Source organism: Homalodisca vitripennis, chromosome 5, assembly GCF_021130785.1.
Source record: "Homalodisca vitripennis isolate AUS2020 chromosome 5, UT_GWSS_2.1, whole genome shotgun sequence".
Lineage (NCBI taxonomy): Eukaryota > Metazoa > Arthropoda > Insecta > Hemiptera > Cicadellidae > Homalodisca > Homalodisca vitripennis.
In genome coordinates, this window is record NC_060211.1 from 142,825,551 (window position 1) to 142,969,729 (window position 144,179).

The 144,179-nt window shown below is 34.2% G+C and overlaps 2 protein-coding genes across 2 annotated transcripts; one reads left to right on the plus strand and one right to left on the minus strand.

Moving 5' to 3' along the window:
* Positions 1-38,962: 38,962 nt before the first annotated feature.
* Positions 38,963-89,563, minus strand: LOC124362947 (ATP-dependent RNA helicase HAS1-like). The gene is made up of 13 exons (XM_046817846.1): positions 89,376-89,563; positions 83,167-83,271; positions 82,713-82,817; positions 77,920-78,072; positions 75,344-75,607; positions 74,730-74,879; positions 68,717-68,881; positions 66,627-66,767; positions 66,071-66,231; positions 63,670-63,822; positions 61,288-61,458; positions 41,151-41,328; positions 38,963-39,154 (listed from the first exon to the last, which is right to left on the minus strand). The coding sequence occupies exons 1-13, from the start codon at positions 89,464-89,466 to the stop codon at positions 39,027-39,029; spliced, it is 1,965 nt and encodes a 654-aa protein (XP_046673802.1). The 5' UTR covers positions 89,467-89,563; the 3' UTR covers positions 38,963-39,026.
* Positions 89,564-96,112: 6,549 nt separating this feature from the next.
* LOC124362949 (WD repeat-containing protein 36-like) lies at positions 96,113-112,786 on the plus strand. Its single transcript, XM_046817847.1, has 3 exons — positions 96,113-97,896; positions 107,487-107,761; positions 111,161-112,786. The coding sequence occupies exons 1-3, from the start codon at positions 96,357-96,359 to the stop codon at positions 112,046-112,048; spliced, it is 2,703 nt and encodes a 900-aa protein (XP_046673803.1). The 5' UTR covers positions 96,113-96,356; the 3' UTR covers positions 112,049-112,786.
* The last annotated feature ends 31,393 nt before the right edge of the window (positions 112,787-144,179 follow it).

Sequence of the window (144,179 nt, forward strand, 5' to 3'; positions counted from 1 at the left end):
GAATCGTAAACATTTTGTAGTCAAAACATAAAATAAGGTTTAAATGGATAACGATCTTACCTAGCCACTTGGCCGAGGTACCGCAAACTGGGGACTTAACAAATGTTTGACCCAGTACCAAATAGCAGACTGTTCAAAGATTTTTGTTCATTTTGATATGCCGATTTATTAGCCGCCACAATTCTATAGGCGATCTAATAAACTGTTCTAGCTGTTTAAATGACCCTTTTTACTGCAACACTGCCCTTGACACTAAAAGTACATTAGGGAAGTTAATTATCAGCAAAGAAAATTTCATATCTTTTAGCCGAACCCTTTGAGTTTATCCATAATAACCCACTTTAGCTAGAGGTAAATGAGCGAAGATATCTAATTTCTAAGGACTATCGTGTTTGCTCTTAGAAAATCGAAAGAGTCCCTATCTTGGAGAAGACATTTGCTTTTAAAAACACATTATCAGTATTATATAAAAAAGAAATAGGACTTTCAAATTTGATGGAATGAGAAACATGGTTTAGTCAGGCAATCACTAGCATGTAGTACTCAAAAAGTTTTCAGTTTATATTACTCTAGGTTTCAAGGACACAGAAACGTTACTCGCTAGTAGTTCCATTAGAAAGGCTATGTTTAAATACTCAAAATGTCAATTGCTTGTGTGTTGTAAAGTTAACATTGCCTACTTCTAGTTTGGAGGTGGGTGTCCATTATAGTACAGCAAAAAACTCTAACCAATACATTGACACTACACCATATAGATGGAGCATAAACATATTGTTGTATTAGATCCAATGGAACAAACTTGTGCAGAAAGATGTTTTTAGAATAATAATAAAGTACATTTTTGGGAAATTGCAAGAGTTTTAAATGGTAAGTTTTTGCGATAATACCCGTTCAATGAATCAAAAATTAGGTGGTAGTGTTGTAAGATTTGTTTGAACTAGAGAAGAAAACAAATGAACGAGAAGTGAGTGACCTTGCTACGAAATCAGATCATGGGTCTCACTCAGTAGCAGTTCTCTTTGAGTGACAATGAAAATGCAGGTGGTTGCTCCCAAAACCTTTATACCTGCTGCCGAGTGTTCGTTGCGGTGTATGAGTTTCTCTTTACTAGACCTTTAATTTAAAAAGGGTCACTCTACGTGCCTGGATCCTTTATTCATTTAAAGTTGTGGTGAATGAAGACTAGGCCGGCAATCAATACCGCGGCCTCGTCAGCCCACTGGTCCGACCTGGATACTGGATCGTGAGTCAACCAAGTCGTCGTCGGAGTACTCGACAAAAAGCTTTTTACAGTTTACTCCCAGGCCCGGGAGCGGCCGCACACAAAGTGGTTTTTGTAAGAGGCTTTGGTATCTGTCGTCAAACAAGAATACGAAGGATTTTGCATGGACGATCCTCAAGAGAACCTAGTGTATTATGGTAATCAAAGCACACTTGAGAACGTCTGACACACACACACACACGTTATTCAGCGAATTTGGAGATTTTAAACCACAACATCATAACACACACATCGTCACTATACCTGAAACACACATTTATTTGTAATACAACTATACATAAATAAATCATCACCGGAACAACTAAACAGTCATATTAAACAACATGTTGTAGATCCTTTTACATTCTACAAAATCTTGTTTTTTTTCTTTTATGAGTTACATCAACCTACACCGAATGATATTAAAAATCAATTTACCTTTTTATTTTGGGATGGTAACGCAGTACTTTTTGAGAAAGTTTTCTATGTGAGCTAGAAACTAGCATATGGGCAAATCAAAATGTTATTTAATATAACATTTTTACAGCAGATCTCGCCATTATTTAATTTTGCAGTTACTGATGAATTACTTATGTGATCTACTGGATCACAGACAATGAACGAGGTAAGACACGGCTTTTTAACTGACTGAGAATGTTTGGGAAAAGTAAAAAGTAATTGATTTTGTCATGATTGGCGAAATCTTCAATATGTTTGACAAAGACAATATTAGGTGCATTGTGTCTGATGACATGTCCTCAATTACTACGCCTTGTGTGGAATTGCTCAGGGCCCGTCCAACTCTGGGGTCTTATGTTTGTACGATTGTTTTACTATGGGGGCTCGTTAAGGTTTCAACGTAAGCATTGGTAGGACACCTTTATTTATCCCAAACATCGTTACAAAGTTTATGTCCGAGTCGTTACAGTAGGTCACAGCCGTATACCGGAAAATAAGGTACAAACTTCCACTGTTTAAAAAGCGTTCTGCAGTTTACGGAGATTTCGTGATGTCACTGGTATGCCTTTGGCTTATATGTTTGTAGAAGATTAACATACCTTCCATACTGCAAATACCACAATTTACACATGACAACTTACTACGGGTTCAATGGATATTCTAACTTCGCAACAAAACAAACATAATCAAAATCCCGAAACAGAATCAGATTACATTTTATTGGTATTTTATAAACACACACAAGGGCACTTACAGTGAATCAAGACAAAACTCACAACACAATGATAATTTTCGTGTACGTTTTATGGAACCACAAGACATATACATTTTAAATAGATTGAAAATGGGTTTTAAAACCATTTGTAGCCTACAATTTCCATATATAATATGGGTTATTATAATACAATGAAATAAAATAAGTACCCTTGTCTTTAGTTCTGAAGGTTTTATAACATGTTTATAAAAAGTAGCAGTTGCTTTAAAATGTTAATACAGTTAATTCAATATTTACATCTTTATAGTTCTTGTTCTTACTGATTTTCTTTCTGAAAATAAAGGGTGAGTCCCTATCGTCATTTCACCAAGAACATCTATTTAAAACACATTAATCAGTATATTGGCTAAAAATGTAATAGGCCTCAAGAATTCATTTGGAATGAGAAACTATGGTTTATTTAGGCAATCACTAGTGTACTTGACAAAAAGTTTCAGTTATATTTAACCTATAGGTTTCATGAACTAACCGTTACTCGCTAGTTTTTAGATAGGAAAATTCAAATTCAATTGCTTGTGTGTTGTCAATTTTTGTTCTCTACTTAGTGGGTTTTCTCTGAATCATATAGTTAAACAGCAAAAAATTTTACCAATACATATACACTACTAGCATTAGTTGCGGCATAACATATTTCATTTAGTTAAGATCATAGACTACTTGTGCAGGAACGTGTTTTTGCAGATCTTAAAATAAAGCACAAATATCATTGTAATTAGTTTATAAATGGTCAGTTTTTGGGGATGCAAATTTCATCTTTCAATGAACTCAAAAAAATGTTGATTTATGTTTAAGGACAATTTTCATGATAAAAGAGAGCAAATGGGCAACGAAGAACAAGTGAGTGACCTTGCCACGAAGCAGATCATGGGTCTACACTCAGCAGCAGTTCTCTTTGACGATGACAATGACAGGATGTGCAAGGTGTGCTCCCAAACCTGGCAGATTATCTTGCTGCGGCACTACAGCTCAGTGAATCGGGGCGTGCCACCCAATGCCACCTGCGCTAAGGTCAGCTCTACGTTCTGGATCCTTTCAATGTCAAAAGTTGTGGGGTGAATTGAAAGTGGTAGGCCGGCAAGGGCGGACCGCGCCTTTCGACCTGGTACTGGCCAGTGAGTGCTCCTTTGTTACTACCGGGCGTATCGACAGCTTTCATTATTCTACTTCATGCCGGGAGCCGGCGCCGGATAATTTCATTCTAAGAGGCTCTTTGGTCACTTCACGTACATTTAAATGAGCTATTTATGACTACATAGAGGTTTTTTGTAAAACCTATGTTTCATAAGTTTAAATAAACGTATACAATATATGCTTTATACTATGTTTTGAGTATTTGGGAGGATTGTATACTTAAATTATGACTTTACCTGAAAATATTTGGATTAACATAAATAGGGTTAATACATTTATCATCACCGATGTATCAACTAAACAAGTCATAAACTAAAGTTATATCGTTTGAGTTTTGATTCTATCGAACGAAATGTTTTGTGTTTTTTTAAAAAGTATTCATCAATGCCCTACACTGAACAATTTGGTAACAATTTGTTTTTTTTTTAATTTTTACGCAGACGAAGTAGTTTTGTTTGATTTTGGAAGTTTTCCCTTCGATGAGACGGCGCTTCAGACTAACGTAACGTAGCAAATCAAAATATTTATAGTAAAAGATCGTTTTTACGGGCGAAGATTTTACGTGACAGCGTCTTTATTATCTTTGGATAGAATGAAAATTTACTTCAGATATGAATATTATTAAAAGCTCAATAATGATAACAAGGAATTTGAATGAAAATGAATTAGGCACAAATTTTAACTATAGAAATATTATTTTTGCAAAACATTGTACATAATTTGAAATTGGGTGTGTCTAATTAAAATTTAGTTATTGTGTACTGATGATGGTAAGTTGAATTGCTCAGGGTCAACTCTGGGATCTTTATTGTTTGCTAAACACAGTTAAATTCTAACTCCGCGCGTGGCTCGTTACGGTTTCAACGTAGCATTGTAGGAACCTATCGTTTTTGTATCCCAACATCGTTATGAAATTTTATGATAGTCGTTACAGTACGGTCACAGCTTATACGGAAATATTATATCAAAATGTCCATTGTAATACGCGCTGTTTCTGCTTCTCGGAGATTTCGTGAATGTACGATCTGGATTTTGCAGAGTGATTTACCTAATAATTAACTTAACAAGATTAATCAACATTTGCAATATGTAGGGGAGCAGTGGGGTAATTTGCGCAGTCGGGTAATCATTGCGCATCACTGTTTGATACCAAAACGTGACATAGTAAAATCCCTGATGAACAAGGATTAGTTAATTTTATTGGTATGATAAACATAATGCGAATCTTACTAGTGACAACAAAACCACAACCAATGATATTTCTCAGTTGTTAACGAGTTGAAGTGAAAGACAGTTTTTAACAAGATTGATTTTCTTATTTCTCTCAGCAGGAAATATAAGAAGGTAAATGCCTACAGGTTTCAGGTATTGCTCCATCTAAATAATCTGTACATAGTCTTAAAAACTTTTATTTACCGAAGGTTTCGGTATATGATTGGTTTATAGAAGTGCAGCCGTTGCTTTATGTTAATACAATTAGGTTTTTTCCGCACATGGTCGCAGTAGGGTTATACGCGTTTGCGCTTGATTCCCCCTCACCGACTTATATACAAAGGTTCTGGATTAAATTGTTTTTCGTGAGTTTGTTCTCAGATGCCGAGAAAATCTACATTTATTATTTATTTGCAGTTTTTGGCTAAAGTACTCGTTCCAGATGACCCTATGCTTTGCGGGCTGTCAAAGAAAGAAAAGGAAAAATCAGTAAGAAGTCTTGGGAAGAAAGTTTCAACAAGATAGGCGACTTACGAAAATAACCTTGCCGTTCAGGAACAATAGTTTAAGAGGATGTAGTCAATCTTCGATTAGGTCGGAAACTATTTTCCCGGCAGAGACGGAAGCTGAACAAGTTTGTTCTCTGTAAGTAGGTTTTTACTGAACACCCAAAGAGCTTTCGCTCGAAATTAACTACCAGCTTTAGATTTGCTGAAGACAAATGTTCTTAAAGCACTTTATTCAACAAAAACATAACTTGTCTGGCATTTGTGCAAAACTGTTATATAGCTACTTGAAAATACACAAACTAAGTTTACGCCAGCCTGAAAACACAAAGTCTTAACAAATTTCATCTTTCAAGTAGGGCCTACTACCAAAAATTTTTTTGATTTATGATTAAGGACATGATATTTCATGATAATAGAGACAACAGAACAATTTACGGTACAATCAGAGATCGAAACCGGTATACACAACCGGTTCCAACAGAAGTGCCCAAGTGTTGGCACTAAAGGGTGCCTAAAAGAGTAGGTGGGGCTACTTCAGGGAAAGGGGAAGAACTCAGCCAAGCTGTAAGTGCTGGTGGCCACTACATCCCACCAATTGCTGATATATCCACGCCAAAAGATGCCCCCAACCTTCAAGTTACTGATGGACACATGTGCACTTTACTGTGATCTAACAACGGCTGAGGACACCCTTTCGAGCTGTTTTTGGAGTGGCTAGCCTACTGTTATATTAAACACTCACATTATATTCTCACGAGTGATCCTGTTCTTCTAATCCTGGTACAATTCACAACATTTCATATATCCTACCGGGCCCCCTACAATTTTGCAAAGACATAGCAAACATTCATATGATATCTTTGCCCCCTCACCACGCTTTATGTAGACTAGCTTAGTCACTGACCTGACCTTTTTTCGGTTTGTAAAAAACGCCTATGTATAGAGGAATATGATCTTCAATCTAAATGCGATCCGGTTTGAGAATTTAACCGAGTATGAATTGTTGCCGGACTCCTTTAATATTCAAGCTATTTATAAAGGTAGCTTACCATGTCTAATGTGCGTTACATATCGTTCTGAGGGATTTTGATTATCAACCCTGATAAGTTTTTTGACAACGGAATTGCTGAATATGTCGCGACTTGCCTATCCCTCCAGTAAGAAGGATTTCAGAAGCATGAATGCCTACACCAACTAGGATCACTTATAGTTTGTCCAGAAAAAAACATACTTCCACAATTCAAGTGTCAACACCATCCAACTTTCGGAGTCCCTCAGTCAACTGCAATTGCACAAGTCTTTTTGATGATCGTTTACACCGTGCACATCGACCAAAGCTTCCAAATCCTTTTGGCTAACGCTCCTTTCATTGAGTTCAAATAAGAAGGTTTTATAAGTGCAAATCAGAAAAAACCAGGGAAAAACCTAACATTGATAATTCTAACTAGCTGGTAATACTTCCAGTTTAAAATCAAAACTAGAAAGCATTGGGCATTTAAAAAAGAAAATTCATATATAAAGTGAACTTGATCAATAGTGTAAAAAAAGAGATTGAAAAAGTTATTACCAGAAAATTTTTTGTTCAAAGTATTAGCTTTGTCTCCTAAACTTAATAAAAGCAATGGGCCTACTGCCAGTAATGCTATGAAAATAAAGACCAAAGTTAGGCCTTTAATCACAAACTAAAGCGTTTGGGACACATCAGATGAATCAGACATAGACTTTCAGCCATCTGCAATGATGACGGGTTATGACGATGTAGACAGAAGTGTAAACGATCTAGACCGCATGAAGGGGGCGCCCAATGAGTTTGTGCAGGTTTTTTGTTGAAATTTAAAGACTGGGAACTGTTACAGATGTATATTGTGCGGAAAGTGGTCATCACGCCAGCATGCACAATGAAAGGAATCACTAATAATATTTGCGAAATATCTGGTAAATTCAGAAAAGTAATTTTATAATCCTCTTTTGTTTAAAAAAATTTTATTCTTTCATAACACAAATTCTCTTATCGAGATTCATCCATAAAACATTTAATTTATAATAACATTTTAGGAATACATTATTCACTTAGCAAAAAACACTGTATAATAAATGCAGGAAATATGGCTCATACTTTTAAGGACAATTTCCACATTAGATATGTGCTCAAAACGCGCACCATTACCAAGATCGTACCATTACCCTACGTTAATCTATAGTTGTGCAATTGTGAGCTCGTTAGAACTCTTAGAAAAAAAATGTACATAAAGTTTGCCTTAGGTATTTTATTTTCCTGAAAAGGAAAACACCAGTGTAAAGTATGATAACTTCTAGTAACTTTTATTAAATTGTATACGGATGACATCTGAGAAATAAGCTACTATTCAAACTGTGTGAAAATTGTTTTCATTCCAGACGTTTGGGGCACAATTCCCCCACTTCTATGACTTAACATATAAACTCAGTTTCTCAACTTTTGTGTCAATCTAACAATGTTAATTATCAATATATGTTTTACGATATGAAATATCAGTGTACAATTATTTACCTTTATTGTTGGTAGTTGTTGTAAAATGACGAATCTAAGCACTCACATTTTTCACTAACATATCGGTTCATCTGCTTATCCCGTGCGGGTCGCGGACCCACAGTTATCTGCTTTATCCGCGTGCGGATGTCCCGATGCAGGCGGACCCAACTGCGACGGGCATCGTACGTTACCGGGCGTTACACTTTTTCAAGATTGACTCCGAGCCGCAACCTAATTTGGAAGACCGTACATGTAAAACTGCCTTGCGACAAAAGAAATAGAAACTGATACTTTAACAGCTGGTAATACTTCCAGTTAAAGCTCTCTCAAAGAGTGTAGAAACATTTGTTTCTCATTTAAAATTAGGAAAATTCATAGTAAAGTGCTTGCTTGATCAATAGTGTAATGCAGATTGCATAGACGAAGTTAATACCTAATTTTAAAATTTATTTTGCACCAATAATGAAATAAACTATCTAATGCTATGAAAATACTATTAAAAGCTGTTATAAAAACCACCTCATTGTACAAAAGCCGTGAAAGTTATGTACATAAGGTGGTAACGAATTTGGTTATATCGAAGGTACAATAAAAGAGCCGAAAGAAGACGCTTTAGTGATCGAAATTGGTCATCGTTGAATATGTTTTCTTAATCAGAAACATAGGCAAGACACCGCAATAATACTGAAATATCTTAGACAGAAAAATTTAATTTTAAGAAACAGAATTTTATTCTTCATAACCAAATTAGTTTATCGAGATTCATCCATATAATTAATTGTACTGAATAAACTTATCAACACCATAGCAAAAACCACGAAAGATAAGATGCCAGGAAATATGGTTCATACCTTCAAAATGCGCCCAAGAGGGCTCACGAACGACTATCAATTTATCTCAGTAGTGTTTAGAAATTGATAGAAAAAATAATACGTAAATATATTTACTGTTTTTGAAAAGAAATATTGCGCGTGAAAGCCGCGGGCAACTTCTAGTAGTCTTTATTAAATTGTATATGATTCTTCTGAAATTAGTAGGCTACTATAACACTGTGAAATTGTGCTTTCACCCAGATGTTTGGGGACAGTGGACCCACTTCTGATGAACTTACTGAATGAAACATAATACTTGTAATAGACTATTATTTTCATGTGTTTTGTTTTGTTTTGATGAGCGAGCATGGCACGATGTACTCCTGGAGCGGAGTAGATACACTAACCATAACACTAACCAGCGGTCATGCGAGTTGTGCCCGGTTCGGCGAATGGTGTCACATTCAGCTATGAATAGCCTCATCTCCGCGGATACGTGCTTTGACAACCGGTATACATTGTCAACTGCTTTGGCAGCACCACAGCACGCCACACTGCTCAGTGAAACGAACTTTGCATCTTTCTTCACAACAGCTGCTGCTTGCTACCAATTCAGCTGTCTGATGTTTTTTCTCAACGCCTTGTAAAGGAAAGTGTGAAAGGGCCAAAGCTTCAATTAAAGAAGTCATCAATTTGATGTAGAAAGCAGATACATCGAACGGACAATGAAACGGAACACGTAACTATAAATTAAGAGTATACTGAATGCGAAAAATACGGCTGAATCCGTTACCTAATTATATAATACCGAGGAACTGGAAATCTAAAAAAACCAACTTATACAAGAAACTGTAATCACCTGACTCCATTTATTTAATACGCTCTTACTTTGGAATTGAAAACATAACAGAAGACTTACACATTAATATTGCGATTATGTAGCGTCCGTAATATTCATTTTCAGGTTTTTCTAATTAACAACGCTGACCTAGGATTCAAACTGTATTACATGAAACGTAAATAGATTGCCAAAGGAATATTAACAAAAAAAAATAGGCCATATTAAAAAATCAGGCATTAAGAATTGCACTGGGGGCATTTAGATCTACCCCATATTATAGCTTTGCATGCAGAAGCGCAATAATGCTTTCCAATCTAAGAAGAAATATGTTAACTGAAAGGTCTATAAGATTATTACTCAAAGTAAACATCCTGCTTATTTTCAATGTACTTAAATCTCGACCTATATAGAATAGCAATATTTGGGAAAAAGATCCGCTTTATTTTTACAACCTTTAAAATATTTTTCAAGATGAACCCTAATTTCTTACGAACCTAAAAATCAATGGGATTTTAAAGAACCCTCTATTTGATTAGCACAGTATAAGATATAACAGATTGAGTTTACAATTAATAAGAATCCTTCAAGTTTAAAACAAACCTACTAAGACTATCTGTAACCGCTTTTATACAAAAGATGGGCTCTGTTCTACAATTTCACTGCCCAATATATCAGGTAAATATTCATTAAACCCGTATTCGTCGAGTTATACAGCCGAATTATAGAGTTTTTTAAAATGTATTTAATGTATTAAAGCATTTTGACTTTACTGGTTTTGATTATATTGTTAACATAATACAGACTCACAAGCATCTGTATACGCTTTTAGAAAACAGCTTCGAAGGATTATCGAAACAAAATCTAATCGGCTGAATAATATTCTAAATCGAAGGAAAATATCGCCCACGGTGGATTCCAAGTTCTATAGGTATGCAGGTAAATCGAAAAAGTTGACAGTTGGCAACAATTGAAAAAATACGAAGATTTTACGTTCAACGTGCTTTTTCTCGTAGAAAATTTATTATGGCACAAATTGATTGCACAAATTTTAAACTATGAAATATATTTGTTTACTACAACATTGTACATAATTTGAAATTAAGTTAAAAATTTGTTATTGTAAAATGTAAAGTTGAATAAAACAAAATACTAAAATTGGAAATTTGAAATTCTTGCTAAACACACGGTAACTCCGCGCGTGGTGATTTGGTCGGTTTTAAATGACAGGTTAGAGGTTATAATTTGTTATTTTAAATGTTTTACTAGCAATACGCGCTGTTTTCTTCTCAATCCATTATGCAGAGGATTTTGATTAAAACTATAATTTTACTTAACACTTCAACATTTGTCATAGTATGACATAACCTTATAAGTTTCTCAACTTTTGTGTCAATCTAACAATTAATCAATACGATAATGGGTGAAATAAGCCTTTATTTGTTTGTAATTGTTTTGTAAAAGATGCGTATCTGAAAACTTGACGGGCATCGTAAAACGTTACCGCGTACACTTTTTTCATGAGTGACTCCGAGCCGCAACCTAATTTAAGACGTTTGACCACGTCAAAAATAATTTATTAACAATTTATTTATACACGGAAAGACCTGTTTTCATACGAGGAATATAAAAAAGATGCCTACAGTACCTATACATGGTTCAAAAATAATTAAAGAGATGGAAAATAATTAAGATTTGGTCAGGCCAATATAAATAAAATCCTAATTACTATTGGTCATTTATTTTTAACAACATGGCTTTTAAGATAGTGCCTTACCTCACTGAACAGGTCTAAGTCTCTACGAAATCATCATAGTTCAACAAAATACATTGTTGCACTAAATAAAAAAAACTAAGTGTTTGTTACTTTAAAATTATAATTTTTTAAAGAACGTAAGATAATTATATCATGACTCTAAATACTTCAACAACAACATTTATTCTATTATCAATATTTTTTTAAATGTGTTGATCATCAAAATATATCATCAATATTTTGGCCTCGCTGTGGAAGACCCATGGGAAGGGAACATATGTTAAACTGGTCCCTATTTATTATCTGTGACATTTTCGTTGCTCCCGACTTGAGAAAGCATGCCTTTAAAATTGTCGTGTTCGCTTATGCATTGACATATTTTTTGAAAAAGTACCGTTAGAATTGTTATAAAAATTTTAAAATATTTGGTACCATGCAAGTTTTTGTAAACTGGTGCAAAACAGCTGATGCCTTTCAACTGACAAAATATTTGTTGCACACGGTTTGTGCATGCATACCTGTAAAGTGGTTGTGCTCTTTTATGCATTGACGGATTTCGTTGAAAAGTGTTTTAAAATTTTCAAAATAGTTGTTATTAAATATTAAAGCATTACTTGTCGTAACTATGTGCAAAGTTTGGTATTTGTAGATTATAGCTTTACTAGTGCTATAGATAATAATTGTTGTGAGAAAAATTCAAAATGGCGGCTAGCCGCTGAACGACACATGTCTCGAACTACGCTTATGAACACGTTTGTTTGTACTCTCAGCCACAGAAGTTGAGACACTCTTTTGTGAAGACCCTTATATCTCGGAGTCATGTTTTTTCGAAGTTATGCAGAAATTGTCGGCAAGTGCTACCATGAGGGTGGTTGCAATATGGTGATTTTGTATACAAATTGTCAATACCCGAAAGAATAATTTTGGTTTCATGTGATTTAAAAGTGTTGGGCAACGCAAGTAGAGATTCCCTTGCACAACGGCCCCAGAATTACTGTCAAAGGTCGCCCACAGAACGACCATTGCTTCTACGATACGACCAGATGACGACCATAAACCGAACGAAAGCGTTCTATGCAATAAAATACTAAACAGTCGTAAAATCCGAGAGAAGAGAAATTGAACCTCCGTGGGTAGACACATGGAAATTTGCTTATCCTTATTCTCTTAGAGACTTCAATCATTTTAGCGCAGTTCACTTAATCCACCTTTTAGAGTGATTCTAGACTTCTTCATGCAAATACTACTTGATCTACCCGAGACAATTTGTATTGTATTCAAAGTTGTGACTGATTGGAACCATCAGTGACAATCAAGACAAAACAATTCAGCATAATTCAATCAATTAGCAATAAATCCAGGTTGCGATATGAAAGTAGTCATATAATGACGTCATCCGCTGTATTAGCATGTCTTGAGCCCACCTGACGCCCAAGTGCGCCCACCGGCAGATCCCAACTTGGGAAACTGTCCGCTGCCAAGGTTGACTGCGGGAACACCTCCACTGACGGACGCGGACGGTCCTGGAGGTTGGAAGTTAGTCCACTGCGTATGTCAGATGTTCTGAGAATATGATGGATAACTTGCTCGAGAATAACTCGGCTTTGATAGTGATCGTTTCTATACTCTGTTCGAAGAAACTTTGCCCCTGGAGGATTATTGGCCCTTTACCATTATACACTCAAGGTTCCCAATCCAAACCTCACACTACCCATCTGTTAAGGCTGATTTGAAAACTACTGTATGGCGTCCATGGACTATCCGGAAAGTGCCGCAACCTGCCCCCCCCCCCCTCCCACCCACTCAAAAGTAACCGCCGACCACTCCCTCCTAAACTTACCACTTTTGATTTTCGTAATAGTCTATGTGAAGACGTATCGCATATTGATATCTGTTATCACATGAAACGTTGGATTGCGTGCTGTATAATGGATAAACGAAAGAAACGTGAATAATAAGTATATTACAGAAAACTATCAAACATGTTAAATGAGCCAACAGTATCAAAATGAGTTCAGTATTAGAAAATTCTAATGGGATTTTCTGAAATCCGTTGTCACATGAAACGTTGGATTGCGTGCTGTGTAATGGTAAACGAAAGAAACATTAATAATAAAGTATATTAAAGAAAGGTATCAAACATGTTATGATAAGTCAACAGTATAAAAATGAGTTCAGTATTAGAAAATTCAAACAGATTACAATTCTTAGCAAAAGGTAAACTAATGGTGCTATCTAAAAAAGACAGAACCTTAACTGCTATTACCGCACACTTCTGTCACACAACTCATATGCGCGATATACAAGTATTTACGGTGGCGTAGTTTGCTTTCTGAGGGAATATTTTTTCGAAGACAAGATAAATAAGAATGTTTTGTCCATTTTGCGAGGAGTGGCAGGTATTTGAAGCAGAATTTAAGGATATGAATGTAATGTTATGATTGATGAAACCACAATAATTGAGGAGGTAAACTGTACAAAGTTCCATGGAATTTATATTGATAAAAAAAATAGATTTGTTAATAGTATTGTTTAGAAGTTTCCTCTGGTATTATTTGCATTAAAAATCCAAGTAACTATTCAAAAAACTTATTTGATGATGTAATGTCTATAAGGGTTTCAAATCAAATCAAATAGTTTAATTGCAGTTAACAATATACATTGCACAGCAAACGTCAATTTCATACCTGATTTTTTAAATTCATCCCACATTCAAACATTCACTCCTCATTCATTTCATGCCAATTACGCCCACTTTCGGAACTGTAGTCAGTCTCGTCGTCGCGTGATCTCCCAGATGAATGCCAGAAACTCATCAACACTGAAAAAGCGTTTGACGCCAGGCAGAGTTTGATACGAGTTTTTAACACCTTGGGCGTTGAGGCATTTTTAATTGGGTTTGGCAATCTGTTTATAAAATGAACACCTGCCTGCGAAGGTAAATGTTCATAAAGCACCGTTCTGTGCATTCCCGAACGGTAGTTATCTCGGTTTTTTTTTCTTATATTCATGTAGGCTATGTCTCGTCCTCTTGTTAAGGTAAAATTAGAAAAACACAATATAAGGTTGTTTCTAAGATGTAGGGACATGGCAAAGTCAACAGTTGCAAATTTTTAAACGCTGTCCTGCACGACACTCTGAAGTTTAAATTAGCAATAATGCAATTTTTTTTGTAATTTGGAAACTCTCATAACATGTTTGTTTGCACAGGCTCCCACAAAACGATTCCATAGGAAAGTGTGGATAAATTAAGCCTTAGTACGCCGTACACAGTTTCATAGACTGTTTGTCTTACAACAAAACCCATACGAATTAATAATAAATTACAGTTGGCAGAGACATGTCTATCTGCTTTTAATGAATCAAAACATCTAACCTTGTGTGTTACATTAACATTGGTTACATAACTTAATGTTGTAATATCTATAAAACGGTTAAAAAACACTTTTTAACACAACGAAAACAATTTGTTGAAAACACAGATAATTCAGAAGCGTTGACACCTTGTAACCCTGCATATACACGATACAACACTCAACCGATCTATTGGTCTCAGTGATACGTTAAGATTTAGTTGTCTTTGCTTCATAGGTTTATATTATTTTGAATGCATTTATTTACTTTCCCCATACCGAATACCGATTATGAAAGATTCTAAAAGTTGTGTATTGTATTCTACACGTCGCCTTATACACACAACTAAGCTTTCAGAACGAGCTGAAACACAAATTCATATTTTATCCAAACGAAATCTTCAGGAAATATTCAAAATATTCACCAAAGTTAAAACAGCGGTGAGAGGTATGTTTAAAATGTAGCGACTATGGCAAAATTCCGTTCCACAGTACCAGTGGCTTGACTAAATTGAGGGGGAAAGACCCACCCCTTCCAAAAACCCTAAAGAAAATTTTAAAATATACGTATAACAACAATAAAACTCGTTTGAAATGCATTATTTAAACGATTTACTTTGATTTTGTTTTAATAGTTTATTTAAATATTTGATTTATTCCATACCCTTCAGTGTGGTGTGCTCTTCATTCAGGTTCCCTCCTCACCCCTCCCCCCAAAGACAAATACTAGTTACGTCAATGAATGGTACAACATATTTTACAGTGAAACTGATAATCGAAGTGTGTCATTCAGAGTAGTGTACTTTAAAGGAAAAAGAAAAAAGTTGGATAAGCTAGAAAATGATGTGCTTAGTGAATTTCTGCCAGTTGACAGCTCAAGATGCGATATAAGCGCGAATCAACATTCCCATATCTCTCTAAGTTTCTACTTTGTCCCGAGGTTGGCTACTGTTTAGGAACTAATTTTGTATAAAAAGAAAACCCTCTTAAGGTTTCTTAAATTTTAAATATACCTCTCCCGTACGAACATTAACGAAAATCTTATCTTTCAAATCAGCATTTGAACAGTTTTTGAGTTAGCTATCTAGACCTTTAGAACTAGGCTAAAAACTGATTACCACAATGTTTGGCTACCTTTGCAGAGTGTTAACCACTCAGTTTTTTATGTTCGTGTTTTATGTAAATCACCCTTTTTACTCTTTTACTCCCTATTATTCAATAACAATGTAGTATTAACCTGTTACAATAATACCGAAGCCTTTCGTGATGTACCTTGGCGTTTGTCGTAGCACAGGGGTAATGTACGGCTCTCTAACCGAAAGGTCGCGCGTTCGATTACCGGGAAGGTCAATACAAATTTGAAAGTTAGTTTGGACCGTTTTGCCCCTTCAAAACGTGTAATGTAGTCAATTAAAATTCCAATGATGTTTAGAAATATTACTACCTTTAAAGAATAACGCATTTAATAATAAAATAAATGTGTTCAATATAATCAAGATATATCATGCTTTCTCACTGACTAGAAGATAAATGCTGTAATAATACTACAAATTTGCAGGCTGTAGCGCATTTATAACTGGGACAAAGAATTAAGGCGTTCAGTGTGGTGAAGAACGGAGAATCTGCCGGTGGAACTATTCCTGAACTTCCGGCCTCAAAGAAGATTGGTGAAGACAGGTCTAATATCCTGAACACTGCGCTGGTTCATGTCAGAGCACGTGGCAGTACTAATGGAGTGTCTGACACATCTAAAGTGTTGGACATAATTGCAGTGATTAAACTGGTAAATAACTGCACATTTTGTCGTGTTGTAGTTTTACTAAAAGGATGTTTGGCGAAGAAATGTTCGACAGTTGATGTTTTAGTAAGTTGGGAAAAATATATGTTCAAGAAATGTGTTGAGTTTTAGACAGGGCTATGACATTGATCAGGCCAACTACAGGAATGGTTTCGACCGCAGGAGAAAGAAAACCCAAGAGTCTCACTGGAACGCAGTGCGATCCAACTGTATGTCCTAGTACTAAAATTGGTGAAACCCAGTTCAAACACTAGCGAACTCTGTTGACTGGTCCTAGTAAGCACTTCAGTAAAGCGTCTAGAATTATTTTTGGTTGATACCATTTAACTCGCGTGGTTATATAAAATAACAGGTATAACCGAAATGCATTGCTATGTGTAAAATACTCCCATTAAGTTGAATAAAGTGATGTCATTTAAGACATAACAATGCACTATGTTAAATAAACCCTTTCTCATATCGCAACACGATGAGTCTAGAATATTCCAAACACAAATATGGTAGGCTATATACATAAAATGCATTGTTCGGAAATATGACAAAAAAACACTTTTAAGTACTCGACATCACTTCATTTCGCTGTTTGCCAAACACCCAAGTTGTGCTTGAAGTTTAAGGTGGAACATGGAAGATCGTTTTAGTCCATATAGTTTCAATTGTAATTTAACAAGAAGTCAAAATTTAAGATACTTTTGAAATGCCATGTTACCAAAATTTGTTTTGCCCTTTTTACGAGATGAGCTGGTAAACGGTACGGTAAAACATTTTATTTAATCTTTTTTTAATATGAAACATGATTTTAGTACAAATTATGTACATTGTGTTTTAAAATTCTTAAGAGTAACGCCGGTATTAACGACTACACGAACACCCATGTCGCAGAAAAAAGGCAACGCAGACGTAACCGTTCGCAGTGGAATCCTGCGGTTAGGCGTAGTACTACCATTAACAGGATCAAACGCACCCCAAATAATCCTATACACAGTCTTGATCAATATTATTCTAAGGTTGAACTGAGATCAAGATGGTTAAAAAAATTACTTTGCAATGGAAAGAACAACCAGTGTTGGATCAATTTTATTCGCGCTGGAATTGCGATTGAAGGAATTGAGACTAATCATTCCGCCGACACTAACTGCCTTATTAGATCTCTCTCCTACTACGGGACGGATGTAGCTGTGGTGGTCGATGGCTACTCAGAGGAGGGGACAGGTAGTAGCACAAAAGCAGCTGAACAACCACGCCGTTATGCAGTACCTGCATGCAGCGAAATAATGTTCCTGGATTGTACTGAGATCAAAGTGGATCAGGAAAAAAGGCTTTCTAGTGGAAAGAACGAGCAGTGCTTGATCAACTTTATTCACGTTGGATTAGAGAGGGAAGGAATTGAGACCAAGCAAGCTCCCGACGACGGTTCTGCCTTATCGCCAGGATAGCACTGGAGAAGAGCCGAACAACATGAACTTGACCTAATAGCTGGAGAGGATGTTGATTTGTTGGTTCGCCTCAACGGGCTGGGCTCCAATACAAGGAACATATTCCTCCAAAATGTTGGAATGGGTGGAGCTGGCTGTGAACAGTTTTCGTAAACATTCTTCAATCGAGAACAAATGTCGCTCCCTCCTGGATTAGATCTGTTACTGTATTTGGTTGCCAAACAACATCTGCCATTTTCTGGTGGGCAACAAAAATGGTGAGCACCATTGAAAAAATCCTCAGTTGGTTGGCGTGGCTGTCACGTTCCTTGAGCCAAACGTCACTAAAGAGGAGATAGCCTCTGCAGGCTGCAAGTGCTTTATCGCCCTAAATGGCGCTGGAGAGGATAAAAACCTTTTAAATCTACGCAACGATTTTCCCTCTAGGCTGCTTCGAGTGCAAAACTCCAGCTTAATTGTTGACTCCAAACCCATGAAACAGCGGCCCAGTACCCCTAAAGAACATACCATCGGTTCAGAAGTGGTTGGGGGTCGAGAAAGAGCACTCCGACTGGGGTTGGACAAAGAACCAGTAAGGGCTAACTCCTATAACTAAAACCCAGGCTCTAGCGCCTCCAGCGCTACTGAACATGATTTCATGTAAGTGTAGGAAAGAGTGTGATGGTGGAACCTGCTCATGCCAAAGGTGTTCTACTCTTTGTTGAATCTGCCAGGACAAGACGTGCCACAATGCCCCGCAAGTCTAGACAGATTCTGAAGAGAAAGTTGAAGATGTGGAAAAACCTAATTCGGTAGTAGGGCTCCAACAGACAGAAGAAACAATGGCCCAAGCCATCAAGAAGAAATCCCGGCAATCTCGTTAAAACGAATGATAAGAGACATTTTGAATAAGCACCGACCGCATTACATTTTACTTCATTTTCAAACTTGATAACCAGTGCATTACATTACTACAAATGTATTTTGTGGAGTAACTCTGTTACAGAAGTCACCAGCAGCATAAACAGCACTTCCCTCAAGACAGCATCAAAATTATTGTACATGTAAATTTTGTAATTATAAATAATACCTGTAATAACTTTCTTTCTTACAAATGAGTCATCCGGGTCAATTTATTGAACAATCCGATTTCCCCAACTTTTATATTTTACAGATATTAGACATATGGTTTTCGTTCTGTACTTGTGTTAAAGCTAAATTATTGCTCTACAACTTCCCTTCGTACAACTTTCCCCTTAGGATCAGCATTTGAGCCAATATTCTAGCCAAAAGAAGAGTAAAATCGAAATTTTAAACTTTTTGGGGGGAAAAGTCAATTACCGAAGTTCCATACCTTAGAAATTATTTGGTCTGCAGTATTTCAATTGGTTTTAAAACGGTTTCATATTTCTCCTTCTAAAAAAAATACATAAATAACTTTTCGTAAAAACCAACCTTCGAGAGTTATAAGCCGAAAACAGAAAACAGTCCGAAAAGTTTGACGTTTTTTGGCTCTCCAAAGTAAAGCTAAAGAATTTCAAAGCTGTTAACTTTATTTAACACTACTCTAATATATCCTAATAACATTCCAAAAACTTAGCTTCCTGCACTTTTTTGGTCCTTTACATATCTGTCGACTGTCCTAGTTCGGTAGCTTACCAAAACAAAACTCTTTCTTGTATTACTTTTGAAGAAGAATTTCTACATTTTCAGTTTACGATTTTTTGTCATTTGATTGATTACGATTTGTCTACATTAATCGAAATTGTTAGATGTGATTTGCTTAGTTTACTACGAAAGCATGGTTATTACGAAAAACTATGTAATATACATGTTAAAAAATACTTGATATCAGTCGTAATCCTCATTTAAATTGTTAAAAGAATTACTGCTCTTATGGTCATAAAAGAAAATACTTCTTTTGAAAATAAAAATTTACCCTCATAAACAATCAAAATAAAACATTCTACAAATTTATCAATAAAACGTACAAAAACAATATTTACGAAGTTTTCCAAATTATTTATTATTATTAATGAATTTTCTTTATTACACATTTTTAATTTAATATCACATTGCGTTGGTAGAAAGGGAACCTAAATAACCTAAACCTGGTGGTAATAAACGTCTACGAGATATTTGCCAAGACTATAACCGGATAAGTGTCGCGTGTCCAGGTGCAAAACTTGGTAATTCCAGTTTTGTTGACGTGATATTTGCGCTGTTGGCAGCAGTGAGTAGGTGGTCATTGTTGTTTACAGGTTGCTCAACTTCTTACTGTTCGCCGTTTATTGGGTTTTGTCACGTTCTGGTAATGAAGTTTCCATTTCAGTCTCTAAGGAAATAAACAAGATCTAATAAACCTTACAGGTTTGTAAACAGAAAACTGCTCAATAAGTACTACACTTACACCTGGGTACTAAATTACAATATCAAAAGACCATGTCTTTTTAACTATTATAATACGTTTTCATTTATATTTGCCTATTATATCACTATTTTGTATTAACAGGTAAATTTATATAATATAACAACTTTTTTCTGAATGTAACTAGATCTTTTTTCTTCACAAATTTCAAGCGGAACAAATTAAAACTTTTTAAGGGTTTTGCCAATTAATAATAGCAGTTAATTATAATATATTTCATGTCCTTTATTAAAAACAAATGAACTATAAATTACACAAACTCGATTGTAGTTCGTATTGTATTACTGTAGCATTTGTGAAGTTGATCATCAGATTATTCCATGATTCACTTACTCAAGTGCTCCTACAGATCTTGATTTGCATTACCGTGTTGTAGATCTTCCCTCGGGTAGAACATGAAATAGATTACCTTCCAGTTAATCCGACGGACGAGGAGTATTAGGTCTAATTGTTAGTAGGACATACAAGCAAGTCCCTTGTCACCGCACCTCGGCTAGATACAAGATCAAACCAGATCAGAACCGGTAATGAATCAGCGTGACCGAGATCACCGCACAACTACTTCGTATACCGTGTACAGTTGATCTACGTTTGAGTTTATTTTGTACATATAATTATTTGAACAGCATGTTGAAAATGGTTCAAGGCTGATAAACCATGCTTTATATTCACCAGTAATCGTTTTATTTTACATGTTTTATACTAAGCATGCCAATGTAATTATTGGAAATATATTTAACGTGATTTCTTCATTGGAAATGATACACGATAAATACAAATAACGAAGTTGACAACAGAAACAAACAATACATAAATTTAAATAAATGCATTTCAGAAAGAGTTTTAAATTATTTACGACATATTTAGGTTGAGGAAGCTCCAATCGGCAAACAATTATTCTTTCTAAGTTATTGTGGTATGCGATTGACGAAACTCAAATCGTAAATCTTTTCTCCATGGATATGTATGTGGAGTTGGATCGAAAAAGCTCATATAGCCCAAGTGTTCTGTTCAGATATTGAGATAAAATCAGCATAAACGCAGACAATCTCTATGAATTCTAATGGAATTTGGAGCCTTATAATGATATTCGCGTACTATACAGTACCTACTAGTAGTAGTAGTAGTATCAGTAGTATAGTGTTAATATTAGTAGTAGTAGTAGTAGTAGAGAGGAGTTCTGACATGTCCAATTTTGTATCAGAGGTGCATCTTTCTTTTTATATGTTAATAATTATCAGTGTAAAATAACTATAAGTTAAAATAACAATCAAGAAATAAGTATGCTATTATTTGTTGTTTGAGAGTCTGTGGTAATTATTAAAATTAAATTATGATATACATGTATCTAATTAGGTTCTTTGCAATTTCATATACCGAAGATTATAGTTCCTCGCACTTAATAAATAATTAACTCCTTATTAATAACTAGTGGCATAATTTAAATTGAAAATTTGTTATATATGGCTACTACGCATGCGCAGTTATACTGATTGGCGATGCGCAGAGCAATGCAGGATGCTTAGTACTCGGCCGTGCGCTCGGGGAGACGCTGCAGTGCGGATATACTTATAGCGTACACATTGCTATTGCTTCCTCATTTATGAGTACTCTCCATAATAGGCTTGTATACGCCAATGCCTCTCCTAGTTTGACAGCGCGTCATAAGTTAGGACATAAATATTTTGTAATGCACTGCTAATATTAGATTTACTAGTGAGAATACGAGCTTCGAATATACTCTCATATAACGTCAAATCATCAAACACTTGCTTGTATAGAGAAGTCAAACTGATAGCTGATTGGTTTAACTCAGCTAATCATGATATACTTCCCCAATCCACATGTCTTTTTAAGCAGATATCTTATATTATGGTTGTGCTTTAATATTAGGCTATATGGTTCTCCAAAGGCCGAAATATCTCAAGACTGTGTTAGCGTTGTAACACAGAAAACCAAGTTGATGATAAACTTATTTTTGTATTAAGGATTGAAAAGTCATACCTAATACTAAACGAGGGTTACTTGAAACTCTGCCATTAAAATTATTAACTAACTAATCGTGGTTATGAACTGTACAGAAATTTGAGTTGGTGCACTCTCAACTTCAAGGCCGATACAAATGTCTTATTCCAGTAAGATGAAAATCGTGGTTCCATGAAGTTGAGTGTACTTAATTGCCTCTTTTATGGGCAATCAAAATAGTGTATATTTATAACGCGGCAATTTACTTTTACTTATGCTTTTTATCAATTTGTAGTTTTTAAAATTGGATTAAAAAAAAATTTTTTTTTGGCTGTTACAGACTGTGACTGTTACTATAGTAAGACACAAATATGTAGCAACACAAATACAAATAGTTTTGTTGTCAATGGTTGGTGTCAATGTTTCTATGTAAAACATTTACAAATTGTAAAAATTCCACACGTTTTTATTTCAAAACAGACGCAATTATAAAATTTACTCAACTGACAGTGAACTGATCGGACTCGATGCCCGCGCGCGACCCACGCGAGTATCTGTTTCTAGACGTAAATATTATTGATGTTTATGTATATTTTGTGGTCGGAAATAAATGTATTTTCTTTCTTTCTATAGAAGACCAGGTGTCATATTTTTAGTATAATACCATTGCTCAATAATCGCACAAGGCAGAAGGACGATAAAACACGATACGCATTGCATTATTTTCATATATCCAGTGCTGAAATAAAAAGGCAAGGGTATTACTCTATGGTGGAGACGGAGGCGTTTAAGGAGCGGCTCAGCTGACCGTGACGTCACGACTTCCCCGCGCGCGCGCTCTGTCAGACCGGACTCGCTCTGTACCGGTGTCTGTGTCTACCATATCGGGCAACTATCGGCCAGACTGCGAAACAATAGTGAAACTGTGACACCCCCTATGATTAACTACTGTGATTTCTTGATGCGAGATGTCGTGGGTTTGGTCCTACCGCCTCCCGCCTCATTCGCAGCCTACTCATCGCCCCTCTCCCGCTGTGTTGGCCCCGTCCAGCGAGTTTCATCACTGGAATTTCTACACATATCTGTAAAAATTTTGCTTGATAACCCTAGCAGAGTTCTTGCAGGTTGGGACAAATTGAAAAGTTTTTGAAGTAAATGAAATAGATTGTTTTGCGTCCGAGAATTACAATCAAATAAGCTGGGTTGACAATTACTCACCATTGTTTCCTTTTAATTATTTTTTATTATGAACAGTCCAATTCTTAATCTTCCAACTCATTGGTTTTCATTTATAGGAACTCTATGTTATATTCCCAGAAAGCCAGTCGAAGGGGGAGGGGGAGTTCCTGATAAAAAACCCCGGGACATGAGAAAGGCTTTGGAACTGGTAAGCAGAGAAGATATTACGACCACAATACAATTCGTTTTAAGAATGCATAAAAAACGAGTCTTAAATGAATTTTGATCTGAATACTTTTCGTTTCTGGCTGCTACGAATAATTTGCTACTCAAATGTAATGTTACATGCACTACAAAATTATTTTCCATTTACTATGAACTAGTTTCTCACAGTTAACTATAAATGTATAAAAAATCATTAATATTATCAAGATGTTTCAGTTAAAGGAATCGTCCAAAACCTCATCACGTCATATAAATAAAAAAATTAAAGGTGTCTTATTTTACCAGACAAAGTTAGGGCTAAGAAGCCCTATCTAACACTTGACCTGGGGACCAACGGCTTAAAGGTAACTTCCGAATGGCACCAATGGCCGGGCAGGCGAGCTGCTTGCAAGGACACAATCGCTTAGCGGTCACCCATCCAAGCAGCAGCCACGCTCGTCGTTGCTTGATCTGGTTATCTTGCGATAATCGTTGTACCGCTACACTGCGCCTTTGAAAATAATTTCCTTCCGACGTGACGTAGCCAATCAAAGATGGTGGCCGAAAATGTGAACATTACAGCATGCAATATTATAAAAACAATTTATGAAGACAACGTGCGAAGGCAAATAAAACGCATCATATACATTGTGTATAGTGCTTCTTCAACATTATTTGCTCCAGTGATGACGTCATGGATGACAGTGACAACTATGTATACTACACGTGGATCTAGTAACCTTTGGTGTTCCACATAAATAAATGTATTGATCTAACTCACTTGTAGCTGTTACATTTTGAATAAATCTCTTATACTTTATAAACAATCAGTTTTGATCTACCTACCCTGAGACTTGAAGATTCCAAAGTTTGAAACTGTGTGACGAATTACGGTAGTAATAACTCAGTGTTAGAGATGAGATCGTCATATCGTGAGAGGAGGACCCGTGTCAGGACCTCAAGAGATCTGGAGACGACAGTGGAACGCCCATTAAACACGGTATTTAGACGTCTTGATCGGCTTACGCAACGACTTGTTAACTCTGATTTACTGTATAACCAAGTGATAGGACATATTAATACAGTCTCGTATGTGGCACGTCGCTTAAGAACATAACTAAATTAGGATTTAGGTTTTGTGGCTTTGCTTTAAATCGTATTCCTTATTTTATGAAAATTACATACAAATTTGTAAATTGAATCTTTGCTGTATCTCTTATAGTTTTCAAGATCCCTTCAGTGTGCACAACATTTGGAACACGCTGTATATTAACGCAATTATTCTTAAATTAGATCTCTCAAATCTAATCAAAGTTTCTAAAATAATTCCAATTTTTTAAAAAGGGCGACAAAAGCAACCTCAAAATTACCGCCCAGTATCAATAATCCCAATTTTGTCAAACATTCTCGAATCTATTATGTACAGAAAACTAAACTCATATTTTATTCAAAGCACTTTAATTTCGGACAGTCAATTTGATTGTTAGGGAAGGATTTTCAACAACATCTTTTTGAATTACTAGATAAATCTCTAAAAGCTTTTAGCGAAAAAGAATCTGCGATAAGTAAGGCATTTGATTGTGTCTTCTATAGTATTTTTATTGATACACTTTTATATCATAGATTATGGAATAAAACTAAGAGATTACGAATCAAATCTTGTAATTACGCGTAGGTGATAAAAGGCAGTATGTTTCTATTAAAGGGGAAGTCTTCGTCATTAAAGAACGTAAGTATAGGAATACCATATCGTTCCATAACGAGACCTTTCTTTTTTCTAATTGTTATAAATGATATCCCACTTAATCTTAATGCACAACCAATAATGTACGCAGATGATGTGAGTCTCATAGCTTCTCATGGGAACGCAAATTCTTGAGTAAGTACATTCAAAGTAATGGAGATTTTTCATACAACCAGGTAATAGTAAAGTTTAAACGAATTAACTATACGTTTACCTATATGTTTCAGCTAAAATTTTCCGATAACTCGAGAAATAGTAATTGTAGTACAATTACGTATCCTACATCTGTCCTACGCCATATAGTAAAACGTGTTACAAAATCAAATCGTAAGTAAATAACCATAAAATAATACTTAGGTTTCTTTTAAAAATATGATTACTTTACTACACCAGTTTTTCCATTTTGGTTCATGTCGAAATGTACAATATGCCACCAGTAAGCAAGTAAATTAGCCATACTGTACGTACGATTTAACTGATAGTACCTATTATAGCTAGACAGTTATTGCACAGTAGTTTAATAGTTGTTTTAAAAATTGGTTGCTTTTTGATAAAAACGAAGAAAGTTAAGTTGAAATCGTACTTTATATACAAGGACATGGTAGGATTTGCTGGCAGCAATGGTTTTTAAACGTAATGAGCTAACTTTCAGGGATAATTAGAGAATGTCCAGTAAACTAATATCATATATTGTAAAGATCAGGTTTGTATAGTTGCAATTTACCGTTCTCCCTGAATGCTTCGGATACACGTTGTGGTAAAATATATTGAGTCTAAAACATCTCAATGCTATCTACGTTTGCTGCCTCTCCCTTTCATCTTCTTTCTTGAATTACCCAACTTTTTATCGAAAGCTTCACCACGAACACTCGCGTCATACATTGAATACCAGGAATATTTTTTATTTAAAACTGTACTGTGAGTCAATATGTTATTCAGAGAAGCTACGAGGGGTGTGAATCATCAGTTACAAAAATATATTGCGTTTTCTTCCTAACACCGCAGAAACAGCAAAGGGCTTGGAATGAAACCGCGGATGTTGTTCACAACTGTTCGAATACATCGAATTTCATACAATTTCCATATGCGATACCAAATAGAAGTTAGGTTAAAGTGACCATCGATATGACGGAAAAGTGAATAATTTAAAAAGATGGTTATGGCAATAACCATTCTTCAATCCCAAGAAATACAGAAACTCAAGTTGTGGTCTTACTTATAAATTGGTCGTAAAGTTGGCTTGTTTATAGGAAAAACATTTCATAATTGATTGCACATATTATATATTGATTCTTTTAGGAGGCAGGTACGTCCGTTTATCCGTCACGTAAATATATAGCTATTAAAAGTACCTGTTAAAAACTAAATTTTAGACATAGGGGTTTAATTTGGAATGAGTTTATTAAAGGAATCTTTATAAGCAAAAATATGAAGTTTTGCACTCCATAATTAGTTTCTAACTCATAAAACTTTTCAAAATTTTCAAAAAGGTCAAATATTTTTGTCATTTTAATTGCTGATGCTATTGCTTTGAAGTTGCTGAATAATATCTTGTCATTGTTTTTTGTCCGTTTAGAACATACAAAAGAAATAGGAAATCAATGAATTTGGCTTAATTCGTTGAAGATAAGAGGCAATAGGTTAAAAATAACAATTTTGAAAAAGCTTTCAAACTTAAAACTCTTAAATATTTATTGCAGGATATTGCCAAGTAAAATATTTGATTACTAACACGTAATCACGTAACCACATAATTTTATTCGGAAAATATCAACGATTCACGTGCTATAAAAACTATACCGTACCGAAAAAAAATATTTTTAACACACCAAACAATTGTATTTTGCGTGTACTCGGCAGTATAAAATAATTGTCTCTGGCATGTTTAGTCAGATCAAGATCCAGCAGTGTTGCCAACCCAGTTCCTGTCATATCGCCATAGCTGCCAGTCCACAACCCACCTGCTGTCCCACACGGCGTGACGTCACAAAACACTCCCAGGTTAGCCAACAACAGTCAGGTTGACTTCCTACACCCAGCTGGTGAGGGGGCACGAGGGTATGAGGAAGGGTGGGGCAGGGAACAAGGAGATGACCGGCAGTTGTGGCGTACTTAAGCTACTATGAGACTACGCTTTGGCACATTTGAGACGACAGGACTGTATCACGGTATTATGTATGACCTTAGTTGTCAAACATGAACATTGTCTCACATGGGCAGCAGTAGTCAGGAGGCGTTAAATCAAGAAATCAGGAAGTGTGACAAATAAGAGCCATCATTGTTAAAGTAAATCTGTCAGTGCAATCAGACCTGTATGTTCCGTATGAACCCATTTCTTATGTACACATTGTTAACAATATAAATGGGGAAGATAATTAGGAAAATAGGATAGTAAATTTAGGTACTCGTAGTAAAGTTCCATTTTATTCTCTCTCTTAAGGATATATAAGCGTCTCGTAACTAAAAAAAGAAAGATAGGCAGAATGGAAAAAGCCACAGTGAACATCGTGGTTAAGTCAAAGCCTAACAATAAAAATAAGACCTTGCTCAGCCTTTACACTTCTAAAGGCCAAATTCTTCCATCGAATGAAGTTCATATAGCCTACCTGTGATAATCCTGATCGTAATAAATTGAAATGTATTATTACTAAATTTTTGTATGAAAATTTTGTTTTGCTGATACTTAAAATTGTCTTAAAAAACTGTTCTATACATAAAGTAGCAATATTGGGAAGGGTTGAATCAATGTGAATGTTGAGATTGATCCAGACCACCTTCCACTTATTGCAACGTCTGAAATCTGACGCTGTCACACTTTAATCCTGGATCCGGAGTCTTGCTCATCTGAAGAGATCCAAAAAGGTCGGCAACGAAGAAGATCAAATTAACTCTTTGCATCGTTTCAGATCAGAGCCATCTAGTCTACAAAATAAGGTGGAGAAGTATGCTCATTGTCTGATGAGTGGTGTTCTGTATGTCTCATGAAGAGGTATACTTAATTCAGTAGCGTAGCCAGAAATTTCGTTCGGGGGGGGGTCCGAAAATTTGGGTCCGAAACGGAGGATCCGGGTGACGTTTTGTGTGTTATTTGCCAATGAGTTCACTGGTAAAAGGTAAATACCAAAAATATGGAGCTTTAGTAACTACGCCTTATAGAAAGTGGAAAGATGTAATAGGCAAATTCAACTCTCACAGCAACTCTAGTACCACAAATTTTCTTGCATAGCTACAGAAACTTTACGAAGTTCAATTCTGGCCGAATAGAAGGCACCAAAGTTATGTTGGATTCACTGGATAAGAAAGAAAAAGAACAAAACAGAGTTTCACTCAAGCGTATAATTGACACAACTATATTCTGAGGAGAAAATGAAATACCCCTTCGGGGACATTAGGCCACTGGCGGCCGAAAACCCTTCAGAAAAGGAGGGCAATTTTCGAGCGTTGCTCGGGAACAGATCAAACTAACGGTCGGAAACCTTACTTCAGTCAAAAAGAAAAAGAACAAAACAGAGCTTTACTCAAGCGTAAAATTGACACAACTATATTCTGTGGAGAAAATGAAATACCACTTCAGGGACATTGGGCCACTGACGACCGAAAACCCTTTAGGAAACGAGGGCAATTTTCGACTGTTGCTCGGATTCAGATCAAACTAACGGTCAGAGAATGCACCGGAAAAACTCTACTGATTAGAAGTTCGGCTACTTTGGATTTCACTGATTGAGGTATTTATGAATGAGTTATAATGACGATTTTTTGTGCCATTACACTGTAGACGAGTATATAATTATCGGAAAAAAATCACTTTCGGTCGGAAATAAAATACACCTGAAAAACTCTAATGACTTCAACTACTTTGGACTTCAGTTATTGAGGTAAACGTAGTATTTTTTATTTAGTTAGGATGACGATTTTTGTTATCATTAAACTGTACTCGACTACCTATATAATTATCGAGAAAAACAATCACTTTCGGTCGGTAAATACCGAAGAAAAGCTCTCTACAGATTCAATTAATTTTTGACAATTTTGGATTTCACTGGTTGAGTGGTTGAGGTAAAAGTGGTACTTATAATTATATTAGGACACTTATTTTAGATGTTAATTCAACGCGGACTAACAAATATATCATTATCAAGAAAAAAAAGAAAAAATTAATCACTTCCGATCGAAATATACTAAGAAAAATGAAATAATACCTCAGTCAGTGAAATCCAAATTAATCGGAACTTCTTATCAGTAGAGTTTTTCCGGTGTATTATCCGACCGGAAGTGATTTTTTCAAATTTTCTTCGATAATTATATAGGTATTAGTCGGCGTTCAATTGATACCTAAAATCAATGTTCTAACATAATTCTAAGTACCACTTTTATCTCAACGACTCAACCAGTGAAATCCAAAATTGTCAAAATCTGAATTAGTAGAGCTTTTCCTCGGTATTTTCCGACCGGAAGTGATTTTATTGTTTTGTTTCTCGATAATTATATATGTATTAGCCAACGTTGAATTAATACCTAAAATAAACGTCCTAACATACTTATAAGTACCACTTTTACCTCAACCACTCAACCAGTGAAATCCAAAATCGTCAAAACTTGAATCTGTAGAGAGCTTTTCTTCGGTATTTACCGACCGGAAGTGATTTTTTTCTCGATAATTATATAGATACATTGTACAGTTTAATAATAACAAAAATCGTCGTCATAACTCAGTCGAAAACACCACATTTACCTCAATCACTGAAGTCCAAATTAGTTGAAGTTCTAGTAGAGTTTTTCTAGTGTATTTTCCGACCGAAAGTGATATTTTATATTTTTTCAATAGTTATATACACGTCTACAGTTTAATGAGACCTAAAATCAACGTCGTAACTTAATTCTAAGCAGTCATTTTACGTCCTAAAGACGAATTTGAACGAAGTGGTCGCTAATTTAAACTGTTCGCCGTGTTACGGTTCAGGTTACTTTGCGACGTCACGTGACCGCGCCCTATATAAATACCGTGATTACACTACACTATCCGAAAGGCCGAGCCCAAAAGTATCGTTTGATACTTTATGATTTAAACGAAAGGACAATTATATTTTTAACAATGGTCACTTTAATCAATTAAATCAATCAATTTAATGTTTGTAGACAAGAGTAATGATAACTCTCCTTTTTTATCCTGCTCCATGCTTTATTTTTTAATAGACTATGTCTTAAAATTTCGGGGGGGGGGTTCCGGACCCTCTGGACCCTCTCCTTCGCTACGCCACTGACTTAATTAGTTGTGCACCTTATAAGATCGAGAATGGTTTTAATACGTTAAAAGAGTAGGCTGTACTGACGGCCACCTTGATTTCATCCTCTTAAGAATAATGTTACATCTCATGCAACTCTTACGTCCTTAATTTTGATCGTCGGAACATGGGATATGTCTCATTTTAAAGATATAACTAATGTGCATCCAAACACGGTTTAGTTTTTTATATATACTATTAAAGGTTTAATGAAATCTCTTATGTATTTTGCCTTCTTGGTAGTTAAAAATTTACCTTAAAAAATCGAAACAAAATCTTGTGTTTTTATCAGCTTTGTGCATACTTTTAGATGGCTAGGTCAAGAATAGTTTTTATAATTTAAGCGAAATCTTCAGCTGGTTTAAACTGTAGAAAATATTCTCCTCACATTACAAATGTTGTCACAGTGATAATGCAATTAAATACGGTAATATATTTATTTGTAATACACAACCGAGGAACAAGTGACATTAAAAGGGCATATTCGTCACTATCACAATTTTTGACCCGACTTAAAGCTATCAGTTGGCATTGACAATATTCTTCAATGAATTTTCCATCTAACATGCAAAAGAGAAGTACTGCAAGCAGTTAATTAATTATATTATATAAAGACTGGTGAATTACCGACGATTCAAGGGTGCCGACCTTTACTCATAGTTCTCGTGACGTGGCGGATTTCATTCGCAATCAATTTAACCAGCATCGGGTCAACAACTAATCTCATCAAAGGCAATTACATCGACTTATTAGGTCAGCGCTCAAATTAGAACCTAACGAGGGAACTGATGTCTGATAGAATCGTAAATTAATTGGGTAATTTACAGCCACCAAGCTGACTGGACATGTTAAACAGGTCGGGTACACTATGTACTGTGAGTAATAAAATATATGACGAGAACAATGCATTTTCTGGGAATTTCACAACGCCCAGGCGATTCAAGGGTGCCGACCATTACTCATAGTTCTTGTGACGTTGGCGGTTTTCATTCACAATCAATTTAACCAGCATCGGGTCAACTAATCTCATCAAAGGCAATTACATCGACTTATCGGTCAGCGCTCAAATTAGAACCTAACGAGGGAACTGATGTATGATAGAATCGTAAATTAATTGGGTAATTTACAGCCACCAAGCTGACTGGACATGTTAAACAGGTCGAGTGTACTATGTACCGTGAGTAATAAGATAATGAGAACAATGCATTTTCTGGGAATTTCACATACCCCAGGCGATTCAAGTGTGCCGACCTTTACTCGTAGTTCTTGGGATGTTAGCGGATTTCATTCGCAATCAGTTCAACCAGCATCGGGTCAACTAATCTCATCAAAGGCAATTACATCGACTTATCGGTCAGCGCTCAAATTAGAACCTAACGAGGGAACTGATGTCTGATAGAATCGTAAATTAATTGGTTAATTTTCAGCCACCAAGCTGACTGGACATGTAAAACAGGTCGAGTGTACTATGTACTGTGAGTAATAAAAGAGATGATGAGAACAATGAATTTTCTGGGAATTTCACAATGGCCAGGCTCGAGCCAGTGGATGGACATCGCAACGAGAAAGTTGGAGATATAAATAATGCGGTTTTGTCAGTTTGCGGCCACACTGAACTCAGCAACCGATATAGCCCGGTGGAAATGAAGGAATCGGAGCCAATACACGTTCGCGAGCTTTGCAACGCGGCGTTCTTGGCAAGTCTTGCCTCTGGCGGGGAAACTGCCGGCGGTGCGGTGGCACTGGTGATGGAACCAATGTGATTCATGGACGCAATTTTGAGAATCGAAAATAATTTGATGCGCTCGGAAACACAGAGCAGAATGTATTCTATAAATATTAATCCTACCACCGGACCCACACAGGCTGCTTGACATTCTAGGTCTACTAGACCCAAGTAAGGTCTAATAAGAAATATTATTTATATGGAAACTTCATAAAGAAACTTCTACTGAACTTTCAGGATTCTAATATCCTTTCTACACCTTTGGCATATAGTTGTGGATATTAAATATTTTTAAATAAAGCTGTTCAAAACCATTTCCAAATTTTTATTGACTTCCTTGATGAAACTTTTTATGTCCACCACAAAGTCGAAGACTGCTTGACTTTCTTAGCCTACTAGAGTCAAGTAAGGTCTTATAATAAATATAATTTCGATGAAAACCTCATAAAGAAATCTCTACAGAACATTCATGATTGAAATATCCTTTCTATATCTTGGCATATAATTCTGGATAATAAATATTTTTAAGGAAAAATGTCCAATACCATTTGCTAATTTGTATTGACTTCCTTGATGAACTTTTTATCTCTACCACCAGACTCGTAGAAGCTGCTTGACTTTCTTGGGCTACTAGAGTCAAGTGTGGTCTAATAAGAAATATAATTTCTATGGAAACTTCATAAAGAATTATCTACAGAACATTCATTATTGATATATCCTTTCTACACTTTACAACATAATTGGCGATATTACATATTTTAAAGGAAAACTGTCCAAAACCATTTGCGAATTTTTATTGACTTCCTTGATGAAACGTTTTGTCTACCACCAGACTCGTAGAGTCTGCTTGCCTTTTATGGCTTACTAGAGTTAAGTGAGGTCTGATAAGAAAATCATTTCTATGGAAACTTCATAAAGCAATCTGTACAGAACATTCATGATTGAAATATCCTTTCTACACCTTTGGAATATAATTGCGGATATTAAATAATTGTAAGAAAAAATGCGCTAAAACCATTTGAAAATTTTTATTGACTTCCTTGATGAAAGTTTTTATGTCTACCACCAGACTCTTAGAGACTGTTTGCTTTTTTTGGCCTACTAGAGTCAAGTGCAGTTTGATAAGTAACATAATTTCTATAGAAACCGAGTAAAAAATATCTAGAAAATATTCATGATAGAAACGTTCTTTCTGCACTTATGGTGTATATTTGCGGATTTTAAGTGTTTCCAATGAAAACTGTCCATAACCATTTGCAAGTTTATATTTACCTCCTGATGAACTGAATCCCCAAACACTTGGTTAGAGAAAGCAGCTTTATCCATATATTGCTAATTTCTGATCTCAGCCTATCGTGTTGCGCGCTATTTTCTCACGGGCATTCTTTCATTTTCGGAAATGGACAAATATAAAGAGTTAAATTGGCGTTGTTGTCTCTAACAACAATATATTTCACAATTGAAATGCGTAGAACTTTTAGGTTAGGTTGCCATTGCGAAACTAATTTGTTCAATTACAGATAAGGTAGCATACGATACGATCATAAAATATAAAACTTTTCATCCTTAACAATATCTTAAGTCCCACTTCCTTATGCACGTAACAACTGAATGTCTTTGAGAACATTCTTCAATACGCGATGGATACATTGTTGGAAGACCTATGAACGAGAAAGATGAGGAGGACGAGGCAGCTAGTGTACCTACGCGTGTGCGTGTGGGACTTCGCCAGTGGGACCATATGGTCCAGTGTTGGTGGTGGTGACCTTGTCCCATACATTACTGTTCTCTCTCTCTTTCTTTCTCCCATTCAGAAATATCTCGACTAGTGTTGTTGTCCACCCACATTAAGTTTGTGTAGCGAATATGATTTATATACTCAGGTCATGGTTAAAATTTCACAGAATAACACGATCAGTATAAAGTCTACAAGCAGATTATAGAATCCATATTATCTTTCTCCTGCCATGTATAATTCATGATCATTGCCATTTTGTCTATGTTATTTTTGATATGAGGTACCAAAAATGAATTATTCTCGTTTTACAGTATGTATAGGCTTGTAATTATACATAAAGGTTCATAATTTCAATACATTTCTTACTTATATTTTTAACAAGTTTATTATATTTTATTACATTAAAATCTCTACTTTGAAGTACTGGTAGGTAGCTAGCTCGTGGGTTAGTTTGCATAAAGTTTACTATATCTCAATAGTGGAACAAATTACTTCTTCTCTCACTTTATTTATCGGCTGAATCCTTAGAAATAGTCTACATATAGTAAACTATTTTATATTATAATGTTGTAAGGTTGTTTGTCTTATTAAGGGCAACAAAATAATATTTTCAGTTATTTAAACTCTATACAAAAACCTATGAATATAAAATAATTAAGAAACACCAAATGGTAGTCTATGAACCAAAAATATTCTTAAAAATAAGCAACTAAGACCAGAAGAGAAATAACTAAATTCAATTTTATTATTTTTATGGAATTTACATAGCATCCATGTTCATAAAAACACACAAAAAACATTCATCACAATTTGAAATCCCTTCTAAAAAAGGTTTAATAAATTTTTTCTGTTTTGCAATTATATTTTGTCTCTTGACATTATAACAGTTTCAGTAAAATACAAATTATTGCCATGGTTATAACGAGAACAAAGCTTGCATTGATTTATAACGATTGTGTGATGGACATTTTTTGCAGTAACACCTAGTTCTCCACTGCAATTTGTAGATGCTTAAGCTACCATGCTTAATCTTTTTCTTAGAGTGTTAATCCATTTGGAATTTTTTATAATGATTTCTTTTGGATGAATTAAAATTAATTTCTATAGTTTATTTATAATTAGTCGATCTATGGTTTGCGGCTAGATAGTACACAACCACTAGGTTTTAAGCAACAAAAGATTTTAAAATCGGATGACGCACCACCTCATATTAGGCTACTTACAAGGTTGGAGTACGTCACACTATGTGTCCAATAACAGGCTTCCCTGTGCTTGCATGCAAAATTTCATGTTTATAGTTCATTTCATTAGGCTACTTGTTAAAATGTCATATGATTGTACTCATATGTTACTCAAATGTACTCATTTTGTTTGCAAATTAATTCGTTACGTAATTTTCTCCTTGCCATCATGATTACCCATAAGATCGACGTAGAAATGTTCACTAATGCTCAGCCAAATCCCATGAATCATCATCGAATTCGATGTGGCTAATGTAGAAATAGATCATCATGCAAAACTTCAAATCTATAAGCCAGTATGTTATTGAGATATTGTGCAGACAGATACGACATAAATTAAATTTTTCTAGCCTTCAACTGATATGCTTCACTAAAGCTCAGCCAATAAACAATACGCAAGCTCACAATGACGTAAAATGTGCAAGTCTTCATGTTACACATTGAGCACTTTTCCTAAAAAAGCGATAAAAATTACAAAAATATGGCTTATCATTTGTCGTAATTATCTTTTGAAGCCTGTTCAGAAATACTTAATTTGGTGGTACAGTATTTAATATCAAAGCAACCTCCAAACCTTAACATTGGCCTGTACATAAAATACATAGCGAAACTCACTGCAAAAGGCTTTTGTGTGATATATTTAGAACAGTGGTTCCCAAATGAAGGTCGGTTGCAGAACCGACATAAGTAAATTAAGCCATTGGGAGTCCCTAATCTTGTAATATGTATTTTAAATAATAATTACTCCTAGTGATACTAATTATAATCCTAATTAACTGGAAATGTTAATTTAAAATTAACTATGAAGTTTTTGTATAAATAGATTTGTTTCATTTTACTAAGTAAATACAAATTTATATGAATATTTTAATATAAAACTGTTGAAATTACTACATAATAACTATCCATGATATTTTCAATATCGGGTCGAAGTTTGCAGCCATTTACTCAGGAATCGTTGTGAACATTAAGAGGGTGCAGTATCCCTTGTGTTTAATCCCATATAACCAATGTTAATTTCAAACAGAAAAATTCTATGTCCAATGTTATAATTATATTTTTATTACTTCTTTATATGTACATAAATTGAAAATTTTTTCACTAAATTCCCATAAAATGAATACAGTATATGATTACTTTTTGTTACATCAAATTATCTTGTTTAGGTAGTTTAGGACTATTTGAAATTAACATGGGTTAAATGGAACTACACGCAAGGTTGTTGAGGGGTACTGTGCCCTTTTAAGGTGATCTCTCTCTCTCTCTCTCTCTCTATATATATATATATATATATATCACATAAAATGTTAAGAAAGCCCGGAACAGTAAGTTCCACTACAATTGTGTTTGGCTTATTAGAATTAGTAATAAGCTTAACATTATGATATAAGTCTAATATAGCATTTTTGTTACTTACTATTAAAACTATTTTTTTAAATAAAGAATTTGTACAGACTTACTTTTATATTCAGGTGTTTCGTTTCAAGACAACAATGTAATTTTGCAGGCAAATGACTCATTGAAGCATAGCTGTCTACAGATCCAAAATATGTTAACCAACTCTATATATTCGCTGTTGGACTTTCTATGCTTTTTGCTAGAGTTTAATATATTTCACTCACAATATTAGAGCTAATACTGAGTTATTGATAGAGGTAAATTAAATTTGCTCACCCATTTATAGTCACACAAATCTTATGATTAGTTATCTCATTTGGTGCATGTCCTCTTATTCTACATCAGTTATTAGTTGTCCTCTTTAACTTACCATTATTCAATTCATAGTTCTCATAAAATTACAGCAATTATGAAACAAAAATTATGCAAAAACCTTCAAACAAAAATATAACATTCTAGCAGTTACCGATCCTCTGGTAACCACTGATATCAATTGACCCTTTAATAAAGGAGGTACCGTACTAAGAGTTTTATTAAAAAGACCAAGTTTTGTATGGTATCTTAACATTTTTCATCACTGTAATTTTTCATAATTTAACTGCCATAATAAAATAAAATAATCATTTTGTTTTTCTACTCTCAGATGATTAATTTTTTGGACATTTAGTTCCATTTCTTTGAGTCAAATCATAATATCAAATTTTGAAATTATAAATAGGAACCCTCATGCAACTGTTCACATCCCTTATAAAGCTTTAGAGCACTGTATCAAATTTTTCATCTTAAATATTTTTAAACTTAACAATTTCTCTTTTACATGATTCCATACCTATTTTTACTAGTATGAACTTAATGCAAACTGATTTCATCTAAATCATCAGTGCTTTGAAATAGTTGAAAAGATTGTGGTTGGTTACAGCCCACGGACTTGGTCCCACCTCAAGAAAAACATTTTCACTCATTTGACGCCGCGTGGTTGGCAAGCCTGCTGGTGGCACTTTGTACATATCACCGGCAGCAAATAAATGTGGTCACACTGATTTTGTCGTTACGTTGAAAGGATTTTAAAAAACGTCAACAACTGGAGAAGTGCCAGAGTCTCGGCTCATTTGGGCTCAATAAACATCGGTCGGCTCAGCTTCAGAGCTAATTTCATTTTATAACGTCTCGTTTCCAGCCATCTCAGTCACTCAACTTTGTTGCTCTCTCTCTTCTTCCTTAATATCGTTTCCGACGAAAAGACTCTCATAAAACAATGTAGAGAGAGAGCACCAGGAATGTAATATAACATAACAGTATACACCTACTTCCTAAGAACACATGTTCTGTTTCACTTAATTTACATCGATACTATTAGATCGTATAAAATTGAAAATTTGGATAATTTAATATCTGTGACAGCGTAAACATTTTGATTCCAAATCGAATAACGATCGATGTGGTGAACAAGGGTTTTTATCGGACGGAAAACAACATTGAAACTTACCTGGTTTATTTAATTGTTATTACAAAATAACTCAGCAAAGTTATACTGTTGAATTTATCTATAAAGGACAACTATTTTGTATATATTTCTACTGAAACAGTAACAAAGTTTGAGGTTAAGCGAAATTAAAAAGCTTGAATTGTGTGCCAGCTGATTTTTTAGATCACTGTTTTAAGTTGAAGAAAAACAATAATTTCTCGGATCACCTTAAGTATAATAACCAACTGTTATTTATGCAGTATGACAGAAAACGTATATTAAAAAAATGTTTATTATTGATACAATGTTTGTTTGTTTGTAATGGATATAAAACAACAAAGACAATGGATTTTTACTGTTTAAATAAACATTATATAAATTATATTAAAATTGATTTAACCCTTTGACTCTCAAGTGGCATAATGTCTACTACTGAACTGAGTAGTGTAATCAGCATATGTTAATTCTGGGAGCAAATATGTTACCTTGATTAGAAATATTTGTAGACAAATAAATTTAAGTTATTTTTAATAGATTCTGATAAATAGTTAGTTGTGTTTTAGATTGTTTTCATGTCTTTAAAAATTTGTATGCTAGATTAAATATTTTTTTATACATTGTTTTTTTTTAACATGGTACGAACAGCATGAAATTAGCGAGATATTCAAACAAGTGGATAATTAAGCCCTAAGCGTAGTTCATGTATATGCTCTTGAAAGAAATCATTATTATTTGGGAAAGTCACAATGAATACAAAGAGGTAAAATATAACACTTGTAAACGTATATTATTTTATGTATATAAAACAATGCAAGGCTGAAGGCTTCATCGCTTAGGCTGCAGGTACTTGATGTTCTGATGGGGCTTGCTCTCTCGGTTGATATTCTTGTAGAAACCGAAACCTCCTCCTCCTGTCCGCTTCCGAGGCCTCGAGTTCTTGCTGTTAGTCACTTCTGAGCAATATGTTAAGGAAGTATCTGTGAGATATTCAACATCATACAATTTAGAAAAGATGAAAACCTCTAGTATATTTAGCAACAAAAGAAAAATATAGACAATATTCTAAAACAACAAAAAAGCGTTTTAAAACTTTACAAATCTTAACTGTACTCGTATATGGAAAATATATGATTAACTCCATTCTTATAGCCAAAAATAATTTAATTACTCTAGAAACAAATGCTCATCCCTACTCTATACATAAAAGAAACATAAACATAACGCGTCACAATTTGAAAATGTACGAATGAAAACCAAGCTTTATGGGAATGGAATTTCTGAAACAGCTACCGCAAAACATTCGAGATGAAGCAAATCTGACTATACTAAAAAGAAACAGAAATGTTTTAAAATACATAAAACTTTATACTCTTTAGAATATATTTCCACCACCTCATAGAGTCAAACTATAAAGTAAAAATGTGTAGTACTGTTTATAGTTTGCTAAATAGTTTTAGGTAAATGTAAAAATTTAGTTTAATGTACGTACATAGTATAGTGCTATGTATGCCACTATTAAATGGTATGTATTCTTAGATAAAACTATTTGACATACAAAGCTTCTTATGCCCTGTCAGTGTTCTAATAAGTTACTTAATTAAGTCTTAACTGAAATCATCAGTAATATATTATTGCAACTACCAAAATTATTAAAAATCAAATAGGAACCTAGTAATATGATAAGATTTGATAGAAAAGTCAAGATAGCAATTTTTTTAGTATTGCTGAAAATTGAATATAATAATATAACTTCTCCAGTTTCATTCATGTAATGAAAGGTTACAAAATTTGTTCTCTACATTTAACTCTCTTCATTACACATTTTGTCTGTGGTAAAAACGCTATATTCTGACATTTTAAGTTATTATTATAACACATTTTAAGCAATATTTCTTGTATTAGATTAAACTAATGTTCTCAATCTAGTTCAAACTGTGTTGTATTTCTTCCCTTTTCTTTTTTTTGAAGGAGATGTCATTTCTTTATTAGTTATATTCTGCCCATCGTCATGTGCCACTGGCATGTGTGAGGATCTTATAAAACAGAATATGGAGGAGAGACTGAATTACTGCTGTACATACCTAACTTTTATTGTGCAACTTAATTAAACACCGTTTTTCAACCTCAACCCATTCCAATTTCATTTATACAAACCCTCTTCCCTCCTTAACACTCTTCTCACACCTTGTCTGATTAGTTATTGTTTATACAAACTTTTACTCAAAACATTGAACTGATCACACAGTAAAAATTTATTGTAATGGATTTTATTTTAATATACACAAATGTAACTGACGACGATGTAATATCAACTATCTATATAAGAAATTAATATTGATTGGTAAATTCAACTGAGTAAAGTTACCAGATTGAAATTAATGTATAGTATTACATTTATAAAATATAGATAAGTACTATTCAACTAAAGTAAACATTAAATAACAATAGTTTTACCAATAAGTCTGATGTTGCTTTAAGATTTCAATTAAATTACTTTGTTATACTATTTCCTGTAATAAGAAGGAAATTTCCACCGAAATGATAGATCTTGAATCCCATGTCTGTTTGAATGCTGTACAATTGATGAAGATGGGGTGTGGGGGGTTCCTACTAAACATTTGCAACTCACCGATCTGACACAGGGAGTCGTGCATTTCGTTTGAAGATAAGTTAGGGCTGAAGGAGAAAATCAACTGGAAGGAGGAACAGGCAGGAGAAGGTGTATCGACAGAGCTACTCACTCAGGGGGTTCTCATCCTTACTGCCACAATCCACATATAAAGCTGAGTTCGCTCTACGGAATTTTCCTGATCTTTAATTCACCAAGGAAAACAACAAAGGGATTGTTCAATTATGTAAGTGTCGCTCTAATTAAATATATAGCTTACAAGAGAAAACAAAACAAGTGCTAAGTACCAACTCGAGGTTGGTGTGTTAACAAAAGGATACGCAAGTCGACGGCAGGCGGGACGGTGAACCCGAAGGACTTGGCGACCTGAGCGAGATCCAGTGTAGAGACATCGAAGATTAGCTTCAGGTGGTGAGAGTCATAAGCCCTCACATACGACTTGAACGCCTCCTTGGCTGACTTGTTGAGGAAGTAGTTCTTAGATATCAGCTTCTCCAACTGCAACAGAGTCAATTCAGAATGATTTGTAAAGATTCAAATTGAATTGTTGAATGAAAAAAAACTTTTGAAAATGTTAAAGAAAGACAGAGTTACCTAAGTGAAATAAGTTCACTAAAAATTATGGGTTATGTATAATTTTTGTTTTGAAATTTAACTGTGAATTTACACTCAGCTGTAACCGAATAATTCTTTATTTAGGAGAGGCCGATCCCCTTTTAAGCCTTAATCCTCCGTCCTCATGGGCCACTGACCTTCCTCATGGGCCACTGACCTGTGCGAGGATCTAATTAAACGGAATAAAGGGGAGTATCATACAGTACAAGGTCGATGGTACTGATAAAAAGTGCTTCGCCACAGACAGGATTTGATCTTGCGCTATTTCTAACTCAAACCCAAAGTCCAACATTTTAGACTGTTCTGCCATAATCCCAGTCAGATAGTTATATAGGGATAGTTCAGATACTCAGCATGTAAACAGGAAGAATGAAGATTAATTTAGCAAAATTTTAAAATTTAACTAAATTAAAGTAGGCCTACCCTTTAAATTAAAATGTTTAATTTATCCATCCTCCCTTATGAGATACATGCACGAAAAAGGTTAAAAAGACAATAGTATTGATATGCAAAGGATACTGCATTCGAATTTTTTTGTTTCCTTTCCAATTGTTCATCACGAAAGGAAGAGGATACTGCCATTTGTGACAATTTTGAATTAGAGAATGCCCCCTTCAGGTGAAATCCATTCGAATTGTGTAATAAGCCAAAAAATCAAACTGAACCGACAAAGAGACAACCCCCAATTATTATCTGTATGCTATAAATAAATAAATAAAAAAAACAGCTCGGACGAAAACGAATTGGCTTATTTCACTAACATACGTTTTACTTTCATCTAAACTATCCAAATGTTATTGCCGGGAAATGAGTGTCAGCACTTCTGTAGCGCCGAGCCAGATCACGACAGGGCAGGACGTGTTGTAACAGAGCGACAGTAACGGCCTCCAAGTTGTCATTTCCGGCAAACCGACAACTCCCTTCCGGCGCCTTGCCTTGCCTTCCGTCACCGGCAACGTTCGTCTGCAAGTGCGACACCGGCATCTTGTTACTGCCAGCACGGACGAGCTCGACGCGGTCTTAGAACAGGGGAATGTTGGCTCGCGATCACGCAAGGGCCACGCCCGTGTAGGCACATACACAAGGGTTCTGTGCGTAAACACTAGGTGCAAACTCAACATACTAGAGAACTATTCATTCTATAATAATATCTCAAAACGATGTTTTACATAATTGAAATATAAAACAATGCTAAATTACAATAATATAAATGTAAAACATACATAATGTATGTAATAACATATCAACTTAGTCTTACTGCATCTTCACAGAGTTAATAGACAATAAGCCTAATACCTAAATAAAATATGATAAAACAATCAAGACAAGACTTAAACGAACATTAGGAAATAACATTAGGCCTAATAGAGCGAAAAAACCACCCTAAACGTAAACTAATTTTCAACAATATAAGTACAAATACAAAAAAAATTACGTTTTAAAATGTTTACTGGATCCATACACCTAATATAACGAGATCATACAGGAATTGCACAACCATTATAATACAAAACCAACTAGGTTAAAAATTAGTTTATAATATAAAATATTTTTTAAAATTACGTTAAATTATGCGGTTTAAGTTTGATTGAATACGAATTTGCATTTATAAATCCAGGACTTGAATTTGGGTAGCCCTCATCAAGCGATGCATATATCATGTGGGGAAGGTAGAACTCGACGGAACTTACTCGTTTCTTAATATTGTATTAATATAGTAAAAATGTTTATAAAATAATAATTACTATAATAAAAAGGACGGAGCTGTGTAACCGATCAATTAAATGCACGAGTCCAAATTACGAGCGGCATAGACCAATTATCGGAAAATAATAATAGTATTCATGAAACCTAATCCTAATTTAACTGGCACTGAACATATGTTGACACTTTTAGCTGAAGTTTAGCATAGGGGCTGAAACATTTGTATTTGTATTACATTTTGTGTCTTGAAAGATACAACGCTTCTTAACGCTCCCTTTTCTAATTACTGTCCTGATAAGAAAATTCGAAGTTTTAGTTAAATTATACTGTAACTGTTAATTTTAGAAAATGTAAAGTATAAAATGCTTGATAAAGTAATGCAGAGATAGATAGCAAAGGCAAAAAGCTTTCATCACAAATCTACGCGCGAGCTCCCCACAGTGCCGCTGCCGGTCCGCTGAACTAGTTGGGGTTATATCTGACTTAGGATTGGGTGGGAGTAACTAATACGTTTATCAATATCAATGTTTTATTTAGTTTTTAATACTAAGCACCCACGAAATATACAATTAGATTTAAAAGTAATTAAAACTCATAGAAGTACATACTTTTCCGAGGATTTAATTATTTTTGGTATGCCTTTTAAGAGGAAAAACTTGAATACGCAGCTATACGTCTATTTGATAGTCAGAAGTTCCATAAGAAAGGGAAAATTACCAGTGGAGGTCATCCCTAACACAAACGAAATTGTTATTTCCTGTACAAATGACATGGTGTTTACGTCTTTTGGTGGCAAAATCTACCCATGACAATGATTATGCAATCGAATTTTGGTGGGGAAAATGTTATTCATAGCCATTTGAGATAACTTCATTAAAAACTAAAAAAATAGAAATTTTTTGATCACATTACAAGGAATTACATACACTTAAAGTAGGAGGCAATTTTCTTATCAGGCCCAAATAAAAACTGCTGATAATAAAAATGTAAATCTTTTACAATATGTAAAGGAGTTATAGCTTCAGGGACTCATATATTTTTCTGAAATTTTTTATGAATTATAAGGAAATTAATTTTTAGTTAAATATAATTTGATAAAATTACATGATTTTATTTTTGTTGGGCGTTTAAATTGACTTATAAATTTTAAAAATATGTCACTCCCTCCAGTCATTCTTCATTTATATACTGTAAAAAGTTGATATCCTAATCATCAGCAGTTTTTCTTTGAGTCTGATTATAAAATATCCCAAAATTTCTATTCAAACTCCTAGAGCTACTCGTAAAATAAATACTAAAAGCATTTTTTTTTAATATTTTTCTGTTTTTAAAAATAATATCGTAACTAAAATTCTTTAAAAATGAAAAAAATACTACCAGATGAAACTGATTGCATTACAGTACTTTACATCGTACTTAATGTTCAGCGACAGAGTCACGGTAATAATATCGGCGTTTACGTTACGACAACCGCGGCGATCACGATAACTGACCGCGAGTTTATTTTCTAACTTTGTACTTTGTGGTACTTGACTCGCAAGAGAACATCATCACTTAACGTATCTAATCATGACGTAATATAGGCGATATCGGTACTTATTTAATTGTATATACGTGAGAAATCTCAATCCTGTACCCCGAACGGATCCAGAGAAAAAGGTATTATGAACATTACAAAATTAAAGTGTGAGAAATAGGACCAGTTTAGGATTCCCTCGACACTTGCGTTAGCTGGGATTGAGACAATCCAGACACTTCAAATAATTGGCTATGAGACAATTTTAGCCCTTTTAATAACTGACCGTGGGACAATCTCTGAATTGTTGTTATATGGCGCATTCGTTCATTTCGGCACCCAACTGTAAGACCATTGCTGCGGTTCGGTGCATGACGTAAATAATTTGGGAGGTTTTCAGAACCAGGCTATAAGATTATCTATAAAGTTTCTGAGATAATTTCTTATCCAACTGTAAGATAATCTCTACGTTTTCGTTTGATGAGTTGAAGTTTCATTTATAATTTGTGTGTTATAAATGAACATAAAATCTAAAGGGTTCTACATTTCTATTTAAATGTAAAAAATGTATTTAAATACAGAGTGTTTAAAATTCCACATTCCTGTTTCAGTTGACCTACATAGATGATTATAAGAAAAACTTTTTTTATATTTGAATCTCAAACAAGGTTTGTGATGGGTTTTGCATCATTTTTGGCATTTGAATGTTTTACATGATGAAAATTTGCACATACGAGTACTTGTTAACTTGGTCTCTTCTCTATTATTTTTGTGAGATCGATAAAATCATTGAATTTGTAATAACACCATACAGACAACTTAGAACGAAAGATATATTCCCTGAAATTAAATGTTACATTCCAATTGGAAAATTAATTAATCGTGTGGAAATTCAAGTGGCTCTTTATAATTTATAATACATGTGATGTATTCATGTACACTACATAACTGAAGTACTCATTATTTATTTGTTTAGTTTATCATTTGTATCCCACAAGGGGTAAATCCAGTACAGAAACAATATGAAAACACCAGGTTTAAAACAATTTATTTGCGGTGTAGGTGCGATTATATTTATCTCTCCGCAATAAATAACACTGGTAATAATTCGCTTGTTGTCAGAAGGTGTGTGCGTAACAAAGACTTGTAAAACGAACCATTTCTTCTGCCGAGGTCTGGAGAGTATAAAGCATGAAATGTACAGTATCACTGCCAAGTGGCTAATCACACACATCTGTTACTCGGCTACAATGTTGGGAACCCTGTCTGATCCAAGTTTTGATTTAAAGCGGTTGAGTGGATGGAGTGGCGACACTGACACACTGCCTATTGTAAACCCTATAAAATAATGATATTTGTCAAGGTACTCAAATTTTACAAACATGTTCTAATGTCACTGAAATTTATTGTTATTGCACTGTGCATGAAACATTTATTGGACTCAACTCTTAAATTATGGTCATTACAACCAAAATATGAACTGAGTTTTTCATATACAAGGCAAACTAAATTTTACCTCATGCTTTGGCCTAAAGTTTCTTCTATTCTTTATACACCACATATATACCAATACCTTCTAACCACATATATATCTACGTAATTACGATATTTTATAATGTGTTATTATTTTACGTAATTATATATCTATGGTATAATTAGTATTAAAATAATAAGTAGAGAAAAAATTGAGTTCTTTATTACGATAATTGGCCAAACTTTAGAAACTTATCACTAATAAGGTTGGAAATAATTTCATTTCTGCTTGTGTGTCTACCCAATGGTAAACTTTCATATTTAATTGTGAGTTAAACATGATTTTAACTCACTGTGAGTTATTTCTTAGACATTATTTTCACTGCTGGTTGCTCAGAAATAAGACAATTACGTAAATTTCAATGTATCTTATGTTTTTTCTACATAAAAAACTGGAAATGCAGTATTATTCCCTATTATGTATGTTTAATAAGCAATTATTTCAGTTTTTTAATTCAAAAGACATTTTTCATTCTTCCACATTTATTTTAAAAGCGCTTTCGCCGGTTAAAGCATCATCATTAAAGCAGAAAATTATTTCAGTGACAATGATTCATAAAAGCACTCAACATAAATTTTCTAATAAGATTTTGTTTAGCGATAGCTTATATGTAAATGTTCTAAACATTACGAAAAGTTACTATAAAAAAAGTTGCACTAGAAAGAGCATGATGTACGAAAGAACTGAAATGAGGTTGTTGATGAGAATATCTGTGGGTGCATCATCTGGTTGCACCTGAGCTCATGGTACGAGATAGGACACAGACCTATAAACCTGTCTCTTCTGGAATAATTAGTGAAGCAGAACTGACAGCCTGCGCTACTGCCCGACATGAGTCACTGTCACTGTCACTGTACACCTCACTTCCTGTTGGCTCATTTATGTCCTACAAGATTTACGCGTATGCAAAGGTAGAACCTCTGAGTACAACACTCTACTGTAATTACTTACATTACTTGTTGAGAAGGTATACATAAAATCTGCTTAAGTACAGCTCTTATTTTTTCCTGTTCTGACAATCTTTGTAACAACTAAAATTGAATCTCTCGCGATCTTAAAAATTCTAAACATTGATGTTTTGACATGTAATGTTTCTTAAGGCTATCCCTATAAAACTTTAATAATTTTCTTCTTTTTATGGAAGTACCACTCTATTGTAATAGACATCTAAAAATTTAATGGTGTGAATAATTAAAGACCTGTTTTTAACATTCTTACTTTTGCAACAAAATAATTATATATTGGAAAAGTTTCAAGATCCATACAATTCTAAAATGGTTTAAACATAGTAGTATACTGGATAAACAGAAAAAGTACTCATAAATGTATTTAAAACTTATCCGTGATTAAATTTACAGCCATCTTTTTTTGATAAAGCCACTTTTTGCTAATATAGATGGAATCATAATCACATTCATTCTTAAAAAAAATATTTTCCTCTCCAAATATCAACTCGGGATGTTTGTGTTTAAATACCATAACATTTTCAAAACCTTACAAAAGTAACAACTATATTTAAGGTAATAAGAACAAAGTGCATTGACCATGCCATATTTTAGTACTCCATATCTATGAAATATTTTGTAGATTTTTCTATTATATCGAATTTGAATTGTAACATTTTTCTTGTAATACTTTAATTAACAATCTAGTGTAAAAGTGCTTGAATTTTGAAAAGATACTGTATAAATGAACTCATTCTGTATTGTATTTAAAATATACAGGTTTTTTTTTGTTTAAAGGCTGGATAAGTCCAAATTTTCAGATAAAACATATAGTTCATAAGAAGCGCAAAATTGAATATAAATTTGCTCTATGGTACAATGAAGACTTACACAGCTCCAAAATCAAGTTTGTAAATTGTTCAAATGTGCAACATCAATGTGTAAGCACTATTATATGAACTTCTACATAACATATTAACTATTTGTAAACATACGATGACTACAAGAATAGTTGAGCTGAACAAACCTAAGGCATTTCACAACTTGTAGACTTATAAATAACAGAACCTACACCTTTGTCCGCCCGTGTGTGTGGTTGTGAACGTAACTCATTAGCCACGCCGTGTAAACAGGGTGGAAAGGACGTAGGAGAGGATTGTCGGGGGTTTAATTAATTGTTGTTATTTACGGCAGTGTTGTGCCTCCCTGAATGGGCACAGGTGACAGTGGTGCGTATAGGAGTGTCCTTGTAGGACAGAACCACCTCTACACACATCCATCTCACTTACCGCATATTGCATCATCTATTATTTTCACTTTGTGGAAATTCAAGTTAAAAACTAATATCCGAATGTTTTAGAAGTATATCATATGCACTTCAATTCAATTGCTAGGCAAAATTATTGACAAATTAAATAAATTAGCCCTGTCTGCCTTATAACCATCCCACAGAGATGCAAAATTTCCAAAATACTACCATTCTTTGAAAAGCTTGTATTCCTGAAGAGTTAAGTATTAATATTATGTGTAACCAGACTAATAACAGTTGATGGGTTCATGTCTTGGAACTGACAGATACAGAAGTTCTATATATAAAACAAATCCAGTAATATTTTACTAAGGAAGATGAAATTAATTGGCAAATATTACAAAAGAAAACTTGTATACTAAACTCTAATCCAAACGTATATTTGTTATAGCATTCTTCCCTGAGGTGGTTTCTCTGGTTTCGACACAGTTGCCAAGTTTGTTCAAAGACTTATCATACCTCTCAACCAATTTGAAAATACCCTTTTCATAAAAACTTGCTGCTTGCTCAGATAAACAAGAGTTCACTGCTGTTTCACATCGTCGTCATCATTATAACGATTGCCACTGTTGTTTGAGGCGGAGGAACAGATGGTAATCACTCTGCGCAAGATCTGGACTGTAGGGTGGGTAGTCAATCTTCCCAGCCAAAACTGTCACATAAATCATGAGTCTGACGTGCTGTGTGAGGTCTTGCATTGTCATCGAGAAGGATAATTCCCTTTGTCAACATGCCGCGTCTTTTGTTTTCAATCAATCTGTGTAGCTTTTTCAGAGATTGGCAGTATATTTCTGCACTCATATTGGATCCTCGTTGCATGACCAATAAAACACCATGCCGATCTCAAAACACCAACACCATGATTTTGTACTGGGACAGGGGCTGTTTGGCCTTCACCTTTACACGCGAAAGTGTGTCTCTATTCCATGCTCTGTTACTTCGACTCAGGCATAATATGCGAAACTCATGTTTCATCTCCAGTTACGATCTAACTCAAAAGAAGCCGTCACTTTCTTCGTGAGAATGAGTCAAGAACTTAATTGCACACTCAAATCTTTGGTTTTTGTGGTCCTCTGTTAGGAGTTTCAGGACCCAATGGAGCACAGTTTTCTAAACTTTACGTGTTCAGAAACAATGTTGTAAAGCACTGATCTCGACACGTTAAGAAATTCGTTAGAGACCCGTTATTGGTTTGTCATGGCCATCTTTGAGGTGTCATATCCACTTTCACTCATAACAGTATCACCCTACAATTTTCAAATGAATTTTGAATGAATCAATTTTTACAACAGACAGGTTCCTTGCTGACAAAATCTATATCACTGAGCAAACCTCACACACATGATTTCAGTCATCTAGTAGTACACCACTCGACTTTTTATACTAGAAGCCTTGTATATATGAACAATGCTGTTCCATGGACCTGGGATGTCTCAAAATCTGTATTATATAGGTTCTAAAGAAAAATCTGATCAAGTTGCTAATGGAGGAATATATATATATATATATATATATATATATATATATATATATATATATACACACACACACACACACACACACACACACACACACACACAAAGTCTCTATGACATACTACTTAGTTCAAATAAGATTTACATATTTGTAACATGTTAGTGTAGAATTGTGTTGTAGAAATGTATAAAATGTTGCAATACATAAGACTACATGAAGTAATATTTGGGGTAAAATATGCATAATAAACAATAAATAAATAAATAAAATGCCATTAACAATAAAGAAATTTGCATCTTTAAAACAGAAACCTTTCCTACAGAATGTTCATATTTTAAAGAAGCGATATGTTTTCTATCTCGATTCTCAGAATAATAAGATAGTGACCATCACACAACACTTTACGATACTTAAAGACCTGTGGAAGTTATAAAAGCCTGAGGCCGAGGCAATCATGCAAATGAATGATGCTGATGAACACAGAGTGTAATCTACAAGGCAGGCTGTCCGATGTTCATGCAGCCTTGACCATCATCGCTTGGGAGCTGCTAATACACGAAACAGTGCAGACTAAGCCATAACTTGCCCTTGTTGCCATTATTACACAAAATACAAATTGCTGCTAAACACTTGCCAATGAATATTTTAATAAAATTTGAGGTGTTTCTCTATAGAGGTGTGTGCAAGTATAATTAATACCTTGTTATAACGACGATAAAAGATGTAATGAACGCTAAGTGCATAAAAAGGAACATAACCATAATTGCTTTAATGAGATAATAACGTGAAGAAACAGCACCCGTGTATAAACTCAAGAGAAGTTTAGTGACAAACAACATATTTATTTAAATGAAGTTGATTTTGAGTATCAGAAGGCCAAAACGAAGGGGTTTTTAAGAATTAATAAAAAAGTATTTAGTGATAAAACATGGGAAGATCTTCTAAGAAATGAGGAACTAAGAGATACAATTAAAATTAATTACTGAATTCTGATGTTAAATCATCAACCATATATAATAAATCTTGAAATGTAAGTAAGTAAAGATAAAAATAAATATGTTACAATAGCATTAGTAACTGACTTTCAATAACAGTATTAAAATGCTTATATTGATTATGTGGTTGATAAGCTTTAGCTTTACCATTTTCAAAACATAAACAATCAAATATACAGATTTTATTTTTATAGTACTAAGCGTACCAGGTGAATAAAGTAAAATATATACATTTTTAAATGAGTTGTTAAAACCATAATGAAATATAAAATACAAATGGTAAAATGAGACAGCTAAACTTATTGATAGACGTTATTTTACTTTAAGGAATTGGTTCATTAAATAAATTGTAGTTGTCTTGTTAAATTATTATAGCAACCATCAGTAACAAATGTAGTTTAATTTAATAAAATACTGATGACAGCCTAACCTGATGTTATTACAACAATGCATTAAATAAGTTCTTTACATTTTAATACAATTCAAAATTGTAATATATGTAGTTTGGATTTATTAAAAATATTTCATTTGTTCTCAATTTAAGTATTTCAGTTTAGTAAAGTATTTTCAATTGTTTACAAATATAAAATATTACAAGATAAGTACACCACACTACTGTTGTAACAGGCTTTGCTGAGGTTGCACATGCAAGATTTCCGATCTATAGCTCATTTTATTCTTGAGACATTCTACGGACAGATAAACAGACAGACAGACAATCGTACAAAAAAGAGGTTGATACGAAAATTAACGTATCATAGAACTCTGTTGTTCCTTATGGAAATGAAGTTTCATACAAAACTTAGAGTCAATACATAAAATCTTTCTCAACATATATTGTCAGATAATATATTCACATTTTTGTTCATTAAATTGGGTTTCATATTGGTGTTTAAATAATAAAAATATATGCACCAAGTCATAATAAAATTATGTTGTAATTGTTGAGATGGTTTGGCTACGTGAGTTAATATGTCACACGTTTGAATTTCTTGTGGGTGTATTGAATTTGTTTCCAAATTTATTAATTCTGATATTTATTTTCTTGTTGCCATTCTCGTTACCCATAAGACCAATGCAAAAATATTCTCTAACACTCAGCCAAATCCCATGGAGTGACACATACCATCAACTCAGTGTTTCTTATATATAAATGAAGAATCATGAAAAATTTCAACTTTATAGGTCAGTTATCATGCAGACAGACAGACAGACAGAAATACAGGTAAAATTTGTCTGGCCCCACAAATTATAGGCTTTGTTAAACTTAGCCAATTTTCTAGATACTTCCTCTATAATGTTATATATTACAAAATAAATTTATTTTAATAAATTGAAAAAAAAATACTTTAGCATCAATAACATCGGCACATATTGTGTAGCACTTGATTTACTCTCCAACCCTTCGATGCTGCTAGCTACATATCGTGCAAAGCCACTCAATATGGTGTTCAAACAAAAATAAGTTTTACAAAATTGTCAGTCTCACTTCAATGTTTTACAATCAAACCTCATATTTAACAGGACAGACCTGTGTGATTCAGAAGTTTCCAATCTTTTCTCGGAATTTACGATAAGAGAACCGTGCCAAAATGAAGTGGCCACGTGAGATGTGAATCACCGGTACTATTCTGTGTCAGGCATCGTTACCACTGCTCTGATATGCACCAGAGCTACCAGAGCCAGGAAGCGTTGTGTCACGATAATGCGAAGGTATATTGATGTTAACTTATGTACTATGCTGCTCGCTGCGTGCATCGTCTTGATTTGTTAACAACCCTGCTCCAACCGCGGTCGTGTCTGAAGTTCGAGCAGACATGTTATCCTGTTCCCCTGTTTTAAAGTAGTCATAATATTGGTGACATTGTAAATTTATTTTATATCGTACTCAACTTCAGTCTGTACTGTAATTTTATACAACATGATGTTTAATGAGATTCTCTAAACCTATTTACACTTTAAAAGATACCCATACATATTTTTGTATAACAATGTATACAATAATGATGAAATGAGAATAACTCGGAGTATTAGTAAGCTAAAAAGCATATTTATTCGATAAAAAACTAAATTAATTAAGGTGTTTTTAGTGTTGATCATGGGCTAGCAACTTCAATACAGACAATAATTATCTCAATAGCCAGCTTAACTGGTGACCATTTTGATTTTATCTAATAAGAACAAATCTAAACTATAAATAGTTTTATTAACTATATGACATCGCTTCATATTGATCGCCTTAATAACATAGTTTAATATAATCATATACTTTTGTTACGTTTTGAGTCCCGTTCCTAGTGTTAATAATACAAATAGTTTTTGTATTGTTTATAACTAATCAAAAGTTAAATGATCATAGGGAAACACACACGTAGTAAATAAACCATCTGGGGGGAGATAAAATGATCACTTCCAAATCAGGTACAGCCAATGCACTAATGTAATTGTCAAGCTTAGTATTTCATGCACTTATGCTTATTTGGAGGTATCCACAGGATCTGAGCTTAGTAAACAGTTTTTAAAACCCAACAATTAAGTTTGTATAGAAAAATGTAAGAAATGGGGCGGCGTAATAAAATCTGGAGCTATAGTTATACAATTCAACTGACAATTACTACCTCTTGAAATCAGGTAATTTATATATCTTGGAACTATTAGATCAGCTGATATCTCTTGCCATACAAATCTTCGTCTGATTGACTCTCTCTAACATGATGATTGACGAGTTTGGGCATCTATAGATAGCATAAACATGGCCACTTCATACCTACTATGATATCTGCAAGGAAAATTTACGTTGTTTAAAAAATGTTGAGATTTTCTTCTTTACCTTTTCAACAATATCATAATTGACAACCAATGGTACATTGTCTATGAAAACTCTCAGTCTTCTCTTTTACTATGTTGTTTTATCGTGCACAACTGACTCTGCAGAATTCTTCAATAACGTCACTTTCAGAATAATGCTGAAAAAACTGTAAATTACTGAGCAATTTTATACAACTATGGAGAGTGCATCTTGTACCACAATACTTATAGAAGTTGATGAGAACAGTTTACTTTTCCAACAGCACTCTTAGAAATATCTTCCATTTCTACAACATTCACTTTTAATCTTCTACTAAAATTTACTCTTCATCTACAACAATCATTTTGACTCTTGCAGGTCTCGATCCAAAAAGTTTACGAGGAACTATTTCCAGAACAGTAGCAATATTCCCACAGGCAGAACATAACAAATGGATTTAGTGTGTGAGTCACGCATATAGCCGAGTTTAAGAGCTCTCTGTTAGTGTGACTGCAGTAAACTGGACATTTCACAAGCTTTGTACGCTGAAGTATTCAGAGCAGTGTGTCACTTGCGGTATAAATAATGTCAAAGTGATCTGGTGTAGCCAATATCACGTAAACATTGGCTGTCGTATTAAGAATAAAATATATCACTTTGAGCTTTATTGAAAAATATCATTTATATTATTTATCCAACTAATTAGAGATTATTGGGAGGAAATATTTAATGCTTTTCTTTACTGTAAAATACTGACACATGATTTTTTTTCGTATTCCTTACGGAAAGGATAGTCTAGTCCTACCCTGCCTATTGCAAAAGACTATAGATCAGCAAAGGAAACAAGGTGAATTAGGACTAGAGTCAAGGCATACTCTGGTCGAGGATTTGAACATACACAATCTCTAACATAGACTCAAAATTTAGACATCATACCATGTAGTCATGTAGCCTAACTCACCCATAAAAACAATCAAAATCTCCCATAAAAATTTTTAAATTTGACACAACGTTTTATCATTTAATATGAAACACCTAATACATTCAAATTACAGTTTCTATAAAACCGAGCTTTGGCTAATATTGCTAGATCAATACATCACCAAATAAACGATCTGGTTAACAAGTCAAACCAAATATCACAACTAGTCTTTTTCTTTCTATATACTTGTAGAGTTTCCATCCTATAAAAGTTCCACTCTCTACTTTTTTAATAAGATAAATAAAGTTAGGATATAATACTGTAGAATGTTCTTAATGTTTTTCTTAAAATAAGGCTTTTTATTTCCTGCTTTGTTCTGCTGTGCGGGTCCTGGCCGGCCTTCCACCTCGAGAAGCCTTTAGGACAGCATTCTCAAAGTGGCATCTATCTAAATCATTGAAGTCATCCCTCATGCTGTTTCATAAAGAAACTTGCCTAGAATGAAGACTATCCATGATCATCACACGCAACATGACTTCTCCTTACTGATACACAGAGCTACACTTTTCTCTAAGAAACCTTCCTATATTGGAGCAAGACTATTCAACATATTTCCACAAGACTAAAAATTGTGATTCTATGACCTTGAAAATACGACTACGCAACTGGCTCGAAGGTAAATCGATCTACATCATTGAAGAGTTCAAGATTGCAACAAACACTTTCCTTTAAAAGAAAAATTTACATGTATTTGAACCAATTTCAGTTTTTTATATCATTACCAAAATCATGTAAACCTTTTCTTATCTTGATGAAAATGAATAACGATTTCTGATTTTTATTTTTACAAATTTAATGCCGACAACTCAGTTTTCAAACAGAAGCCCCCATTTGTTAACTCACCACATCAATAATACACAGTACAAATTTCAAACGGGTTTGCGGCGAATTGGAGAGCGAACACAGTCTAATCAATTCTCGTGATATAGCCACGTTGCTAATTTATGACATCAAATCACATGTGAAAGTTAAAATAAATTAATAAAGAAAAGATAGATTAACTTTATATTGGAGTAAATTCAGATAGTAAATTGTATCAGTTACAAAAGAAATTCGTATTTTATAAACAGTATTAACCGAGATATTAAAATTAATACGTAGTAGTTTGGGTCCTAGATTGTAAGTAGAGGGATTTACTTCTGTTGTCCCCTGCTTTCACCCTGCATCGTTCTCTTTCCTTCATTGGCTTTGTCACTGAAAACACCTGGTATTGCTGTACAAGCAAGTATAGATGGTCAAACTTGTTTCAGAATTATTGCTTCAGGATGAAATGAAAAGTGAATTTATTGAATTTATGTACATTTCGATAAATAGTATAATACGCAAATTTCTCTGTGAGCAGTTGTAATTTAGATAAATTATAAAAGAAAAATTGGTAAACTCGCACAGCCATATGTTGAATAAATGAAACACATAACAATAAAGTGTTTATTTAGAGTGAGTGAGTGTTGAGGTGAATAACTGAATTGTTATGGAAGTTTGATATGATATTGTGGAACATTGTAAAATCTTATAAATTTATTACAGCAAAGTGGGACTATACACAAGTTGAAATCTTATAAATTGGGATTACCAAAGTGAGGTTATCTAAATTTATTCAAATTAGGACAAACATCATGTGGGGATAGCCGACACATATCAAAATGACTTAACCAACAAGGAGCAACTTTTAAGAACCCACAATAAATTGACTACCAAAGTAAAGCTAGCCTGATTAAAAACATATTCTCATCTCATGCTTACGAACTGATACAATCTGACCACCCATGTAGACAACATTTTTTCACACATCACCGATCATATACAACACAATCACACTAAAAGCTAAATCTAAAACTAATCAAATGTTTTTTTTTATACTACCCCCCTCCATAAAACTGGAAGGTAGTAAAATATTTAATATTCTTTACTTTGAAAAGCACCCATTGTGACAAGGAAAACATTTATTATATTTTTACATGTAATTTAACGTTATAAGAATAATTTCTGATATAATTGATTGAATTTTATACAATTTATTTTCAATATTATGTTTATTATTTATTTACTAATGTATAAAATAAAACATTTTGTAAAGTTGTGATTTTGCTTAGAGATAAGATGAAATTTTTTTAACACATGTCAGGTTTCATTTTCGTATTCTTTCCATTTTCCAAAAACAAACGGAAAACCAATTGCAATATTTTAGTCACCACCCCATTCTTCCCTTTTGGGTAAAGATCTATACCAGTACTTGAAGACAATTTTTTACATTTCTTGAAGATTCTAATTTGATTATAATTATTTAAAATTTAAGAATGGTGGTTGCTGTATTTCCATTCTATACAAAACTGCTTTATGCATATAGCACATTGGATTTTTATTTTTACATGGGGTGAAGAAAATAATTTTAACAAAGGTGAAACAGTGTGAGGTATAAAGTGAAGAGAATGTTTATGAAAATAACTGTTGTAACTTTAAAATGTAGAGGAAAAACATACATCTCATATTTCGGTACTTTGGGATTATATCGACCACACCCAGACATGAATCGTTATTTGACATTTTGCTTCTACTGATTACTAGATTAGCGTAGAAAAATATTTTGTCAATATAAAACAGGAATTGTCTTATCGCAAACCCCTCCCCATCCTCAGACAGAGGTCAAAGTTGAGCGTTCTAGTAGATAACGTGATTGCAGAGTCTCACCGCCCGTTCAGCTGGTGCGTCGCTTTGTTGTACTACTGTGTTTTACCTTTACATTTCTCCAAACACAAAAACAAACATTACCAAACAAAAAACTAAACTCTTTATTGAAAAAAACACTCAAAACTTGTTTTTATTCTTGATCACACTCCGCCACCCAAAGTGCAAGTGCCTCCGGCCATCAGCGCGGGCTTCGGCAGCACCTTTGGTGCTGTCCCGCGCTGATGTCAACGAAAGAAAAACATCCCTCGAGATAGTACCTATCAGTAAAATATCAAATTATAGAGGGGCTGATCAGAAATATAAATTGAATTGTAATGGAAAGGCAATTATGTACCATGCAAAAAACTTAAATAATCATGTGATGCACGCGCTGCCTGCCGTAATCGGGATTCTCGAGAAAGATAAGATAACAGCGACAAAAATACCGATCACAATACCTGGAAATGCTTGTAAGTTTGTAATTTGTAATTAAAGAGTTGTTTTTTCGTTCTATCATGTTTGTTTCTATAAATTTATATTTTGTGTTCTTCATACTGGTGTGGTCGGTATAACCCCAAAGTACCCATATTTCTATTTAACATTTTTTAGACATTCTTCCTGAGAAGATGAGAAACAACAAATGTTTTATTATAATTTTCCATTCTACGAAGTGTCCAAAAAGTATCCGACCTTGACATCTGGCATGAACTGACATTACTCGGCGGCAACGGCAAACTGGTCCCCTTCAAAGTACTCCCCTCCACAAGCCACTACCTTATTCCAACGCTCCTCCCACTTCCAGAAACACTCCTTAAATTCATTTTGCGGAATGGCTAATAGGTCCTTCGTCGCATTTTGTTTTATTTGTTCAACATCGTCAAATCTTTTTCCTTTCAAAGGAATTTTTAATTTCTGAAATAGCCAGAAGTCACAAGGAGCTGTCAGGACTGTAGGGAGGCTGTCGTAGTTGGTTGATGTTGTGTTTGACCAAAAACCGCTGAACAAGATTTGAGGAATGAGCTGGCGCGTTGTCGTGGTGCAGGATCCAGTCACGGCTTATCCACAGTTCAGGTCGTTTCCTTAGCACTGCATCTCGTAGTCACCTTAGGACCTCAAGATAATACTCCTTATTCACTGTCTGGCCTCTTGGAGCATATTCGTGATGAACAACGCCGTCCTGGTAAAAAAAAAAAACTGTCAGCATTGTCTTGACATTGCTTCGACTTTGTCTTGCTTTTTTCGGCCGTTGCTCTTCGCGAGTTTTCCACTGTGAAGATTGAGCCTTTGTTTCAGGGTCATAGCCATAAACCCATGACTCATCACCAGTAATAACTTTTTTAAATAGCCCTGAGTCACTTTTTATCAAATCCAGATTGTCCTGTGCGATTTCAAGTCGACAGTTCTTTTGGTCTTCTGTTAGCAGCCGAGGAACAAATTTTGCCGAAACACGGTTCATTTTTAAATCTTCGTGTAAAGTGTTACAAACTGACGATTTTGATATTCCTAAATCTTCTTCCAGCTCTCGGACAGTCAATTGACGGTTTTCATTAATTGCTGCACGAGCAAGTTCAACATTTTCAGTGTTTCTGGCCGTTGAAGGCCTGCCAGATCGGTCATCACTCTCCACTAATATGCGGCCATTTTTAAACCACTTAAACCACTCTTTTACTTGTGTATCGCCCATAGACACGTCACCATAAACTTTCCGTATCATAGTAATCGTCTCTGATGCTAAATGTCCAAGTTTTTGGAAAAATTTAATGCAAATGCGCTGCTCAACACGTTCAGTCATATTGAAATGCGACGCACATGCACAGCAGTACTGTACGGAACAGAGCACTGTGACTCACTGAGTGACCGGATCATATTCAATGCCTAATATGGGAAGGAGTAGGCTCGCCCTCCCCTCCAATAACCGGTTCGAGCCGGTCAGTTACCGCCGCGGCCGCCTACTGGTCGGATGCTTTTTGGACAGACCTCGTACTTGCTCTTGTGTTTTGTTTCATAATGTCTACGAACATTAAATTCTTTGAGAATAGCAACAGTCTGGTTGCAAATAAGACATAACGCTCTATTATTGTTATTGATCATAAAATAGTCACGAGTCCACTGTTTATTAAATGCACTGCTCTCAAATTCAACTTTCCTTTCTTTACAAGAAGCCATTGTTATAAGCAATAAAACAGAAATATAAAAGACACTGTCCATGATCACTATGCACTTCACGAAACATCAACTTACACTCGCACTAGTTGTGATTGTTACTAACGCTGGAAAGCGACTGAAAAGATTGACGCAACGAGCTTATTGGTTTTGCCTCAGGTACAGTCGTAGTAGAGTACAACAGCACCGAGCTTTCTGTCTGTATATTTACAGTCCTTACTACCACAGTACCACTTACTATCTATCGCTCAGTGGTTGATCGCTACTCGTTTGTATCTAGTTTTACACTTATTTAGAGAAGAGGTGGCAAGTGAGAGATGAGTACTGGCATGAATGAGAAGTTTTTAGACAGACCTTGTACATCTTTGTTTTGATCACATCAAATAGTAACCATATTATTAACTTAATTTACAGTTGCATATTAAAATAGCATTGAATATGTTATAAGACCACTAAATGTGAGAATTACACAACATAAAAGACAATATGAGAAAAGGGTTAGTAGAACAGTCTAAAATTGCTTAACATGCTGATCTGAAAATCATCACATGTCATGGGATGAAGCCAGAGAAGAGAATTTGTTCAAATATAAACTAAGACTTCATAAACTTAGCAGATCAACATCTAAGTCAACTCTCTGTTGAAGTTAGGTTACTTTAGCTAACAAGATTAAAAAAGAATTAACTGTAAGCCTTAAACCAATTGTAAAATTCAAAGAAATCTCAGCTAATAAAGTTCAAACAAACATTATGACTATAACTCATAGTTACCCAGAATATGGAGCAGATAACCTGTTACGCTAACATACGGTTGTACTAGTAGAGGATCGATACTGACCCCATGGGCATATACAGGTTAAGATCAAGAACAACAATGACACAATTACAACAATTACTCTCTCTCTCTCCCCCTCCCCCCCACTTAAACCAACCATCACCATCCCGCTCCCTTCTTTCAGATGACAGACCTTGCTGCCACAGCAAGTGCTCATATTGATTTTTCCTCAAACTTTCATCCAGACCAGGTGAGTAGAAATGTGTTGTTCACTGTGGTTGTTTTGTACAGTGATATGGTTGGTACTCGATCGAGTCACCCTGGACCTCGTGCACGTGTTTGAGTATTTTTGGAGATACAGATTGATCTGTTGTTAACCATGACTTTCACTGCCACATATGTATCACTTTTTAGTTTCTGTGTATACTTAGATTTTTTGACACCTAAAGAGGAGGATAGAATCCAATCCTCAAAACAGCCTTCTATTTTTGTAACAACTATGGTATACGTAAATGGTATCCAAAAACCTGCTATCCCTTCAAACATCCATCACAAATAACAAACTTTAAACAAAGAGATGCAAAGTTTATGTCAATAAAACTAAAAATATTAAAGTACGGTTCCTTCCCACTGATAAAATATAAAAACTACAGTCAAGAAGCCAAGGAACAATAACTTGATAAAGATTGGACAATAGTTTCTCCATATGTTAAAATCTAAACCCCACCAAAATGAACATACTTGTGTACCTGTAAGACTTCAAAAGCACGCACAATTTGATAAAACATTAAAGACAATCTTTTTTAGAAAAATGTATTTAAGAATATTAACGAAGAAGAAATTGAAGAAGATAATGCCTTGAATAATAAAACCTTGAATTTATGAAAATTTTTAACAAAGGAACAAACCCTCCACATCAATTACTTGTTCCTTGTTTGACAATAAATCAAAACCGATAAATTATTTTTATCATAATTTTTTTAGACTTACTTGTAATTGGATGTCAGCAATCTTATTGCTAGCAACCTCAAACTCATTGAGAGGGATCCGAGCCTGCTTCAAGTAGCGCAGGAAGCCCAGCTCTTCTGGTCGCAGTATCAGGAGAGCGTGGCCTTTGCCGTTGGCCCCCCTGGCTGTCCTCCCCACTCGGTGAATGTATTCCTGGGGACACACATATCAAATAATAAGAAATCTTGCACTTATGAAGTTAAAATTGAGTAAGATTGGACTTCTGCAAAGTTTTTGAGAGACTGAGCATCCTGAAATGTCAAAGAGATTTTACTAGTAAGATTACTTGAGTTTCAGCGCCATATAGCATGTATGGATGAGGTGAATGCACATATTCACACTCATGAATGTCTTAAGCAGGTACAGATTTTCAACAAGCTGCATTTGGGATAGAACGATGTTTAATTTCTTATTGAAATAATGTTTAGGCGTACTTTTGATCTGATTATATTCTTGTGTGTGTTTGTGTTATTATATTCGACTTGTTATCAGATACACATTGAGGCAGCAACCAAGGCTTTGGCAGCTGGCGTTGTAAATGTTACATTAAGGTGCATATATATATATATATATATATATATATATATATATATATTCTCTTTTCCATCATCTAATGGCTTTGGAGTTCTCTCTTGGTATAGGTCATCCCTTAAATGTCCTTCACAAATTATCTTCACCAATATCACTTGATAGGAATACCATTTATAATGATCCACAACATGCTGTTGGTTGTCTATTGCCAGTAGCAGAAGCTATTTTTGGTTGGTACAGGCTTTTTTTGGCAAATAGGCAGGAGTTTAGGAGTCTAGAAAGTCTGACTCTGTTCAACCAGCTGACTTTTATTTTAATTTTAATTTATGTAATGTGACATCAGGCATAAATAAGATCTTGGCTATATGCATTGGAGAAGTAAACATATTTGATTTGCACTAGAATGATTTTAGCATCGGTTGGTCTGAGAATGTTGAAGGTATAAAAGTTATCTTGACAAAGCATAATTTATGTGGCAACATTAGTTGAATGTTACTAGACATTTGGCAATGTGATCCGTTTCACCATTGCTATAATTTTGATGGAGTTAGGAGTGCTATATTGATTTAATACTGTACCAAGAGCCTCTATGCTCATAGAGGCCTAACGCTCGTTCAGCTGTGTTTGAAGTAGTATGCAAAATAAACTATCGTATTGACAAGGATGATTTGGTGTCATCAATTTTTTTGCCTCTCTGTCCATTATTGAGATATAGCTATTGTATCAGTTGGCTTTTGATGACTTTTTTTCTTTTCTTATTTACTGAGTCAGAGTGGGCTTGATGTTTAACCAATAACATCATCTTCTTGTGCAAAATTACTTGACATGAGGTCTCAGAATGAAATGTTCTTGGTGACTTTGGGTCTAACTCCTCGACTACTTACAGGATTCATGATTAGGAATCTGAGGCAGCCAAATGAACATTTGTGCTGCAGGAACAGTGGCAGGGTCAGGTAGTTCTCCATCCGTCCAATGTGTGGGATAATTTATTTCATCTATTGACTTATTGGGGTGACAACAAAACGGATGGCGGAAACGGTATAAAGAAACCTGCAGTTACATAGAAGATAGCACAAGTTTGCTCACGAATAAAATAAAAATATATTGTGAACCAGTTAAATTAAACAAGCTTAACTCTTAAAGTGCAGCATACAGATATGTACCAACGGAATTGCGCTAAACGTACCATACAGAAATATTCATATTGATTTATTTTAGTTTCTTGTGTAGAAATGCATAAATATATTGATTTATGACTGTCGGGAAGCAAAATAGATGTTGTGGCACGTGAAAAATAAATAATAACTATTGCTATTTTTTTATTGATGTTTCATCCTATGACGCGAAGCGCACAGAGCAGACATAACCATAAGGCACACACTTTTTTACGGTGTGTCTACGTGTAAAACCAGTACATTTAAAAAAGATGTATTTGTTATTATTCTTCTTCCAAGAAGTAGAAAATAAATCATCTTTGGCAAAAACACAACTTTTGTTTATTTTAAATGCACACTAATTGTACTGAGGCAAAACTTTTTCAGTGCTTTAAGTCTTCTTATTACAATACCAAATATCACACAAAAATGATATGGGGAGAAAATGTTCAAATATCATGATTCCAGAACACCTTTTGCCAACACTTTCAGGAAAAACGTAGGATCCCTCATTGAATCTCAGCCAAACAGCTCTCTCCACATGTCCATTGTATCGTATTGACTATCAATAACTCTTGTATTAAGTTAAACGTTAACTATACTATTACAGTACCAGTTATACCAACCTACTTTAGTGTCTAATAGAACTAACATATCACAGACAGCAAGATCCAGTTACCTTAGGATCATCTGGAGGATCATACTGCACAATCCAGTCCACATCAGGGATGTCCAACCCTCGAGCTGCAACGTCTGTACAAAGCAGGATGCCTTCCGATGCATTGCAGAATTCAAAGAACGTTGTTGTACGCTTCATCTGCTTTTGTTTACCCTGCACACATTACAAATAATTTATAAAACTCACATTGCTTATATTCTAAATTTGTTTGAGATACAATAAATCAAAAGTTGTGTTAATTCAATATTTTTAAATATTTACTGTCAGTAAGGGTAAATGCTGATTGTATTAAATCTACATCTTCATTGATCCAGACAGTGGTTAGATCCATCAATTCTAGAACAGTGAAAGTCTAACACAGTTATAAGGGAGGACTTGATCATTCACCTTTTTGTTGTTTTTAATAAAATATTAATTTTCAGTCATTGTCTATCAATCTACGAATATGATTCTAACAAGCAGTTACATATCTTATATACAGGGTGTAAAAAAAGTCTCGCACAGGCTTGATAATTCCCGAATGATTACAGGTAAATTAATAAAACTTGGTACATCATTACTGCACCTATAAATCTACTTTTTGAAGTAACTACCATTTTATTGTCATGTCAAGGGGATGGCCCACAAGGGGTCAGAAGGAAATCTTAAATGAGAGCATAGGTTGAGTAGTACATCAAATTAAAGGTCTATATTAGTAGGGTACAATGCCACAAATCCGGCTTCAAAAGATTCACTCTTCAAAAAATTTTGCTGGTTTAAAGCTTGAAACATTTAAAATGTAGGTCCTGTTCTAGATGGTTTAGTATTCTTGTCTTGGCTCAAGTTGTATAGGTTAAACTTAGTAAATGAATACTGGACTTAAAAAATAGATTTTAAGGTAGTTAGTGACTCTTCAAATCCAATGGAGAATGGTCTCCAAGGAGTTCAGTAAAAAGATTTAAAGTAAGCATAGCTCAAGATGTACATTGTTTTAACCCATTGCGGATCGTGAAAACGGCGCGCGCGCGCGGGCCTTAGAGTACGAATTAATCCGTATTACAACTCAGCACCCGCAGTGTTTGCACGCCTACCTGCCTGCTTAGCGCGCTCGCTAATTATACATGTTTTGTTTGTTTATGTGTTGTTATTTATGTTATATAAACATTATACAGATCATATTAGACAAGTATATTATACTAGAAGTATATTCAAGTATATTCATAAATATCCTCGGAAGCACTACTTTGAGCGTTTTTATTTATATTGAAATGATGTTGAAATAGAGTTTCCACATCCGGTGGTGTCCCAGAACAATGTCTGAAATAGTCTGAACATCTGAATCATGGTCACTAGCCCGCTCGTCACTGTCAACATTAGTATCTGCGTAATTATGAAAACGTGGACAAATAACTTCCACTTTCTAATAATAGTCTATCTAATTCAGATGATCGTAAATCGTCACCCATTTTATTTACGTACACGCACACGAGGCAAAGGAAAATCGAACGTCACGACTGTACGCCTCAGACAAACAATTTGTCGCAAATAATAACGTTATTGACCGATAACGAGGGGAGTGTTTGTGGACGAGTACCAGAGATAAGATAGGAAGCCAGTCCAGGAAAACTGAGTATAAATATCTCCGAGGCTTATAACAGCGATAAGCGTTCAAAACAAATGAGTCATCCGTACCACGTCATCCGCGTGAGGGTCACGTCATTGTGCTTTTGGTCCACGCCTCGCTCCGCGTCACCCTCACGTCGTTGATCCGCAATGGGTTAAAGTGTAATGTAAGATGTACACCAAGTAAAGTGCAAAGTCCAACCTAAAAATAAGAACTTTCTATTACAATAACTGATACCAGGTTTATCCCTTTATCATTCATCTCTGCTAAACAACTCCTTTATAAAGATGTATGAAAAAAAATTGCAAGAGACGTGAGTAGACTCTTTTTGACAGAAGTATGTTTCTGAGACCGACATATGAATATACTTTCTTGGTTTGTGCAATAAAGCAAATTCAAATTTGACACCGTAAATACATTAGACTGGAGGTAGATTGAAACTGCCTGAAATAGACCCTTTTTGGCCAAAGAAGGCATCTAGGTCCTAAGTAGGTAAGACTTATATTTATTTCATCAGAACAAAGAGGTAAACTCAACTATGTCATTGGAAATATATTGGACTAGAAGTAGATCATAAGAGCTGGAAATAAGGCGGGTATACATTTTTTTCTTGATTTCTTTCTGAACAAGACAAATTCAGCTGTGGCATTGAAAATACAATTCATTTGAACCAGAAAGGCTTCTATTGGCGTAACACTTGATATAATAGTTAGTCCCTCAACCTACGGTCAAGAATAATACAATAGAAACAGATAATAGAATCAGGACGACAATCAAAATCAACAAAAATGAACTCACGTGAATGCACATGCAATGGAGATCGATGAAGTTGAGCAGTTCATGATGGAACTGCACTGAGAGACATGAGCTGAAGAAGACCATCACCTTCTTCTTACGGTTCTTCTTCAAAAAGGTGAAGAGCAGCATAAACCTTTTCTCCGACGGGCAGATAACATAGCCTGTAACATTACTTGGGATTAAACAATGGAACACTATGGAAGATAATATGTAAGATTTACAGCAAGGTCAGAAGAATAACAATATAAAATTGTTTTTAAATTTTTACGATGTTAAAATCAGCAACAGTAAGTATATGTTAAATAATAAGACACACACCAGAATAAGAGCCAAACATATTGTATTATTGCAGTTCTTTATTTCTGTTCCTGTTTAGTATAGTTTTACTTAAGAATAAAAAGTGGAAAATAGAAAGTTTTGATGAATGACTATAATTAATTGCTGTCTTCTGAAAGAACTGATTATCGAAACAAATTAATGGGTTTGTACAACAAGGAGAAAATATAAACATTGAGTCATATCATCACACATATCACCAGTGTGTTAATGTTCTCACCTTGCTCCAGTCCATCGACCGTGGCAGCCTCAGTTTTGTCGTCCACCCCCACGTACACAGGCTCCTTCTTGAGGGCTAGCCTTGTCAGGGCCTCTGTCTTGGAAGTGGTGGTAGCACTGAACAGCATAGTCTGCCGCTTCTCTGCAACACAGTGTGCTACTATAGTATTCCATCTTGAAGAGATGCAAGAACTTGTTCTAGGTATAGCATTCTGCAGAAACTGTACATAGCCGTTTTTACTTTTCAAATCAAGTAATTTAGAAAATAAGAGACAATTTCAAAAGGGTCTAACAACTTCCACCTGAACCTCAATTTAAAATTGTAAAACTCCTGGAATGTGAAATTTTTATAAATGGCTCAAAGTGAGCCTTTATTTACTGTGCCTTGGAAAGGGAAAGAATCATTTCAAGCCAGCACTTTGAAAAACAAGAAAATACAAGATTTAATCATTTTTTCCTACAAGTTAGTTAATGGGGAGTTTACATTAACTGATTTTAGTAAAAGTAGAACAAAAGTAATGTGAGATAAACCATCCCTTGATTACCATGAAAATAAACCAGAAATTCCAGGAAAAATACTGTATATCTAAAGCCCCAGTTCTTTAATTGCTTGGCTACAAAGCAGATCCAAAAGAAGAAACGTTAAAAAGCACAATCAATCCCCACAGTCCCTAGTTGATTGTAAGAAACCCCGACATGCAACACACAAATTATTATTTGCCCAATTGAAAATATACTGATAAGAAATTCCTTATACTTCTACATTTCTGTATATTACCACATATGTAATCATTGCAGAAAATAATTAGGGAAAAGTATAATATAGAGATTAATTAATCTTACAGGTATACATTTTTACAACAATTATAGTTGACACAATGTCCACTCTCTGCATTATTTTATCAGCTCAATCACGGTATTTTGACAATAAAAAGTAAGTATCACATTAATGCTTGGCTGACATTACTGATGCGGTCTACAGCTTTTCACATGTTGTAAGACAATGTTTGGTAAATGATTAGAGCTATTATGACTGTTTAGGAGCAAAATAATATATCTTGAACGGTCCTGTCAGTGTAATTTAATTTAAGAACAGAGTTTTTGAATATTTGTTTGACATTGTAAATAGTTTATTATCTTAGTCTTCTGATTCACACATGTCAAAGCATTGTTAACACAATTAAAATATTGAAACAATTCAGCCTCCCTTTCAAACATTGGACATTCATTTTGGACCATGTTTCGGTTTAATATCTGTTGAATAAGGGGGCTCTTCATACCTGGGTCAAAATATATCAAGCTCTTCATTGTGTTAACAATATTTTGACTTCGTGTGAAACCAAAAAGATTAGATTATAGTTTTGACAACAGCCACATAAGCTTCAAAACTGTAAGCAGTGTAGTAGTTGTAGTATACTATTCAGGTATACTAAGTTCAGCTAGATATAAGAAAAAACTTAAGCTTTCAACGTTTTTCACGAGGTATTATCAATTTAATTAAAGTAAATAATTCAATAGCTAATAACTAAATTTTAAAATAAGTATTGTAGCAAGAATCTAGGATAGTAAATTGTTATTACAAACTTGATTGACAACTACAGGGAAAATATTAAATTTCCAGTAGAAGATTTAAATCATGACTTCACATGTGAAAGGGTGAGAGGGCAAAACACTACCTACTAAATAACCACCCAATAATAAATGCCAAAAGATTTTTTGCAATATCAATAACACAAGATTAGGTTAAAAATGTTTCCTTACAAACTGGGTTTACACATAATGTAGCTATGGTAGAGAGGGTTGATTCAATTGAATTTAGAGTTTAGTTCCGGTTCACCATCCTATTTTTGCAGCATCTGGTATCTGACACTGTCGCAGACTTTTGACTCCTGGAATCTGGAGCCATGTTTGTCTGAAGAGATCCAAAGAAAGTCTATGACAACGAAGAATACCAGACGCTGCTGCAAAAAGGAAGGTGACCTGGAACTAAACTCTAAATTCAACTAAGGGTTTAGTTTTCTTTCTATCGATAAGATTAAGTTTTCATTACATTTTGACTTGTATCACAACTAAAACTACAGAGATACGTACTGGGTAGAAGGTTGATGATCTGTTTCATGTCTTCCTCAAAGCCGATCTGCAGGATCCTGTCAGCCTCGTCAATCACCAAGCACTGCAGGTTCTTGTACAGGAAATCTGGAGTGTTCTGAAGATGGTCCAGCAGGCGTCCTGGGGTGGCCACTAAGATGTTGATACCTGTACCACATAGACATTTTAGCAACAATATTCCTGGAAAATTCTCGCAAGGCAGTGTTCAAATTTGTCAATTATCTGACTCCATGCAGGTCATGATAATAATTTTGATTAATACTCCCATTGCATTACCACTCAATTAGAAGTCCATCTTTATAAGGACTGTAACATATTTTGAAACTAATATATACCAGACTACAGGAATGTTTTTCTTCGTAATCCCTGAGTACAGGAATGGTGTAAAAAAAATACTTTTTGTTATTTTTACCATAAAGTCAATTTTTCATTCGTTCTCTAATGAAACACGAGCGTCGTTTCAACAGAATTACCTCCATACTGAAGACTGGATCTATCCAGCAACACAAATTCCGACAGACACTGCTTAAAGGTTCTTTGCTGGAACATGCCGTGGTACTTGCCGGGAAAGAAGATTTGTGAGAAGCTTTGGCCGCCGGCGTATAGGATGGTTTCTTAGTGTAAAGTACAGTGCGCGTGGGCAGGGGATTATTGAAGTTCATGGCAAATCTTGTTTGGATGATTTGTGGATATCCATATTTCTCGATCAGGTTTGTGTGAGAGGCATAAATGCATAAACCTCATATATGTACCAGGGACGGGGAAAACAGTGGAATATCTGATCTGTAGATTTCGAATGAAATCTTTTCCTCTTGGACTGTCGAATGCCCCTTACTTAGGATCTAGATGTGTACTTTATGATAGTATTTCCTCGGCTAGGTCAATTTCGTCTATCCTAAATGTCCCAACATTTTCCACCAATGACTGTAATGGTGATCTTCCTGGAAGAGAACCCTCCAATGGTTGACCTTCAATTAGGTATGTTGTTAATTTGCAGTTGGTTCATAAGTGAAATCTTCAGTACCACTCTTTCTACCACCCTTAGAAAAGGTTGGAAACCAATGATATTGGCCTAAAGTCTTTTTATTGTTCATCAGTGTCGCCCTATTTGTGTGATAAGGGGAATTAGACCTTCGGTAGTTTTTATCTTAGAAGGAAAAACACTCCTTGGGCCATTGGACTTATTTACCACATGTGTTAGAGGGCCCACATAGCTTCTTGTTCACAGGGAAAACTTCAGCACGCTTTAGAGGGGAAATCTCATCAATTCCAAATGATGATGAGAGTCTAGGTGGATCTTATGATTTTAGCCGACATCTTTTCTTATTGTGTGGTTAATGGGAGAATTAGCAAAGTGGCGTATGCACATGGGTACTGTATTCTACTCAGACGTGGTTTATGAGAGGGGTTTGAAAGACAGCCAATGTTACATCTGCAATATCAAATGTAAGAGTTTAAATCGTTTCCTACTATGTTCCAATATATGTTCAACCGTGTCTTCAAGCTGTGTTAAGGTTTTCACATGAGGAGTTTTTGGAACTATTTTTTGAAGGCCCTTTCTGTGCTTTACTTACCCTCCAAATTGCTTCTTTGCTTTTGTGTTGAATGATTCAGCTATGATGGTTTTTCATTGGTTTCTCGTCTAATTACTTTCTAGATGGAGATCATACTGCTTTTTTCTTCTTGCTGTTTCTTGCTTTTTGGTCCTCCCAGTCCCTCCCGGACAAAAGAGAGACCGTTCGTTGGCCCTTCTAATAAAATTTTGCTCTTCATACTCGTTGGTCTTTCAATTCATTATATTACAACAGGTTTTGTCGTTTAGGTCTGGCTCTTGAAGACTTATGAGTGACATGTGAGGGGTCAAGAGCTCGATGTTCGCACAATTGTTCTGAAAATTTGAGTAGGCCTACTTCCACACCCACCTGCATGGTACACCTCCTTCCCATGCTTGCTCGGCAAAGTAATTGTTTTTGAAGCTTCAGTAAGTTTCCATCTACTTGAATTTTCTGCAGTAGACAATATTTTGTTGTTTCAATGAATGATTGGTATTTCGAGTTAGTGTGCACAGCTTGGCCTGTGTGATCAGAAAGATGGGTATTCTGTAATTGTCAACCTCTAGTAGATCTTGTTCAATAATTTCAGCACATACAATATCGATTGAGTAGGATGTATTTCGAGTGATAGAGTTCTCGGTCGCTGGTAAATGAAAGTCTTTCTACTGTCAAAGATGGCCAGTGTCTCGTTTGAGATCAAGGAATATCTCGTTGAACAACAAAGGCCATCCACACTTGATGTCCATCCCACAAAATGCAGACAGCGATCACTACTCCCAAAGGAAAGTCTTCAATGGCCTCTGATTAGACAGATTTAGAGCTTCTCCTAACTGGGGACACTTGGGTGGGCGATACACACCCAAAAGGTTATAGACCACATTCCATATTCCTAGGGCCTTATTTTCCACTGCTGCCAATTTCGCAAGTGATTTCTGTTGCTGGATTGCCTCTTTTAGGTTGACACTTTGCCACTTTGCTTTCATGGATTTCTCTGAAGCGGAATATCGCAACACCCCCTTTTTTTATGACTGACTTCTTCTGAAATTGCTTGTCAACGTGTAATTTAGGAGTGTTTTACATTTTCCATGGATGTTTTGGTCTAAGACCGTGTTCAGTAAGAACCAGGAAATCTGGTTTTAAGTCGGCGAGAGGAACCAGTGAATTTAGATGGTCAACAAACTGTGTTGCTTGAGCGGTCTTATTTCTGATGCGAAGATTCACATAAGGGGTTTCTTTGAGAGAGAGCCTCTGGAGATGATTACATTCTGTTAGACAAGAGGTTCGTGTTTCCTGATGCAGTAACTTGACGAGCCGCTATTGTTTGCTATCTTCAATTTTCTTTCTAGTTGGCCTTGTCTCTAAAAAAGACAATTCTATTTTCTTCTGGAGAGTTTTTTTTACTGGGGTCTCGTAGGTGAGTTGGCCTCATCGGACCATGGTTCATTGGTCGTTTTGGGTCTGTGGGATTGTTCTCATGAGAGATTCTTGTCAAAAGGGTGTAAAGTATTTTTGGGTTTATTTATTTTTGTAGTCGTTTCAATATGCTTTGAGATGAATTCTGTCTACAAGAAATTCTCGGGGATTATATGTATCTCCTTCTTAACTTGGTTTCCTAAGAAGGAAAAATATAACTGATGTTTTTTAAAAATTTTGTGGTAAAAAAGTAACCATGTCTTACTTTAGATGCGGTGACTAGTACTTTCAGTCTTTTTGCAATCTGTCCAATCATTATTGTTGGCCTCGCAATTGTGGGGCCTACCATGTTTATAATTTACTTCAATGATCTATCATCAGAGCTTTACAAAATCGAACTTGATTGTGGTAAGTGCCTTCATGTATGCTGATGATTTAGCTGTTAAAAATTAAACTTGTAAAATTATTCTAGAGTAGCTAATCACTCTCTTCTGACTTCTAACTCCAATAATCGAAGACTTGGGACAGCTGCCCAACTCGAAATCGATATGTTTGAATATTGAAAAAAAACTCAGAGTTATTCGAATTCAAGCATTTAAAAACAAAGACATGAGGACAGTGTTTGTTTTTAGGCGCATGTTCGTCGTGCAATCTAATGGTTAAGTGGAAACAATTCATGTTGAAAACTCTATGTAAAGAGGTTTCTAAAGGTATTTTTTATGCTTTAGAAAACTTAAATCTTTTTTAAGCGTAGAACCGTGTGTTGAAAGCTGTTTTACTTTGCCCATATTTTCAAAGTCATTTATCTTACCGGAAATTATTGTGTGGGTGGCCATTTTGGTTAATGTAAGAAGACTATTCTTTATTACACAGAAGAGGAGCAATTAGAGTCATGTTTAATGTCAGTAGTAGGACCGCACTGTAAGCCATTTGTTTAAAGCAAACTTGGTATTTTTGTTAACTATTATTTTCTATTACATTTTAGACTGTGTTTATTATATTTCAAAAACTCAATTTTAGACTACAATATCTACAAATAATTCTGTTCATAGTCATTTTACCAGACAAAAACAATTTCCTTAGAGTAATATTCAGCGCATTTTCTCCAAAACAAACTTATAAACATGTTTACTGGTGAATTTGGGATCTGTAGGCTTTATAATATGCTAACCATTCAATGTTAAATCGTCTCAATGGTAAAACATTTTTAAAATGAAACTTAGATCTATCTTTATGTGATATTTGTGCTTTACAATGAAGAAGAATTTGTTAATTTCTTAAAAACAAAAAACTGTTCTAGGCTAGATTTGTAATCTTTTGATATTTGTATTGTTAGTATTTTGTTCATCCTCCCCCCACACAACCCATCCAGTTTATGAATAAAGAATCTTTTGGACTTTTGGAAAATAACTATGTTCATGTCAGAGAGTTGCCCTAAACCTGTCCAGGAGGCCTTTCTTGGAAGAAAAAAATAATTCACGAGGGGTAGTTTCCATATGCAGAGCCAACTTCGGGGAAAAGTACACCTCTGGAGTTCTTACGCGGTTTCCAATTTCTTCTAAATCTACTCCAACTGATCTCATTAGAGCTATACATCCAAAGCCCAAAGTCCTCTATTGTTATGCCTGGATGACACTTATTCATAATATTAGCTTTTTTTATTACAAATAAAGCCATCCTTTAGTTGAAAATAATGGGGGCAAACTAAGTTCTGGGTTTTATGATAAATAGCTTCCAATCATTAATTCTAGTAAACTCAGTTCATCTAAAACCATTACAAAGTAACACACTGTTTCCTCCAATATGATTTGTCTTACCCTGTACACTTCTACTATTTCGTCTTTAGGTTGATTATCCAATTATTACCACAGCATGGCATCAATATATTGGTTTCTCTTATCAAATTGGAGGCTCAAAGCCTTCTCAATAGAAATTCAACCCAAGTACATGATCATATCAGATTCTTCGACCAAAGCGTAATTCTGCTTATTTTAATTTCAGACTTAAAATCATCTTTATTAAGGAAATCTTATATTTCTTGTAACATATACAAAGTTGTTAACTTTTAGTATTTTAAAGTTTTTGAATTTCATATTAAATATATACATTTTACTTTAATTTAATTTTAACTTTTGTATACGTTAAAGCATTTTTGTGACCTTTCTAATTCACAAGCAATGATGTTACTAATTTTACAGCAAGTGTTATCATAAACTTATTGTGAATTTTACTGCTATAAAGACGACTCTCGATTAATCTCGACATCTCGGACTAACGTCGAATTCTTCTTGATAGAACTCGAAATTTATTTTTCCGTTACCTTGAGAAAACTCTGCCTAACGTCGAAATAAAAAACAAACCATGCATAACTCGAGATTAATTTTGCACCCGAATGTTACCTCAATAAACTCGAAAGTGATAGATAAATTACTCTATAAACTCGAAGATTCAGCTAGATTAAGTCGAAGATATATTTCAAATTTGAATTGGTTGTACGTATGAATTGTAGGCATACATTGCAGTGTGGGACAGTAAGTACAAATTCTGTATGTAGTTACAATACATCTACATTAGTTTTGTTAGAAGGATTTTTAGGAATAAAAAACATAGTTTTATTTGGTACCTCTACTAACTCGAATTTTATTTTGTTTACCTCTGTAAGTCGGAATTCTAGTGAAATATCTTAAATTCTTATAAACTTAATAACTATTCTTACAGTCGAAACATACACGTATATACTCGAAAGGAAAACAGCCAGTTCCACTTGAAATTCGAGTGTATCGAGAGGTTTAACTGGTTACATTATAAGGTTGAGTGGTTTAGAGAGAGCTTGATTGCACCCTAATTCACGCCTTCTTTGATAAAGGCATTTTTTCATTTTCAATTTTTCACAGGTTTAGACATTCAATGTATTGGTGCAATAACGACACATATATTGGCTTTATACTAAGCTTCTGCTGCACTACACACACAGCTAGACAGTTGATGTAAAACACAATTAGAATTTAAATCAAGAATGAAAGCCATACCTTTAGCCAGTTTCTGTGCCTCGGTGGACCTGCTGGCACCACCCATTATAAGGCCATAGGTGAGGTGATGGTGGGTCATCAGCTCCTTCAACACGCCAAACGTCTGCATGGACAGTTCTCTGGTGGGGGAGATGATGATACATCCAACTCCTGGAAACACCATATAGTTTAAACATTCTTTACAAACAGATGATAGTTCTTCTGAGGACTTCTGTAGGGTATAACAAATATAGTTTGAATGTAAATAAGAAAGTCAGTCACAACCAGAAGACTATTCACAAGGTTGTGGAAAATTTGGATTTGAATCCCTTCTTTGCAACATGGAGCAATTTGGAATACTTCCAGGGACTTGCTAATTTTGGTTTTGGCAAAAAAATCAGTTACTAAACTCAGTTCTTTGAACACATTTTATCTGTGAATATACCAATAACTGGTCTCAAAATCATTTGCAAAGAACAACAATTAGATTATTTAATTTTATAATAGTGAATGATCGTTTCTTCATCCACAATTGAAAATTATATAAAATATTTCACCACTTGGATATTAATTAAATGTCTTATATAACAAGACCCTGGACAGTGTTGATAAACACAGACTTCAATAACACATACCATTTCTAGGCATGAACTGTAGCTTGTGTACAAGTTCTATAGCAGGAATCAGGAAGGCAAGGGTCTTGCCGGAGCCGGTCTTTGCAGAAGCCACAACGTCTCGACCCTCTAGTAGCGGTGGGATGGCCTTGGCCTGTATCTCTGTCATCTTGGTGAACCCCATCTCCTCTACAGCCTTTAGAGTCTCCTCACTAACCCGACCCTCCAGCGCAGAGAACGAGGAGTCCTTCAGCAGCAGATCCAATGTGATATTGGAACCAGGCACTAAACAACAACATTAGATTTACAACATTTTAATTTTAATTTCATCACCTCTTCATTGATTGTTGAACTTCAATAGTTAAATCCTTTTCTGACTTTCAAAATTCCATTTTGGTTCAAGAAGATTCCAATTAAATTTAAAAATTCTGCTATTATAAGATTCAAAAGTAAAACAAAAAGGATAATATGTACATTTTGATGTTATATAGAACAAATCCAAAAATATATAAATTTGAACAAAACCAAACCAAAGCACTAAAAATTAAATACAAATAGTTGCTGATTAATCATATTCAAGTCATAGTTATTTATTTCAGACGAGCTGCAGAAAAATTACAGTTTTCTAAGCACACCATACAACCTTATGATATTTTATTATTTTTCAAAATAATACTTTACAAGTATAAACACGTTTTAAAGAGAGCATAAATTAACTTGTAAATCATCAATTTTGTATGTTTCAATATATATTGTTTATAAATTATAATAACCATCCCCTTATTATCTTCAGACTCTCATCAGCCTTTATTTTATTTTTAAAATAAACATCTTAAATTTGAACATTTCCCTTTGTTTCTGAAATATTTGTAAATACGCATTAAAAAATGTAAGTATGTTTTTTCAAACACCATTTAGTAGCTGGAAGTAGTAGGTAGGAAGCTTTAATTTAACAATGTGTCATTTTCTATTCAGACACTTAGAATAAAGGGAAATGCTCTTAACACGAATAAGCTATGTTTACAGTTCAGAGCTTTCATTAACAGGACACCTGTTAAAAAAAAACATTTTCTTAATCTTAAACTCCATAAGAAATCTCAAAACTTGGAGCTCACATACCTTCTTTATTAAGGTAAATATTTAAAAAGTAGCAAGAATAAGAAAGTCTTAAAATTACTTTTCTCATAAAAAATAGTAATAATATACAGATTGTTCCGTAATAAAAAACAAAATTAACTGCCATGTTGGAAAATGGTGGCAGTTTTTAAATGTCTCTAAAAACAAGGATAGGTTTCCCATTTAAATTTTGCTGTCAGATATATATTTTCCAAGATCATAATGGTGACCCCTTTAACCCTTTTACTGCCGACGTCCGACATATCGGACGTCGGCATTTTTGCCGAAAACGCCAACATCCAATATGTCGTACGTCTGTATTTTTTATTGTTACTGGCTACTGTTATGTTCAAATGCCGAAATATTCGGTATTTTGGTTGTTTAGGAGCAAAGGATAATGAAAGAAGCCATTTGAAGAACTTTGGATTTCTATTTTCGTCGTCTTTGACTAGAATTGACGAACTACCTAGACAGCTGTCAAAACCAGTTGATCGGGTTATGTTACTGAAATCTTTGTTCGTTGTTGTTGTTGTTTACAATTTTATCGAAAGTTTTTTTGAAGTGTCACTTTTGTTGATCAAGGATAAAATAAACTCTGCCAGATAAAAAGGAAAGGAACTGCTCTGTTTGTAGCAAAATAAGCACAGCTAGTGGTGGGTCCAGAAAAAAATCAAGGACCATTTGTGTGGTATGCAAAAGAGGTGTGCATGCCACCTGCTTTGGACAGCACAAGTGCTAAAAACTTACATCAGGCACGTTTAAATATTGTAAATATGTAGAAATTAGGTTTGGGTTTTGTATACTTTTTTGTGTGTTACTGCTTTTTATAAACTAATGAATGAACAGAAGTATAAGAAAAAGTGTTTTCGTGTGAAACATCGCAGTGTACATCCAATGTCCAGAATTTGAGTTTTGGGAAAATCCTCATAGTGCAGCTATGTTTCAAGGTAACACCTTCAAATTTGGTATATGTTCTAAGCAATTGCTCTAGTTTATAATGATATCATGCTCATAATTTTAGTATAATTTTAAAAATAAATTATCACACGCCAAACACAATTTTTATTTTTTTATTTATTTTTTATTTACATCATTTTAAAAATTAAATAATGAGTTTGTTTCAAATTAAAATGTCTTTTTATTATTTAAAAAACAGCATTAAATACGAGGAAATAAAATAAAAATTCATGCAAATCTAATGAAAAATAAAAAAGATACAGCATTTTTTGTAAATGAATGCACGACAGCGATTTTCCTCCTTGGCAATTTTGGCTGGTACAATAAAAAAATGGCCGGCAGTAAAAGGGTTAAAAACATCAGCCTGTATAGTGAGTGCATTACACAATTGTGATTACAAATAATCAGGTTGATATATGTAAATAGATATGTGCTATGTAAAGGGTTGACCAGTTATTGTGCTAGCTAGTTTGTCTTTACTTGGCAGTATATAGTAAGTGTTTCACAAAAAGTATTGTACTTACATTGGATGGATACGTCATTGCTTTGAGCTTCTTTGACATCTGTATTATTCTCTTTACTATCGCTACTCTCGTTTAATTTGCCACTATTTTCATTCTCTGCAGTTTCTGTTAGCTGTGTTTTCTTCTTTTGCTTCTTCTTTTTCATGACTGGCTCTACAACAAAATAATGATAATTTGCATTGCATTAAAGATGTTGTCATAAGAAAATTCAAAATATAGTGATTTTATTTTCAATTCCCAGCTGCCCTACTTTATGTATAGTAAATTATTGTACAAGGTATTAATGTACTATTTTATCTCTTAAATTTACCATAAACTTCTAATATATCTAGCACTTCTTGAATAAGAACAACTTTAGTTATACACTTATTAAAGTCTTTTTTACATGATAATAAGTATCAAAAATAAATGGCTGCAAATTGAACTAATTGACATTCTTTCAGTAAACGGAATGTCTTATGAGGGGGGGACGAGGAGGGAGTAGGGCCAATGAACTGGAAGCACACAAGTATTAAAAAATACATACAATAGTGATAGCGCTATGGATGGTTCACAGAAAGATTTCTTTAATATCAAAATTTTACTGAAGTAGATCTGACATACTATATTAGTAGCCTATATTAAGCCTTGGAAGCTGACATATATTATATATATCTTTATTCCAAAACTTAACTCTGACTTTTTTTAAATTTATACAATTAACCCTCCAAGTGATGACTAAACCACTTCAAAGTGCTAGGCCATTTTCGAGCATACGACATGTCTTTAAAAAAAAAAACATTTTATATACAAATATATGTTCAAATTGCATGTATTACATATGGTTTTTTTACAACAATATGTTCTATAATATCAAGTAAAAATAAAAATGCTTACCTTTTATCATAAAAAAATCTGGTCCTGTTAACCAGTTGTGTAGTTTTTTATATTTTTATTTTTCAAAATCCTTGACGTATAGTTTTTTTTCAAAATGTAGTAGTCCTAATTCTAAATATATGCAAAATGTTCCAAATTTAATGCTGATTAAGAAACATATCACTTCATAACCTTTTGCACAACATATCACAATACTAATTGGTAAAAAACAAAAGAATGTTTTTTTGCCCAAATTTTACTAAAATGTTTACCACATCAACAAGTGTCAGTAAGTAGTTGAATAGTGATTATTGCCTCAAAATAAACACATATTTAGTTACTGATATGAGTAAAAGTAAGACACCATAACATAAACAAAAAATGACCCACATCAAGGGAATAAACAAATAAATAAATTAATTAAATAAATTTTGACTAATCTAATGATTAGTCAATCATTTTGACTTTCATCGCTATCATTTAAAAATGACAGATAAAGTATTAAAAATACAGAAAAATGGCTTATATACTGTTACGGCCCGGTCTTAGTCCTTTATTTTATTTGTTTATTAGATTTAGTTCATTTATGTTAGGTATAAATATATTTGTAATTAGTTTAGTATCTTACTGTTAGTTTATTATTGTATTGTTAGAGGGGAGAATTGTTGTCTTAGATATTACGGGTGACATCCCTAATATTTATGACAAGGTCGCCTGGAAGTATGGAGTTCTTGTTCTCAGGGCATGGGAGGCGACAGAGCTTTCACTCCCATTGTTAGAGGTGGCCTTCCACGAACCAAGGGATGTTACCCCCAGGTTTATGGTAGGGTCGCTTCAGGGCGGGAGGGGCTGGCCCTCACGCCTCGTGGGAGCAAGAAAGAACCTTTACCTGGGACAGGGGCCTAGAACGGGTCTCCTCTAGTCAGTTCTTCATGTACTCCGGAGGCGTAGGGTAGAGAGCACACAGCTCTCTACATTACACATAGTTTAGGACAGCTAGCGCCAGCTAGCTGTATTACAATACAGTCCGCTTATTCCACTTTTTGTATTAACATTTTAGTTTGAGTAAATACAAGTTCAGTTCGTTCAAAAACAAGTGTTTCATTTCATATAAATATTCCAGTATTCAAGGCCCGTCATGCGCGCCGCCAACATATACATATTTACATTAGACTAAAAAAATTAGTCTGAGTCACTCTCTGGTGGGGGTGCTGCTCTCTTTCTTCTGCCTCCCCCTACAGGCCTCACAAAGTGTTGCAATTGATTGTAACAACCAGGGTGAACTCTACAGAGACACCCGGGACACCAGTACCGACTGCGGGTTTGTTTTTGAGAGGTAGAGCATACTACGCACACACGAAGTTTGACGCAAGGGAGTCGCACCAAGTTGTGCTCCCCATCTCCAGCTGGTCCTGGATGTATTTGTTGAGGAGGGTCATTTTGTACTTGCTGGTGATGATTTTCCTCAACAAGTGACTCAATAATGTTAACAGTGAAGCTGTGCCTAGACAAAGGATTGTCGGTGTTCCGTGCATATAGAATGTACGCATTGAGTAGAGCCATGTCAGTGAAGTTGTCAAATATTTTTCTCCAATATTTTTTAGTGGTTCTGGTGCATGTCAAATGGTAAATGGACTTATCTTTGGTGTCCACACCGCCCATATTCAAGTTATATTAACCAATGAGTTTTGGTTTTATAGCTTCTATGCCACTTTTCTTGCTACGTATCAGAACATCATCAGCAGTAAATGCGGTCGACAACATATATACCGGTTTCCTGGTTTTTTTTTTTGTTTGTAGCCAACTAACAGGGTTTTATTCCTTCTGAAGTAGATGGTTTCAGTTGGTTTCAAATTAGTTTGGATGAGGGTTTTAGATAAGTCCTTAGACCTTTTGTTGACGGTTCCTGTTAGATATGTTTTTCTTCTGAGCAATGTGTTAGCTAAAGGAACTTTGGTATAGTAGTTGTCAGTGTACAAGTGGTAGTACTTATCTAACAAATCACGCTTGTCTAAAACATGAACTACTACCTTTTCAGAAAAAGCCCTTTCGGAATTATCTTGTAAAAATCCTTTGCCGCTGTATAGTTCAGAATGAAGTACATAGCTTGATTTGCTATCGCACACCTCAAATTTTTTAATTCCGAACCTGGCGTGCCGCTTTTTTGGTAGGTATTGGATGTAGGAGCAACTATTTTTTATGCCCACCATTGACTCATCCAAACATATATTTTGTTCTGGGGTGAAATATCTTTTGAAACGTCTGTTCATGGAATCATAGAACGGTCTAATTTTGTACCAAGGATCGTGTCCAGGCTCCCCTTTACGGATTGCTTTCAAAGGGCTGACATGAAAATTTGTTTGAATTGACTGAAATCTATTTAGTGACATGACAGTAGCAAAAAAGGAACTTTCTGAGACTTGGAAGTTGACCAATAATTTTTATAATTGTTTTTGAAATTCAGACCCATGTTTATAACTAGTGCAATATACCGCTTCATTTCAGCTTTAGAAATATCTACCCATTTTTTTTATCCTACTGTGTTTGGTTAGTGTACCAGAATTTCTTTTTTTCCTTAACTTAGCATTGGCATAATCATTAGTCTCCTTTAACAAGAGGTTCCAAATTGTATCAGTAAAAAATAAAAAGAAATACTGGAGAGGTAGGCTATTTCTGGGTGGTAAATTCTTTGGTCCAGTATGCCTAGGTACAAAATCTGAATCTATATCAATAGGTGGTTCAGTTGGATAGGTGCGTAGCCAATTTCCATTTGGTGGATTAGGCATATTACCTGCAGGTGATTGTGGTGGAGTGGGCTCATTGTCAGAATCTGAATCATTTGTTGGTGGCTGAGTAGGCCTATGCCTGGGAAGTGTCACATTTGAAGTAGTAGAGGCTGGATTTCCATTGTCAGAGTCACTGTAATTATTAGTGTCTAAAGCCGGGTTATAATCATCACCACTCCCTGATGAAACATGCGAGGCATCACTTGGTACATCTTCAATGTCGGTTTCGATGTCACCTGTATTTTGACTTTCATCGCTATCATTTCCACTCAAATCGTCATCAAAACAGCGCCTAATGGCACTTTAATTACTAAGTTCACTCATAGCACAAATAATAACTCAATAATATAATATAAGTCACAATAATATAAGTCACTTACAAATCAAAAGAACGAAGCAAAACAAGAACATCACGGTCACAGGGCGTCGGCCGCGAGACGACCGTAACAGACAAACAAACACGCGTCGAAATCAGCTGACTATTCTTCTTACTCTTTCTCGCAACCTTCTGAATTACATAATTCTAATTACATTACCAGATAGGGAATTTATTCCTACATGTAGCCTTACAAACCACGTCATTATTGAGCAAACCGTTCGTCTGTGATATGAAAAAAAACAAACATATCGCACAGTGCGATAGTAGTACTTTGAAGTGGTACGAACATATCGCACAGTGCGATAGTAGCACTTTGAGGGTTAATTGCAATAATACTGCTATATATTAACGGGCTTTAAGATTTCATTTCAGAGTTACACTGTTATTTATTACCGTACCTATATAATAGAGTGGTTAAAAAAATGTTTTTCCCAGAATGCAATAGGAAGTAAAATTTACTATTAATATTTAATAACGAAAACTCAATAAGAAAAACTTTAATGTTTAGTGCAGCATCTGAAATCTGGTGCTGCACTAAGCGGAAGGTGAAATGGAGCTGAACTGAAGTGAAGTAAAATGTACATGCCATTTGATTAAATTCCATCTTTGAAATTTGGAAAATAATATTAAATGTCTAACATTTTTCTAGATACTAGAAGATGTTATGATACCCTATATATGGTAAACATTCATTTAACAGTGAGATAACTAAATAAACACATAAATAAATAAATAATCATTTGTTTATAAATCATTATTAAAATAACACTAACCTGGAATGTTGGTATTCTCTGAGGATTCACTTGTTATGTTTTCTTCCTCATCTTCCTCTTCATTAATGGTTTCGGGAACATGTCTAAGTTTCTTTTTCTTTTTCCCTAAAAATATTAGATATTAAATCAACGCTTTATTTCTATAAAACACAATTATGTATGTAAGTAAACAACATAAAACATCATACACACACATACAAAAAATATGTGTGTGTGTTTTTAATTCTTGGTTTGGGTTTTATTTCTCTGTTTTATTAAATCAGTGGGTTCTGGGAACTCGAAAATTTAAACATGAACACTGGTTTCTTTGTTTTGTTTAAACTTTAAAATACTTGGAAGAGTGTGCATGTATATGTATGTATTTATATATAATATATAGCTTGTAAGACAATTACAAAAAACACATAAAAAGTATAATTTTTTCAAAAAGACATAATTTATTAAGGAAACTTACTGTTCAACACTTCCATTTTCTGTCCTTCCAATTTTCTCTTTTGTCCTATTAATGGGCCAGACAATCCAGCAACTGATCCGTTTTGAACGTTTGATTTATCAGGGCCTGAAAAGTAAATTTAAAATTCATATTTTAAAATAAGCAAACTTAAAGAAACCAAACTTTTTACATACAATATTTTCAAAAGTGAATTGTATATACGATAGCGCTTAACGTTTTTCTTGGTAGTATATAGAGAGCGTTACATTGCTCAGAGTTGTCACAGTCAGGATGTATCTAAATGGATACATGCTAATTGAAGGGTTAAAATATAACAAATTTATATGACAGCAATGTTTTTGAAAAAGAACTTATCGTACATAGTTTTAACAAAAGAGCATCCAGCAATGCAGATTCATAGTAGTCACTTTTAGCCTGTTCCTATTACTGTAACTGTTATTTCAACCCTCTGCCTGCATTGGTTGTTTGGTACGGAACATTATTTCCTACATTTTAATTATAATCCTGTTTCCTGTGAATTCTGTAGTGTTACACTGTAGTCTTAAATGAAAAATCCATCTACACCAGTATTGACAAAGTACTTGAGGAAGGTGTAATGAATAATAATAAATACAAAAAAGTATTGGTATTGTGAAGCCTTATTAAAACATAGTTGTCAATTTCAATACTGCGGGAGCCACTACTATCAAACTGTGTCATTCTGTTTCACGTAAAATGTCCAACCTAATGTTTTTGGCAACAACAAAAGTGCGGATAAATGTCTATGGACCGTCCACTCCTCAGTCCTGATTTAAAACTGCTCCTGATGGTCATACTTTTCCAAGACAAGGAATTACTTGGTGAAAAGCTATGAAAGGATTATGCTTACAGAAACTATAATTTACAGCAGCATTAATTTACTGATTAAATGGATGGTTGGCCGAGTTGTTGATAGGGTTTATCAATAAAGTAGAGCCATGATTTGTATTAGTTATTAATGGTAACTCTATGAAGAAAAATAAAATAAGATTACATCAATTTACATTTTCTACTAAAACTATATCTATAGCAAATTTCTTTTTGTATCTCTATTAAATTATATTTTTAAATCAGAAAACTGTTACAGTACTAAAAAAACTACTTTCAAATTAAAAGTATGTGAGTTTTGTACATCATATTCAATCTTGTTACAAGCCCTCTAATTTTATTATCTGTTTTAACATAACCTTAAAATAAATGTACTATTAACTTACAAGCAGTTAATGAGCTGCTTCAAATGCAATTATTTTCAAAATCTAGGTCTGTAGCCTATATCTAAATTAAAGCACTTAAAACAAATATGACGGAGCCCTATGACACTTTTAAAACAGGAGGAAGCATATATCAAATATTTATTATTTCAGTATTCATAGCTAAGAGTAACTCAGAGCAAAATTGTGACTAGCTATAGTATATTTCTTGTGTTATAATTGATTTTGCTGTTGTTCTGATCAAGAAAATAATACATACATTTACAGGCTTGAGAAGCCTAATCATAAAGTATCTACAGGTGGATTCTATAACAGTTTAAATAGTATTTCCAATGTATTAAATGGTTTTAATTCGTCAATGGCACAATCTATAATGAAAATTACACAGTAGTTTGTCTTTGATATGAATTGTACTACTAATCATGCAGTTTATACTTAAAATGATCTACAATTTATAGTTACATTAATAGTATACAGTACAATAACAATACAATTTTGTTATTTGAACAGTGGTTAGAAAAGGCTGAAATATAAGAAGTATTGTTTCTTTGAAGACTTAAATTTAATGTAAAACAGCGGTGTATTTGTTAACTTTCCAATACCGGAACGCGAAGGTGAAGGGGAAAAGACATGAAATCTTACAGCAAAACAGACCCCAGGGACCTTCCACCCAAAGTGCTTTTCATGTTGATTTTTTACATAATCAATGCACAATTAATATACAAAATTGTGAAACTGGCTGCCGAAAAATTATCATTTTGAAGGCCAGAAGTGTCATTGTTCTGCACGACAATGTCAGGACATGTGCGGCAAACGCTACAAGGCAAACATTGGTTGCTTTAGAATGGGAAACATTGAAACATCTATACGACAGCCCAGCCCAGACTTGTGAATTTCATCTTTTTGAACTCCTTAAAGATGAGCTTGGAGGCCAGTGTTTCAAGGACAATGAAACAGTGGAGGCGTTTCTGTTCCAATGGCGAAGAGAATATTCAAGGAGTTTTAATAATGATGAAAAACTCCCAATTCAACGGGAAATAAATGTATTTCAAATTTTTTTTTTTAATTTGTTCTAGTTTATAATTGATCAATACACCCTCAAATTGGTGACCAAAATTTAATGATTTACTTATGGCCAACAGCTGCCGGTGAACTTCTGAGATGTGGGTAAAAAACAAGTTAACTTCATGAGGCAGAATCATGATTTACTCTGGAATTTCAATATGTTGTCTGAATAGTATTATCTCAAGAGATAATTTTTGTTTGTCTTCTAAACTATAGGAAAAGTCATTCTTCCCATATTCAAACGATAAAAAATAGTAAAAAATTGTGTCTCTTGGAATCAACCATAGAATCAATTTTTTTAAACTATTTTGAAAGCAAAATGGGATATTTATAAACTTAATATTTAGTTTACTAGATTTAACTAATCTAATCAACTGACTCCACAAAAACAAGCATGGCATCAACTAGAGACTTAAATACGAGGGTCGTCCAGAAAGTAAAGAACGATTGCGCATCACGGGCGGCGCAGTTCACCCACCACCGCGGTAGATAGCTTGTTCTTTAGCCACACCTTCTGCCTCAGTGTGAGCTGAGTAGCGGTACCGTGAGGTCACGTTTGCGTCTCCTGTGAAAGTTTAAAATGGCGGCGTTAATTGAAAATCCCGCCAAGTGTGAACTGCGTAGTGTGATACGGTTTCTGAATGCACAGAATGTTCGACCTATTGAAATTTATAGGCAAATTAAGGCAGTTTACGGTGACAAAGCTCCAGTCAATGGAATGGCATCACTCGAATTCACCAACAAAAAACAGGAAAGAAAAACCAAATTTGAACACCAGGAAATTGATGGCAACAGTTTTTTGGGACCGAAAAGGCCTAATCCATGTGGAGTTCATGCCGAGAGGCGAAACAATCAACTCAGAGGCCTACATCGAGACCTTGCATCGGCTTCGCCGCGCTATTCAGAAAAAACGACGCGGAATGCTGTCGTCGAAAGTGGTGCTGATCCACGACAATGCTCGGCCTCATTGCAGTGCACGAACCAAAGCAGAACTCAATTCTTTCAAATGGCAAATCTTCGGACACCCTATAGTCCAGATCTGGCTCCAAGTGACTATCACTTGTTTCCAAAGTTGAAAGTGTTTTTAGGCGGAAAAAACTTTTTGGGTGACGAAGACCTCAAAGAAGGAGTAAAAACGTGGCTTCATTCCTTGGCGGCAGAACAGTATAACGTTGGTATAGAAAAACTGGTGCCACACTACAACAAGTGCCTTGACAGTTCCGGCGATTTTGTAGAAAAATAGAGTAAGTTTATAAGTATTTATAAATAAATTTTCATGCTCTTATCTTTTGTTTTTATTGACTTATAACAAAACGTTCTTTACTTTCTGGACGACCCTCGTAATATACTGATTCCATGTTCACCGTGAGCACCCATTCATAAGGAATGTTATGACAAAGTTTTAACAATATTAGCCGTCCTGAAATCAAAATCTATTGTTTTCTATTACACTTTTAACCTACACGAATTTCATTGTGTTTATGTTAACTTGTGTAGTATAGTAGACTGTGTCTCAAATGAGTATTTAAAGTTTTATCAAAATCGATTTGTACGTTTTTAAGGTACAACTATCCATAGATTGGTTTTGTCAGCACATTGGTGTGGCTTCAAAAATAAGCGCAGCCTAAGCATGAGGGTTGTACTGAAGTATAGTAGACCATGTATTGAATGTGTATAGAAAGTTTTATCAAAATCAGCTCGTACGTTTTTGAGGTACGGCCATCCATATGTTATTTTCAAGTATTTGACATGTAAATCGATATATCTCCGAAAATAGGCGTGGCATAAGAATGAGGCTTATATTGTAGTATAATAGACTGTGTCTAAAATGCATATAACAAGTTTTATCAAAATCGGCTTGTATGTTTTTGAGGTACGGGTCCATCTCTAGGGTTTCTCAGAACTTGTCTTGTTAAATGAGTGTAGTCGTGAAAATGGCCGCTATAAATGGTGATTATTATCATAAACATAGTCTTTGTTCATTTAAATCCTTAGTTATAGTATTTATCTTCACGTTATGAAATTAATATATATTTTGCATGGGTTAAGTTGATGAACTTAGGTCCAATTATTATGGATGGAATCTATCAGCCAGTATCACGTCGGCTACAGTTGGTGCAGATAATTTTAGTTATTGTTCAAATTAATGACTATCGGTTGAATAGATTGATGAGTATAATAACTAAATATTTATTTATTTATTTACGGTAACACCATTAGTACATGGAAAAAACAATAAGATATTCTTATATCCAACAATAAGTTAATGAAAATGATCCACATTATAAATTATTAACAATGCCAAAATAAACTGCTACAACATAACAATAACATATAAAATAGACTACAGTAGAGTCCCGTTAATCCGACCTAATTGGGACCGAGCCCTATTCGGATTATGTGATTGTTCGGATTAGCCAGAATTACAGAACAATACGGTTTTAAACTTGAGATTGGGTCTATTTTGTTATAGAATTATCAACATTGTTTATCAAAACACGTTTTCTGACTGTTGCATTGTATTTCTTGACAAATAAACGTGTTTGCGAATACTAAGTACATTTACCGTATTTAGTGTGAGAGTTCTATTGTTAAGCAATGTGAGTCATCCAATAAACTCTCTTCGATGTGACAGAAGACAATAACTGAACTTATGTCTTTTAACAATTAATATTGTACTCAATAATAATATCAGTACTGTACGTCCAATTTTTGTTTGATTTCACTTCTTAATACAGTAATTTAACTCATACTTAACCTATAAGTTTCAATTTGGTACTGTATTTAACTTAATTATTTATGTACTGTACCGTACACAATGTGTCTTAATAAAATACTGTATGTCTATTTAATTAAAGTTTTCTTTGTTTATGTACGAAATGATGCACCCATTTTCATTTTTTAAGTAATTAGTTCCTATAACTGTTCATTATCGTTATAAATAATTCCTCCTGGACCTGTTCGGATTAACCGACGTTCGGATTACACGTGTTCGGATTAGCGGGACTCCACTGTATATAGAAAATAACAATAATAGCATAGCAACAATAATAAATAGTAACAGTAATTATACAATCAATTATACATCCATCTGCACTTACACAAATACTACATAGGAATAATTTATTACAATAAAAGGGGAAAAAAAGAATCAAATGTATGCATGTAGAGAAGAGTAGAGGAAAAAATATAAATAAATAAATAAATATATACACATATTACTATGAGCCAGGTGTCAATGTCTACAACAAAAGAAAATGTTTTTTCAGGTGCATAACACTATCACTGAAAAAGTCATGCTGGGAGGAGACGAGGTTTCCAAGTCTGTGAAGTCTCGGGATAGTGCTGTGATGTACATAATTGGTTGAGTAGACACGACGGCAGAAAGTGTGAAGGGACCTGGTCTGATGAGGCACTCGGAAGTCGATCCGCAACAATATAATATGAATATTGTATGATACTTTCGATATGTAAAAAAGCGGGTCCGCTTATCATACTCAACCTTCAGTGATTATCTTACATAGCCTATGTGTACCAAGTCCAAAACATCCATTTTGCATTTTTTGCCTTTACTATTATAAAAATAAAACCCACTTGATTTATGTTTATTTTATGCTACTAGGCATTTATTGTTAAATAACAACCATAATAATAGCTTTTAAGCTGTTTACATAACTCATACATACTGTCTAAAATGGCTTTAGAGTTTCGGAACATCATTTTATATAAGGGTTAAAGAACAAGGCCCAAACTTTACAATAAAACATAAACCTACATATTATCTTTTATACTTTGTAAAAAATGCACATCAAACTTAATAAATTTAACATGAGCGATACAATTAACACAGGTCCATAAAGTAAATAAAATCATTACTTAACCTAAAACTATCAATTAATTTCTGGATATACTCACTCTCATTACTTGGTCCATCTTGATTTGCATTAATCTTTTTCTTGTTTTTATTTCTCTTCTTCTGCATTACAGAATTCTTCTCAATAGACATTACTTTATTCAAAGAAAATAAAGCACAAAACAACAAAACAGAAGTAAACAATCACTCGCGTGTTCAGTCTAACCTACAATATAAAACAAAAGACTAACGAGAGGCAGGCACTGAGTGTGACAGTCGCGTAGTCAATACAACATTTTAGTACACGTGAGTTTTTCTCATGCAGACAGTGTATTAGGGTATTATATCCATAGAATATACAAGCCCATGAGAGAGAAGCCATAGTATAAAATCCCATATTACCTAAACAATTATATTTCCAAAGTTACGAAATGTAGGATATTACACTGGTCAAAAGTAATAAAAACTCTACTTAAGAGTGATAGAATTTCAATATTTCCCAAATTCCCAACTTTTCAAGAAACAGCCTCATTTTGTCGAAAGAAATATATTTATTTTCGATAGCACCGGATGAGGAATAGGTAAACAAGTCTTGAAAGGAAAGATTAAGTGGAAGGAGACCGCCGTTTGTAAAAGGTCAAAAATCAGAAACCTGAAGAACTAGATTAGTTTATATGGGTCTGTAGTGTTAACTCCCTTCTTGTGAATAGTCAAAAAGAAACACCACACGCTGGAACAATCGCAATAAAAGCAAATGTAAAGCCAAACATTAGAAAACAAATTTATTATCAGTACAACTGCAGTTTTGTTGAAAAAAATAAATTTGTAGAGGGGTTGTTTCTCTTTCATTGATATATTATTCAGTGTATTAAAAGTTTGTATGAGAAATTCGTTTATCTAAACACGTACTTCATAAAATCGTATAATAATTGTTATTTATATTATTCTATACAAGTTTACAGTAAAATAATATTTTTTGCAATAGATTTCCACCATTTACTATTTTCTGTTTTACTAGAATAATAAAATATTGTATTTATATAATATATTTATTTCATAAATATCACTTTTATTTCGTTACACAATATTATTCTTTAAAACATTCAGAAGATTAATTTTTTTTTTACAAAACTATGATATTTTCTATTAAATCTCACATAATAATCAATAGTCATAATACATATACAAGTTTGTGGTAAATTGTAAATAGTATTACTTATATCTAATGTTTATTATATTATAATTGATTTGTTTATATTGTGAGTTTTTTTTTAAGTAAGTGGAAGTCAACTGTGGTTATTTATTTAGACACTATTTTAGCATTATTGATATGGTTTTGTTTATTTTTGTTTATTTTAGTTGATTAGATTGTATTTATTTGAGCTGATGGATCTATTTTGTGTTACTGTATGTTACTTATGTGGTCATATATAGCCCTTTTTTCGAATAATGTTAGTTTTAAGTTTTGAACATTAAAACTACACGGTGAAGTTGGAAATGTTTGTGTGTGTTGCATAAAAGGGTTGCCTGCAGTGACGCAGCCACGGTCTGTCGGTCGCGGCCCGTGGGTTGTGGTGCTGGCGTCTGACGGTGCTGCTCCGAGCCAGCGCGTGCTTCCGTCAGCCCTTCCAAATCTTCTCTGCTAATCTCTCACTCCTTTCTCAAACTTCTTAAAGGCAGCTCATGTCAATGCACAATCTCTTTATGGCCACATTGATGAATTTCGTTCCATTTTTCAACCATCTCCTGTTGACATTATTCTAATTTCAGAAACCTGGTTGAAACCTCACTTAAGTGACAGAAGTGTCGAGCTTCCAGGTTTTAACCTGTACAGAAATGATCGACTGCACAAAGGTGGTGGCGGGGTAACTGTGTACGTCAGGTCACACTTCCTTGTCTCTGTCCTGCTATCATCCGATACATCCAGAGGTGGACGGCCAGAATACATGTTTCTGGACGTCTGTGTTAATGGAGCACACATTTTAATTGCTGTTTGTTACAGAACTCCTCACCTGGGCTACATGGCTGAGTTCGAACATGATCTTCTGGGTTTTTTCGCTCACTACAGTCATGTTATTGTGATGGGAGATTTTAATACTGATTTACTTGGACCAATTACTTATGACCAAACTTTTTTAACTAATATGTTTTACTCGTGGAACATGACCATACTTCCTCTGCTAGCCACTCACCACACTGAGACTGCCGACACCTGGCTTGATATCATTGCTGTCTGTGACCAAACCCTGGTTGCGCACCACAGGCAACTTCCTGCTCCTGGCCTTTCCAAACATGACCTTATTTTTCTTGCTTATAAACTAAGAACTCCCAAGATCGAACCAAAAGTTATGTTTTATAGAAACTACAAAAATATCAATCGATTTTTGTTTATTTATTTTTTATTCCCTGCTTATCGATGCTTCTCTAACTCCATGGCATGAGGTCACATCGGCTGATAATGTGGACATTATGGTATCAAAATTTAATTCATTAATGAATGGTCTTTTTGATAAACACGCTCCATTTGTTTCAAAAAGAGTAACCAAACAGCCTGCTCCATGGATCTCAGAATTTATTCGACACCTTCAGAAGCAAAGAGATAGAGCTTTCCTTAAGGCTAAGCGATCCAAGTTACGTGATGACTGGGCTGCATATAAAAAATTAAGGAACAATGTGCAACAACAAATTAGAAATGCCAAGATCAGGTTTTACTACTCTTCCCTGTCTAAAAAACAATCTAGCAGAATTTTATGGTCAAAACTAAAATATCTTGGAGTTGGCAAGCCTAACACTTACTCCCCGGTTTCCCTTAATCTCGATGATATCAACAACTTCTTTGTTGAGATTCCTGTTGATCAGTCTGGGGCTCAGGAGTATATCTCCGAGCTCGAAGGTGCTACTTTTGATAAACCTGAGTTTCAGTTCTCTTTCACTCCGGTAACAGAGACAGATGTGTTAAAGTCTATTATAAGGATGTCCAGTAACGCAGTCGGGGCCGATGGCATTTCTATAAGGTTAATAAAATATACTCTTCCAGTCACTCTTCCAACTATCACTGCTATTTTCAATAAATCTCTGGCTACTTCAATGTTCCCATTGACATGGAAGTCTGCTTTAGTTCGCCCACTTCAGAAATGTTCCTGTCCACAAAATCCTTTACAATTCAGGCCAATAAGTATACTCCCTGCTTTATCAAAGTGTTTGGAGCGGATTGTTCATCAGCAAATTTTCAATATACCTTGAAAGTAATAACATTTTATCAAATTTTGAATCTGGTTTTCGCTCCAACCACAGCACTACTACTGCACTTCTAAAAATAGTTGATGATATACGCCTTGGAATTGATAAGAGTCAGGTAACAATTTTTACCCTTTTCGACTTTTCAAAGGCTTTTGACTATGTTTATTATCCCCTTCTCCTCATCAAACTTAGGAAGGATGGTTTCTCTTATGGTAGTGTCAAGTGGGTTGAGTCTTATCTTTCGGGACGACGCCAGTTTGTCAGGTCGGGTGAGAAGCAGTCGAGATGGAGACCAGTCACTCGTGGAGTTCCACAGGGTTCAGTCCTGGGGCCACTTTTATTTTCACTGTACATCAATGACATTACTACTCAAATTACTCATTCCAATTTTCACCTATATGCAGATGACTTACAAATATACCGCCACTTTTCTATAAGGGACATACAAACTTGTGTGACTCTCATGAATTCCGATACTGACGCTGTTACTCACTGGACTTGGGAACATGGACTAAAATTAAACGTAGACAACACTCAGTGTACTATGATAGGTCATTCAAAGCTTGTTCGTAAAATTGACTTTACTACGGCTCCCAAATTAAAACTAAATGACCAAGAGCTAGAATACTCAGAGAAAGTAAAAAAACTAGGACTTGTTATTGAAAAACACTTAAGATGGACTGAACAGGCTTCTTTGACATGTAATATGGTCTTTGCTGGTGTTCACTGCCTCAAGCGGCGGCTGGCTTCATATCTACCACAGCAAGTTAAAATAATGCTGATAAAGACTCTTGTACTGCCTCACTTCAACTACTGTGACATAGTCATTAACGACATGAGTGTGGAGCTTTCAAATAGCCTCCAGCGTGCTCAAAACTTTTGCATTAGGTTCGTTTTCAATCTCAGACGTATTGATCACGTAACGCCCTTCTTCAAACAATTATCTATATTAAAATTACAAGATCTTCGAGACTACCACTCACTCATTCTGTTGCACGCTCTTTTAAATACAAATTGTCCCAGTTATCTTTCAAACAACTTTCAATTTATGTCTGAAATAAGTGAACGAAGTACAAGGAGGGGTACATCCTTATTATCTATACAAATTCATCGAACAACTACCTTTAGTAAGTCGTTTACAGTTTCTGCCTGCCGATTGTGGAATGCCTTACCTATAAACGTCAGAGCCATTGATAAGCGCGCTCGCTTTGGGGCGGAGGTCAGGGCCTTGATGCTGGGGGCTCAGGGGGTATAGCGGTTGGCGGCTTTGGAATGAATAAATGATTTATTCCTTCCACAAACAATAAAGTTAATATTGAAAAAATGAACATCTCGGAATGTGTTACTTAGGGCAACTGAATGCAAGTTGAATGAATGCGTGTATGTCTTATTATAGTTTTGTAAATATTTATAAAGTTACATTAATTATAGATGTTGTTTTTTTATTATTTTAAAGCTAAGATTCTTTTAACGTATAAGGTAAATAAATAAATTTATTTTTAGTTATACATGTATATGTATGTTAGTTTAATTTTTTTACGAGGTTAAGTGGTAGAGAGGACTTTATAGTCCTAACTTCGCCTCTAATAAACATATTTATCATTTCATTTAATTTAATTTCAAACCCATTTACAAATACTGGTTGATCTCCTCGGAATTAAACACGAAACCTCTCAAGTAGAGTCCCAGTTTGTCCATGTGCTATGAAGAAGATAATTATTTCTGTACAGGCACTCAGTTGCCAGTTGATTTCTCCATAGAGCGCAGTCCGAAAGTAAAAGTACCCGTACCTACGACAGGAGTTTTAGATAGCGGCGTATGTAGAAATTTATAACAGAGGGGACTGATATGTGGACAGGGTGACCAGACGTAAATTCCTAAAAGGAGAACTTTTGGGGTGAAAAAGAGGACATTCAAGCAAAAAAGAGGACAGTATTAAATATTCAAAGTTAAATAAACTTTGTGAAAAACATTTATTTATACATTATTAAAAAAAGTACACTATAAAATTAGTACTGTATTTGAGCATGCAAATAAAAAAACCCAAATAGGATTTGATTTCACATATAAATTGAAAAATCAATTGTTATTAAAGAATATATTGATGGATTAAAGTATTATTTGAGGTTATTATTTTGTATGTGGCATAAGGTTAATTAATTATTGTTAGAATTTTTCTCTTTAAACATTTTAACTGATTTGAACCCAAATGTTTAGAACGACATTAAAAATTAATTTTGTGAAATAATTGGAATTCGTTTATTCATTACATATATATATATAAATGAAACTGTTCGTGTTCAAGCATCACTCACAAACGGCTGGACGGATTCGCCTAATTTTTTTTTTAATTTGTTCGTCTTGATCTGTAGAAGGTTCTTTAATAGGATACTTTTTATCCTTTCCCGATTCAGGATTCCGCCCCCATGGTTACAGAAATACCCGTAAGAAATGCATTGCAGCAAAACATATGTTATTAAGTGAAAGAGTCTTTTCAAATTTTTAAATCAGCTGTTCACCCTGTACGTCGGTACATAAACATATATAATGCGACAAAAAATTGTTGTTATTTTTGACTAAGTAACTAAGTAAACATAAATATTTTTGCAACGTTTCTATGTAAACAAACATTTTTTGACATTTAAAACGTGTCACAAATGTCAAATGTAGCTTTGATATAAACGTGATTTGAATATCTTTTTTACAATTTCCAAGAATTCCAGTGTTATTTTCCATCAGTAAAAGGTTTCCACGCGAGCGGAGCCGCGGGTTTTAGGCTAGTTACATTATAAGTAAGCTATACTAACATAAACACATACAACACTCAACCTACAATTGAATCTAACAGCAGTTCACATGCCATGGTACGTGTGCGCTGCAATAGGTTTCTATTGCCTATAAATGAGGGGCAATGCTTAATCTTGTGCAATTACAACAATAGGGTGCATTCTTTACAATTAATGAACTAAACTGTTGAAAGAGGAACAATAGAATGTACAAATCATAGTACTGATTTTGTGTCACTAATGGAAATCGTTCCAAAGATAAACACTGGCCATGAAGTTTTATGTTGATTTAAAGTTAAATGTAGCTTTCACGAGACAGATAAATCGGTTCACAAATTAAGATTATGAACTGGGTAGGCTATATTGTCTGAAGCATTTCGAAACTTGATGACTAAAATGTAATCGACATAATTAAGGTTCATTATTATTATTATTATTTAGTCTGTTATTTTTCCAGTAACATTGGATCTTTGCATCGGCTATATCATTGTTATATTATATATATATATATATATATATATATATATATATATATATATATATATATATATATATATATATTTTGTACTGTCATTGTTAAATATGTTTCCTTTATATATATTTTTTAAGAATTTATGAATTATTTATTATTTTATTCGGTACAGTATATGTTCGCAGTACGAATGTATATAAATTAAGTTATAAGACAATATAATTAGAATCTCCTGATAAACCCTCCTCTTGTAATGATTGTTATTACTTTGAAGTTTGAATTACTAAGGCCGTGGGTGTTAGTAAGACCACATGGTCGAGTTACGACAACAAACCGTGTTGTCTGTTTGGTTAGAATTAGATTTTAGGTTGTGTTTTTATCTTTATTTTAATGTGAAAGTTATTATATTTCTTCTTATTACTTTGTGTTTACCTTTTTGTGTTTTGGCGATGTATGTGATTAATTTAATCCCCATTTTTTAACCCATAAAAGTGCATTTTGTCACTTATAACCACAAATAGGATCACTGACACTGTCACGTAAATATGCCTAGTTCTAGTAAAATATTTCTACCTCATCGTGCTTTGGGTTATGTGAGCAATCATATTCCTTTAGTAGTGAGATATATCCATAGACGAAAAGAAAATGTAATTGTTACATGTGTAGGTAAATCATTCCATTCTTATGGAAGTACACATTTAAAACTACTGGCTGTTAGTGATTTACATGCAGATGATATTACATGTATGGCTGGAGATACATTTCACGTTTATACAGCTAGTTCAAACAATGTTTATGCTTGGAGGAGGGGTACTGAACTAAAACACACATACTCTGGTCATGAAAGACCAGTTCATGCCCTCTTGCCTTTCGGCCCACATCTCATATCTGTTGATGAATCGAGTGTTGTTAAGGTATGGGATATTAAAACGGAGGAATTATATTTAGAGCTGAACTTTGATAATGATGTATTTCAAATAACAACTGTATGCCACCCTTTTACTTACCTAAATAAAGTTTTATTTGGAAGTCAGCAGGGTTCTCTCCAGTTATGGAATCTAAGAACCTCTAAACTCATTTACACTTTTCCTGGATGGGATAGTCCAGTAACGGTACTTGAACAATCTACTGCCATTGATGTTGTTGGTATTGGACTAGAAAATGGGAAAATAATATTACACAATATTAAATGTGATATGACAGTGGTAGAATTCACTCAAGACTGGGGACCAGTCACATCATTACACTTTAGAAGTGATGGCCCACCTATCATGGCTTCTGGAAGCATGGCGGGCCATGTAGTATTTTGGAACTTAGAAGAAAGAAAAGTTGCATCTCAGCTGTTGAGTGGGCACGATGCTGCGATTTCTGGTCTGTATTGTTTTCCAAATGAACCTCTGATGGTGACATCCTCACCAGATAATTCTATAAAAATCTGGATATTTGATATGCCTGATGGAGGAGTGCGATTACTCCGGTTAAGGGAAGGTCATGCTGCTCCTCCATCCTATATTAGATTTCATGGAGCAAATAGTCAAAATATTCTGTCTGCTGGAGGTGACTCATCATTAAGAGTTTTTAATACAGTTTCGGAAACTGCAAATAAAAGTTTTGGCAAAGCTTCATACAACCGGAAGTTAGCGAAGAAGAAGGGAAAACATGATGCGCTTAATTTGCAAATGCCTCCAATTGTTCAATTTACTTCAGAAACCACACGTGAAAAAGAATGGGATAACATAGCAGCAGTTCATCTTGGTTTGCCAATTGTTACAACTTGGTCATTCCATAAACAGAGAATGGGTGACTTGAAACTTTATTCAAACAATCTTCAAGGTGAAATTGTGAAACGACATCTGACAGCCACATCAATTTGCCTCACACATTGTGGAAATTTTGTTGTCATCGGTTACAGTTCTGGAAATGTGGAAAGATTCAACATTCAGTCAGGAATCCATAGATTCAGCTATGGAACACCACAGTGTCACAAAGGACCTGTCCGAGGGGTAGCAGTAGATCTTGTAAATCAGATGGTAATATCTGGAGGTCAAGATGGATATGTCAGATTTTGGTTCTTCAAATCAGTAGGTAAGAATCTTTATTTATAATAGTCTAAAAATGTTATGCTATACCATCGTACAATATACAAAACAGAGAATGATGTATTATATATTTTATATTGAGGTAATTTTATACAATTCACATGTTACCAAAATTTTGTATAGGCTGTTTCAGAGATATTCTATACACAATGCATTTCTAAAGATGAAGAAACGTGAAGATAAGTTACAAAGTTGAGGTATTTGTAGAAAAGTGATGGTAACAATCCTTATCGCCTATTAAAAGTCTGCTGCTGAGCTAGTTGGATTCATGGTCAGACCCTCTAGAAATTAAATTAATTTTTTTACTTGTAGGTACACTTATATATGTTTTTTGGGTACTTTGGGATTATATCGACCACACCAGTATGAAGAACACAAAAATATAAATTTATAGAAACAAACATGATAGAACAAAAAAACAACTCTTCAATTACAAAATTACAAACTTACAAGCATTTCCAGGTATTGTGATCGGTATTGTTGTCGCTGTTATCTTATCTTTCTCGAGAATCCTGATTACGGCAGGGCGCGGCATCACGTGATTTGCACGGTACATCATTGCCTTTCCATTACAATTCAATTTATATTTCTGATTAGCCCCTCTAGAATTTGATATTTTACTGATAGGTACTATCTCGAGGGATGTTTTTCTTTCGTCGACATCAGCAGCACCGAAGGTGCTGCCGAAGCCCGCGCTGATGGCCGGAGGCACTCGCATTTTGGGTGGCGGAATGTGATCAAGAATAAAAACAAGTTTTGAGTGTTTTTTTAATAAAAAGTTTAGTTTGGTAAATGTTTGTTTTTGTTGAATTTTTGTGTTTGGAGAAATGTAGAGGTAAAACACGGAAGTACAACAAAGCGATGCACACCAGCTGAACGGGCGGCGAGACTCTGCAATCACGTTATCTACTAGACGCTCGACTTTGACCTCTGTCTGAGGATGGGGAGGTGTTTGCGATAAGACAATTCCTGTTTTATATTGACGAAATATTGTTCTACGCTAATCTAGTAATCAGTAGAAACGAAATGTCGAATAACGATTCATGTCTGGGTGTGGTCGGTATAATCCCAAAGTACCATTTTTTTACTTGTAGGTAGGCTACTTATATCAAGGAATGTTTTTTGTTCGTTGTCATCAGTGTGTGGCAGAACCTGTATTGCTACAGCCCGTGCTGATGTCCAAAAGCATTACCATCAGCACAGACCGTACAAAGTGAATAGGCTAAAAAACAATATAAAATGATAAAGTTTTACAAATTAAAAAAAAATTAGAAAAGAATAAAAAAGAGGGTTTAAAAGGTTGTTTAAAGGATTAGTTGAATGGGCTGGTTGTAATACACTATCAGCATGGGCTGTGCTGCTTCACGCTAATGGTGATGGTAAACAAACCTCTATAACTATACCTACCAGTGAAATATCTACATTTTAGATCTATTCACAAATGAGTGATAAAAATTCAAACAAATTCAAGGAAATATTTTGTTATAAGTAGACATAACATTTTTTTTCTTTGTGTATGTCTTAATTTCATTTGATATAAAGTAACATTTTACATGCTTAACCCTTTGAGTGCCAAGAGCCAATGTAATCGGCCTGCCAGGTACAGTAGAACCCCTCATAACCGGCCTCCACGGGACCGAGGCCATGGCCGGTTAAACGATTCGGCCGGATAAACCAACATATTATAAAAACGATAATTTATACCTATTAATAATATGTAATTAATAAATACAGTCAAAATTAGTGTTTAAATCTCTTTTGGGATTATTTGTTATAAAAATACACACGTCTGTAAAACGAATAAAAAAATTTATTGTATAAGAAAAAAGTGGTTAAATATTAACATTAAAATACAGTACATTCGTGAATTCAGATAACATAAATTAATGTGAAATAAAGATAGAGATATAAAAATTTACTCACAATAAATTTGCTTTGAAGATTACATTAGGCCTTATATAGTCCGTAATTTTCTGCTGAACTTTGTCGTCCGTTGTTTTTTTTGTAGGCATAGTCTCTCCACTTTTTGAATAACATAACGTCAACAGCTGTTGAGTGGTCCTGTTGCTCTATGTAGGCTAGTGATGTCTGAAGTGCATTTCTCGCCTCCTCATGGCTTATTTTATCTTCTTCCGAAAGTGTCATCATCTGATTTTTTCTGCTTCTTCATTTTCATACTCTTCTACAACACTCTGCACGATTTGTTCATCACTTAGATATTCGTTTTCCAAATTCATCATCCACCAGTTACCCATTCCTGAACATCTTGATTTAAGATTTCTTCACCGCCAGTTAATGCTAACTTCGTCAGGTCATTTATAAGTTCTGCATTACAATTCTCTTGCTGCTCATCTGTTACCTGGATCAAATCTTCATTGACTGTGCCATTGACCAATTTCTCAATATCTGGCCAGGCCTTCCGCCAAGACTTGACAAATGTTGTACTGGGGATTTCATCATATGATTCAGCAGTCATATAGATAACATCCTTTATGTTAATTTGCTTCAGAGCCGAGACGAGATCCACACCGTCAGTGTCCATTTTTCCTAAAATCTCAGACAGAAGTTTGCGCCGATATCGCCTTTTCATACATTCGATTACACCCTGGTCCATAGGTTGGATAAGACTTGTGACATTGGCAGGTAGAAAAAAACAATTTTATTCCGGGAGCATCTTCACACTCTAGTTCATGGGGATGGGTTCCAGCGTTATCAAGCACTAAAATAGCTTTTTCTGGCAACTTATGTTCCTTTAAGAATTTCTTAACTTTAGGAATGAATTCGTTTACGAACCAGTCAATAAAAAATGTATGAGTCCCATCCACGCTGACTTCTGGGCACGATAAACCACAGGAAGAGAAGAAACATTAATGTGTTTGAAGGCTCTGGGTTTCTTAGATTTACCGATGACCAAAAGTGGGAGTTTATGCTCCCAGATGCATTTGAACACAGGGGCAACCGTTATACGCTCTTTGTTTAGTTTAAACCTGAAGCTGAACTTGAAATCCCCAACAGAGAACGTCTTTTGTGGCAAACGTTTGAAATTCAGCCCCGGTCCTCCGTCGATGTTATAGACCTGATCTGGGACAAGCTTCTCTTGTTGTATCATCTTTGCCAGTTTGACCACAAATTCACTCGCCGATGGTGCATCTGCTGACATTTTCTCACCGCAAATATTTACAAATCTAACTCCATGTCTTTTTTTCCAGCGGTCTAGCCAGCCATTACTGGATACGAACTCAGTGTTTACTCCCAATTTTGTATATAAAATCATAGCCTCTCTCTTTAAAAACTGGTCCTGAAATAGGAGTGCCCCTTCTTCTCTCTTGTAAAAACAAAGCCATAAAGCGTCATCAACCATCTCATTGGAAGGTTTTCTCAAATACCGCGTTCGGATAAAACCTTTTCACTCTCTATTTGTGTACAATAGTCCATCAAAGTTTTTTTCGATTACGACGCCAGTCATTAACCGTGCTCTTTCCACGTTTAGTTCACTACATTATTTTGGCCACTGATTCGCCTTTATCAATTCGTTTCGATCGCGTTAAGTTTTTGTTCCACTGTCACCACGTTGCGTTTTCATTTTGACGCACTCATTTTTTTCCTTTTTCAGTACTGTACATAAAAACAAACACTGCAACACAATACACAACACCTGACGAAACAAAAGAATTGTACTGTACTGTACTAACCGCACTGGAAATAATCAACGAACTGTTTAGAGGTTAAACCTACTAGCTCAACTGAGGACAACACAGCTACTGAAAAGTAAAACACAAGAAAATATAAACAAACAGATATACCAAGATAACGCACGAGTCGTGGGAGACTAGTGCGTGTAAACTGCGCGTCTGTAATCCGTGGGAAATAAATTTCGATATGGCTTCCGGGAAGTGCCGGATAAACCGAGGTGCGGTAAAACCGAGGCCGGATATGAGGGGTTCTACTGTATGTCGGAAAAGTGCCAAGGGCTGATTAGATTGGCTTTTCGAGTGTTTATTATTCTGTTACTAATTGTACTAATTGTTGAGATATAACATTTTATTTAGTTTCAAATTAAAGCTAAAAAATATACGGCAAAATGCACACTTCCACAGTTTGTTATTTCATAGTATTCATTGTTGTATTGCTGTTGATATCTCAAAGGCATTGGCAGTGAGCCTATCCACATGTGTAACTAATTGTTAACTTTTGTAATAAACTAATGTACAGTATTGTATATAGACTTTATTGAATAAGTATAACTGACAGACTACTATAGATAAACCGCTAGCAAAGAAACCTGTGCAGAAGCAAATTTCTAATGGGGGCAAATTTCTAGGGGCCCTCCTCCGGCGGGCAGTAGTGGTGGAGAGTGGGCCCATCACCTTCTTGTACCTGTTTATCAGCTTTGTGGATCGTGTCTCACTCGCACAGTTTTGTTTATACTGAAGTTACTTTATCTGCTCTATAACTATATTATATTTTGTGTGCACGCATATGTAAGTGTCTCAGTCTAAGCGTAAAATATTAATTGAACACATTGAAGTAGCCATAGACGTATCCGGGAGCTTGTGTTTTGTTGTGAAGTTAGCCGCACAGTGGCAGTGGCCAATAGAGAGTTCGGTCTTGACCTGTACAATTTGAATGGGTCAGTCAAGTGAACGAGTAATCTGGATCAGAGTGTTTCAAAGACCCGTTCACCACAAACATTTTGTTCACTTTTTCCTGCCAACTGAGTAGATTTGATTTTTTTTCAAATCATATATTCAAATCAGATATATTATTTTTAATGATTGTTAAAACTTACAATATTATTATAAAGTTCATTTAAAAAACGCTTATCCATGAAAAATAGCTTAACATCATATGGAACTAACTAAAACTATAGGTTACACTAGGTCCCCAAAATTGTTCAGTCGTTACTTTCGTTCACTACTAACCGATTAAGAATAAAACCGTAATCGTATAACTCAATGGGGGGGGAATAGGGAGTCTGGGTATTATTATGAAAAGTGGTGGGAAGTTAATCAGTTGGATTTAAAATATCTAGTTATTTATAAAAGGAAATTATTTTCAGGCGAGCAATGTATCTGTTTAATTTTTAGTAATTTATTTTAAACATTTGTAAGGGAATAACCTTACTTATGATAAATCAAAGACATACCAATCAACCAAGTCCATTGATTATAAGTATGAACATTTAAAATATTTAGTAATATATCTGGTAACTTACAATTAAATTTTTTTAATCAGTTTTAATAGATATATTATTTACATTTAGTAGATTCCTGAAACAATACATTTATTGTTATATATCTATCCATTCACTGTACGATATGCTGTTTCTTCCTCTATTCGAACACTTTTTTACAAGCAGATCCTTTCGTTTACTCGATCATTACGTTCATTCGTTCCTTTTGTTTGGTCAACACCATGACCGGAATACGATAACACGCTCTAGCGGGAAGGCTCAGTAACTCTGTACTGACCGGTTCAACTGAATGAATCGCAGCAGTCAACGAGACCGACTGAGCCGAATCAATCAGATGATCCAATAATTGTAGAAATTTAATTAGCTTAAGACCAGGTAATTTGCACTTTCGTCATTTTTGAAAATTGTTCTAACACATCACGTTTACAAAATAATATTATAAATATAAAATTGCTATTTTTAAACATTCAAGGTCTTAATGCAAAACACTGTTCTAGAAACTTTCATACAAAATGAATTGAAACCTATATGTCATTTGCTTATCAGAGCATTTCTTAAACAATCAGTGGTAGCAACTTCATTTTCCAAATGGTTTTTACTGTGCTTCTGCTTTCTGTAGAGCAAACCGGATTAGAGGAGGAACATTAATATTTGTCCCACAATAATTTTCATACAAGGCCTCTTGATGTTGCAGAATTTGGTATAGAACTTCATTTTTGAAGTAACCGCTGTATTGTTGGATAAATTCAAGTTAATTATTGTGTCCATTGTAACCATTCAACTGATGGTGACCATAATATTTTTCTCAATAAACTTGAAAATCTTTTATTATATTTAACTCAATGGGCCAATTATACAATAGTTATTGGAGGCGATTTGAACATTAAATTTGATATTACAAAAAACAAACCATCTGTTAAATATTGATGCAGCTAAAAGACTAAACAATTCAGATAGTAGTAATGACATCTACAATATATCCAATAATCTGTTAAAGAGATTGATTTATACTTTTGTTGAGCCACTAACACTTTGCTTCAATATGTTATGAGTCAGCGTATTTTTTCCGGAGCAACTGAAGGTGTCCAGAATTTGTCCAGTCTTTAAAAAAGGTCCCTATAATGATCCAAGTAGTTACCCCGCCCAAATTTCGGTCATCCCAGTCTTGTCTAAATTACTAGAACTACTGGTCTATGACCAAATAAGTGACTATTTAGAAGAAAATAAAATTTTAAGTCCATCACAATTTTGGTTTCAGAAGAGGTAAAATCCACTATTGATGCCATTGACAAGCTAATACGAAATATACTGTCAACTTTTGAAAATAAGGCCTTTGCTCAGGCCACTTTATGTGACCTGAGTAAGGCCTTTGATTGTGTAGAACACAGTACTCTTTTAGCCAAATTAAAGCATTATGGAATTCATGGAAGTGCCCTTGATTTTATAAAATCATACCTCATCAATAGAACACAAAAAGTATACATCAAAGGAAGTTGGTCACAGGAAGTCCAAAATAGAGTACGGTGTCCCTCAGGGATCTGTACTTGGACCCTTACTTTTTATCATATATATAATGATATAACATTGGCTGTTGATGCTAATACGCTTCTCTACGCTGATGACACAACTTTTTTTTCAATAGTAGTAATAACCTGAATGAACTAAAGAAAATTAACCGACACCACAATAAACAAGGCATCAATATGGTTTAAAGAAAACGGTTTTTTAATTAATGAAACTAAAACTCAAAACATTTTGTTTACTTTAAAATCAATTCCTGAAAATAGTTTTAATTTTGAATCAAGTAGTGTAATCAAAATTTTTAGGAATTCATATTGATAATAATCTTTCATGGGGACCTCACATTGATTTTCTGTCTACTAAATTATCTAGAATTATTTTTTTATTGAGACGTCTATCTTGCTGCATAAGTGAAAATTATGTTCGGACTGCATATTTTGGATACTTTTCAGTCAATTTTGAGATACGGATTAATACTGTGGGGAAATAGTGCTAGAGTTCAGGAATACTGGTGCTTCAAAAGAAAGCTGTTAGAATTGTTGGTAAAGCTGAATATCTTTATCATTGTAAACCTGTTTTCATTAAACCAAGGAATACTTACAATAGTTAATTTATATTTGTTTGACTTATCTGTTTACATTTTAAATAATAAGGACTTAATAAACCATACACAAAACACATAATTATAACACAAGAAACAAAAATAAACATTTTAATTGAATATTGTCGACTGAGCAAATCTTTGAAATAGTCATGTTATAATTGGCTTGAAGGTGTATAACAAATTGAAACATTTGATAGAAAAATACCCTCTTAAAATTTATAAAAATAAACTTTATGAATGGCTATTAAAAAACCCTCTATATAATATTGATGAGTTTTTTTTCTATTAACAAAATAGACTTTTAATGATTGTTTTAAGATAAACTCATAATATAACTAGTATAATTATCAACTAGACAATTAATGTCTTATATTGTTATATATATAATATTTATGTATTATACTTATTAAATATTATTTAGAGACAATGCTACTTAGTCTGTAGCTGAATTAGACTTTGTCAATGCATGTAACATGTTTTAACGACAAATAAACGAATTTATTATTATTATTATTATTAATAGAGTGAAAGCAAAGCAGTGATGGGGATACTGGGAGATGGTGGCATCACAGTGTCAGATGGGTATTTACCCCACCCTGCATGAACTCAAATCACCCAGGTTCTTTTTTAAGCGGTTTACCTATAGTAGTCCATTTTCTGTGTGGTGGAACATTATTAATTGTTTTGACAGCACGTCTGTAGCAAACTGAAAAAAATGTGGTGAGTCTTTTATTTCGTAATGTAAATTGAAGTAAAGTGGATTTAATTAATTTTTTACAAAACTATGTACTGTTAATGATTTTGAAAACTTTTTTCTCATTCTATACATGTGAACTCAGCTAAAAAAAATATCAATTTTGTTAATTTCATACTGTTGGTAAAAGCTGTTTGCCAAGTATGATAGTTGGTTTCTATACAGGTACAGATGTTAGACATTGCGCACTAAAAGACTTAGTTATACAGGTACTTACTTTTTTAATTTTGTATATTTGTTCCTATTTATATAGAAAATAATATAAAAGGTGCATAAAAATAAATAAACAACATATATCACATCTTTGTGCTTCAAACTTGAAAAAAACATTACAAATTTAAAACGTGTTTAAATTATTTTTTGTATTTCAAAATGTTTACATGTGCTATCATTCAAATAGATATTTTAATTTATAGCCCAGTTTTCTCCTTACATAATTCAACAAAAATTATCTTGTTATGTTTATTTTTGATAAAGTTATAAATTATTTAGCGGAACACTACAAAAAAATCCAAAAGAGTGCTTGGCACTGAGAGAAGTGAACTGTCAGAAATGTTTAGTACTGGCAGTGCTATCCCATCAAAAGCACTTGGCACTCAAAGGGTTAATGACAAACATGAAACACATTGTGGGTGACAACATGTATTCATTAGGTACCTACATTGATATAACAATATTCTCAAATTAATTCCATTTATCTGTTGATGGTGATACATTTAATACATTTAACTATAACATTACAAAATAACAAAACCAACTATGGCCTACATATCAGAAAAACATTACAATAATTACAGCTTGCCCGGATAGCAGTGAGCAACCGCTTTTGTGAAATGGAGGAAAGTATTTTCCCCAGTGGTACTCTGGAACCAAACCCACGTGTGTATATAGAAATTATCTCACATGATTTCCTCATAATGATCACTATTTATAAATTCTCCAACAGTTCATTACTTCTTGCTGTTTATTACTTACATTAAAAATTACTAAGTTGAAATTATATGTTTAAACATTGCAATATTGATTCAGATAAAAACAATCAATCCATTTGATAAAAACAATTGAATAATGAGTGCAGGCCACATTAAAGTCCATCCTTAAAAGATGATAAATTGTGTTGGCTTCAGTACATGGACTGGTGAATTTGTTTATATTTATTTTTTATATGGTTTTAAACAAGCAACTGAATTATGCCTGGTATTAACTCATTAAACTATGTGCTGTTAATATACTTTCTTTAAAGTAATTGATGTTATCATGAATTTATATTTTTAGACACAAAACTGTAAAACTGTTTAGACACATTTTTTCCATTTACCTCTCAACCAGAAAAATTATGGTCTATTTTGGTGTTTTAGTCATTTACATGAGATACTTGTATATAAAAAAGCTGTAAGAATGAATTTATATTATACATTGAATACAGCTGCCTCCAGTTGTTGTAGGGTTAAAACTCGTTATTTGTGTGCTACATTTTAAGTGGGAATGCTTGGTTTTTTCTAGACAAGTCGGCAATGAAATCGCTGTCGGTTGGGGAAGGAGTAAACTTTTTCCACATGCACAAAGAAAGTGCCATGCTGTGTGTCAGTCTAGATGACTTCTCACTCTCCGTGGTGGACTTGGATACGAAAGCAGTGGTCAGAAGATTTGTGGGCCACTCTGGGCAGGTGACAGATGTTACGTTCAGCCCAGACTCTCGTTGGGTCATCTCAGCCTCTATGGACTGTACGATCAGAACTTGGGATGTCTACTCTGGACAGTTGGTTGATTGTTTCCAGGTGAGGAAATATGTATAAAATATAGTAGTTTATTTAGTGCATCAGAGACGCCATATCTGCTATCTTTAGGAAGCATATTATATACACCTAAAATATGCCTATTTTCGTTTCAAAATTACATTTATTACATTGTATGTGTGCTAATGAATTCGACTTTTTGCCTCCTGTCCACGCTGGGCTAATATAGTTCAATTGTATACAAAAATCATAGAATATTGGAGAAAAATTCCAGTTATTTCACAGGTGCATATTGAGACTGATTTAAAATTTAAGTCTTAAATAGATCATGAGCTTGGAGTATCTTTCAGTGACTATCATTTATCTCAGAAGGGTAATAACGACGTTCAAAAGAAATATACCTCCTATGACCCAATTTTTCTGTAGGAAATCGCGTGCGAAGGCGTGGGTCCCTCTTATGGGACTACTAGTAGCCTATAAGAGTAACAAATGGTACTTTGGTATTATCCGGAGGCTACTATTTTTTTAAAGTTTTTCTCACCCGGGACCTATAAAACATTTATTAGAAATAACAGACTTTATTTGACTTATTGTGATAATAACATATTATTATGACGATCGGTTCTTGTTTACTGCCTCCCGAAAGAAAGCAATGTTGGCGAGAAGGAGACCACTCAGTCCCTCCTTTTGTCTATATTTTAGTAAGCTATACATATGTACGTATTATCAATATAAAAAAGTAGTAGTCGACATTTATGAGCACACATGTGATATGAGCTTGAATTTAGGTAATAGAAGGATGTTTTTCTTGTTTCGCCAGAAGTGTTGGTTGCACCACCGACGCTCGTAATGATGGCGTATTTACAATTCCTTCTTTTCCGACCTTATATCATATGCCAGATCATCCTACATGATCTGACGTCAGAGAAATTAGACGATCTGAAACATGATCGCTGTATCGTTTTAAAATTCTATTATCTCAGTTCCATGGTTGATTTTTTCCAATGGCAGCTTTCTGTATATTATACATTGAGAAGAACTTATGAAGCCTCAATTCTGAAGAATTACATCTCCAGATTTGTTCCTCTTATCATTGTCAAAGTAAATAAGTAAGTTTCAGGCATATCACCATTCGGTTTGTCTATTATAAATTTAGATTTCTGCCTCTGAGAAACAGCTGTGATTTATTTCATAATTTTAAAACTTTTAAATGGCCAACAAAATTATACACACATTGTGTAAAAATTAATTAGTAATAAAATATACAAGTAGTATATTTTGTTGTATAACTAACTAGTTATTTACTGTATTATATCCATCATGCATTCTAAAAATTCAAAGCTTTTCTACATGTATTTCAATGTTTTGACTTTTTGTCAATATGCGGGGTGGTATCAATGGTTGTCAAAATTCCCATATAAATACAAAACACAGGATAAAAACAACACGTGAAAAAGTGTAAAACTTATAATAGCCTTAATATATGATCTTATATCATGTACTTACCGCTTGAAGCACGCTTGACAAACATTACAGAACGATGTACAATCGAATGTACCTGACGCATGCATGTAATTTTGTAATTGTTGATGCAATAAAGATTATAATGAAATTCTTCAAGCCACTGTTCGCATGATTATGGCATTGTCAGATGCACCTATCATATTAGATTTTTGAGAATAGCACAAACCTTATTAATCATGAAAGAGGTCTGCAGTTGACTGGACAAAACTATCCAGTGCACTATCTATTGATAAACAGATGATTGTAAGTTAGGTGGCTCCACTTTGTTCTGGAGGAGAGTGTCAAATAAACAGTTTGAATTATACTGGATCTTTTCATTGAGAACATTATTGTGTTCATGTTGCCATTTTGAAATGCTTTATGCATTTCAAACTTCTCCAAAGTATTGATTTGAGTTCATTACCACCAACATGTAAAGTATATCCAAGCCATCTTTAAAAATCATCCATGAAGTGACACATGTTGACTAGTTATTGAGTTAGGTTTAATTTTTTCATAACCTTTAAATTTAAAGAAGACTGCTCAATATAAAAAGTGAAATAGTCTGCACTTTTTATTTTATAAACACAGACTGTTCTTCCGCATATAGCGTGTTTAATGTTTCCAGGAGAGAAAGTTGTTGGTTCGATTATTGGTAATAAAGAACAAAACAATACCACTACTCTTTAAAACTCTTTGTACGAACCATTTTAAATTTTATGGCTGTATTTCAAACTAATCGTGGGTGTTTTATCTTCTCAACATAAGTAATTCAGAATAGGTCTCTTATTATGTTCATACTTAAATATCAATTTGTCAGTCTTGTTGCTCATGCCAACTGTAAAAAAGCTTGCCTTTGATGCAAAGCCTGATAGTAACATCGAAACCCATATAGCAACACTATGAGTTTTTGGAAAGCATAACAGAGGTTTTACAGTAAGTACTATGCCAGTAAATATTTCCGGCGTTCAAAAGAATATAATATATATATATATATATATATATATATATATATATATATATATATAATATATTAAATTAAACTTCTGAAGAGAAATATCATAAACAGAGGAAGAATTTAGAAACAAATTAATGAATAATAGACAATTTATCAGATTGATAGATGATATATATATATATATATATATATATATATATATATATATATATATATATATATATATTCAACAACATTCTTAAATTGTAGGTCAGTATTTTCTAATTATAGACATTAATGGTTAAACAGAATTCAAAGACTATCTAAAAAGCAACAGACATGAAATTTTTTTAAATAACAGCAATAATAAAAGCAGAGCAAAGCTTAGCTTTTTACAACTAGGCAATTATTCATTTGGACTGTACTAGTCTACAACTACTCTCATAAAGATGCAGTCCTCAGCCCCGTCGCTCACAGTTACCGCACCATGAACTCTTTGAGTGTGGACTGACAAGTCCGTGTCATTAAACTGTCTCTTAACCTTACTAATGCTTGTTATGTCGCCAACACACTGTACATATACTTGCCCTCTATGATGAAGTGCCTTGATTTGAATGTGAATTATTTAGAAAAAAGCTTTTAAGAATATACTGTACAAATGCACATTATTGATTAGTATTGATTGAGACATGCAAGATTAGTTTTTCAATATTCACTTTTTATTTCAAATGTTTATTACTTGTAGCTCTCATAGGATCCCTATATTACTGATAGAGTACTTACCACTTTTTAATTCAAGGGAATTACTTCTGTTATATGTTGTATAAAAATTAAATACATGTATTCATTTTCATTATAATCATAATGTTGTACTCTTTTAGATTAGAAATAGTGCACTGTAGTATTTTTCTTTGTTAAGGACAACACACTTTTATTAAGTAAGCTTTGGAACAGCTTAATGTGTTGCATACGTTTAATTCTTATTACTCCTCTTTTCATAGGTTGATGCAGCCTGCACTTCGCTGACCATGTCACCCAATGGAGAGTTCTTGGCTACATCACATGTTGATTACAAAGGCATCTTCCTCTGGTCTAACCGCACTCTGTACAGTCTAGTCTCCCTCAAGCCTCTGTCAGCAGATAGTGTATTCCCTCTGGTCAGTCTGCCATCCACTGCATCCGGAATTACTGACCAAGTGGTAGACCAGGAGAGTGACAGTGATCTAGACTCTGAAGATTTGAAATTGGAACAGATAGAAAACATGATAACATTCTCCGGGTTGCCTTCGTCGAGGTGGCAGAACATACTGGATATTGATGTTATCAAGAAGAGAAACAAACCTCTTGAAGCTCCTAAAGTTCCAAAGGCAGCACCGTTTTTCCTACCTACCCTTCCATCTTTGAATTTAGAGTTCGACCTCAGTGCTTTTAAAGAAAACGAGGATGGTGTTAGAACAGTAACATTGCAAAATGTTAGAAGAAATCTCACGCCCTTTGCAAAACTATTGATGGACAGCAGTGACTTTCAACCGGTTATCGAGAAATTAAAATCACTTGGTCCGTCTGCGATCGATTTTGAAGTGAATTCGTTGGCCATGGAAGGTGAGGACTGTGAAGCGTTGTTGTTGAAGTTCATGCAAATGCTCAATCACCTCTTGAGGTCGAGTAGGGACTTTGAGCTGGCTCAAGCATACCTCGCCTTGTTCCTCAAAGTGCATGGAGAGACTGTTGCAACCACCTCTGCCCTCTGCAGCTACATGGACGAACTACAAGAAGCACAAGATTGCGGTTGGCGAGAGCTGCAAAACACCATCTGGTACACGCTGGCTGTAGTGGACTTGAAGCTGAAGGAGGGTTCTGGTGGTTTGTTGTCGAATACTGAGCGTTAACAGACAATCTGTATTTCCATAGACAAAATATGGAGTGTAATGTGGGCATATTATATCATTTACGAGTTAAACTCGTAACATTTTGTAGTAATTTTACCATCAGTGACTTAGTAATAACCTAATTTTACCTTACTTTTTATTTTATCTTTCCTATTTTAAAGGTAAGATTAACTAGCTAAACAGTTTAATTTGTCAGACAATCTTTAGTTAATCTTAATGCACATATAAATGATTGATTTAAAATTTTCAGGTATACATAAACTTGTATTAAGAGGATTCTGATAAAAATGTGCATTTATTTTTGAAAACAGAATAGTAATTGTTTTATTTGTACAGAAAAATTTATGTTGGTTGTACAGAAAAATTTGTGTTAGTTTGGACAATTGCATGAAAAATCATAATATTTTGTAACTTAAATAAACAATCAATTGTAGTTTTAGCAAGGCAGTGTTTTAAAATGTCTTTGAACTTACAATGGAGAACTTGTGATCTTCAAATAATTTTGCATTGTTTTGTATAAAGTAAATATACACAGTCTAAATAGTTATAAATCAATTTTGTATATATTGTGAATATTCATGTACATATTGTATGTATTTATTTTATTATTAAAGAAATTGTCAGCAAAAAATATTTGTATTAATTTATCATGAGCCATAATCTAGTTATGCTCTAAATACATTCGTAAAAATCTGCTAGTGGTGAGATAAGTAAAGAAAACTGAATATTAAGACTTTTTTTCAAGCCTGATACAATTAAAACCAAACCATTACACACATTAGTAATATCACTGACTGATAACCAGATAAAAACTGAAGTCCAAAACTTTAAGGATCTGTTTATAGTTAGCTGATACTGATGTAACATTTATGTTCATGATAGTTGGTGTTGTCTGTCAAGATTGGAAAAGTCTGATTTGAGAAAAACGTTATCTTTCATAATTTTAAACCTTTAATATCCATCTATTTCAACCTCCACCAAAACTAGCATGGCTGAAAATCAGTTTCATTTTGTAGGAGATTTTTCTTTATCGATTTATAAAATACCAGATAGCTTGCTTATACAATGCAAATTTTGGCTCTCAGCTCTTGTACTAATAGTGTCATATGTAAAGTTAATAATATCGTCTTCTTGTCACGTGCAATCACTACATGCAGAGTCTAGTTGTCTTGGCTCATAAAAATTTCTTTTCAGAATAAAAGACTATGCACCAAAAGGTATTTGAGGCCAGTTTTTAATTGATATGATTAATTCCCTTTTTATATCCTCAGGGACCTTATTTATTAGACCAGCACCGACTTTTTATGGTAAATGCTGAGATATCGTCACTGTATGGCATTGAAATTGGAAATTGTTCCAGCCTCTAGTCTTATACTGATGAAGGTCCCTGCTCCGAACAAAATCACACTTTATATGGCAGTATAGAAAGAAAGGTCCCTTCAAATACATAGAAACAGGGCAAGGTCAAATCCAAACTTCCTAAAAGAAGCTCTACACGAATTTCTGTGATATTATCTTCTTATGATTCTCTGCCTTTTTGTGCAGCCTGAAAACTTGTTCTATTTTGTGTTTGGCACAGCCTCCCCTCTCCACACTTAAACCATAAGCAAAATGTGAATAGATGAGGCCAAAGTATGCTGTCCTTAAGACTGAAGGAACTGAACTTTGCTAGGCTCATCTTTAGTAGTTTTAATCACCCTTCTATATATACTTTGGCAATTTCTGAAAAATGTTTTGAAGTTTTTATTTTGAGTTGTAATAAATATATAGTGAAAGAATTTTCGTTTTCTCTGGAAGGGAGAATTCCTTTGGTTAACCAGAATTTCTTTGTAGGTTTGAAATTTTTTTATTTTTGAAAGGACATGAAAGGTTTAAATAGCAAGTAAAACGGCCAATAAAAGCCTCATACATGTCATTGACATTTTCAAAACTCCAGATGGTCATTTTCAACAATTTGTTGAAATGGCATATGTTTTGAAAATAAAATTAAAAAATATTAAATTAAATTTGAAAGATAATTTTTGAGTTTTCGGTTTACATCCCTGAATCACAACCTCCTGCCAGTGATTAGATTAAATAGCTGCATAAATAAAGACTGTGGGTTTGAAATGACACCGAAGACAACTCGTCATATCCGTCCTTGTGTTAGAGGAATTCACGGACCAATTTACATCGAAAGAATTTAGAACATACCGCAGCTGCTGGATTAAGAGGTCTGTAGGGTACATTATGTTTAATTTAAGGTCTCCAATTATAGTAAATTTAACTAGTTTTGAAAAAAGACAATTTATTAGATTTTCAAATTTTTCAAAAAAAGACTTGATACTGTACGTCCATTGGGATGCCTGTAGAAACCTATCACTAATATTTTTCTGTGAGTGTTTAATCCATCACTGGCTTCAAAATCAATATCACCACTATGATTAATTTTTAATGTTTCATGTTCAAAGAACTTTTCACAAAAATTGCCACACCGCTCCTTTGAAGTGTGTTTCACAGAAGTTTTTTTGCAAATACAAGATTTTGAAGGGAGTATCAATTTAAACCCTTGCTCTGAGACCACAGACATTTGGTTTGTGCTCATCACATATTAGTTCATCTATTTTATTTGCCGCAATTTGAGCATTTTGATGAACCAATTTAATTTTTTATTTTGAAAGTTTTTGATTTTTAAGAGATTGTTTTATTTTGACTATTACCACATTTTGAAATTGGATCCAAATTATCGTAACATTTGTTATGACAAGTATTGAAAATTAAGTTCTTTGGATCAGTAGAGATTCCATTTTCATTTCCACTTATCTTCAAGGTTTTTGCTACAGCGTTGGTTTAAGTATCAAAATGCTTGGTTAGAACTACAATCATTGTAAATCTAATGTTAATAATGCATAATGTTAAGATAATGTTCCACATAATAGGATCAGTGACAGCGTGAGATTGTGCCATTGCTTCTCACCAAAGCTGTGGTGTACATTATAGTGTCTTTTAGAGCCAATTAGGTTGGTTATAACGTGAAAATTCTCTACAAACATAATTTATTTGACAACAAAAATGAAGAAGCTTTTGTCAATTAAAATTATTGTGTTGAAATAAAATTTTAACTGCAAAACAATCTAACTGTAATTAGCACAGTTTGCATATTGTTAAAACAAATGTTCATAAACATCAAACGTCCATAGAGGCTGAAATAGGGTTGGAACCCCTGAAAGAGCTATATTAGGTTTTTAACATTCCCGCTGTCCTAGAAAGGTAAAATTTTATACACATATGAATATAAACTAAATAGACTACGGATACTGGAAATATCTTAAAACTAAAGTAGATGCCGGTGATCGGAACTATGGGCTTTTCCACCAAAGAAAATGTAGACCTATGTATTTATATATATTTTTTTATCAGGGCAACAATGCAAATGATATATTGGTGACGGATGACACTGATCAGAAGTTGATGCCGTTCACTACATAAGACTTTCCAGACCTGCAGAGACGCTAAAAACTTCTTCTGATCGTAACTCTGTAGAATGCTGGGCGTTTTTGGTGGTTTTCAAAAATTTATTAAAAAAAAGTATTTAAGGTATAAGAAAAATACTTACATGCCCTAATTCAGCTTACGTTCGTCTTCTTTTAACGTGAGATTGTTGGTGTTATTTTAAAAAACTACACGTAAAAAATGTTTTTGAAAAACATATATTTTTGAAAAAAAAGAAAAAAAATTATTTTTTGAGACAGTTTTTTCATCTAACAAACTAACTAAGCATATATACAATTTTTTACAATGACCCATTAACAAACATAAACTATTCCTTTGAATAATACAAATCATGCTTTCATATTTTGTAGTTTTTTGACAAAAAAAAACTATGCCGATATATTGATGCGTCGTCATTACTTTCGCCATCAGTATCGTTTTTCAGCATCTGTAACATAATAATATACTATGTACAATATGAATATATTTTCATTTTATTCATATGAATGGAATATTAGTTGAATAAAGTTAATTTATTATAATGCGAATTATAGTTTGATTCAAGAAAACAATAAAATAACCAAACTTTTAGACTGATGTTTATGTGATAAATATACTTATTCTTACCTGAAATATGTGTCTCATCTTCTTCCATGAAATGAGGATCAATGTCAGAATCGTCAAAAATACTATCAACATCAATAAAACTATCTTCATCTAATACATCACTGATCGCAACGTCGCGTCGTTCAAGCTGCGAGAAGCCATGATTGCGCCATCGACTGCCAGGCTGCAACGAACATCACGTCAGCGGCACGTAAACAAAGCAACCGAAGTTGCTTTGTTATCTTTTAAGCCTCATTCAAGCTATGCTGGCTTCTGACGCTATCTATCTTATTTGCGGTGAATTGTGTTACTAAAAACCCAAATAACATTGTAGAGTAGGCAAAAACCGTTTAGCGGTGAATTGGTTACTAAAAACCCAAATAACATTGATACGGACAATGTAATATAATACCAATTGAAATGACAACCACGTAAAACTACGGGATTAGCATTCTTCGGAAGTTTCGCTGTTCCGCAAAATTACGGGATTAGCACTCTAAGTGTTAAGAGACAACCCTCTAAAAGTGACTTTTGCCTCTATACTTAGAGCAGATTTGCTTTCTCTATATATTTCCCTGGTAATACAATCAAAACAAAGTATTTTGGCGCAACTGTATTTGTATAAAGCTTAGAGATAAGATTTTTTTAGTGATTTAAAAATTTCATAGGAACCATTAAAATTTATAACTTCTGAAGTAAAATGTCCAATCATCTTGATTGTTGGCTTGTTGTTTTGGCACAATATATGAAGTAAATAAATGTTATGACAACTAGGAAAAAATCACACACAGTTGTAAAAAAAAACAAAATCGAAAACTTGTAACGCGGCGAGTTTGATACAGATGTCAACAACATGAGAAATGAATAGAGATAGCGCATCGCTATCTCCTCATTTGTTCGGCGAGGAACATGGCGGTGTAGTTGGATTGCCTACCGATCTCGTAGTTCAGGCGCTATAACGCTCTATAGTGATCTCCATCGGTTATAGAACAACCTGTTTCACTCTTCGACTGAAAACCTCCAAAACATTGCTCTTTAAACTTTAAGTCCAATATTATTCTGCCATAGATTAGGAAATTGGAATATCTTCCAGTGATCAATACTTATTTTCAGGAATTTTATTATGCAGTTAGAAAGGTTAGGCATAGTGCCTTTTATTGAGTAGGAAATCGCGTTCAAAGCCGCCGACAACTGCTAGTCTTTATAAAAGTACTTCCGAAACAAAAGACCTGTGAATGAATGCAATTACTTGTATAGTATAAGTTATATTATACTGACGTTGAGGAACTTACCTCGATCTGTGACTCCTGCAGGATGAAAATCAAGTAGGATGTCACAGTCAGGATCATACGATGTGCTTCTATCAATTAGTTAAGAGTTGAGAGATTCCTATGCTCGCCCATTCGTAAAACTACACAAGTGTCGATTAATCATCTTATTTTAATTACCGTACTAAACTACAGACTGCACACTTAAAACTGTTTAAAAATCCCTCACTCGTTAGTAGAAAACTGACTGACTCATGATGGCTTAACTAACATATATGAATAAATTAACCCGGCCTAGGTCGAGCTGGAAAATTCATACTTTTGGTCGCATATTAGGCTCTACCTAACATACGCATTTTACCTTTATTTATATTTGTAATGTTTTGTTAATTCAATTTGTGCAAATTAACTTTAGATGCACTAAATCAGGCAATAAAAACCAGTGTTAAAAATTCAGCAATATAATTAAGGTTTTGGTGGCGACAAATTACTCAAAACATATACATAAACTATATTAAATTAGTAATATTAGGCTCTTGACTGTTTTATATAGACTGATAATTACAAATAAATATCGTTCTGGTGGTATGTATACGCATCAGTGTCCATTCTTAGATTTTGACATTCACCGTAAACAAAACTGTGAATGGAGCGGTATGTTCCGAAGAGTCGCACACTCATGGCAGCAGGATTATGTGAATCTGCTATTTTTCATTACATAACACCAAGTCTAAAAATTACACACAAGAAAAAAAAAAACAGTAGTTAAAACAAAATAAAATACGTTTAACTTATATCAAAAACGTGTAAAACAAACTTATAGTCAAACGCTATCAGTCAATCAAATTGAACCATCTCCTCCCTTTCATCTGTGTCTACCCTCACTTTGAGTATATCGTTACTGCTGATTTGTTTGTGACTAACTGCGTGATGTAACTAGCAGAGGAAAGTCGTGCTGAAACTACTTTTTAAGATAAAAATAGTATGTTATCATATGTATGTATAAACGAGTACTACTAGTTATTATGTCAGGCTATGTCCGCTCGTCTCCCTGACCACCCAGGACCACTGATTAAAACCAATATATGGTACAACATGCTTATCTCCCCTTGTTGCATGTTTTTTTATAGTGTGACCATGCGCCCAGTTTAAACGTTTTATCAGAACGAAGACTATTCAATGGTAGAAAGGCATAATTTAAACATAGAGTTTGGCATAACATCCTGTGACATCTGTGACGAGCCGCTCCTAGCTATTGGTTTAGTCACCCTGAGTCAGTCTGCTTGCTATTGAACAATGAGGGTGTTTCTAACATAATTGTTCATGTACGGTCTACAGTATACGGTGATAAATCAAGACGATCAGTCAACACTTGTGTAGTTTTACGAGAGCATCTAGAAGCACATTATATGATCCTGACTTTGACAATCTACTTAATTCACATCCGGCAAGAGTCAAAGATCAAGATAAGTTCCTCAGCTGCAATATAATATAACTTAGAACTTATATATATATATATATATATATATATATATATATATATATATATATAAATGAATGTTTGTATGTTTGTCCTTTATGGAATCGTGAACTATTGGACCGATCATGATGAAAATTTGTACGTATATGTATTTTTTCCACGGAGAAGGTTTATAAGCTATGCCCATCCCTTTCCCGATTCAGGATTCCGCCCCACTGGTTACAGAAATACCCATAAGAAATGCATTGCAGCAAACATATGTTAACGTCTTTTCAAATTTTTAATCAGCTGTTCTTTGTAAACATATATTACACTTATAGTTTTAAAGCATAGAGTAAGCTTAAGAGAAACGACAAATTTTGTTTGTTATAATGTTATAATGTTATAAAGCTTATACAGAAAAGGCCTTCTGTATAAGCTATTTCAAACTGGACTTCCAAATTACTTGCAAAACATCATCGAATCATTTTTAGAAAACCGGACTTTTTCAGTAAAAATAAATTCTACTCATTCCACTGTTCGACAGATCCGGGCTGGTGTGCCACAAGGCTCAATTTTAGGACCTATCCTGTTTAATATGTTCATGCATGACCTACCCATTCCAGCTCATTCTAACGCTTGCTCTTTTCGCTGATGACACTGCCTTGATTTCCCAACATCAAGACATTGACACAGCAGTTGACATGCTTCAGACTGATACAGACCTACTGTTGGATTGGTTCGTTAATTGGAAAATCGCACTTAACCCTCTAAAATGTGAAGCGAAAATATTTTCGCTAAGAAAATTCAATCCCTTAAGGAATATAGAAATTCAAGATAACATCATACCATGGAATGAAAATGACAGAACTGTTAAATATTTGGGTGTCTTATTAGACTCTAAACTTACTTATAAACAGCACATAAATTTCAAAATTAAATCAAGCAAACACAAGATTGGCACAAATGTACCCAATTATCAATAGAAGATCATCTCTTAAACTTAAATGCGCTCTTTTAATCTACCAAGGAATATTCAGACCCCTCTTAACTTATGCTTGTCCAGTTTGGGGTCCTTGCCTCCATAAATCAAAAAATGAACAAACTTCAAGTATTCCAAAACAAGTTTTTGAGAATAGCAACAAATTCTCCATGGTTTGTTAGAAACCGACAGATTCATAATGAATTAGAAATTCCGACCATCTGTGACTACATCCGAAAACTAAGTGCTACATTTCTAGAAACTCTGGACCAATCAACAGGTGCTGTCCATTTTAACATTGGCCAAAGAACTGTCAACAGAAGACTGAAAGCACGTCTTGTTCAAGACATTTTATTATAATTTGAAACTTACATTGTTTGTCAAGTACTAATTTTATTGTTTATTTTCTGTTAACTGTATTATGTTATAGGGTGTCTCCATTGGAGCAAACCCACTAATGTTAATATTTCTATGTTCTTCTGTTCTCTATGATTCAAACTTCTGTGTATAATTATTTACTTGTAGTAATTGAACCAGAAATAAAGCTTTTGAAAAAAAAAAAAAAAAAAAAAAAAAAAATTTTGTTTAAACTGTTTTTGCAATCACTGTTAAACATAGACTTTACTATCCAGATAATACAATTCAAATTTGACGTAAAAATTCACCTTTAACTGCAATATTTATTTAATATAAACCATGCTCATGCTTGATCAGAAGAGCAATGCAGATATCATAATTACTATCTTACGTTGGCTACAAATATAAAGAATGTTATAAAATCAACCTTAGTTGTTTTTTTTTTGACAGAAGTATGGTTCTCAAAACTCCGTGTGTACATATTCTCTCGATCGAGACAACAAAGCAAGCTCAATCGTGGCATCGGAGATATAACTAATTTAATCTAAAATTTATTATAGTAAAAAAAAAAAAATTTGCTAAGTAATATAAGGACTTCGGTTCTTAAGATTTGCGTGCGAAGCCGTGGGTAACAGCTAGATAGAGGCAGGAATATGGTACATACCTTCATAATACGCCCAAGAGGCTCACGATGGAACGACTATCAATTATCTCAGCAATGTTTAGAATGTGATAGAAAAAGAATAAGTGAATATAGTGTACTGTTTTCAACGGGAAATTGCGTGCGAAGCCGCGGGCAACTTTTGCAAAAAATTATTGAAATGCGCAGCAAAGCGCGCCGGGCCCGCTAGTCTATATATATAAAAAATGAATGTTTGTATGTTTGTCCTTTATGGAATCGTGAACTATTGGACCGATCATGATGAAAATTTGTACGTATATGTATTTTTTCCACGGAGAAGGTTTATAAGCTATGCCCATCCCTTTCCCGATTCAGGATTCCGCCCCACTGGTTACAGAAATACCCATAAGAAATGCATTGCAGCAAAACATATGTTAACGTCTTTTCAAATTTTTAATCAGCTGTTCTTTGTAAACATATATTACACTTATAGTTTTAAAGCATAGAGTAAGCTTAAGAGAAACGACAAATTTTGTTTAAACTGTTTCTGCAATCACTGTTAAACATAGACTTTACTATCCAGATAATACAATTCAAATTTGACGTAAAAATTCACCTTTAACTGCAATATTTATTTAATATAAACCATGCTCATGCTTGATCAGAAGAGCAATGCAGATATCATAATTACTATCTTACGTTGGCTACAAATATAAAGAATGTTATAAAATCAACCTTAGTTGTTTTTTTTGACAGAAGTATGGTTCTCAAAACTCCGTGTGTACATATTCTCTCGATCGAGACAACAAAGCAAGCTCAATCGTGGCATCGGAGATATAACTAATTTAATCTAAAATTTATTATAGTAAAAAAAAAAAAAATTTGCTAAGTAATATAAGGACTTCGGTTCTTAAGATTTGCGTGCGAAGCCGTGGGTAACAGCTAGATAGAGGCAGGAATATGGTACATACCTTCATAATACGCCCAAGAGGCTCACGATGGAACGACTATCAATTATCTCAGCAATGTTTAGAATGTGATAGAAAAAGAATAAGTGAATATAGTGTACTGTTTTCAACGGGAAATTGCGTGCGAAGCCGCGGGCAACTTTTGCAAAAAATTATTGAAATGCGCAGCAAAGCGCGCCGGGCCCGCTAGTCTATATATATAAAAATGAATGTTTGTATGTTTGTCCTTTATGGAATCGTGAACTATTGGACCGATCATGATGAAAATTTGTACGTATATGTATTTTTCCACGGAGAAGGTTTATAAGCTATGCCCATCCCTTTCCCGATTTAGGATTCCGCCCCACTGGTTACAGAAATACCCATAAGAAATGCATTTGCAGCAAACATATGTTAACGTCTTTTCAAATTTTTAATCAGCTGTTCTTTGTAAACATATATTACACTTATAGTTTTTAAAGCATAGAGTAAGCTTAAGAGAAACGACAAATTTTTGTTTTAAACTGTTTTTGCAATCACTGTTAAACATAGACTTTACTATCCAGATAATACAATTCAAATTTGACGTAAAAATTCACCTTTAACTGCAATATTTATTTAATATAAACCATGCTCATGCTTGATCAGAAGAGTAATGCAGATATATCATAATTACTATCTTACGTTGGCTACATATATAAAGAATGTTATAAAATCAACCTTAGTTGTTTTTTTGACAGAAGTATGGCTCTCAAAACTCCGTGTGTACATATTCTCTCGATCGAGACAACAAAGCAAGCTCAATCGTGGCATCGGAGATATAACTAATTTAATCTAAAATTTATTATAGTAAAAAAAAAAAATTACTAAGTAATATAAGGACTTCGGTTCTTAAGATTTGCGTGCGAAGCCGTGGGTAACAGCTAGATAGAGGCAGGAATATGGTACATACCTTCATAATACGCCCAAGAGGCTCACGATGGAACGACTATCAATTATCTCAGCAATGTTTAGAATGTGATAGAAAAAGAATAAGTGAATATAGTGTACTGTTTTCAACGGGAAATTGCGTGCGAAGCCGCGGGCAACTTTTGCAAAAAATTATTGAAATGCGCAGCAAAGCGCGCCGGGCCCGCTAGTCTATATATATAAAAAATGAATGTTTGTATGTTTGTCCTTTATGGAATCGTGAACTATTGGACCGATCATGATGAAAATTTGTACGTATATGTATTTTTCCACGGAGAAGGTTTATAAGCTATGCCCATCCCTTTCCCGATTCAGGATTCCGCCCCACTGGTTACAGAAATACCCATAAGAAATGCATTGCAGCAAACATATGTTAACGTCTTTTCAAATTTTTAATCAGCTGTTCTTTGTAAACATATATTACACTTATAGTTTTAAAGCATAGAGTAAGCTTAAGAGAAACGACAAATTTTGTTTAAACTGTTTTTGCAATCACTGTTAAACATAGACTTTACTATCCAGATAATACAATTCAAATTTGACGTAAAAAATTCACCTTTAACTGCAATATTTATTTAATATAAACCATGCTCATGCTTGATCAGAAGAGTAATGCAGATATCATAATTACTATCTTACGTTGGCTACAAATATAAAGAATGTTATAAAATCAACCTTAGTTGTTTTTTTTGACAGAAGTATGGTTCTCAAAACTCCGTGTGTGCATATTCTCTCGATCGAGACAACAAAGCAAGCTCAATCATGGCATCGGAGATATAACTAATTTAATCTAAAATTTATTATAGTAAAAAAAAAATTACTAAGTAATATAAGGACTTCGGTTCTTAAGATTTGCGTGCGAAGCCGTGGGTAACAGCTAGATAGAGGCAGGAATATGGTACATACCTTCATAATACGCCCAAGAGGCTCACGATGGGAACGACTATCAATTATCTCAGCAATGTTTAGAATGTGATAGAAAAAGAATAAGTGAATATAGTGTACTGTTTTCAACGGGAAATTGCGTGCGAAGCCGCGGGCAACTTTTGCAAAAAATTATTGAAATGCGCAGCAAAGCGCGCCGGGCCCGCTAGTCTATATATATAAAAATGAATGTTTGTATGTTTGTCCTTTATGGAATCGTGAACTATTGGACCGATCATGATGAAAATTTGTACGTATATGTATTTTTCCACGGAGAAGGTTTATAAGCTATGCCCATCCCTTTTCCCGATTCAGGATTCCGCCCCACTGGTTACAGAAATACCCATAAGAAATGCATTGCAGCAAACATATGTTAACGTCTTTTCAAATTTTTAATCAGCTGTTCTTTGTAAACATATATTACACTTATAGTTTTAAAGCATAGAGTAAGCTTAAGAGAAACGACAAATTTTTGTTTTTTTTAAACTGTTTTTTGCAATCACTGTTAAACATAGACTTTACTATCCAGATAATACAATTCAAATTTGACGTAAAAATTCACCTTTAACTGCAATATTTATTTAATATAAACCATGCTCATGCTTGATCAGAAGAGTAATGCAGATATCATAATTACTATCTTACGTTGGCTACAAATATAAAGAATGTTATAAAATCAACCTTAGTTGTTTTTTTTGACAGAAGTATGGTTCTCAAAACTCCGTGTGTACATATTCTCTCGATCGAGACAACAAAGCAAGCTCAATCGTGGCATCGGAGATATAACTAATTTAATCTAAAATTTATTATAGTAAAAAAAAAATTTGCTAAGTAATATAAGGACTTCGGTTCTTAAGATTTGCGTGCGAAGCCGTGGGTAACAGCTAGATAGAGGCAGGAATATGGTACATACCTTCATAATACGCCCAAGAGGCTCACGATGGAACGACTATCAATTATCTCAGCAATGTTTAGAATGTGATAGAAAAAGAATAAGTGAATATAGTGTACTGTTTTCAACGGGAAATTGCGTGCGAAGCCGCGGGCAACTTTTGCAAAAAATTATTGAAATGCGCAGCAAAGCGCGCCGGGCCCGCTAGTCTATATATATAAAAATGAATGTTTGTATGTTTGTCCTTTATGGAATCGTGAACTATTGGACCGATCATGATGAAAATTTGTACGTATATGTATTTTTCCACGGAGAAGGTTTTATAAGCTATGCCCATCCCTTTCCCGATTCAGGATTCCGCCCCACTGGTTACAGAAATACCCATAAGAAATGCATTGCAGCAAACATATGTTAACGTCTTTTCAAATTTTTAATCAGCTGTTCTTTGTAAACATATATTACACTTATAGTTTTAAAGCATAGAGTAAGCTTAAGAGAAACGACAAATTTTGTTTAAACTGTTTCTGCAATCACTGTTAAACATAGACTTTACTATCCAGATAATACAATTCAAATTTGACGTAAAAATTCACCTTTAACTGCAATATTTATTTAATATAAACCATGCTCATGCTTGATCAGAAGAGCAATGCAGATATCATAATTACTATCTTACGTTGGCTACAAATATAAAGAATGTTATAAAATCAACCTTAGTTGTTTTTTTTGACAGAAGTATGGTTCTCAAAACTCCGTGTGTACATATTCTCTCGATCGAGACAACAAAGCAAGCTCAATCGTGGCTTCGGAGATATAACTAATTTAATCTAAAATTTATTATAGTAAAAAAAAAAAATTTGCTAAGTAATATAAGGACTTCGGTTCTTAAGATTTGCGTGCGAAGCCGTGGGTAACAGCTAGATAGAGGCAGGAATATGGTACATACCTTCATAATACGCCCAAGAGGCTCACGATGGAACGACTATCAATTATCTCAGCAATGTTTAGAATGTGATAGAAAAAGAATAAGTGAATATAGTGTACTGTTTTCAACGGGAAATTGCGTGCGAAGCCGCGGGCAACTTTTGCAAAAAATTATTGAAATGCGCAGCAAAGCGCGCCGGGCCCGCTAGTCTATATATATATAAAAATGAATGTTTGTATGTTTGTCCTTTATGGAATCGTGAACTATTGGACCGATCATGATGAAAATTTGTACGTATATGTATTTTTCCACGGAGAAGGTTTATAAGCTATGCCCATCCCTTTCCCGATTCAGGATTCCGCCCCACTGGTTACAGAAATACCCATAAGAAATGCATTGCAGCAAACATATGTTAACGTCTTTTCAAATTTTTAATCAGCTGTTCATTGTAAAACATATATTACACTTATAGTTTTAAAGCATAGAGTAAGCTTAAGAGAAACGACAAATTTTGTTTTAAACTGTTTTTGCAATCACTGTTAAACATAGACTTTACTATCCAGATAATACAATTCAAATTTGACGTAAAAATTCACCTTTAACTGCAATATTTATTTAATATAAACCATGCTCATGCTTGATCAGAAGAGTAATGCAGATATCATAATTACTATCTTACGTTGGCTACAAATATAAAGAATGTTATAAAATCAACCTTAGTTGTTTTTTTTGACAGAAGTATGGTTCTCAAAACTCCGTGTGTACATATTCTCTCGATCGAGACAACAAAGCAAGCTCAATCGTGGCATCGGAGATATAACTAATTTAATCTAAAATTTATTATAGTAAAAAAAAAATTTGCTAAGTAATATAAGGACTTCGGTTCTTAAGATTTGCGTGCGAAGCCGTGGGTAACAGCTAGATAGAGGCAGGAATATGGTACATACCTTCATAATACGCCCAAGAGGCTCACGATGGAACGACTATCAATTATCTCAGCAATGTTTAGAATGTGATAGAAAAAGAATAAGTGAATATAGTGTACTGTTTTCAACGGGAAATTGCGTGCGAAGCCGCGGGCAACTTTTGCAAAAAATTATTGAAATGCGCAGCAAAGCGCGCCGGGCCCGCTAGTCTATATATATAAAAATGAATGTTTGTATGTTTGTCCTTTATGGAATCGTGAACTATTGGGACCGATCATGATGAAAATTTGTACGTATATGTATTTTTCCACGGAGAAGGTTTATAAGCTATGCCCATCCCTTTCCCGATTCAGGATTCCGCCCCACTGGTTACAGAAATACCCATAAGAAACGCATTGCAGCAAACATATGTTAACGTCTTTTCAAATTTTTAATCAGCTGTTCTTTGTAAAACATATATTACACTTATAGTTTTAAAGCATAGAGTAAGCTTAAGAGAAACGACAAATTTTGTTTAAACTGTTTTTGCAATCACTGTTAAACATAGACTTTACTATCCAGATAATACAATTCAAATTTGACGTAAAAAATTCACCTTTAACTGCAATATTTATTTAATATAAACCATGCTCATGCTTGATCAGAAGAGTAATGCAGATATCATAATTACTATCTTACGTTGGCTACAAATATAAAGAATGTTATAAAATCAACCTTAGTTGTTTTTTTTGACAGAAGTATGGTTCTCAAAACTCCGTGTGTACATATTCTCTCGATCGAGACAACAAAGCAAGCTCAATCGTGGCATCGGAGATATAACTAATTTAATCTAAAATTTATTATAGTAAAAAAAAAATTACTAAGTAATATAAGGACTTCGGTTCTTAAGATTTGCGTGCGAAGCCGTGGGTAACAGCTAGATAGAGGCAGGAATATGGTACATACCTTCATAATACGCCCAAGAGGCTCACGATGGAACGACTATCAATTATCTCAGCAATGTTTAGAATGTGATAGAAAAAGAATAAGTGAATATAGTGTACTGTTTTCAACGGGAAATTGCGTGCGAAGCCGCGGGCAACTTTTGCAAAAAATTATTGAAATGCGCAGCAAAGCGCGCCGGGCCCGCTAGTCTATATATATAAAAATGAATGTTTGTATGTTTGTCCTTTATGGAATCGTGAACTATTGGACCGATCATGATGAAAAATTTGTACGTATATGTATTTTTCCACGGAGAAGGTTTATAAGATATGCCCATCCCTTTCCCGATTCAGGATTCCGCCCCACTGGTTACAGAAATACCCATAAGAAACGCATTGCAGCAAACATATGTTAACGTCTTTTCAAATTTTTAATCAGCTGTTCTTTGTAAACATATATTACACTTATAGTTTTAAAAGCATAGAGTAAGCTTAAGAGAAACGACAAATTTTGTTTAAACTGTTTTTGCAATCACTGTTAAACATAGACTTTACTATCCAGATAATACAATTCAAATTTGACGTAAAAATTCACCTTTAACTGCAATATTTATTTAATATAAACCATGCTCATGCTTGATCAGAAGAGTAATGCAGATATCATAATTACTATCTTACGTTGGCTACAAATATAAAGAATGTTATAAAATCAACCTTAGTTGTTTTTTTTGACAGAAGTATGGTTCTCTCAAAACTCCGTGTGTACATATTCTCTCGATCGAGACAACAAAGCAAGCTCAATCGTGGCATCGGAGATATAACTAATTTAATCTAAAATTTATTATAGTAAAAAAAAAAATTTGCTAAGTAATATAAGGACTTCGGTTCTTAAGATTTGCGTGCGAAGCCGTGGGTAACAGCTAGATAGAGGCAGGAATATGGTACATACCTTCATAATACGCCCAAGAGGCTCACGATGGAACGACTATCAATTATCTCAGCAATGTTTAGAATGTGATAGAAAAAGAATAAGTGAATATAGTGTACTGTTTTCAACGGGAAATTGCGTGCGAAGCCGCGGGCAACTTTTGCAAAAAATTATTGAAATGCGCAGCAAAGCGCGCCGGGCCCGCTAGTCTATATATATATAAAAATGAATGTTTGTATGTTTGTCCTTTATGGAATCGTGAACTATTGGACCGATCATGATGAAAATTTGTACGTATATGTATTTTTCCACGGAGAAGGTTTATAAGCTATGCCCATCCCTTTCCCGATTCAGGATTCCGCCCCACTGGTTACAGAAATACCCATAAGAAATGCATTGCAGCAAACATATGTTAACGTCTTTTCAAATTTTTAATCAGCTGTTCTTTGTAAACATATATTACACTTATAGTTTTAAAGCATAGAGTGAGCTTAAGAGAAACGACAAATTTTGTTTAAACTGTTTCTGCAATCACTGTTAAACATAGACTTTACTATCCAGATAATACAATTCAAATTTGACGTAAAAATTCACCTTTAACTGCAATATTTATTTAATATAAACCATGCTCATGCTTGATCAGAAGAGCAATGCAGATATCATAATTACTATCTTACGTTGGCTACAAATATAAAGAATGTTATAAAATCAACCTTAGTTGTTTTTTTTGACAGAAGTATGGTTCTCAAAACTCCGTGTGTACATATTCTCTCTCGATCGAGACAACAAAGCAAGCTCAATCGTGGCATCGGAGATATAACTAATTTAATCTAAAATTTATTATAGTAAAAAAAAAAAAAAAATTTGCTAAGTAATATAAGGACTTCGGTTCTTAAGATTTGCGTGCGAAGCCGTGGGTAACAGCTAGATAGAGGCAGGAATATGGTACATACCTTCATAATACGCCCAAGAGGCTCACGATGGAACGACTATCAATTATCTCAGCAATGTTTAGAATGTGATAGAAAAAGAATAAGTGAATATAGTGTACTGTTTTCAACGGGAAATTGCGTGCGAAGCCGCGGGCAACTTTTGCAAAAAATTATTGAAATGCGCAGCAAAGCGCGCCGGGCCCGCTAGTCTATATATATAAAAATGAATGTTTGTATGTTTGTCCTTTATGGAATCGTGAACTATTGGACCGATCATGATGAAAATTTGTACGTATATGTATTTTTCCACGGAGAAGGTTTATAAGCTATGCCCATCCCTTTCCCGATTCAGGATTCCGCCCCACTGGTTACAGAAATACCCATAAGAAATGCATTGCAGCAAACATATGTTAACGTCTTTTCAAATTTTTAATCAGCTGTTCATTGTAAACATATATTACACTTATAGTTTTAAAGCATAGAGTAAGCTTAAGAGAAACGACAAATTTTGTTTAAAACTGTTTTTGCAATCACTGTTAAACATAGACTTTACTATCCAGATAATACAATTCAAATTTGACGTAAAAATTCACCTTTAACTGCAATATTTATTTAATATAAACCATGCTCATGCTTGATCAGAAGAGTAATGCAGATATCATAATTACTATCTTACGTTGGCTACAAATATAAAGAATGTTATAAAATCAACCTTAGTTGTTTTTTTTGACAGAAGTATGGTTCTCAAAACTCCGTGTGTACATATTCTCTCGATCGAGACAACAAAGCAAGCTCAATCGTGGCATCGGAGATATAACTAATTTAATCTAACATTTATTATAGTAAAAAAAAAAATTACTAAGTAATATAAGGACTTCGGTTCTTAAGATTTGCGTGCGAAGCCGTGGGTAACAGCTAGATAGAGGCAGGAATATGGTACATACCTTCATAATACGCCCAAGAGGCTCTCACGATGGAACGACTATCAATTATCTCAGCAATGTTTAGAATGTGATAGAAAAAGAATAAGTGAATATAGTGTACTGTTTTCAACGGGAAATTGCGTGCGAAGCCGCGGGCAACTTTTGCAAAAAAATTATTGAAATGCGCAGCAAAGCGCGCCGGGCCCGCTAGTCTATATATATAAAAATGAATGTTTGTATGTTTGTCCTTTATGGAATCGTGAACTATTGGACCGATCATGATGAAAATTTGTACGTATATGTATTTTTCCACGGAGAAGGTTTATAAGCTATGCCCATCCTCCCTTTCCCGATTCAGGATTCCGCCCCACTGGTTACAGAAATACCCATAAGAAATGCATTGCAGCAAACATATGTTAACGTCTTTTCAAATTTTTAATCAGCTGTTCTTTGTAAACATATATTACACTTATAGTTTTAAAGCATAGAGTGAGCTTAAGAGAAACGACAAATTTTGTTTAAACTGTTTTTGCAATCACTGTTAAACATAGACTTTACTATCCAGATAATACAATTCAAATTTGACGTAAAAATTCACCTTTAACTGCAATATTTATTTAATATAAACCATGCTCATGCTTGATCAGAAGAGTAATGCAGATATCATAATTACTATCTTACGTTGGCTACAAATATAAAGAATGTTATAAAATCAACCTTAGTTGTTTTTTTTTGACAGAAGTATGGTTCTCAAAACTCCGTGTGTACATATTCTCTCGATCGAGACAACAAAGCAAGCTCAATCGTGGCATCGGAGATATAACTAATTTAATCTAAAATTTATTATAGTAAAAAAAAAAATTTGCTAAGTAATATAAGGACTTCGGTTCTTAAGATTTGCGTGCGAAGCCGTGGGTAACAGCTAGATAGAGGCAGGAATATGGTACATACCTTCATAATACGCCCAAGAGGCTCACGATGGAACGACTATCAATTATCTCAGCAATGTTTAGTATGTGATAGAAAAAGAATAAGTGAATATAGTGTACTGTTTTCAACGGGAAATTGCGTGCGAAGCCGCGGGCAACTTTTGCAAAAAATTATTGAAATGCGCAGCAAAGCGCGCCGGGCCCGCTAGTCTATATATATAAAAATGAATGTTTGTATGTTTGTCCTTTATGGAATCGTGAACTATTGGACCGATCATGATGAAAAATTTGTACGTATATGTATTTTTCCACGGAGAAGGTTTATAAGCTATGCCCATCCCTTTCCCGATTTAGGATTCCGCCCCACTGGTTACAGAAATACCCATAAGAAATGCATTGCAGCAAACATATGTTAACGTCTTTTCAAAATTTTTAATCAGCTGTTCTTTGTAAACATATATTACACTTATAGTTTTAAAGCATAGAGTAAGCTTAAGAGAAACGACAAATTTTGTTTAAAACTGTTTTTGCAATCACTGTTAAACATAGACTTTACTATCCAGATAATACAATTCAAATTTGACGTAAAAATTCACCTTTAACTGCAATATTTATTTAATATAAACCATGCTCATGCTTGATCAGAAGAGTAATGCAGATATCATAATTACTATCTTACGTTGGCTACATATATAAAGAATGTTATAAAATCAACCTTAGTTGTTGTTTTTTTGACAGAAGTATGGCTCTCAAAACTCCGTGTGTACATATTCTCTCGATCGAGACAACAAAGCAAGCTCAATCGTGGCATCGGAGATATAACTAATTTAATCTAAAATTTATTATAGTAAAAAAAAAAATTACTAAGTAATATAAGGACTTCGGTTCTTAAGATTTGCGTGCGAAGCCGTGGGTAACAGCTAGATAGAGGCAGGAATATGGTACATACCTTCATAATACGCCCAAGAGGCTCACGATGGAACGACTATCAATTATCTCAGCAATGTTTAGAATGTGATAGAAAAAGAATAAGTGAATATAGTGTACTGTTTTCAACGGGAAATTGCGTGCGAAGCCGCGGGCAACTTTTGCAAAAAAATTATTGAAATGCGCAGCAAAGCGCGCCGGGCCCGCTAGTCTATATATATAAAAATGAATGTTTGTATGTTTGTCCTTTATGGAATCGTGAACTATTGGACCGATCATGATGAAAATTTGTACGTATATGTATTTTTTCCACGGAGAAGGTTTATAAGCTATGCCCATCCCTTTCCCGATTCAGGATTCCGCCCCACTGGTTACAGAAATACCCATAAGAAATGCATTGCAGCAAACATATGTTAACGTCTTTTCAAATTTTTAATCAGCTGTTCTTTGTAAACATATATTACACTTATAGTTTTAAAGCATAGAGTAAGCTTAAGAGAAACGACAAATTTTGTTTAAACTGTTTTTGCAATCACTGTTAAACATAGACTTTACTATCCAGATAATACAATTCAAATTTGACGTAAAAATTCACCTTTAACTGCAATATTTATTTAATATAAACCATGCTCATGCTTGATCAGAAGAGTAATGCAGATATCATAATTACTATCTTACGTTGGCTACAAATATAAAGAATGTTATAAAATCAACCTTAGTTGTTTTTTTTTTTGACAAAAGTATGGTTCTCAAAACTCCGTGTGTACATATTCTCTCGATCGAGACAACAAAGCAAGCTCAATCGTGGCATCGGAGATATAACTAATTTAATCTAAAATTTATTATAGTAAAAAAAAAATTTACTAAGTAATATAAGGACTTCGGTTCTTAAGATTTGCGTGCGAAGCCGTGGGTAACAGCTAGATAGAGGCAGGAATATGGTACATACCTTCATAATACGCCCAAGAGGCTCACGATGGAACGACTATCAATTATCTCAGCAATGTTTAGAATGTGATAGAAAAAGAATAAGTGAATATAGTGTACTGTTTTCAACGGGAAATTGCGTGCGAAGCCGCGGGCAACTTTTGCAAAAAATTATTGAAATGCGCAGCAAAGCGCGCCGGGCCCGCTAGTCTATATATATAAAAATGAATGTTTTGTATGTTTGTCCTTTATGGAATCGTGAACTATTGGACCGATCATGATGAAAATTTGTACGTATATGTATTTTTCCACGGAGAAGGTTTATAAGCTATGCCCATCCCTTTCCCGATTCAGGATTCCGCCCCACTGGTTACAGAAATACCCATAAGAAATGCATTGCAGCAAACATATGTTAACGTCTTTTCAAATTTTTAATCAGCTGTTCTTTGTAAACATATATTACACTTATAGTTTTTAAAGCATAGAGTAAGCTTAAGAGAAACGACAAAATTTTGTTTAAACTGTTTTTGCAATCACTGTTAAACATAGACTTTACTATCCAGATAATACAATTCAAATTTGACGTAAAAATTCACCTTTAACTGCAATATTTATTTAATATAAACCATGCTCATGCTTGATCAGAAGAGTAATGCAGATATCATAATTACTATCTTACGTTGGCTACAAATATAAAGAATGTTATAAAATCAACCTTAGTTGTTTTTTTTGACAGAAGTATGGTTCTCAAAACTCCGTGTGTGCATATTCTCTCGATCGAGACAACAAAGCAAGCTCAATCATGGCATCGGAGATATAACTAATTTAATCTAAAATTTATTATAGTAAAAAAAAAATTACTAAGTAATATAAGGACTTCGGTTCTTAAGATTTGCGTGCGAAGCCGTGGGTAACAGCTAGATAGAGGCAGGAATATGGTACATACCTTCATAATACGCCCAAGAGGCTCACGATGGAACGACTATCAATTATCTCAGCAATGTTTAGAATGTGATAGAAAAAGAATAAGTGAATATAGTGTACTGTTTTCAACGGGAAATTGCGTGCGAAGCCGCGGGCAACTTTTGCAAAAAATTATTGAAATGCGCAGCAAAGCGCGCCGGGCCCGCTAGTATATATATAAAAATGAATGTTTGTATGTTTGTCCTTTATGGAATCGTGAATTATTGGACCGATCATGATGAAAAATTTGTACGTATATGTATTTTTCCACGGAGAAGGTTTATAAGCTATGCCCATTGATGTAACTCACCACCAAGCGGCGCTGCAAAAGATAAAAGGTTTCAAAGCGCCTGCACACTATAAACTGCAATTACAAGACAGGTTACGTATATTACAAAGCCAAACACTATTTGAAGGCGCTAAGTTATTATGTATTTTGTCTTTAAGATACATTTCTGATTGAACTTAAAGTTTGTTTAGACCACTTTATAATAAAGTAAATGTACGTGCACAATGGCTATAAACATAAAGATATTTTCTTGATCGTGGCAACAAGGCAAACTCTACATCGGCGTTTGTAAATATAATTCAATTAAACCAGAAGTTCACATACACGGGCAAAACTTACGAAAAGCATGCAAAGCCGCGGGAAACAGCTAGTAGTATATAAATAATTGTATTAATTCACAGATGTTCGTTCGAAAGTGCTTTTATTGAAAGACTAGTAGTTAGAGTCCACGGATTTGTATGCCGTTTCCTATTTAATAATAGGTATGCCTTAAGCATAGCCTTTTTAAATTCACAATAAACACTTCTGAAAATAAGGGATGATAATCACTGGAAGATATCCCAATTTCCTAATCTATGTCAGATTAATTAGACTTTAAGTTTAAAGAGCAATCTTTTGGGAACCTGAAGTTGAACAATTAAATAGATTTTTTGAGTTCCAATTAAATAAACAAATTTTAGATACAAAACTGAATCATATCTGAATGAGTAGCTCCAACAAATTTCAGTAACACTAAAACTATTTTAGACCCGAGTGGAGATTATTCCTAGCGCGTTGTAATGCGTTATAACGCCTAAACTATGAGGGCGTTAGGCACTACACCGCGTGTTCCTCGCAGAGCAAATAAAGAGATAGCGAAGCCCGCGCACCCTCTCTTCATTTCTTGTGCTGTTGATATCTGCATAAAACTGGCCAAAGTTATGATTTTTATTTCTTAAATAAAAAAATTACACGAAATTTGAGCGGTATCCAAACTGTGTGTGATTTTCTCCTAGTTGATATAATAGCGTTTATTTATACTTCATATGTACATTTTGTACCAAAACAACAAGCCAACAATAAAGGTGATTGGACAGTTCATAAGTTATAAATTTAAACGTTTACAAAACCAGACGTTTCTGATGAAATTTTCAAATCACAAAATAAATCCTACCTCCAAAAGTTCCATACATACACTAAGGAGAGTTGCACCAAAATACTTTGTTTTTATTGCGTTGCGAGGGGAATATCAACAGAAAACAAATCTGCAGCAAATATAGGGCCCAAAATTACATTATTTTTTGAGCATTGTCTTTAAACTTCCGGTCACCGTCATCTAGACTACTTTAGCTCTAAGGCAGTCCTCCTTCGTAGGATGGATACTAATGGATACAGTCACGGCTCTCTAACTGAGATATCACGGGTTCAAATCCCGAGAGGTCCAATCATGGAAGGAATAATAGCCACAGTTATTTAAACAAGCCAGCATACCCTAAGAGCTGAGGCTTAAAAGAGAATAAAAAAGCTGTAAAGCATTTTAGGTACTCGTATTTTGTTTACTTCATATACATATGTGTATAGAATTTTACCATTCTAAGACAGCGGGAATAATATAGTCTTTTAGGAGTTCCAACCCCTAATACTGCTCGATATTCATGAAAAGCAAGACAATGTTGAGAGCATAAAAACACGTGTTTGTCAAATCTCGCCTTTCTCGGACATCTAGAAGTTGAAAAAACAAAATGTAGTTCTTCGAGGGGTTGTAACCCCATTTCAACCCCTTTGGCTGTTTGATGTTTATGAAAATATTTTAGTTTTTATGTTTAAGTCATGAGACATACCAAATTTTAACTTTCTGTGATATCGGGACGTTGGAGAATTAGTGATGACTGAGTGAGGTATCTATAGGTGTATTAAATTATTTAAAATTATTTGAAGTCAACTGCAAAAATTTTGCTTTTTTGGTCAGGTGAGTTTCGTCAACGAGGAAGTTGTAAAGTTATTTGCCTCGAGAATAGTTTTTTCCGAAAATCTTAATAGAAGACAGTTGTGGGTTCGTCTAGAATGCTCATGTATGAATCCGGGCGTTCTCGGTTGTCACAGCAGTCACGGCATCGGCAGTTCACGCATCGTGTTTTCTGTTGCTTGATGACGTTCATAGGCGCATCTATAGTGACCAAATGGGGATGAGGATTACCACTACCAGAAAATCTGGAAACTTTCCATATTTCCCAGTCAAGCTGCTGTCCGAGGGCACTCACTCTGGATATGTTTAAATGCTTTAATATACAAAATTGCAAGTTTGGCAGCCTTCTGACATCATATTATTCTTATTATATGCCCCACACAACGGTTATCACTTAAGTCAAAATTGTTGGAGACCACTCAACAACACATAAAAATAAAAAGGACCTTATTTTAAAAGGATTTACAAAGGCTCTAGAAAATTGCTGTATATTAAGAACTTGTGACTTGTATCCTCTATCTATTAGGCAGTGAGACTTTTCGAGTCATAGGCATCTTCTATTATTTTTTGTTTCCAGTGAATATAAACGTAGGCCGCAAGCATTTGTGTGTTTAAGAGATCGTTCGTTTGTGTAAGAGGTCCTTTGAGATTTGAAAAGGTGTAGTAATGTCTAATCCTCTAACACGATATTTAATTTAATTTTGATTTTTATGTAAGTAAACATTAAAAATAATGTTTTAATTCTGAGTCAAACAGTCAGTCCTCTTTTATTTTGAGAAACAACATAATGCCGAATTATTTTGAATTACAAATTGGCAAATTAGTTACTAATTCTTCTATAAATGACTTCAGAAATAATTGCGCTGTTAATTGTATTTCAATATTACAATGTTAACAATGTTTTTTGAGATAAGGTGTGCATGTTTTGTGTATCCACATCAGTCCGCCTGATTACCTGAGGGGGGGGGGGTTCTATTGACCTCTCCCCAAATTGTATACTACATCCGCCTCTGCATAATACTATCGAACAATTTAGACATAATTAGGTACTGATAACTGATGATGATAATAATAATAACTGATGATGACTTAACCGGCGAAAGCGCTTTTAAAATTAATTAAAATTGTGGAATAATAAAAAATGTCTTTTATATCAAAATAATTAGGTACTTGTGCATTATATCGACTATACTTATTTATTGTATGTATTTAGTTAAAGATGACTACCTTACCACAATAAAAAATATATATAATGGACAAGGACAATATTTGTCCTTAATCTTGTATCATTGTGATAGTTTATCTTGAATGATGAGTCCTGCTACTTTGAAAAATTGGCTTTAAGTGTGGCCGTTACTCGTATAATGCATAAGTACCAGCATTGCCTTTCGCATATTTACAGCTAGGTCTCTCATTTAACTGATAATAACTGATAATACTGATAAAAAGTAGGTCAGTATGGCAGCCAAGCCTAACTCACTTTTGCGGCAACCGTCATCAATCACTTCACATCTTTGTCATCTGAAAATGAATTGTATCGAATGGACAATACACATGGGGTTGGATACCGCTGAGGTCGTAGTAATGAATACTCGAAATTCGAAGTTTTCGTATATGTTTAATATTGGCAAATAAACATAAAAGCACCAATTCTAGTTGGTAAAATAAAATAAAGTGTTGCCACGTTGCTGCCAAATAGAGTATGAATGAAGTAAAATATGATACCATGGGATGTGCCTAAATATTCCAATGTTCTATGGATTGTACCTTCGAAATTAATAATTATTAAAACTTTAAAAATAACTTCCCTTTACGATAAACTTGTCTCACAAAACGCGGGCGTTAGCATTATTGGCTCGACAATGCAGCTGTAGTCGAAAAAGGGAAAGACTAGTAGACTGGAGGTCTAAAACATGAAGTAATTGGGTTTGAACTCAAGAAGTGAGCTCGAAGAGCGAACTGCAACTCACCTAAAACAAAATCGTGACGGTATTAGCCATTTATCGAGACAACTTATAATTACGACCACATGGTCTCGTCAGAAGGACATCGCCACAAATATTATCCAAGTTGATCTGGCAAATAAAACACATTCAAGGTAAGATACTTTATAAGTTATAATATACTTTACATTACATTCAAATTAGATGTCTCGCATGAAAGGTCTAAATTATGATACGAAAATATAAATTTTTATTTACGAACAAGGCGCGCGAGATGTAGCTTCGGTAGAGAGGTTCGGAAGCTACAAAGTCCCCGAGAAAAATAATTAATACGCGTGCCAATCAGATTATCACTCCGTCAAGAATTTAGTTCCAAGAACATCGGATGTAACTTATACTAACCAGTAACAAGTAACTGGATTTCGAAAATATGTACTATATGAAGTAAAACTAAATAACGGTACAGACTTTGTACTGCCAGTGTACTGCCTTAACACCTCTTTGAAAAACAGCATAGAGCAAATTTCGTAGTCGGCAAGAATATAAATTTTACATACCCATAGTATGCAACTGATGCCATAAAGAAACAAGGGTGCTTCTTTAGAGTTCCAACATGCACTGAAAAGGCACTAGAACAAAATGGTACGAAGTACTAAGATGGCATTCTATAGGTCTTTAATTTACAATACACACATCTGCTACCTTGACCTTGACCAGATCAACCAGGCTGGCGTCAAACTGTTTAAGTTTAAACTCTTGGAGATATATTTTGAGCATCCTTTATCTAGGCTGATCCTCCGGGCCGGATGCGATCATTTCAGAAAGTGACATTTGCAGTGTAACCAATGCAGTGTTGTGTTCTCTGAAATTGAAATTTTTCCAGCGTTTTCTTCACGCATACTTGGAGTCAACTCTGGAAGCCAAGCCTTCTATGACCCCATTGTCGCCATCCTTAAGTTTTCAGCAACGTGCTGCTTTCTCAATTCGTCGCCGAGTGAAGAGGTCACACCCACGCCGCCACCCTTTCACCCTTGGTGAGTGGTGAGCCATAAAACTATCACTTTCACTGCCTCCCATTCATTTTACTCCATACTCACTCCTTACAACAAACCTTATTGACTCACTGACAGTCTACCAGCTGATTTCCAAAACAAATTCTCTTCACTAAACAACCAGGTTGAAATATATATATATATATATTGCAAAAAAGTACTTCCCGGATCTCTCACTTGCCGGGTGAATGTGCTTATTATTTTGTATTTGGCCGTATCTGTCACATATGCGTTTAAATAAGCAAACTAACATATGATCGGAAGACCAAATACTTGTCAAAACGAATTTTATTTATATTTATCTATATACAGGGTGTCCCGTAACTCTCTGGTCAAAGGTATACCACGTTATTGCTCAGGTCAAGATAAACATATTTTACCATATATAATATAATATAATATATATATATAAGCATATATATAAGCTTATATCTTATATAATATATATATATATATATATATATATATATATATATATATATATATATTTATATATTATATATTTATATTATATTATATTATATATATTATATATTTATATATATGCTTATATATAAGCATATATATAAGCTTATATAATATATATATATATATATATATATATATATATATATATATATATATATATATATATATATCAAATGGCTTACTTACTAATCACTGTGTTGAATAGAAGAAAAGAAAAGAACTATTTTTCACTTCTATATTTCGGGGGATTTAATACCCCCGTCTTCAGGAAGTTTTAAATAAAAATGAATACAGAACATAAATGTAAACACAGTGCATAACATTTGACAAAGTCCAGCTGACGTGAAATTTTTCTAATTCAATCTTGTTGGAACAGTTGATTTTTATAAAGGGTGGAATGCAACTTGTAATTTATGGCGAATTTTGAATGTTGTAAAATTATTTAAAAAGTTACCTTAAATTTAGACCAAATGGATTTTTTGTCTTCAACATAATTTGATGAGCTTGCTCCATGTGCTTTAATTTTAATCTGTTGTAGTTTTCATCAGGGCATTGTGGTAGTTGGTGTATTCCTTTTAATTTAAAACACTCTTCAATTTTGTCTTGTTTGTGTTCTAGACAATGTCTTGCCAATGGTTTATCTTCATCTTTATGGAATATGTCAAACCTATGCCCTGTCATACGGATTCTCAAATGGTTCGATGTTTGGCCAATATATTGTTTGGAGCAAAACTTACAATTAATTTGGTATATTACATTTTTTGAATTACAGTCAATTTTGCCAATTATAGGATAGGTCATTCCGGTACTGCTGCTATTGAATTCTCTTGAAGAAGTCATAATTTTACATGTTCCACATCGTGATTTTTTACATGGATCACATCCATTTCTTGTATAATTGATAGATTTTGGAACTAGTGTGTTAACAAGCTTGTTTTTTCAAATTTGGAGGTCTTCTAAAAATTACTCGAGGTGCTTTTGAAATAAAATTTGAAGTGTCAGGGGAACTTTGAAGTAAATTAAATCCAATTTTTATAATAGAATTAATTTTGTGTAGACCAGGGAAGAATTGAGTAATAAATTTAGGTTCTTTTGAATAATCATATGAATTTTTTGGACATTTCGGTTTATTAATTTGATTTTTGACAATTTTTTCGGGGTAATCCAAATCTTTGAAGGTTTTACCCAATTTTTCAATGTAGTTTAAGAAATCAGATTGGCTGCTGCATAGTTTCTTTGCTCTTACTGACAAACTTTTTGGAATGGATTTTTTGACGTACATTGGGTGACAGCTGGAGAAATGTAGGTAATTCATGGTGTTAGTCTCTTTTATGTGTAATTTAGTTTGGAGAAATCCAGATTCAATAAAAACATCTAAATCTAGAAACGTGACTTTAGATTTAGAATATATCCATGAAAATTTTAAAGAAGAGAAATCTTGAAGATCATTAAAAAATTGTGTCAATGAATCGACTCCATGATCCCAGATGAAAAAAACATCGTCTATATAACGTAGCCATTTCAAAGGTATTAAGCGTTGTGTATCTAAAAATTCTTTTTCAAATAAGCCCATAAATAGACTTACGTAAGATGGGGCCATTATATGCTTAGTTTCCCATCTTACTGTCTGTATGTGTTTTTTGAATTAAACAATTCATATATCAAAAACCAATAAATTAAATTATACCAAATTTGGCTCAAATGTTTATGATAACAAGACCTGTTGCTGAAAGAAATATCATTAAGTCATATTTAGTATTTTCAAAGTGACGGCCATAATAAACTTTAAGTATTTTAAAATCACTTACGTTTTTAGAGGATATTATCATAAATCTAATGACATCTAAATTATTTAAATTGAATTATAAATAACTAACTGATTTAGAGCAAATTTACTGTGACATTATATGGCCCACATTGAGAGCTGCCGTTTATTTAGTTTCTGTATTGTTGGCTATTCGCTGAGAACCTCAATATGGGCTATGTCTTGTCACACAGTACATTTGCTCTAAATCAGTTATTTATTATCCGATTTAAATAATGTAGGTGTCATTAGATTTGTGATAATAATTATCCTCTAAAATCTGTTTTTAATGTAATTCTTGAAAAAAAAAACTGCTGGTTATTTCGTGGTAATTTTTATTCGATAATTGGCCTTTTTATCAAAAACATTGGAACCAAATTAAACTTATTAATTTTTAAGATATAATGTTTTTTCTAAAAAAAACACATACAGATAGACAGATTGGGAACGAAGCATCACAGACCCATGTTCATATAGTGAAATATGTTTTTTTTTTACCTGAGCAATAACATGGTATACCATTGTCCAGAGAGTTACGGGACACACTGTATAATTTATAGTGTATCGTACTTTTCATAGTTAATTATTTGTGTCGCATTGACTTTTCACTGTTCTTAAAATTATTTTCTTTTAAAGTTCATGGAGGACCCTCTCAATATCTTCCCGGGCTACGACACTGGCGTGTAGGGGGATGACACACAAACAGCGATAGCCCAGTATTACGATCTGGTTATTTCCGATCTTCAACTAATTGCATTGCCAACCTTCCTTTTATTGAAACCTTCAAGCTTGTTTTCCTCCGAACAAAAGGACCGTAAAACATTTATGCTATCACGTTTTATCTAAGATCCGTGCCGATCGCAGGTTTTGCTTATCTAACAACAATACGATCGGAGTTGGGTTCTTTTATTGACGACCTACTTAACATGTTCGTTTGGCACGTACATTTGTGTTCTGTGAACGTCGCAGATCTGATATTAGTGATTGGGATTCAGCAAATAAGATTATATTTTGCACGTACTGGAATTGTACCAGCTGTATTTATTTAAACCAAGCCATTTTTTTAGTTTAAGGATAGACGTTCAAGTTGAAACTACGTCATGTTGTATCTTTTTTTTAAATGCATCAGTTTCAGAGATACAAATGAGAATTAGTTGTATGATGTGTTAGTCTAATCAGTAGGGCGAGGCAAAAGTCTGGTTATAAAATTTTAATGGTGAGAAGAATTACACTGGAGTTAGTATGGAATGTCTGTAGGTGGGGTGCAAATTTTGAAAACTGGATCAATGGCAATCATTATGAAATCCACCATTTTGGATTCGGGTTGAATTTTTAAAAGGGAGAGGAGTCATGTTGCAGATAGTTTTGAACTGCCTTATTCTAAGGAAATTATATGTTAATCTGTTTTAGATATTTTTTTTTAAATTGCGTGGTACCATTGAGATGAGGGCAGATTTAAGCATAGCAGAGACTCGTACTTTAAATTACTTCTAATTGACATTACTCGATTGATGTAGTTGGGTTACTTAGAATTAGGCTCTATCCATCAACTAAGAAATTGGTTACCTATCACTACTATTAAATTTATAGGGTATCTTTCAAATTTGTATGCTCATTTATTTGTGTCATATTGTCTTTTCACTATTCTTAAAACGATTGTTCTTTCAAAATTTTGGGCAGGGCACATCTTGAAATTTCTACGCCTCTGAGATAGGATTAGTCATTTGCATTTGAAGAAATTCATATTTCTGCAACAAACTGATCTAATCTGGCTCTTCCATCATTTTATATGTGCATCCTCCTAAATAATTTACTGGTCATTTACTCATCCAATCTTTACAAAATTACAGAAGGACCAACGGGAAGACTGTGTCGCTCTCTTTAATTTAAACACAGATTCATCAAAATCCGTTCAGTTCATTTGTAAAAATAACTGGGTAAATTATATAAAAATAAACATAAGAAGAATTTGAATTGTATAACTTTCTCATTTTTATTGATATTAGTACAAATATTCCAGGTTAATGTTCTTCTGTCTCTGTTTGAATTACCGGCGATGATCGACATTATATAGAGGATCACTCCACGCAATAACGTTTTTACATTATCGTACTACACCACGGAGGGGCACCGAGAAACCGTGTATATAATTTCCCTTCCGTGTGAGCACTCTAGTTACATTTCGGCCTCGAAGATTTTCGACCCAACGCGGAAACCGCTTGTTATTGAGAGTACACGGTGTTCGAGTACGATATCGCGCGGAGGTTCGTGTGGAAGCTCCCCGGCTCTGTAATGCCCAGTAACTGTTCTACGCGGCGTGAATTCCCGTCGTGCGAAAGAGGCCTAAGAAATCACATTCATTTATCAGGACAGTAATAATATTACGTTTCACGTCTTATAAGTAAAAATGATTCGCTAAATGTGTTGCTAAGCGTTTATCTCGAGAATGGCTGGACCAATTCAGTTTCTTCTTTTATTTATCATTAGTTAAAGTCCGAGGATGGTTTTTATGGGAAGAAAAATAGTAAATGTTTCTCGGAATATTTTAAAATTCGGAAAAAATAATGTAAATGTTTACGAAGCACAATTCATATTTTACTGACAGTAAACAGCTGTTGACACTTTCAGCTGAAGTTTGCAAAAGCAGCAGAAACGGACCTTACAAATGTCCCTGTAATATTTCAGTACAGTGGGTTGAATAGTTTAAGTGTGAAAACTAACAAAGGCACTTTCGCATTTATAATACTATTATGATTATGATTAGGATTACTGCAGATTGCACAAGTGCCACAAGCTGCACAACCATTTAACGCACTAGAAATACTATTTC

Coding starts and splice junctions, on each gene's coding strand:
- LOC124362947 (XM_046817846.1), bottom strand. CDS start 89,466: ATGTCTATTGAGAAGAATTCTGTAATGCAGAAGAAGAGAAATAAAAAC. Junction 63,823..66,070: donor TCCATTGCATGTGCATTCAC/GTGAGTTCATTT, acceptor TAATGTGTGCAG/GGTAAACAAAAGCAGATGAA. Junction 41,329..61,287: donor TTGCTGACATCCAATTACAA/GTAAGTCTAAAA, acceptor ACTCTGTTGCAG/TTGGAGAAGCTGATATCTAA.
- LOC124362949 (XM_046817847.1), top strand. CDS start 96,357: ATGCCTAGTTCTAGTAAAATATTTCTACCTCATCGTGCTTTGGGTTAT. Junction 97,897..107,486: donor TTGGTTCTTCAAATCAGTAG/GTAAGAATCTTT, acceptor GGTTTTTTCTAG/ACAAGTCGGCAATGAAATCG. Junction 107,762..111,160: donor AGTTGGTTGATTGTTTCCAG/GTGAGGAAATAT, acceptor CTCTTTTCATAG/GTTGATGCAGCCTGCACTTC.